Source organism: Rhamphochromis longiceps, linkage group LG23, assembly GCF_057381845.1.
Source record: "Rhamphochromis longiceps isolate RC_006_pf linkage group LG23, R_longiceps_female_GT1.1, whole genome shotgun sequence".
Taxonomy (NCBI): Eukaryota; Metazoa; Chordata; class Actinopteri; order Cichliformes; family Cichlidae; genus Rhamphochromis; species Rhamphochromis longiceps.
This window is the reverse complement of record NC_140578.1, coordinates 33489245-33609631: the sequence shown is the minus strand read 5'-3', so window position 1 is coordinate 33609631 and position 120387 is coordinate 33489245. Positions and strand designations below refer to the sequence as shown.

At 40.8% G+C, this 120387-nt stretch overlaps 5 protein-coding genes across 7 annotated transcripts; 2 read left to right on the top strand and 3 right to left on the bottom strand.

Annotated features, from left to right (window-relative positions):
- The first annotated feature begins 4768 nt into the window (after window positions 1-4768).
- Window positions 4769-34122, top strand: LOC146642423 (ATP-binding cassette sub-family C member 4-like). 3 transcript variants are annotated; one of them, XM_085397698.1, is made up of 32 exons: window positions 4769-5076; window positions 5211-5446; window positions 6825-6935; window positions 8443-8563; window positions 8751-8975; window positions 9110-9199; window positions 9376-9539; window positions 9692-9817; window positions 14829-15078; window positions 15686-15793; window positions 15897-15986; window positions 16086-16277; window positions 17282-17376; window positions 17631-17717; window positions 17927-18023; window positions 18665-18886; window positions 19046-19183; window positions 19651-19688; window positions 19838-19953; window positions 20042-20188; window positions 20919-20998; window positions 21093-21243; window positions 21350-21469; window positions 22005-22115; window positions 31848-31948; window positions 32304-32495; window positions 32577-32732; window positions 32998-33087; window positions 33171-33343; window positions 33451-33556; window positions 33676-33809; window positions 33978-34122. In XM_085397698.1, exons 2-32 carry the CDS (start codon window positions 5367-5369, stop codon window positions 33991-33993), a joined length of 3927 nt encoding a protein of 1308 aa, XP_085253824.1. In that variant the 5' UTR covers window positions 4769-5076; window positions 5211-5366; the 3' UTR covers window positions 33994-34122. The 3 variants fall into 3 exon arrangements, with proteins under 3 accessions (XP_085253824.1, XP_085253825.1, XP_085253826.1); XM_085397699.1 differs by having other exon boundaries at window positions 33676-33814; window positions 33942-34095; XM_085397700.1 differs by lacking the exons at window positions 4769-5076; window positions 5211-5446; window positions 6825-6935; window positions 8443-8563; window positions 8751-8975 and having other exon boundaries at window positions 9473-9539.
- Window positions 33567-94742, bottom strand: LOC146642420 (ATP-binding cassette sub-family C member 4-like). Its single transcript, XM_085397696.1, has 31 exons — window positions 94482-94742; window positions 92665-92775; window positions 66940-67060; window positions 66578-66802; window positions 66268-66357; window positions 64727-64890; window positions 64290-64415; window positions 63122-63371; window positions 61241-61345; window positions 60992-61081; window positions 60638-60829; window positions 57820-57914; window positions 57308-57394; window positions 56366-56462; window positions 44525-44722; window positions 44112-44249; window positions 43943-43980; window positions 43751-43863; window positions 43521-43667; window positions 42420-42499; window positions 41340-41490; window positions 41068-41187; window positions 40857-40967; window positions 40089-40189; window positions 38727-38918; window positions 38471-38626; window positions 37668-37757; window positions 36065-36237; window positions 35761-35866; window positions 35218-35352; window positions 33567-35137 (listed from the first exon to the last, which is right to left on the bottom strand). The coding sequence occupies exons 1-31, from the start codon at window positions 94553-94555 to the stop codon at window positions 35048-35050; spliced, it is 3966 nt and encodes a 1321-aa protein (XP_085253822.1). The 5' UTR covers window positions 94556-94742; the 3' UTR covers window positions 33567-35047.
- LOC146642422 (uncharacterized) lies at window positions 70864-79972 on the top strand. The gene is made up of 13 exons (XM_085398018.1): window positions 70864-71029; window positions 73936-74070; window positions 74406-74612; window positions 74866-75104; window positions 75192-75292; window positions 75385-75569; window positions 76059-76253; window positions 76748-76834; window positions 77520-77773; window positions 77852-77977; window positions 78874-79014; window positions 79468-79579; window positions 79755-79972. The coding sequence occupies exons 1-13, from the start codon at window positions 70864-70866 to the stop codon at window positions 79970-79972; spliced, it is 2166 nt and encodes a 721-aa protein (XP_085254144.1).
- On the bottom strand, window positions 79765-84353 carry LOC146642421 (uncharacterized). The gene is made up of 6 exons (XM_085399044.1): window positions 83811-84353; window positions 82052-82185; window positions 81615-81762; window positions 81251-81499; window positions 80881-81151; window positions 79765-80529 (listed from the first exon to the last, which is right to left on the bottom strand). The coding sequence occupies exons 1-6, from the start codon at window positions 84203-84205 to the stop codon at window positions 80329-80331; spliced, it is 1398 nt and encodes a 465-aa protein (XP_085255170.1). The 5' UTR covers window positions 84206-84353; the 3' UTR covers window positions 79765-80328.
- An 852-nt stretch (window positions 94743-95594) lies between the features above and the next one.
- LOC146642419 (uncharacterized) lies at window positions 95595-98647 on the bottom strand. The gene is made up of 7 exons (XM_085398396.1): window positions 98530-98647; window positions 97476-97714; window positions 97270-97378; window positions 96870-96958; window positions 96584-96756; window positions 96244-96420; window positions 95595-95806 (listed from the first exon to the last, which is right to left on the bottom strand). The coding sequence occupies exons 3-7, from the start codon at window positions 97323-97325 to the stop codon at window positions 95798-95800; spliced, it is 504 nt and encodes a 167-aa protein (XP_085254522.1). The 5' UTR covers window positions 97326-97378; window positions 97476-97714; window positions 98530-98647; the 3' UTR covers window positions 95595-95797.
- Between the last annotated feature and the right edge of the window lie 21740 nt (window positions 98648-120387).

Below are 120387 nucleotides of genomic sequence, written 5' to 3'. Positions count from 1 at the left end.
CGCTTGCTCCTGAGAACGTGGACGCAGCAGCCTGAAGCCTGTTTTTCATTCTTTCAATACTTGTGTAGAGCATGGTAGCTATGTGCGGATGCTCTTCGTGGATTACTGCTCAGCTTTTAACACCATCCTTCCACACAAACTGGTGGCCAAGCTACAAGACCTGGGGCTTCCATACAGCACCTGCATGTGGATCAATAGCTTCCTCTCGGGCCGTAGACAGAGAGTCAGAGTTGGCCATCACACATCCTCAGCCCTGAGTCTCAGCACTGGCTCACCCCAGGGCTGTGTGCTCAGTCCACTGCTCTACTCTCTCTACACACACGACTGCACTCCTCGCCACCACAGCAACATCTTTGTGAAATTTGCAGATGACACCACAGTGGTGGGGCTCATTTCCAAGGGAGACGAGTCTACGTACAGAGACGAGGTGGAGCAGCTGACGTCATGGTGTAACACTTCAAAAACCAAAGAACTCATAATAGACTTCAGAAGGAAAAAGGCAGAGATCCAACCACTATTCATAAATGGGGACTGTGTAGAAAGGGTGGCAAGCTTCCGCTTCCTGGGAGTCAATATAGAGGAGAACCTTTCCTGGAGTGTGAACACCTCCGAGCTGCTGAAAAAGGCCCAACAGAGACTGTACTTCCTGAGAATTCTCAGGAGGAATAACATCACACAGAGACTGCTGGTGTCCTTCTACAGAGCCACCATTGAGAGTGTTCTAACTTACTGCATATGCATCTGGTACACTAGCTGCACAGGGGCTCAGAGGAAAGCACTCCAAGGGATCATTAACACCGCCCAAAAGATCACTGGCTGCCCTCTCCCCACACTGGAAGTTCTACACAACGCCCACTGTTTTAAAAAGGCCCAAAACATCATAAAAGACACCTCACATCCTGGCCACTCCCTGTTCGAACTGTTGCCCTCAGGCAGACGGTACAGGGCAATCAGAGCAAGGACTAATAGACTCAAACACAGCTGTTATCCAACTGCAATAACACATCTGAATACTACAAAAAAATGTCCATCACGCCACTCTTGTGTTAATCTATGCACGGTCTGAAGCATGTGTGTGGGAATGTATGTGAATGTTTTACTGTTATATCTTATTAGTATTTTAAGTATTCTATCTATTTTATTTATTGAATTTTATTGTTTTATTTATATTTTGATATTGCTAGGGATGATGCAATGATCGGGGACCATTCTTAATTTCGTTGTTCTCATGACAATGACAATAAAGTTTCTGATTCTGATTCTAAATACTGTAATGTTACCTCAGTGGAGATAATGCTGATATTCCTGTAGATTCATGCACTGTGGGACTGAATTCCTTACAAACGGATCACCTGGCGTTCCTTTTCTTTGTTTCTACAGCTTATGTGTGCTGTTTATCTGCTGCTATAGTTTTGTAACAGTTTTGAGCCATACAACTTTAGGCTTTACAAATCTAATATTAAAATAATTTAATATAATTTAACCCTCACGTCATACTGGGCTCTTTTTGTGCCACTTTTTTCATTCGTATGAACGCCATTTCCGCTGTGTTGGGTGTAGCATAGCCAAACTTGCCAGCCGGTTTCGTTTTTGTAAACTCTTCAAATTTTCAGTCTGATTTTCTTACATCAGCCTAACACGGCTTAGCAGCAAAAATACTCACACTCAACACCCTAGGGACCGTTTTGTGCCCCATTGAAACCCATTATAAACGCTATTTTTCACGGCAAAAAAATTACGGTCAAATCGATCGTCTTCGGTTATGTTTCCGCTTCCGCTTGCAGTACTGCCCTTAGAGTTGTAATTTTTTTATTTGTCCACCGGGTGGCGCCCTTGCTCCACATGTGACGCCTGCTGGAACATACACATGTTCTCCAGCGGCCTGCTCGAGACAGATACCCGGAAAAGGCAGACTAATTTCCCGCGTACAGCAGCAGCTTGGCCCGCTGCTCGTTCCGGACCATTTTCTGCCCTTAGGTTCGTTTGATTTTTTTTTTTTTTAATCAACAGGAAATGACGTATTTGTTTTCACGTGGTAGCGGAAGTGTGTGCTGCAGACACGGGAACCGAACCATATGCTCCGGCGCTGCGCGAAACACACCCGCGGCAGAGGCACTCCTCCCCGGGGGAGCAGGAGCAGCAGCGCCGCCTGGGGACATTTTTGGCTTCTGGAAAAAAAATTAAAACCGGATCGAAATTAATGTTCGTGCCAATCTTTTGTCCATCTAAAGGCCTAATTATAATAACAATAAAATATTACTTCAAATGTTTTTTTTGGAAAATATTTTATGTTTTATGTTTTATGTTTTTGGGGCAAAAAAAGCAGTGCGCTCATGTGACGAAACCGGGATATAAAGGGTTAAAATCCGCGAAATGTAATTAAAACTTGACATGAATATTTCAAGGAGAAGTAGGTCTAAAAGATTGGCTAATTTAAAGTGGAATAAAATATTAATATATAAATTTTTTATAGCACTTTTTGGGCGTGGTCGATAGTGTGCATTTTATGAAATGCGCTCCTGGAAAAAAAATAAAAGGCGATCGAAATGACTCTTGGTGCCAATCTTTAGTCCATCTAAAGGCCTAATTATAATAACAATTGAATATTACCTCAAATGTTTTTTTTGGAAAATATTCAAGTTTTTTGTTTTTTGGGGCAAAAAAAGCAGTGCGCTCATGTGACGAAACCGGGATATAAAGGGTTAAAATCCGCGAAATGTAATTAAAACTTGACATGAATATTTCAAGGAGAAGTAGGTCTAAAAGATTGGCTAATTTAAAGTGGAATAAAATATTAATATATAAATTTTTTATAGCACTTTTTCGGGCGTGGCAGAAAACGGTCCCTAGGGTGATGAACGTAAGTTTTTTAAAGGATGACGTGAGGTAAGGGAAATGCATCTTTCTTAAACCATAGGTTCCAGTGACAAAAACATTAGCGTCCGCTGTTCACTCACTGCGTGGGAACAAAACTTCTTTTTACAGCGAAAAAAACCCCTAAACACAAGCACCGAGTACGCTGCCACGGAATGGGAAATTCACAGAGAAACTTGCGGATTCTTCCACTGACCGCTGCGGCACACCTGCACCTGCATCAGTAATTAGTTACTGATTACTTTTTTCACTTAACTTGACCAACACTGAATGTGGAACATTTATTCTCCCTAACATTGATCAGGAGGAAGCTGGCATCATCTTTCCAGATTACTGGGTTTTCCACTCATTAGTGTCTCACAGGTGAGCTGCAGCTTAGCCAGTCTGACTGCCTTGCACGTCAGTCCCAATTTCCTTGTTGCTTGTCATTTTTATAAAGGTATGAAAATACACTCAACCCTCATTCATAAGTCAGCATATCTGAGATGTTGGAACACATCCAGGACAAATTTTAGTACACTGAACTGTGATTGGTGAAAGCCTGTGGATTGACTGAATGCCACTGGAGGTCTTTTAAAAAATGATTGTTTTCCCTTTTTTGTGAGCTCATGTAGTCACACAGAAATACGCACACAGGTATCGAGATACACACAAATCTTTTTGCTACAATAACAGCCCCGTACCTTCTGAGCAGCTCCTGCATCCGCAGGAAGACACTGATGTTTGCAGAGAGGTAGCTGTTTGAGATGAAGGTGACATTTGCCCTGGAGGTAGTCAGTAATGACTACTTTTTGAAACTATGCTGATTATGCTTGTATACTTATAGTTAAGGAGGGTGAATGCTAGACTCTTACTTGTAATAGAGTATTATCTTGGTGCATTAAAAATAATTTTACTTTTTAAGAAAGGAATTACGAACACAGAAAATCAGAAAAATCACAAAATTAGAAAAAGTCAGATTTTGATCCACCATGCAACACCAACAGTAAAGCATCTGAATGGCAGCAGTTTCACTATCATTAAGCATTAAATGAATATGAAGTCGTTTATTTGTGCTTGTGTAAAATATTCAAGTAGCAGGTTGCTCTTTATTTAAACTTTACCGTCCTGTGTCCTATGTAACTGTAGGTACTTGAGTGAGTGAGTAATTTCAAACTGAATTTCTGCTATTACTGCAGCTCACACACAGAGACTTCGACACCCTGGCCTTCACTTTGGGGTAGAAAAGTAATTTTCAAAGAAAAATTAGATGTAGGAGAGAAATAGATCTGTTGCCTTTTTTGAATTAAACTGTGAGAAATAAATGTAAATATAAATGAATAAAATCCAGATTATCCTATAATTATAAAACTGAAAGCTTTTTGGTAATTGAAGGATATTTTATTTATCAATTTAATTTTTGGTTTTACTATGGACCCACAATATTTTTTTTTTTGGTTTTTTTGTTTTGTTTTGTTTTGTTTGTTTGTTTGTTTGTTTGTTTGTTTGTTTGTTTGTTTGTTTGTTTGTTTGTTTGTTTGTTTGTTTGTTTGTTTTGGGTGGTGTAAAATAAATTCAGAGTATTGGAAAAACAGGAACTTTTCTGTCCTTCAGTTGTTTATCTATCACTAAAATACTTTGGTGCAGGATGAATGGCCAGGGGAGAGATCCTTGTTAGTAGAAAAAGATGCAAAACGTATTAATATACAGTTAAAAGTCCATCATTTATGTCCTCCTTTACATTGTCCAAAGCAGTTCAGCAGTCCGGATTGGAGTCGTTGTCGGCCGATTTTGGATCCCGGACCTTACTTTGACAGCTCTGATTCGTTCATGTTGACAACGTAATCCCGCTCTGACTCGGCTTACTTCAAGTTTGACCTTAACGTCTTCCCGTAGTCACGTATACTTTGCACTCTGGGATGCAGAATTTAACTAGCCGTAAATTGAGCAGAAATTCTACACGCAGTCCAGAGCACAGCGCTCCCGCCCCTGACACCCAACCGGCCACTAAGCGGAGTGGACGTTCTCACTTGTTTTGTAGTGACGCACGGTTCGCGGACTTCGTTCGGAAGTTTCTGTGTGTGAAAGCAAAACATCCATGCGTCCGTCTGTTTTCTTCCGGGTCTCGGTTGTGCTGGATCCTGTACCAGTGGTCAGAAGTCGAGAGGCTGTGTAAACCCTGAGGTGTTAGGAAAGCAGACATATTTTAATAATGCTGCACAGGTAGAGCTAGACTGAAAAGATCACATGACATTCAAGTTCCAAACACGACATCCTCTAGTCCTGTAGTAATAATAATATTAATAATAATAATAATGTTTCACTTTCCTTTTCAATTTGCACTGATGGTCGTGTAGGTGGAGTTACGTGAAGCGATCTTAAATAACTTAAACGGCTAAATTCCAGCCTGAACAGTTATTGGTTGAGCTTTACATAACTTCCACTTACTACACGGACCGAATGAAGTGGAGCGTACAGCGTGCAGAGATGCGCCCGGCTGAGCTACCCCCAGTATGACCATGGAGGTGACAAGCACGGGCGGCAGGCACAACCCGCTGGCAACTGCCAGCTTTTTTTCAAGAGTTTTTTTGTGGTAAGTGTGATTTCACGGCGTGATCTAACTCTGACCGAGCGGTGAGGTAATCAGTTAAGAACAACAAACTGCTGATTTCATGCATACATGTTTGTATATCGTTTTAATTGTGGTTTTTCTGAGTTAACTAGAACTATGAACCCGTTTACAAGGGGATTTAATCTGTGCCAGGATGCATTTTTAATTGAAAAAAATAGTTTCTCATAACTTGATCACGCATTGAAAAATCAATAGGATTAGCCCATCCCAGCAATGCTGTGCCCCACGGACCACATGAGGCAAGCAAGAAATACTTCAGAATTTATTCAAAAGCCGGTGTTTACATGCTTCAGACCATAATAGTGGAAACTGAGACTGATTACTTTAATTCAAAGTGGGTAGAATCACTTCCATACACTGAAAAAACAAAACAAAACAAAAAAACTCCTGGGTTATTTTATTAGGTCATAAAAAATACTAAATCCACAGAAAGTATGTGCAGCTTTTCGCTGTGTGTATTATTTCTGTGCATTTATTTGTGGAATAGATTTTGAACAGCAGAGTTGAGTCAGGTAGCTCTGGACTTGTTTGAGTTTTTCAACCATAACTCATGAATGGGAAAAGCAATTGTAGGCTTTAATGTAGCCCTCATGGTTTAAACTGGCTTAATACATAGTATGAGTACCACACAAACAAATACTACATAGATATGTGGTTGGTCTTTTGATGTCTATATTGAAAGCATTGAGTAACTGAGTAATAACTCACCTTCAGAATGTTCAAAGTGCACTTCTTTCTAGATACCAAGGGAGGCTTCACTACACATGACCAGAGAATTATTAAACTGGGAGAAGCAGAAAACTTTGCTATGTTGTTTCTGATACGTCTGCTTTTCCCCTCTGCTAACCTGACATACACTGAATGTCATACACTGAGACACCAGGCTATGCAAACAGGTGCTTATTAACAGGTGCTTTTACTGCCAGAAAAACACAGAGTTAAATTAAGATGAACTGTCCCATTATACTGTTTTTTTATTCTCTTAAAGTTAAAGTTGGGTGTTTTTTTATTGTTAGTATTTTTTTGAAAAACGTGGTGGATATGGGATAGTGTGTGTGTGAGTGTGTGTGTCCAGGGAAGGCGGACTTTGACGGGCATGCTAATGTGTGTGATTTAAGCCAAGTTGATCTGTAAAGCTAATTTTTTAAAACCCAGACATCAGTAAAATATCATAAGTACAAAAAGCCGAGCAAACTTTTTTTGCTTTTTATCGTGGGGTATCGTGTGTAGAATTCTGAGGTGGAAAATGAATCGAATCCTTCTTTTGGAATAAGGCCGAAATATGGAAAAATGAGGGACAGGTGAAGCGCCATGAATACTTTCTGTCTTTCTATTTCAGCTGGTTAACCCCTTTGCTGCAGCTTGGCCAAAAGCGAAGACTTGAGGAAAATGATATGTATAGCATCCTTAAAGAGGATCAGTCTGAAGCCCTGGGAGAGGAGCTACAGAGGTACTACACTGCTGTGTTGCATTATTGGATCACTAACAAAAGTCAAATCTGAGAGACTGAGAAGATGATGGCTCAGACATAGGTCCTTACAATTTTCTATGACCAGTTTGAGAAGAGATTTATTTTTGAGTCAATGAGTAATGTGGTTATGCATACTACCCAAATAACCCATTTCACAACATGTGATTTAGTCAAATATTGCCTTGAATAACATTAAAAAATTCTTCTACCCAGGAAAGTTATGGGTTAAGACCCTATGGTTTTGTTGTCACTTCCTTTACATGTAGCTGGATGGTTGGCCTAGCACCAGAGGTTTTTGAGCTCTTGATCACTTTTAGTACTATTTATGAACTGGTCTTTTAAGCAGTCCAGAAGAAGAAGCGTTGTTATCTATTTATGATGCAAAAAAAGTCATTTCTGGCCAGTCTACCACAGTAGAATAATACCCCAAAATATTTTTCTGGAGTCTGCCATCTATTGATGATATTTCTGTTTGTATTCACCTCTTCAGGGGTTCATTTCCCCTGGTGAATTGTACAAATATGATCTGTAGACAAGCAGGTAGCTGTTGGTGCTTTGCCAGGAGAGACTGCATGCTTGTTCAGTAGCTGTGTGTTTCTTTGAATTGCCAGGGAGTGCTGCCGTAGTGTGAGTCACACCTGATGTGTTATTCTGACAGGTCAATCTACTTATTCCTGTTTGATGTATTAACTCCTTTCACAACAGGCCAAACCCAACCTTAGGCCTCCCTGAAACATGCCGATGCTCCCAACAGGCATCCTGTCACTAAAAATAACACTAAAAGTTCAACAGAAAGAGCTGTAATAAAGCTCATTACTTTTAAATAATTCAGTTCCATTTTATCACAACAACAGCCAACTTAAAGCACCTTGTATTGTAAGGTAAGACCCCATAATACTACAGAGAAAACCTTAACAAGTCAGTGACCCCCTTTGAGCAAGCAGTTGGTGATGGTAGGAAGTCCACACTTAAATTTTGCTTTTATTTTTAACTTAGTTTTAATAGTTTTTAATAGTAATTGTTATAAAATTGTTAAAGAAGTAGCTTCTTTTTTGCCACACGTGTAAATGTTCCCAGCTCTCTCAGTCAGAAATGCTAACCAGCTCTCTGTGCCATTCATTTGATGAAGATGTAAGTGGCAGTGTCACTGGTGGATCATTGAATTGCTGTTTGCCATTCCATTAACCTGATACTTCTTGTAACAAATGAGTATGTTGCCACTGTGCGGCCGTATGGTTCTCATTTGGAAGGTTTATTTGCTAATGATTTTTTTAAAATGTTGGTGTGACTATATCCTAAATAGTTACATTGCCATTTGTTGTTCTAGATTGGTCTAAAGATCAATGTTGTGTCTAAATTGACATAAAATGTTGTTTGCTTAACTTCAACTTATAGTGTGTACTTCTGTTTGTACCAGAGAAGTTGTACCTTTCACAGTTACCTCATAGGTTAGCCTAATCTAATAATCTCCATGTTTATCTTGCAGATTTTGGGACCGTGAAGTTAGACATGCTACAAAGGAACTCCTGAAGCCAAAACTCACCAGAGTCCTTATAAAGTGCTATGGAAGGTCCTATGCAATGGCTGGGATATTTGTTTTTTTCCTGGTATGTCGACTGGTCATGTGGAGGTGTCAGATGAGTTATTTGTAATGAAATAATAAGCATGCTAATGTACTCAGAGACCTTTCTTGTAACAAAAATTGGCTCAAATATCTAGCAGCCATTTGAACCCATTTCCTAAAGTCTGGGAAAGGATGAATGTAAGCTTGCATTCATTGTCTTTGTCATAAAGGAGACAATCAAAGTGATCCAGCCACTTCTTCTGGGGAAGATAATCCTTTTCTTTGAGAATGGTGACCCCGATGATCAGAGAAGTCTTGGCATGGCGTATGTTTACGCTGCTGCGATGTCCATCTCCACGCTTGGACTGACTATCCTCCAACATCTCTACTACTATCATGTCCTAAGAACAGGCATGAGGATTAGAGTGGCTATGTGTCACATGATCTACAGGAAGGTCAGTGAAAAATCTGTACAAATGAAGAGTTGTCAGCTTATCTCTGTCAGAAATATGTTCCGATGGATCCATCTATACTTGTCGGTGTTGTGAAAATTGTTTTTTGAGCAGTTAAGTAAAATTCCTCTCATCAGGCTCTCAGACTCAGTGCTAAATCCATGGGACAAACAACCACTGGGCAAATAGTGAACCTCCTTTCAAATGATGTTAATCGTTTCGATGAGGTAAGAGAATCATGTACTCAAACACATGATGAGATTATTTAATTGTATTTGATGACATTTTTAAACCAAGTTGTGCCCTTAACATCAAGATCTTCACACAGATTTGTAAAAAATTGTAAGGTTTGGACAAGTTGTCCAGCATGTTTTCTGCACGTCAACAATCATGCTCTCTATAGATTACACTTAATCTGCACTACCTGTGGGTGGGACCTCTCCAAGCAGTGGTGATCATTGTTTTCCTTTGGTATGAGATCGGTGCCTCGTGCCTGGCAGGTGTAGCAGCCATCGCACTCATGATGCCGATACAAACCTGGTTTGGAAAACTCTTTGGCATCTTCAGGTATGGACGAAGAATACAGAAGCTGGACATTATTGTTTCTGACGATAACGTTCTTTTATTATGCGCATTGTCTGCCTGTTTTTATACAATTTTGATTAGATGTTTTTTTTAGCCTCTAATGGACACAGTGTAAATGGTGCTTATATTTGCAGGAGCAAAACAGCAGTCCTTACTGACAACAGAATCCGTATCCTGAACGAAGTGGTGTCTGGTATCAGGATAATCAAGATGTATGCCTGGGAGAAACCGTTCTCAGCTCTGGTGACTGAAGTCAGAAGGTAAGAACTACAGGTTTTATGAAGAATCAGCTAATTTTTTAGAGGAATTTCTTCTTCTTATAATGTGCTCCCATAATAATTATGAGTATAAACAGTGAATCAAAAACTGTCAAAATAAATATTTTAATAAACTGACTCGTCATCCTGCAGTTTTATGATTTGGAACGACCAATATGATTAATGCTTCGACACATGTGGAAATGAAATGAACTGAAAATATCAGACATGTCTTTAGCTGTCTTTTAAAATAGTGAACAGGACCGATAAACTTCAGGGGCATAAAGAAAGATCATACCACAGATCAGGCTTGCTCCATCAGCCCAGGAACTTTTCTCATTTGCCAAACGAATGAGAAATGTAGGGTTCACATAATGTGTGGTTTGTCTGGAGGCGGAGATCCATGTTGAACCACTGTGCTCTTCTGGAACAGCGGAGAACTGGTCCTATACATGTAAAAATCAAAGGAACACTTTTTGATGAGATTATAGCATCAAGTCAGTTAAACTTATGGGAATAATACAAACTGCTAAGTACCATTTTGAGCTGCTGCAGTGATATTTCAACAAAATATATATTTTTCAGCTCTATAGGTTGATAATTTTCATTTCGATGAAACAATCTGACATCCTTTCATTCCTTACACAATACACAGTCCATAGTGTAGTCAGCATTGATATCCAGCATGATTTTTCCTATATTTTTTTAGTTAGAGTATACAGTTGAAAACATCCTTTGGTGTGCCTAATGTTTTATGTGTGCTTATGAGTCTCCTCATCAACAAGAACAAAGAGCTTGAGCATATAAAGTTAGGCATGTCTGGGAAAATGTAAAGAGATTTCATTAATAGCATGATCTGTATTGGATTTTCTTATCTCTGCAGAGCTCATCAATTTCTTTAAATCACTGCAATCACAGTTTTTTCTGGTAACCTCTTAGGGCCCATGGGAGTTCATATGGATTAGCTACAAGAAGAATTAATCAGAATTAACAACAAGGAGAATTCCTTATTGCTTTGATGTACTGCTCTTAAAGAACAGCTTAGATTTGTATTAATTCATTAATCCTCAACTTTCTCAGCATTGATGTCTGGTTAATGATAATCCTTTATGTTTGCTCTGCACTTTATATGTTAACTGTCACTTATTGTTCCCATCAACACCTTCTGAGATTCTTTGAAAGAAACCCACTCAAAATCAGTCCTTGTGACATCAAGCAGTAATCCATTGTAGCCTTCAAAACTTTCCATCCATCTTCAGCTTAAATGTACTTAGAATAACCACAGAGGAAATTTGTCACTACTAGTGACCAGCATTGAATGGGAGGCTCTGCCTTCTTCATTCTGATTTTAAATACTTACCACGTGTAAGTCAGAAGTCTCTATTGGGGTGATATGGTATAAAGAGGTTTGCTTTACAGAAGCCAGTATTTTAATATTGGCCATGTACAGACAGAGAGTGAGGAAGTCGGTGAAGCTTGAACTTTTGGTGTGGATTATACAACAGCTCAACATTATTTTTCTGTGTGAAAACTTGGGTTGCATTGTAGTCATGATTAATTCAGGGTTACAGTTTCAGGAAGAAAAATGTTTTACAGTCAACCTTCAAGTCTCAATGAGTCTTTGATAATAAAGACTTCTTAAGATATCCACAGTTACAAAACTACTAAATATGTAGTAAATATGAAGTAATGTGTACATTTGGATTCTAACACAGGGTTGATTTATGGTGAAATGGTTTGTCTATTTTTATATTTTAAATGGATTTTAAGTTGGGGTTTTTTTAATGATTTGTAGAGAAGAGACAAAACCCTTCATCTTGATCAAAACACAAAACAAAGAACGTTACGTTCTTTCCGTCAAGCGCAAGGCCTCAGGCTTCGGGGCCTCTGCAGATGCTGAATCATTACATTCTTGTGAGAGGCCCCGCACTGAATGTCCTTAGAGGCCGTACCAAAGCTTTCGACAAACAATTTTTTTTAAAGCTGTTTTGCTAATGTTCTAAAGTAAGGTCAAATCTATAATTAACTGTCATTTTCTGCTGAGTCAAGCTAAATGTATTCCCAGTATTAGCATTCCATCATTACCAAACGATATGTTGACGCTATGCTGGACTGAGCCTTTGGTCAAGCAAACTAACACATGATCTTGGTGTTGCATGAGATACATGCAACACCAAGATATATTGCCAAAAGTTCTTGCTCGTTTGCCTTCACACACATATGAAATTGAGTGACATCCCATTGTTAATCCATAAGGTTTATTATGATTTAGGAGTATATTTATGGGAATTTTTAACCATTTTTCCAGAAGTGAGGTCAGACACTGATATTGGATGAGAAAGTCTGGCTCACAGCCTCCGCTCTAATTATTCCCAAAGATGTTCTGTCAGGTTTAAGTCAGGACTCTGTGCAAGCCAGTCAAGTTATTTCACATTAGACTCATTGATGCATGTTTATTTGGATGTTGTTTTCTGCACTGTTGCACAATGATGTTGGAACAGGAAGAGGCCGTCCTCAAACTGTTCCCACAAGGTTGGGAGCATGAAATTGTCCAAAATGTCTTGTTATGCATCAAGAGTTAGTTTCACTGGAACTAAGATGAGCCCAACTCCTGAAAAACAACTCCAGATCTCACCGCTCCACCAAATTTTACACTTGGCACAATGTAGTCAGGCAAGTACTGACAGACTCGATACACGTACACTACCGGTCAAAGGTTTTAGAACACCCCAATTTTTCCATTTTATAATTGAAAGTTATGCAGTTTAATGTTGCATTGCACTCTGAAGTGAAAGCATAGTACAAATAAGCAATTCAAGTAAAACAATTATCATGGAATCAATTTATAGACCAAAATGTATTCTATAATTCCACCTTTGGCAGCTGAACACACCCGTGGCATTCTTTCTACAACAGAGATCAAATATTCTTCAGAAAGTTCTTCCCATATCGGTTGCAGAGGTTCCCATAAATGTGTGGCACTTTTAGGTTGCTCTGCTTTCACTCTTCTGTCCAGTTCATCCCAAACCAGCTCGATGGGGTTTAAGTCTGGAGACTGGAGACCACTCCATGTTTTCCAGCTTACCATCTTGTTCTTTGTTCCTGAGGTAGTTCTGGCATAGCTCGGACTTTTGTTTTGGGTCATTATGTTGCAATAGGATGAAACCCTGACCAACTAGAGGGTATTGCATGGCGCTGCAGAATGCTGTGTTAGCCATTTTGGTTCAGGGTGCCTCTCACTCTGTACAAGTCACCGAGCTGGAATCCAGCAAAACAGCCCCAGACCATCACACTTCCTCCTCCATGTTTGACAGTTGATGCCACACACTGTAGAGCCATCCTTTCGCCTACTTGAAGGCGTACGAAGATCCTGCGTGATGAACCGGTGATTTCAAATTTTGATTCATTGCTCTATAATACCTTCTTCCAGTCTTCAGTAGTGCAGTGGCGATGTTTCATGACCCAGGCAAGCCTCTTTGTCTTATTCTGACGTCTTAGCGATGGCTTTCTTCCTGCAGCTTGTCCTGTCAAACCTGCAGCTCGAAGTCTTCTCTTCACAGTTGAAACTGAGACTTACTATGACCATTATTAAGCTGTGTTTAAAGCTGTTGCCCTGTTAGCCACCGATCACGGAAGCTGTTAACTCTCAGAAACCTTTTTCTCACCACAAACGACTTTTTGCAGTACAGTGCTGTTCAGCTGATGCTCACGAGGGCATGGTACCACAGTGTGTTCCAACACTGCTTTCATGCAGGCAGAGGGGGTTGTAAGTAATCCAGAAAAGCTGGAACACCTGTAAGAATTAGTAGCACCAGCTTTCAAGACCTGATCAACCTCCATTGCTGCACAACAGCTTTAAATTGTTAACCCATTTTGTGTTCCCTGAAAAATACCTTTTTGTATAATTTGAAATGTACATTATTTTTCATTTTTTTCGAGAGTAAAAAAGGGTTATATAAGAATCAGTCCATTTACCATCCAGTGACCCTGTTCGGTGATTTTACGTTGCCTACTGTACCACTTCCTGGCAAAAAAGCAGAAAACTCAGAACCACTGTACTGCCAGATAAAAAAAAGTTTAATGCAATTTGTAGAAGCACAGCGAGGATAAACTTGACCTACGTGTATCGACTAGAGAAACTTCACGAGGGTCTAACATTCAAACTGGGAAGCTTAAATACAAACTTAAAAAGACAATAACAACCACCTGTGTGAGAGGAAATAAAAAAAACAAAACAAGAAGCATCACTGTAAATATATCAAGAATCACATATTATACGTGATAAACCTTGTTAACTCAATCTTTGTAGGCTAATAAATATAAGACCACAAAATACAAAAAATGCACAGAAAATATGTGATAAAGACATGAAAACTGTGGGAAGGAAAAACACAGGAAGGAAGCTCTGGGAGAACCAGGTTCAGGGAGGGGCAGCCATCTGGTGCAATTGGTTGGGGGTTAGGGGAGGAAGACAGGATAAAGACATGGTGTGGAAGAGAACCAGAGATTAATAATAACTAATGATTAACTCTAGAGTGGTGTATAAACAGAGGGTGAAAAGAGGTTAGTGAAGAAGAAACACAAGCATAAATTAGGTAGGTTTCAGGGCCAGGGTCACCTGATCCAGCCATAACTATGAACTTTATCAAAAAGCAAAACTTTAATGCTAATCTTGAAATCCAAACTGGGGGCTGGTTCAACAGAAAAGGGCCCTGAAAGCTGAAGTCGCTCTATCTACTACAATAACCAAGGAACCACAAGTAAGCCTGCAGTCTGAGAGCAAAGTGCTCTATTGGGGTGATATTTAAGATAAGATGAGGCCTGATAGTTCAAGGTCTTGTATGTTAGTATGTCTTTGCACTCTTCATGGTCTGATGAAGAAAATAATTATTTAGACGTAAGTATTTCAGTTGTAGTCATTTGAGCATTCTTTTTTTTGACAGTGGTGTGACACTCTAAATAAAGTCTTCTGATTTTACATATTAAGCCTCCCTATGTTCTTCTTTACTCCTAGGAAAGAAATTCATCAGATATTAAAAAGCTCCTACCTGCGAGGACTCAACATGGCTTCATTCTTTGCCAGCAGCAAGATCACAGTGTTTGTCACCTTCACTGTCTACGCCCTCCTGGGCAACACCATCACTGCCAGCAGTGTGTTTGTCACTGCATCCCTGTATGGTACAATTAAGCTCACAGTGACCCTGTTCTTTCCTCTGGCCATTGAGAAATTGTCAGAGACTGTTGTGAGCAGTCGCAGGATTAAGGTAATTCTGTTCTTTCATAAATTGGAATACAAGTAACAAAACCGTAGCTGATATCTGTCATTAGTACCATAATGACCGATTTACTACTTTTCTATTGTCTAAAAAGTTCAGAGAACTTTACATAACAAAAATCGTGTTGACTTAATGTTACGGTCTTCCCTGAGCCTGGTTCTGATGGAGGTTTCTTCCTGTTAAAATTGATTTTTTCCTTCCCACTCTCACCATGTGCTTGCTCATCTGAGTAATCTGATTGTTGGGACTTTCTCTGCATTGTTGTATTGTCTCTTTAGGTTACAATATAAAGCATGTTGAGGCAACTGTTGTTGTGATGCTTGTTTGGTGCTGTTGAACTAAAATAGAATTGAAATTCATGATGTTTTCCATCATGGAGAATCCATCTGTCAAATAGATCCTAAAGTGATGTCCAGATTGATTGCAGATATTGTAACTGTCCTGCAAAAAAATGGATAAAAGATTGGTGGTGACATCAGAACTCTTTTTAATCTTAAATGTAGTTGTTTCTAAATTTGTGGATAGGTAAAGCAAGAGAACTGTGCTAATTTAGTTTATGTTTCAAAGCACGTGTGTCCATTAAATATCTTTCAAGAATTTTCTCGTCCTGGAAGAGCTTGAAAGAAAAAATCTCGCACTGCCTTTGGAGGGAAAAATGGAGAACGCTATTGAAATTGAGGCACTGACCTGCTACTGGGATAAGGTAAATGTTAAAGTTTAAAACTCATATTGATAATGAGTCATCTTGCATAATTTTAAATTCAAAATTTGTGCATTAATGAATACATTCTTCTTCTTTTTTTTAGAGTTTGGATGCACCATCTCTGCACAATGTTTCCATCACAGCAGAGTCACACCAGCTTTTCACTGTGATCGGACCAGTGGGGGCCGGAAAGGTCCGCAACTGACTTACCATTTAGCCTTTAGGTCAGAACATTGAGTATCAAAATTGTGTTTTCAGGGTCACATGTTCATAACATCTGTGTTTTCTTCAGTCATCTCTGCTCAGTGCCATCCTGGGAGAGCTGCCTTATGACACAGGCACATTAAAGGTCATAGGTCAAATAAGCTATGCAGCCCAGCAACCCTGGGTGTTCCCTGGAACCATCCGCAGCAACATCCTGTTCGGGAAACAACTGAATCCTAAAAAGTATGAGAGGGTCCTCAGAGCCTGTGCTCTGAAGAAGGTGAGATATAATGCTGCAAGTTAACCAGTTCATGTTAGGCCAGCAGCTCAAGGCGAACCGCTCTTTACCCTCTGGTGTAAAATCTTACAAGGTGGGTTCCTACCTATAGAAAATGCTGATTAGCTCCAACAATATGATCAGATGACCTTGATAAAAGCCAGCAGCCTTCAAAAGTCAATTATAATCATATTGATTAATTGCATTGTTTGCTATAGTTTAGGAGCAAATTCTGAAATTTGACTTTGGGACGTCACATCTTTTCTTGAAAGTAAAGCAGTATTAGTTGTGCTTTTCTTTTATGTCTCATTTGAAGTACAGCTGTGGTCAGAAGTTTGCATGCACTCATCCCAGGCATGAATGTCATGGTTATTTAACTGTTCTTTTTCTATAGTGGAATGATTGTACAGCACACATCTTCAATAACTTTAAAACAAGTTTAAGCTTTTATTTGGGATTTTTTCTAATCTATGGATCAAAAATATACAAACAACCTCAAATATATACTCACCAATTTATTGGTGAGTATATATTTGTTCATTTAGCTGTATTTAGTTCAATATCACTTTGCAAGTTGCTCTTCAAACAGACACTTTTGGAGGCCATCAATGATCTTCTGGTGGATTCTGTCTAGATATTTTGACCACTCTTCTTGGCAGTTTGTTTAAATTGGTTAGTTTCCTGGTATGGAGCTGGCCATCCTGGGAGAGCTGCCTTTGAAAGCCTCACCTTTGTTCCTCTAAATATATTGTGGTCTAACATCTCAGTCTTTCTCTTGTCTGACCATAAAACATTTTATCAGAAGCTATTTGTTTGTCCATGTGGGGGAACGGCAAATTTCAATCAAGCTTGAAGGTGTCGACTTTGGAGCAGGGCCTTTTTTCTGTACAATCGTTTCATTCTGGAAAAAGAACAATTCAAATAAATCATTAAAAACTCAAAATTATCATGACATTCATGCCCTTGATGATTGTAGGCAAGTTACGCCTCCATTGTTTCAAATTCAGGACCTGCAGCTGTTCCCAGATGGAGATCTGACACTGATCGGGGACAGAGGGGCCACACTCAGTGGGGGACAGAAAGCTCGTGTCAACCTGGCAAGGTACATGGACATCATGTAGTAAGAACGCTACCTAGAAGAAAACTTACACGTATTGTATCACCGTGACGCATTCAAATGTTAGTCTGAGTTTCTAAGGAACCTAAACTAGAGGCAACAAGTAGCTAGATGTTGGGGTGCATGTATTTTTACCCTGCATGCACACACTTGTGCTGTTACATTTGCTATAGTTTATGTGAAAGTTCAGTCTTTTTCCTGACAAATAAGATTCCCCCACTGTGTGTCCTTGTTTTCAGGGCTGTATATCAGGATGCAGACATCTACCTCCTGGATGACCCTTTAAGTGCTGTGGATGCAGAAGTTGGAAAACATCTTTTTGAGCAGTGAGTAATAAAGAGTTCGGTGCTAATTATCTGTATACCCTGATTAATAATGGTGTCGAGAATTGTGCTCATGCTCGACAGTACACACTGCATGATTGAAGTTCATGTGAACTGTTTTAATTCCATTCAGTTCAGTTTTATTTATATGGAACTATTTCAAAGCAACAGTCACAAACGTGCAGAAACCCCCTCTTATTTATCAAAATCAGGTGTATCTGTGGCCTGCTGAAGAACAAGTGTCGTATCCTCATCACACACCAGCTCCAGCATCTGAGGACGGCTGACCAGATCCTGGTCCTCAAGGAGGTTTGTCCCCCTTTATGCTGGTTTAAGTAGGCAGGGGATAAACATGTTTGCATTCACCAGTTATAGTTTGTTACTCTGAGGTGTGTAATCTCTGAGAGTGAGCTCCAGCACACGTTGATCTCCAGTCGTCAGGTGAGATTTCCGTTTCCAAATTGTTATTAATTTTTTAACTTACAACACAAAGTCTCTGGACCAGATGTGTTAATACAAAACTACTCAGTTACAGAAGTTAAGGAAACATATTCATTCAGATGAAAAATCTAATTCAGTTTGTCAAAAAACGCTTCAGCTGGAGGAAAGAGATCCAGCATTATGTAGAGTGATGTTGGGAGGTTTAGGTTTAGGTTAGCTTAGGTGACGAGCTGAAAAGTGTCAGGGATAAACAGGCAACGCGGCTTTGTGTACAGTTCCAATTAAATCTCCTTGATCCCCTTTTTAATGTGTTCCCCTTTACTCACAGGTTCTGCATTTTGTAGAAGGAGCTTCACAACTGATTTTTAATGGTGGTTTTCCAATTTTCCAAATTCATAGAAATGATTTTCTCCGAAGGAAGGCGTTCCTTCAGATGAGCCTTTTTGACTTTTTTGTTATTAAGTACTGAAAAACACATTGTTGCTCATTTTCATTATTTGTTTCTCCAGGGTCATGTCATGGTCCAGGGAACCTACAGTGAGCTGCAGACCTCTGGCCTGGATATTGTGTCCCTGCTGAGAAGTGATGTGGAGGCACATTCAGTTGGGTCATGTTCGGTTGACCCAGACAAATTGTCTTTACGCAGCCAGTGGACGATTTGCTCACATGGGTCACACTGTTCTTCCAGCAGCCTCCTGCTACCAGACAGCAGCTGCACTGATCAGCTTCATGTAGGTATATTTCCAAAAGATTAGATTAAGAGTCCCCACATAAATGGCAGCATTTTGTAGTCACCTAATTACAAGGATGGACAGAGGTAGAAATGAATAGTTTGGGTTAAAATAGACCTGCAAGTCTATTATCACTAAACTTATTTTATTGTTTTGCAGGTTGAAGTTGCTCAAACTATTACAGAAGAAACTCGAGCTGAAGGAAATGTTAGCGGCCATGTTTACCTTAAGTACTTCACAGCAGGCTGTAACACTTTGGTGTTAATGGTCATAATACTGCTCAGCATAATAGCTGAGGTAAGCCCCGACCCTTCAACACCCTTCCTGCACTCTTTCTGTCTCCAGGTGTTACCTGTCTGTATTAACTGTTATCAGTATTAAATCCCTCACTGTACAATCATGTGGAAAAGTCATAGTGACTCTAACCCAGGGGTGGGCAATCTCAGTCCACGAGGGTCGGTGTCCCTGCAGGTTTTAGATCTCACCTTGGGTCAACACACCTGAATCACATGATTATTTCGTTACCAGGCCTCTGGAGAACTTCAGGACATGTTGAGGAGCTAATTTAGCCATTTAAATCAGCCGTGTTGGTTTGAGGACACATCTAAAACCTGCAGGGACACTGGCCCTCGTGGACTGAGATTGCCCACCCCTGCTCTAACCTGACTTAACCTTCCCACCCTCCCACACATTTCATGCAACTTGGTTTCCTCATGCTCAAGAGTGTTTCAAAAATTGATCTAAAGAGAGGTCCGTTTCAACAGGTTGCATATATCCTGCAGGACTGGTGGCTGGTATATTGGTAAGAACTTTACCAATGTGGATATTTTTAATGGCAAATACAGTATGCAATAGCTTAACTTTATACTGTTCATTTGACAGTTTTTTAAATGAAATTAGATCAGTTATCATTTCGTGTGTACCTGATTGAATTGTCTTGTCATCTGACAGGGCAGGGGAGGAGTTTTCTAACAGCACAGCCACTGCTGTTAGCGTGGACAGTGGAATGGATGTTACTAGCTCATTTCGAAAGTTTGATCTCACTTTTTACCTCGGTATTTATTCAGGTAAGCCTATAGTTATAGTAATACCTATAGTTCTTGTTAGAGTCTTCAGGTCTAATATCTAATATAGTCCTGCTGTGTTTACTTTTAGGTTTGACAGCAGCAGCTGTGGTCTTTGGTTTTGCTAGGAGTTTGGTGATATTTCACGGGCTGGTGAGATCAGCTCAGACTCTGCACAACAGCATGTTTAGTGCTGTTCTCCACACCCCGGTTACCTTCTTTGATGTCAACCCCATAGGTGAGGCCTACACAGAATTTATTTTAAATTTAAGAAAAAGCGTTGAATTACATCAGGGTATATCCTGCCTTATGCCTTTGACCGATTGGGAGTTTTGCCTATAGTTTTACAAATAACCCAGTCTATTTCTACCAGGAAGAGAACTGGAGTCAAAACACATCCCTGACATATTCCAGTGTTGCCTGAGTTCTCCAAGATGACATTGGCCTTAAACCTCTAAAAAAAGGTCTATTAAGTTCAGTTCAATCCAGTTTTATTCATACTTGGCACTCCAAGTTAGAACAGCCACATAAAGGTGCTTTGGGAGGGAAAAACTCTCTTTTAACAGGAAGAGATTCCTGGTAAAACCAGGCTCAGGGAGGAATGGGGATTTTCCTCCCCACTTTCACCGAGGTGCTTGTCATAAGGCAACGTTTCAATGAATGGTGAAAGCATTGGTTTGTATGGTGTAAAGCTTCATGTTCAGAACATAGACAGCATAAAGATGGACGTAGTGATATCACCCACTGATTTTGGATTGTCCAGGTAGCTTCAATGTTAGCGTCTTGCTAGCATTAGCCCACTAGAGCATACAGTACACACTAAGAAAAAGGACAAAAATTACACTTGCCTACATCCTTAACATGATAATGGTGCTGGGTGCAGGGCTGACATATCTTTGCTTTTACTGATTGAATGATTTATAGTCTTCTCTTTATATAATGTTTCTGTTCCTTTTCCCTTGTTTCAGGTCGAATACTCAACAGATTTTCCAAAGATGTCAGCCAAATGGACTTCATGCTACCTATCACTTTTGTGGACTTCTATCAAGTGAAGACTACTATATGTGCTATATACACACAAGACTCACTTAAAAGGATCCTTCAGTAATTTGAGTATTTCTGATTATGCGATGTTGTTTTAGTTGTTTTTACAGAATGCTGGCGTTATCGCGGTGGCAGCCTCAGTCATCCCTCTCATCCTCATCCCTGTTGTTCCTCTCCTAATAATCTTTCTGTACTTGAGAAGCTTTTACCTCCGTACCTCACGTGATGTCAAACGTCTCGAGTCAACAAGTGCGCTTATTTTTATTCCGATCCTATCATAAACTCATCATTTTAAACTGTAGGTTCAATGACGCTGGCTGTTTAACAGTTTCTCACAGCTAATCTTTTCCTACAGTGCGGAGTCCAGTCTTCTCCCACCTGTCCTTGTCTCTTCAGGGTCTTTCCACCATCAGAGCCCTCAAGGCTGAGGAGAGGTTAAAGAAGGCATTTGATGCCCATCAGGACCTGCATTCAGGTTTACTCTTTATGAACTCTTTATGGATGGTTAAAACTGAGATTTTTTAGCTGATTTTAAAGGAATTTCAAGCGATAAAGAAAACTACTCATACTTCCAAGTAGAACTGGAATTCTGGATAATTTGCTCTCAGTCTGTCAATGAATACCTTCTGGGAGCATATTTGTAAAGGCATTTTCCCTCTTAAGAAAGGTTATCACAGGTCAATTCGAAGTTGATCATTTGCTCAACTATCTCTCCTAAGAGGCCTTGGGAAGATAAGCTATGCGTCTCCAGCTGAAAAAAAGTTAAAAATGTTGTAAATCAGTAATGATAGTGGAATAATGATAGCGAAGAAGCCTGGAAGACTTTAATTCTGTTTTATTTATATGACAACAGTCACCTCAAGGCGCTTTATATTGTACAAATCGCTTTATAATAAATTACATGTGTGAGATATTTGGGTCTCATGAAATGTCTTGTAAAGTGAACCTGCTCAAAAGATTAACCTGGTCATCTTCTTTATAATGAAATGCATTTTTTCGTCTCGTTGCAGAGGCGTGGTTTTTGTTCCTGATGACCTCCCGCTGGTTTGCACTACGCCTTGACAGCATTTGCTCCATATTCATCACTCTCACAGCATTTGGCTGCGTCTTACTCAGACATGGTGAGGAACTAAAGCACCATGCAGACAAACTGTCTCACAACAGGTGCCTTATATTGTACGGTAAAGAGTCTGTAACGATACAAAGAAAACCCCAACCATCAGAGGACCCTCTTAGAGCAAGCACTTGGCGACAGTGGGAAGGAAAAAATCCTTGATTTATTTTATTACAGCGATTATGTATGCTGTAGGTATTAAAGGTACTGTACAATGTTTTGAATATCAATCTATCAGACTCTAATTTGTACATGTAAATGGAGAGTCCTCTTCACACACTAAGGTTAGTTATGGAGTTCCACAGGGTTCGGTGCTAGGACCAATTCTGTTTATATTATACATGCTTCCCTTAGGCAGTATCATCAGAAGACATAGCATACATTTTCACTTCTATGCAGATGACACCCAGCTTTATATATCTATTAAGCCAGATAACACACACCAATTTGTTAAAATACAGCAATGTCTTAAAGACAAAGACTTGGATAACGTCTACTTTTCTGCTTCTAAATTCAGATAAAACTGAGGTTATTGTACTCACCTATAAAAATCTAACCCTCCAGTAACACTGAGGAATTTTGGAGTCATTTTTGACCAGGATATATCATTCAGTGCATATATGGTAAACAAACGTGTTGGACTTCCATTTGCGGAATCTGGTTCAAATTAAAAACATTCCGTTTAAGTGATGCTGAAAAACTTACTTCTAGGCTGGACTACATACAATTCCTTATTATCAGGATCTCCTAAAAACGTCCTAAAAAGCCTTGAGATGGTCCGCAATGCTGCAGCAAAGATACTGACAGGGACCAGACCAAGAGAGCACATTTCACCGACACTGGTTTTTCCTCATTGCATCCCTGTTAAATCCGGAATCGAATTTAACATACAAGGTCTGGAATAATCAGGCCCCATCTCATCTTAAAGACCTAATAGTACCCTATCAACCCATTAGAGCACTTCGCTCTCAGACTGCAAGCTTGTTTGTGGTTCCTAGAGTATTTAAAAGTAGAATGGGGGGCCGAGCCTTCAGTATTCAGGCCCCTCTTTTGTGGAGTTTGTATTCAGGACAGGGCTCTAGACTAACTTTTTGCCATGGGCGTACTCCTAACTTTAAAAAGTTAGGCATACCGGCACAAAAGTTGGGCACACACAAATTTTATAATAATTTATATAATATAATATAATGTGTTTTTCTGGATACACTGTGCTTTTTCAGCATTCAAAGATTGATGACACCGTGTCAGAGCACTGGCTATGAATTTCAGAAGGATCAGGCCTTAACTTAACAGGAAAAGTTAGCAATAGTTCTTTTCCTATTACAGCTACATCCACGTCTGTCGTGCCTAGGCTGCTCACTAGGGCTGGGTATCATCACTGATTTCTATAATCCATTCGATTCCGGTTTTCAAAGTCCCGATTCGATTCAACTTTTAGCCTCAGACAGTCAGAAATATTATAATTCTGATCATTTATCAGTACTGACTTCATCAGAATTGTGAACATCACAGCAGAGGCCTTTGTGTGAAAGTAACTGAGAATAAAACACAGATTTTCCTGGTCTGGCTTTTTATAGCAGATAACCTTAAAAATATTCTACAATGTTCTGCATATAAAGTTTAAATTTCTTCAGTATTGAACAACAGAAAAAATAGGCTTTCTTGTCCGAGGTCATTTAAGTGAAAAAAAGAAAGGAAAAAGACAGCAGCCACAGCGCTGTAAACAACGATAGACTGGTGGGCAATAAGTGAATGAATAATACAGAAAACAGAGATTGGAGACGGGAAACTGTTCTTGAAGTACAGAGAGAGATAGAGAGAGAGAGAGAGCTAGCTGTGCATGAAGTGTGATTTTTTTTTTAATAGTCGTGGAAGCAAAACAGCAAAATTCATGACGACATTGATCAAATGTGAAGCGCAGTTTGCTGCTTCTTTTTCTGCTTGCTCGGTGAATTTTGGTTGGAGAGAGACAAAACCTGCAGCTCAGAATCAGCACAAAAAGACGTAAACACAGTGCGGACCGGACGCATCAGAACCGCTAAGCTCCGACAGAGTGTCCGTCTACGGGCCGTCGGGTGAGAAAGCCGAGAAAGACAAAGTTGATTCTGATGCGTCGGTCCTCTGTGTTTACGTCTTTGTGTGGAATCCCTGTACCTGCTCTCATTTGCTGTTTGGTTGTTGTTGAAATGGTTTTGTGAGCTTTAATCTGAGAATCTGGCGTTTCTGGCAAAACACAGTTATATTTAAAAGTCGATTCAGGATTTAATGAATTGATATCGCTTTATTCAAGCTACTCACCCCCCCACTTCCACCTGCACTTTCAACTGGACCACGGCCAATCAGAGAGGTCCCGCCCCTTACTATCTCTGATTGGTTTAGTCCACGATAGGGGCAAAATGTGTGTCTGTTGTTGACCACAGGGAAGGTTGCAGATTTTTTTTTTTTTTTTTTTTTTTTTTTTTTTTTTTGCTACCCGAACAGTTGGTCGCACAGGTGCAACCAATTTTTTTTTTTTTTTTTTTTTAGTGGCACCACTGAAAATTTTGGTCGCATTTGCGACCAAATTGGTCGCACTCTAGAGCCCTGATTCAGGAGACAGACAAACTCTACTTTTAAGACTTTTTTTTTTTTTTATAAAGCATATATTTAGGGATGGATGAGTTGACCCTGAATTTTCCCTTAGTCATGTTGCAATAGCTCTAGGCTGCTGGGGGCTTCCCATGATGAGTCTTTTTCTTCACTCTTTATGTGCGTATACACCACTCAGCATTTATTCATTAGTTATTGTTCATCTCTGGCTCTGTTCCAGGGTGTGTCTTTGTCCCGTCTTATTCCCTGCACCCACAGTCAGTCATGGCAGATGGCTGCCTCTTCCTGACCTGGTTTTGCCAGAGGTTTCTTCCTATAAAAACTGAGTTTTTCCTTCTCACTGTCGCCAAAGGATTTGCTCGTGGGGGGTCACATGATTGTTGGGGTTTTCCTCTGTATTATTGTAGGGTCTTTACCTTACAATATAAAGTGCTTTGAGGCAATTGTTGCTGTGATTTGGTGCTATATAAATCAAATTGATGTGAATTGAATTGAATCTGTGCAACAGGTCAAGAATATATAATGTAGATTAATAAGATTTGCCATAAATGGACGTTTATTAAAACCTTTACTTAAACTATTAGAAATAAAGGAAAGAAAAACCAAACAGTTCCACAACTTTTAAACCAACCAGCCCCTTGAAGGAAACGGTTTCCAGGGCCTAATCCGTGGATCGACTTCCTTCGAGGCGTGGACGTCTATCAGCAGAGAATGTACCTTCACCTATCAGCAGAGAATGTCCCTTAGTCTGTAACACAGTCAAATATATTCTCAAGTAATATTCAAGCATGCCATTCAGCGTGTTAGTACGAGCTCGGGAGCAGCTTGGGAGAACAAGAAAACAGAGACTGCTTCAGGTTGTCTTCCCAAATTGACTCAACTTTATTCACAAGTACAACAGTTTATATAGAGGGTAAAATTCATGAGACAGCAGATTATCAGTTTAAACCAGTACAGACCAAGATAAGGGAGCGTCTTCCTGCCCATGGGTGAAGAAGCATCCTTTGTGTAGTTTATCAGTTCAGCTACAATTGTGATTATCTCAGCGACATATTTTCAAGGCACAAAACGAAGAGTTCTTTCATTAGTGAAATCTGAAACAAACCATTTGGCCTTCAACAGGCATCTAAAAGATTAAGAAACTAATGTAGCTGAGGGAGTGATCTCTGTGGTATTTCAACCTTGTACCAGCCTGTGATTCTCACACATCAATTCTTGGGTCAAAGAGAAAAATAACTAAAACAAAGGGGCCTTATTGAATGACAGAGTTTTCCTGCATAATGTCACTATAAAACAATATCCAGTAAATGCTAACCGTAGTGCTAAAATACCTAACAGTTCCACTCTTTTATTATATTTTAAAATAATAACTCAAATAGAAAGGAAAAATCACAAATGTAATAACATAATATAAAAAGCAAATCATAAAATGTAATAGTTCACAACCTAATGTTCAATATACACATCAGGAACATCATTGGTAACATCTGGCACATCCTCAGGATCAATTTGTGCTAATTGCAAATACATTGAAGTAGCTGTACTGGTAGCTATATGGGTTATCATTGAGCGTACACAGGGTATCATGGTTTATTGGTGGTGTCTGTGTTGCTTTCTACTGATTTTAGAGAACGTGACGAGTGTACTAGGTGGGTGTCTTGCCAAGTGGAGCATGAGGTATTGTCAGCAAAATGTGGCTTGCAGAAATGTGAACAGGGTTGCAGTTTACAATACGAAATACTAAATAAAAATCCTAAGGTTAATGCAGTAGATATGATTAATAACCTAAATATATAAAAAAGACAGTTCTTTAGTCGTCTCCTGGCCTGGTCCCAGGTTCGAGAGACACCGTATAAGCGTCGTGTGATGACAATGGGCATTTCATTTTCTCCATTATCAGGATGAAACGAGTCTATCTTTATCAGGTTAGACATTGTGTGGTACTCTAGGCTTTCTGTTCCTGCTGGATGTTCGAGTACCTTGTTGTTGTTCAGGCGGGGGATCAAAGGGCTTTCTGAGTCTTGGCTCTTTCAGGCGTTGTGTGTTAATCAGTGATTGTGTGTGTGTAGGTGTATTGGATCCGGGCGTTGGCTCGCCTGAGTCGTCATCTACTTGATCCGAGGCCTTAGGTGGTTTGGTGGGGCTGGTCTTAACCCTGCTGGCATGAATCCACTGAGGTTGTCCGTCTGTTAGGATGCTGGTTCTCGTCACTGCAAGTACAGTCTGGGGGCTGGAACACGCGGCCTCCCCGAGTGCCCTTGGTTTTAGCGACTTTACCAACACCGCATCTCCTGGTTTCCACGGATGGGTTGGATCTGTGGAAGGGAGAGGCTGAGAGAGACAAACTTTCTGATAGTTATTATTCAGTGTTTCTACCAGGTTATGAACATAGTCAGACAATGCAGTGTCTATGTCCCCTTCCAATAGCGGTGCCCCTCTGGAGGCTGACCATGGTGTTGGAAACGGTCTTCCCATGATTATTTCAAATGGAGATAATTTGGTTGCTGCGGATGGAGTCATTCTAATCTCGCAGAGGATTTGAGGAAGTAGTTTGATCCAGGTCATTCCTGTTTCTATCATTGCTTTAGTCAGGCGATTTTTTTTATGGTCCTATTCATTCTTTCTACAACTCCTGAACTCTGAGGATGGTATGGCACATGATATTTCCAGTCTATTGCTAGAGTTTTAGCACACTTTTGAATTACTTCTGATGTAAATGAAGGTCCTCTATCACTGTTAATTTGGTGAGGTATTCCAAATCTGGGTATTATTTCATTGCACAACTTTTGACAGACTACTTCTGCAGTTTCTTTTGAGGTTGGATAAGCTTCTACCCATTTACTAAATTGGTCCACTATTACCAGTAAGTACTTGACGCTTCCTTGTGCTGGCATGTGTGTAAAATCAATCTGTAATGTATGAAATGGGAAATCTGGTTGTGGTAAATGCTGATGTTTTGCTTTTGGTTTTCCTACATTAGTTCGTGCACATGTTAGACAGGTTCCTAATATGCGTTTTACTGCGTGTGATGTTTTCTCGATTACAAATCTTGATTTTATTGCTCCTATTACCCCTCTTTGTCCGACATGACTCACACCGTGAAAATGGCGGACAAGGATTGGCAGTAGTGAAGATGGGAGGGCAATCAAACCCTCAAGGTTTTTGTATAAGCCGTCTCTGTTATCTAAGGTACAATCATTACTTTCCCAGTAAATGTAATCTAAGGCAGAGGCTTGCTCTTGTATGAATTTTAGGTCAACATTTGCTTCTAAATAGTCTGGGAGTGTGACAAGTGGCAGCTGTAAAGGCAAAGATAATACTTCCTTTCTGGGTGGTTGCTGTGAGGCAGCAGCTGCTTTCGCGGTTACGTCTGCAAGAGCATTAGAAAACATAGCTGTTATCAGTATCTGCAAACATTTCACCCTTTGTGTTAAATGAAATACACAAGTTCATTTTTGCCATTAAATCTCTGCCTAATAGATTCACAGGCGAGTTTGGAAGAATTATGAATGGATGATATGTAATTTCGTCTGGTTTTGGGCCCCAGCGTGTCTTTAGAGAATGAGTTTTGGGGCATTGCACTAGAGTTCCGTTTATTCCCATGGTGTTGATGCACACAGAGGAAACAGGCCCACTATAGAATTTTCCAGACAGTGAACTTTTAGTGGCTCCACTGTCAACTAAAAAGGAATAAATCTTTTCACCTATTTCTATATCTAACATGGGCAAGCTTTCTGTGTTACGGGACAATTGCAAATGCAGCATCGTGTGTAGTGCTTCACACTGTCCCTCATCTTCACCTGGGCCTCCCTATGGTTGGTCCAGTCTTTCGTTATCATATGGATGGGGATTAAAATGTGGATTATAAGGTTGCTCCCTAAGTGCAAAGGGGCCGTTTCTTTGATGTGATTCCTGTCTGCGTTGCCAGTTACCTTGTCTGTAAGAGCTCTGCTGACGCCTAGTGGCAGGAGCTGGTCCTGTGTTTTGTGGTTGAGACCTATGTGCTGCTGATTTGCATTCCCTCCTCCAGTGTCCTATTTTTCCACAATAAAAACATACGTCTCCACTCCTATCTCTCCTTCTGAAATCTCCCTGCTGCGCTTGTTGAGGGGGCGGGGCCCCTGCATACATCATTTTTTCACTTTCCTCTGAGCCTTCAACATCAAAATTCAACATCATCTTAACACTTTTAGCCTTCGTGCTGTTGGGGAAAAGATCTGCACCAGCTTTTGTTTTGACAAGTGTGATAAAGTTCTTTATTTTCATGTCATAGAGATTATCAGTGGCAGTCAGCTTCAATAGTTGTGAACATTCTGGATGAATATTGTTTAAGAATGTTGTTATGAAAATCTGATCATTTCCTCCTTCAGGCATGCATGCCTCATTAGTCCAGCAGTGCGTGAAACGTTTCATAAAAACTAGAATGGATTCATCTGGCTTTTGCTTACACATGGTTACTGCATTTAAATCAATTTTATCTCTAGACATTGTGAGCAGAAATTTCTTTAGATTTTGAAAAAAGGCTGTGATTTTGTCATCGTTTATCCACAAAAACGAGGTGGTGTTGGCTGCTTGGTCATTTTTAGGGTCTAGTTCCTCTACTTCTTCAATAAGGTGAGATTCAGTCACACCTGGGATTCGTTGACATAATATATATCTATAATCAGGCCCACCCAAGTGGTGGTATCTGGTACTTCTCTGTAATGCAGAAACAAAGGCTGTAGGATTTTTTTAGAGGATCGGGAAGTTCTTTAATGGTTGCTGCTAACTCTGAAATTTTAGGGGGTTGAATGCAACACATGTCCCCTATTATCATGAACGGGAGGGAGGTGCTGACGTCATTAAATTGTGATCCCTGCTTTTCTTTATAACGGGTGTTTTTGTGGGGGCCCTCTTGAGTTTTTTCCTCTTTTTTCTGCTTTAAGTAGTTCCTTATTAAATTTCTGGTGTTAGTTATTGCTTTTGGCACAGTTAAACCATTCGCTACTCTAGTGTGGCGCTGAACATGATTATCTATGACAGAAACGGCTTGCTGCAGTTCAGCTTCCGTACGTTCAGTTAAAGGATCTTTCATGATTTCCTCACACTCTGCCATTAACTGTTTTGTTTGCTTTTTATGTTCCTGTAACTCTCTTTCTCGTTCAGTGTATTCTCGTTCCTGTCTTTGATCTAGGTTAAACCAGTCATCTTCTTCTGATTTAGGTGTCATTTCAGTGCCTTCCTCACTCTTTTGGGATTCTGCTGTTATATCAGGATATACGCGCTGATGACGTGCAGCCGCCGCAGCAGCTATTAATTCTGTTTTTTCATCATAAGGCGGCGGAGCCGTAGGTTGAACGGATGGGCATATAAGGCTAGTTTTTTTCTGCAGTGGATTTACTAGAGCCTACACTGGCTTGATTTAAAGCATTTACGTCTGGCTCGGGTCCCTTTTTCCATAGCGGTAGCATGCGATTGGTCACATCACGACATTCTATCATATATTTTTTACAGGACTTTTTTAATCAGCCTACTTTCCTTATCACAAATAGTATTTAACATTTCTACTGACCTGTTTTCTGGCGATAATCGTTCGGGATAGGGCTCCGGAAATACATTACGATGCATTAAACTTATAGTTCTTAAGTTCGAGACGAAATCAGTCACGTAAGCACTTCCGCATGTTCTGGATACGTAATCATGGAAGTCTTCATTGATTCGCGAGCGTGGGTTAAACGTAACCGGAAGTGGGAGTCGTACTGAGCCGCTATTTTTATATTTTATTTTTTTCGGTTTTACAGTTAATTTTGATTTTTTATCGGACCCGTCTAAGGTCTTTGAATTATTCTGACCCATGGTCAGTGATTTCCAGAGGGGTTTAGACGCTTTGAAGGATTTAAGTTAGTTTTTATTTTTGCTGTGGCACACCTGAGGTTACTTGATTTTTTGCTAGCAATTTTATCTTTTTAGTGAGCAACTTCTCACTTTTTAACGAGCAACTTCTCGTTTTATGACCCCAGGCAACTTCCTGTGTCCTTTCTGCTGGTGAGCAACTTCTTAGTTTATGACAGCAGGCAACTTCCTGTGTCCTTTCTGCTTTTATTTACAAAACAACAGGCAACTTCCTGTGTTTCTATGTGGGCCACTAACGAAGGCTCCTCAGCGTATCCCACTTGTTACTATGTGGGCCACTGAAGAAGGCCTCGTCAGCGTATCCCGTTTCTATGTGGATCACTGAGAAAGGCATAACACAGTCTTATAAAATAAAAGACGAGTGCCTACCTTCGTCAGGATCCCACTTCTGACACCAAAATTGAAGGAAACGGTTTCCAGGGCCTAATCCGTGGATCGACTTCCTTCGAGGCGTGGACGTCTATCAGCAGAGAATGTACCTTCACCTATCAGCAGAGAATGTCCCTTAGTCTGTAACACAGTCAAATATATTCTCAAGTAATATTCAAGCATGCCATTCAGCGTGTTAGTACGAGCTCGGGAGCAGCTTGGGAGAACAAGAAAACAGAGACTGCTTCAGGTTGTCTTCCCAAATTGACTCAACTTTATTCACAAGTACAACAGTTTATATAGAGGGTAAAATTCATGAGACAGCAGATTATCAGTTTAAACCAGTACAGACCAAGATAAGGGAGCGTCTTCCTGCCCATGGGTGAAGAAGCATCCTTTGTGTAGTTTATCAGTTCAGCTACAATTGTGATTATCTCAGCGACATATTTTCAAGGCACAAAACGAAGAGTTCTTTCATTAGTGAAATCTGAAACAAACCATTTGGCCTTCAACAGGCATCTAAAAGATTAAGAAACTAATGTAGCTGAGGGAGTGATCTCTGTGGTATTTCAACCTTGTACCAGCCTGTGATTCTCACACATCAATTCTTGGGTCAAAGAGAAAAATAACTAAAACAAAGGGGCCTTATTGAATGACAGAGTTTTCCTGCATAATGTCACTATAAAACAATATCCAGTAAATGCTAACCGTAGTGCTAAAATACCTAACACCCCTTAGTGGGCTTGGGGTATTTAGCAAACTAAACACAATTAAATGTTTAATTTAACTGCATTTAGTTTGCTAAATACCCTAACCACACACAGTGAGTTAATGCAGAAGAAAGTCCTGAACTAGCCTCTGATTTCTGATCATGTTTTGGATCCATTAGGCCTGGAGGCTGGAGAGGTGGGCCTTGTGCTGACCTATGCTGTAACACTGATAGGAAACTTCCAGTGGACAGTGAGACAAAGTGCAGAGGTGGAGAACATGGTAAGAACTGAGTGATGACATTTTGTATTTCCATTTTTTTTTGAATGAATGATGTTGATGAAAATGATGTTGGTGGGTGAAGATAAATGTACTTAATGGACAGTTACATGGAGCAAAGTTTCCATTTCCCTTAATCCTCTCAAATTTTGATCATACCTCATTTGTACAAAAACTTTGGACACTTGACTTCTGCACTTACAGTAAAGTATGCTGTACAAATTATAAAGCCCTTTGTAGGAAAGTTGGAATTTTCGGTTTTGGGGTTTAAAAAATATAAAAACATCCTGATGCCTATGAATGAACGTTAACATAGGCTACAAAAAGCATAATTGAAAAAGACCTCTTGGCTTTTCAGATGACATCAGTGGAGAGGGTGGTGGAGTACACTGAGCTAAAGAGTGAAGCACCCTTAGAAACTCAGAAGCGTCCTCCCCCTGATTGGCCGAGCCAAGGAATGATAACCTTTGATCGAGTGAACTTCTTTTATAGCAAGGATGGACCACCGGTCCTCAAAGACATCAACGCCACGTTTCAACCCAAAGAGAAGGTGACACATCGGTTTGTGGAGAACAGCTGGTTGGGGTCTGAGTGATGATCAGCTGTTGATGTTTTGTGTCCTGTGGGTCAGGTTGGTATTGTGGGTAGAACAGGAGCGGGGAAAAGCTCTCTGGTCTCGGCTCTGTTTCGCCTGGCAGAGCCCCAGGGAAAGATCTACATCGACGGTATTGTGACCTCTGAGATTGGCCTACATGACCTGCGCCAGAAGATGTCCATCATTCCTCAGGTACAACATCAGATGACACTTCAACTGCCTGAAGAAATACGTAGTTACAATCTCACTGTTACAATAATGCTATCCATTTCTGTTATTCTTCTATTAATTGAAACTGCTATATCATTTATTTTCAGTAAATTAAACTCAAAACACAGATTTTCAAAGTCATACGATACTGCGTGTCGTTTCCAAATCCATATCCGGTACATAGAATTAATGACGTAGCAGAGTCTACTGATTTTTCTCCCTGACTTCTCTCCCCTCTGCTCCCCAGGACCCAGTTCTCTTTACTGACAGTGTGAGGAAGAACTTGGACCCTTTCAACCAGCACACTGATGAAGACCTGTGGAAAGCTCTGGAAGAGGCTAGTATTTAATTAGCACACCCAGATTTGTCGTTACTGCCCACAGACCAGCTACAGGTTTCTCCTCTCCATGTTCACTGCAGGTACAGATGAAGTCTGTGGTGGAGGAGCTGCCTGGGAAGCTGGAGACTGTCCTGGCTGAGTCAGGCTCCAACTTCAGCATGGGCCAGAGGCAGCTGCTGTGCCTGGCCAGAGCAGTCCTGAGGAAGAATCGCATTCTCATCATCGACGAAGCCACGGCCAACGTTGACCCAAGGTCCTCCAGATACATTACTAGTACAGAGAGCTCCTAGACATCCAGGAGCTTTCTCAACACACTTTTCCCACATGATTCTCAAAGTGTTTTTCTTGTTGTTACTGCAGGACAGATGAGCTGATCCAGAAAACCATTCGGGAAAAGTTCAGAGACTGCACTGTGCTCACCATCGCTCATCGCCTCAACACCATCATAGACAGCGACCGTATACTGGTGACTCAGCTATTCCGACTGTAGCTTTTTAATAAATTCATACTGTTAGAGTACACAGATATGCAAAAAATGTTCCTGTGTTAACTGTTACACCACCGTATGTTTTCTCTTGGCCTAAGGTGCTGGACAGTGGCACCATCCAGGAGCTGGACTGTCCTTTCACTCTACTGCAAAACAAGGAGGGTGCTCTCTACAAGATGGTGCAAGAGATGGGCCAGGCTGAGGCAGCGGCTCTGCTGGAGTCAGCAGGAAGGTGAGGTGAAAAAGAGTCCCCTTAAACATGGCTGAAAAATCTGCATCCACACAGTTTCCATGCTTTCCAGCTTATGACAGCAGCCTGAGCAAAATAATTTAGACTTTTCTGTGGCTGCTACAACCAGGTGAGGTCTACTTCCAACAAGTCTCTCTCACACCCAAACAGAGAAGTTAAACTGTGACGTGGAGTGAAACACTGGAATCAGCTGAACTCTTGCAGCAACCTCTGAGCACCGCGAGCTCCTCCTGCCTCCAACTGTGTGCAACGACTGGGGCGTTTGATGTTTTTTATGCTTTGATCTTATTTGATCTGTGTCTGTTTTTAAGTTATGTTGAAATCATAAATTATGGTTACATTGTCACATGTGAACAAGCTACTCTGTAAGATCTGTAAGCTTCAGAATTTGACCTTGAATTCCCCACCGTTATACTTTTTGTACACGAATTTTCATAAAGTTCATGTAATTTGTAACAGTCCTTGTCTTCTTGACTTGACCAAAGATTTGATTTCAGTATTATATCTTAGTAGCAATATTTGCCAAAAAGCAAAAACTACACAATACACCAAGACAAATGTTACCATGTGAGATGTGTGGGCCTTTTATGTAATATTTGACAAAACAAGCGTACAAAGTTGAAATAACTTAAACATTCAGCAGACAGCTCACACTGCTATTTCACTTTCCTCCCTGGAAATGCTTCAGTCAGCATTTAAACAACACAAGGAACAAAATATTTAACACTGAAATCTTGTGACGCTTTTTTTCCAAGTCTTTAAAACATGTAGTTAAAGAGATAAATGTGAAAAAAATACAGAGAGATCTCTGCAGAGTAAGAATTTGGTCGTTACTAATCCTGAACAATAATATCACTTTGATCTACAAGTGATTTACTTCCATCAGTAAATTAAAGCACTTGGGATTTTAAGGATTATGTAGCCATTTAAAAGCTATTTGTGCAAGGCACCAGAATGCTGAGCAGCAATTTAACACGTGAGAGATAAATAGGTAGTGCTCTACATCAACAGTTCTCATAGCCCTGATTTCTGGGCAGTCAGTCTGAGGAAACAGCTGCACTGTGTGGCCACATCAGGCCCAGCAAATCAATGCTGTGCAGGTCACGTCCACCCCGTCTTACGCCACCAGCAGCGGATCAGCGCTTTCACCAGAGACTGGAGGGGCTTTACAGCCCAGGGATCTTCTGGAGGAGCAGCAGCAATTCAGTGCCTCCCTGAGCTTACAGAGCGGTCTCAAAGATAACCAAGTTCCCGTCTGCTGTTACTGCGTGTCCGTTTGACAGGCTGGGGCGGCTCCTGCTGTCGTAAGCCTGGAACGCATAGTTTACAAATGTCAGTTTACAAAAAGAGATTGACTCAAGTTCTTCACACTTAACGAAAACAAACTGACCTTTTTAGCTGCCTCTAGAAGAGCTGCTGCCTCCTGTTTGCCCGTCTGCTGCACCATTTTATAAAAAATGTTAGTGGGATCCTGCAGCAGGGTGTACGGCTCATCATACGCATGGATCTTCCCCGCATCTAGAACCTGGAAACAAATAGTTCTGATTATTGCACAAAAGTAAGAGCAAAGTATGAGTTTCAAAGTAAAACTAATAGCCTCTTGACTTGAATCTGGCATTTTTCAGGCTATGAAAGAAAAGCTGCTAAACCCAGAAAGCCCGACACTCCATCCACATACAGGGAAAGCAGAAGCTGCTCCAAAGGTGACAGTCACACTTGTGTTACAGTTTGTATGTTTGGACACCAATCTTGTCAAATACAGAATGCATTAAGCATTAATGCATTTCTAAGGCCTGGCATTGACAGATTATTTGGATCCAGCTCTCAGCAAAAAGCCATTCTACTTTTTACCTTTGCATTAGTTGTTTAACTACTACCTAATTAGAGGTTTTACCTAATTAAGTGGCATCAGTGTCAACGATTCAGGACTCACCAGTATACGGTCGCTGTCTACGATGGTGTTGAGGCGATGAGCGATGGTGAGCACAGTGCATTCCCTGAATTTATCTCGTATGGTTTTCTGGATCAGCTCATCGGTCCTGCAGCCGCAGAAATAAACGCTTCTGTTAGTGTGACCTTTAGATAAAATTTACTATCAGCAAACAACCACCGATGTGTCAAAGTAAGTGTTATCAGCTGAGTAGTTTCTGTATCCCATCATGCTGCAGTACACAAGATATTCTTCTGTCTAACAAGATGTTGTTCATACACAGTAGGCAAACGTCATCTTGCAGTACCTCGGGTCCACATTGGCTGTGGCCTCATCAATGATGAGGATGCGGTTCTTCCTCAGGACAGCTCGTGCCAGACACACCAGTTGCCTCTGGCCCACACTGAAGTTGGAGCCCGACTCAGCCAGGGCAGTCTCCAACTTTCCAGGGAGCTCTTCCACCACAGACTTTAGCTGCACCTGCAGGAATAAAAAAAAATAAAGCAGCTTTAACTACACTGTGTGTGTCCTCTATAAATAATTCCTGCTCTGTCGTCTTTTTACAGTTAGTTCCACAGGGTTCTGTACTGGGACCAATCATACATGCTTCCCTTAGACATTATTAGAAGCACTGCTATGATATGATACGCAGATGACACCCAGCTTTATTTATCAATCAAGACAAATGATTCAAAAACAAATAGTGTGTCTAACCTGACACTGACTCAACCTCCAATAACACAAGGACTCATGTTTGATCAGGGTATGTTCCTTAGCATCTACATTAAGGACTGCCTTTCTTTTCTTTCTATTAATTTGTGCAGTACCTGTAAAATTAGAAGCAACCTGTCTCAAAGTAAAGCTGGAAAGCTAGTTGGTGTATTTATTTATTCTAGGCTGCATTGCTGTAAAAGCCTAAAAGCCTTCAGTTGATCCAGAATGCTGCAATCAGTATAAAAGAGAGACTCCATTCTTCACATATTAGCTTCTCTGCATTAAATTTGAAGTTCTTCTTCTTACATATAAAAATCATGAATAAGACCTGTTAGTATCTAAATATCCTAACAAAGATTAATATAAACTATAACATAATATAATTACTGCATAGTCATCTGTTTTGACAACAATGTTACCCACAGAGATGTCCCGTGATGCTAAGAGCACAGCTTTAGCACATTTGTGCCATTCACTGCCTTCCCATCATAGGCCATAAGGGCTACTCTGGGTAACATCACCCTCAGAGGTATTTGTGCAATAAGAGCTGCTGGGTTCCTCTGCAGGTGGAGAACTGTGATAGACAGTGCGGTGTTATTGTTACACTGTGACAGCAGCAGATGTAGAGATGTGACCCAAAGCTGACAATCCCTCATTATAAGCGGTTGTAAATGCACCACAGGAATTAAAGAGTGCAAGGATGCAGAGAGTTGGAACTGCACAGTTTTTCTCAGCTGAAAGAGGGAGAGACAATGTGTGAAGGATGCTGATGATCCTCTGCTCTGAAAGTGACACAATTAGGAATAGGATCTATATAGAGCCCCAGACAGTCCATACATGGTGCAGGTTCCTGGCAGCTCTTTTCAAGGCTGATTTTGAGGTCAAAATCCTTGAGGTCATTCACCACCACACTGGGATCTCTGATTGTCCGCTCCTGGCTCCAGGACATAATTACATAATTGCCTATGTAAGAGAATATCCTCATGCAATAGAGACAGCAGCTCCTCCACCCTCAGTCATCCTGAATGGGACAGTTTGATGCTAGTATGCTACGCTCTGATGAGCCAACCTGACATATTTCACAATATTTCTGTTGTATGGTAAGATAATAAAATAGTTTGGCAAGTATTCTGCTTCATCATACAAGAATTAAAACTCACACACTACTGATTCTGCCGATTGTGAGAGTTACTGACCTCTTCCAGAGCACTCCACAGTTCTTCATCTGTGTGTTGGTTAAATGGATCCAGGTTCTTTCTCATGGAACCCGTAAACAGTACCGGGTCCTAAAGGGGTGGGGGAGAGTTGGAGAACCCAGAGGACACCAAAATGATTAGATTTTGTGGACTATTTGTAAACAGAACAGCACAGTGACTTATTTCGACATATCTGAGTGAATGTCCTGCTGTGGCAGGTAAAAGTTTAAAAAACCTAAATGGCACACATGGCAAACTGTAACCAGCTGCCCTCCTTTGGTTTTGAATGCATCCTACAGTTTGCAAAAGTTCTGACTGATCACAGCAAAGAGCTTTGTGGGAAGTGAAATGCTGAGAGCGTTGAGGAGAAAATGTTTGCTGGACAGCTGATTTTAACTCATTACTGGTAAGCTGGTGAAAACAAACAAACAAACAACAAAAAAACCAAAAGATGCAGTGTTAAAACTACACTCGTATAATTGTTTGAGCAAATAATTCAATTTTATTTATAAGCACCAAATCAAAGCAGTTGCAACAAAGTGCTTGTGCACTTTGTTGCAACACTTGTGCTTTTCTCACAGAGCAAACAGAAGTGACTCTAGAGTGTCAGAGCAGACTGGGGCTGCTGATCCTTTCTTAGCTTTAAGGATGTGCCCAACTAGTAATAATTAATGTCACTTATTAGCCAAATATTTCTCATGTCAAAGTAACAAAGTCATAGTAGACGAGCTACGAAACAAGGCAACAAGAGTAGCCAGATGCTAGTGTTGTGTTCTGCTAAGAGGTCAGCTATGATGTTGTACCTGAGGAATGATGGACATCTTCTGCCGCAGGTCATGGAGGCCGATCTCAGAGGTCACAATACCGTCGATGTAGATCTTCCCCTGGGGCTCTGCCAGGCGGAACAGAGCCGAGACCAGAGAGCTTTTCCCGGCTCCTGTTCTACCCACAATACCAACCTGACCCACAGGACACAGAACATAAGCTTTGGTTTGACAGCGTATCACACAAATGGCTTCAGGTTCTTAGAAACAAAACAAATAAACCTTGATGTCTGACCTTCTCTTGGGGTCTAAACATGGCTTTCAGGTTGTGCAGCACCTGAGGTCCGTCAGCACTGTAGGAGAAGTTGACCTGGTCAAAAGTCACCAGGCCTTTACTTGGCCAATCAGGAGGAGGACGTTTCTGGGTTTCCCAGGGTGCTTCACTCTCCAGTTTAGTGTACTCTACTACTCTTTCCACTGATGTCATCTGAGGACAGAAACGCAGGAATGCACATTAAATCAGGATCAGTCTGTGTGGTGTAGTCAAGAACACAACATGTAATAAAACTATTTGCATACAAGTTCAATTTAAGAAATAAACAATCAGGTAAATCTGAAAGAATGGATTAATATCTAGAATTACACCAAAAATTTAAGAAGATACTGCCCACCACATCCTCCACATCCAATCAGCAAGTCTGCAACTCACAACTCAGTGTTCAGGATGCTTCAGTCTGCCACTGTTTCTGCAGGATTATTTTCCTAAGCTACTTTTTCTCCATGAGCTGCTTTTCTCAATGAAGGAGAACTGCCACGTGAATCAGACGGATGTTATAGAATCATTTAGTGTGTCTACTTGGTATCAAGGAGAATGCAGGTATTATTTATTATGGACAGATGCCAGAGAAACACCAGTACAACTAGTGGTCTATTCATGCTATTCATGTGAAAGAGCAGAATCCCAAAGCTTAACCCTTTGGACTCTTGCAAAATAATAATGTCCATTCGTCCTCTTCTGCTTATCAAATTCAGGGTCACGGGGGGACTGGAGCCTATCCCAGCTACCACAGGTCGGGAGGCAGGGTACACCCCGGACAGGTCGCCAGGTCGACAGATAACCATTCGCACTCACATTCACACCTACGGGCATTTTAAATTCACAACTAACTTCATGTCTGTGGACTTTCGGAGGAAACTGGAGTACCCGGAGAGAAACCACACAAACATGGGGAGAACATACAAACTCTTCACAGAAAGACCCCGGCCTGATGGTGGAGTTAAACTCAGGACCTTCTTCTTGCTGGGAGACAACAGTTCTAACCACTGCATCACCCAAATAAATAATTTACTTCAGACTCCTAAAAATTTTTGATCATTTAAGTCTGCTGACAACACAAGTTTAAGATGCGTAGCACACCAGGCAGAAATCATACAACATCAGGAAAGTGGTCTCAGATTCACCTCCATGTCAACAAGCCCAACAACCATAAATATAAAACAAAATGGCAAAGAAGACTTTTGATGTTCAAATGACAGAATAAATACAATCTTTGGACTATTTCTGGAAATTAGTGAGATTTATATGGGAATAGCAAAAGCTCAGTATGGAAAGAAATGATACAAGCTCTGGAAATAAAAGAGACAGTGAGTATCTTACCATGTTCTCCACCTCTGCACTCTGTCTGACACCCCACTGGAACATGCCCATTAGTGTGACAGAGTAGCTCAGAGCCAAACCAACAGCACCCGCATCAAGCTCTGACAGGAGCAGGAAAACAACCATTTTACTAACACTTTTAAAAGTTAAACGGCAGCAATCACTCAGCATCTGCTGGACTGCATATACACTGTATTGCCAAAAGTATTCACTTAACTGCCTTCGCAAGCATATGAACTTGAGTGACATCCCATCCATTTAATTTAGAGGGTTTAAAATTATGCAGCTTCAACTCTTCCACAAGGTTTAGCAGTGCGTTTTTGGGATTTTTGATCATTCTTCCAGAAGTGCATTTGTGAGGTCAGACACTTATGTTGGATGAGAAGGCCTAGCTCGTCATCTCCACTCGAATTCATCCCAAACTCACTCACACATGTCTTCATGGACTTCATGGACATTGCTTTGTGTACTGTACACAGTCATGCTAGAACAGGGGGCCATCGCCTTGATGGCCCCTTCCTGAATGAAATTGTCCAAAATGTCTTGGTATGCTGCACTAAGAGTTTCTTTCCCTGGAAACAGTCAGATAAGTACCGTTCTCAGACTGGACCATCGGCTTGCCAGATGGAGAAGCTTGATCGTTCATCAATTTGGATGGGTAAGCCTATACTTTTGGCAATATAGTGGATAACCGGCACACAGCTGCCCCCTGCTGGTAAGCGATCGCAAACAGCAAGACTAAATCAACAGTAAAATTAGTTCTCTCACTGTCTCTGAGCAGCAGACAGCCAAAAGTAGTGATGGTAACAAAGATGGAGCAGATGCCATCAAGGCGGACAGCAAACCAGCGAGAGGTGGTCAGGAACAGGAACCAGGCCTCTGCACAGGGAAACAATCCATCACAGACAGTTCAAAAACATACAATTTTTAAGTTCTCTGATCATAATATGAGCTTCTATGTGCCAAGCATGAAGAGCACCTGAGTGCAGGTCCTGATGGGCATCAAAGACTTTCTGGAAGCGCCTCTCTTCCCCAAATGCTCGGATTGTCCAAAGGCCCTGAAGAGATGAGGACAAGTGGGAGAAGACTGGACTCCGAGCTGAGGACACAGATGAGTCAGAAGTTACCAATAGGTTAAAGAGCTTCAAGTTTTAAAGATATTACATATGCAGGTTTTAAAATGAAAAAGAAACAACAGTAGCAGCACGTGTATCTCCTTCTTCACACACTGTTGTACTGTAGGACACTCACTGGTGGACTCCAGCCGTTTAACATTTCTGGAGGTCCGCAGAAAGTAGCGACGCAAATAAAGAAAGATGAGAAGGAGGGGGACAACGGGGATAAGGATCCAGGGAATCACTGACGCTGCAACAGCAATGACCCCAAGTATCTGGAGGAAGATCTGCTCACAACAGAAAAACACATCAACATTAAAGTGGTTTGTTCTTGTGCCTTTTTCTTTTTGAGTGTCTTTAGAAAAGAAAAATGAATGTTTTACAGAATGAGAAAGTATTTTCATTAACTTGTGCATTGTACTTCAGCCTTTCACTTTAGTAACAGCACTGTCAGTTTTACTCATTTTATTCTTCAAAGAGATCTTTGACCCTCTGTTACAAATAAGAGCGTTATCTCAGATGGGCATCAGTAGGTAAATGTTACCAACCTCAGCAAAGGGCAGTGCCACAGCGCTTACACTTTCGCTTTACTCACCAGTGGCAGCACTGAGTACTGAGTGACTGAGGCAAGCTCAAGGAACATGTGACAACAAAGAAATTCGTAATATTTTGTCCAGCAGCGTGTAATCAGTGTAATGATTAGCTTCAAAGTTAAGAGCTAAGGGCTAATGAGTTATAAAGCCTGGACCTGAGTGAAGTATTTCAGGTACTGCATTGATTTCATAGTGATGGGACAGCTGCTGTGAGTCTGCAGCAAAGTTTAAATTGCCTAGTTATGGCATTTTCTTCATAGAATTTAGCTTTCACTTTGGAAAACTACCCAGCAACAGATGAGCACATGGTAAGATCGCTTTTCTTCTTAGGTTGTTGAACTGTTGATTTGATTCTATTAAGACTTGTTACCGTTTTTTTTTATTGGACTTTAAATGACTTTTATTGGCTTGAAAGTTTTATTATCATTACAGTAGTGAGTGCTGCTGTTACTTCAGGGAAATACTTCCCTACCTTTGCTCTGGACCTGCTGTGTTTATCGAAAAGAGCGTGGAGGCTACAGCTCCACCATAAACTGTCACTTGTTATGATCTTCATTGCAGCTTTGTCAGTGGTTTAGAAAAGAAAAATGCTGCTGTGTCTTTGCTGAGAAATCTACCCTCACCTGAACGAAATCTGCAAACGTCACTGGCATGTTGGAGTCCAGCAGCCCAATGTCCTTTGAAAATCTGTTCAATACTCTTCCTGAGGTCAGACAAGAGATAATTATCACCACACTTTGAAACCAGCTAGAGTAAGATTAATGTTTAGTTTAACTTTCCTTGCCTGTATATAGGGGGTCATATGATTGTTGGGTTTTTCTCTGTATCTATGAAGCGCCTTGAGGCGACTTTTGTTGTGATTTGGCGCTATATAAATAAAATTGAATTGAATTGTATACTGTGCCCCCACAAAGATGGCAAATGGAGTAAAAGTAACCACAAAATTCATCCATCCATCTTTACCCCCTTTATCTGGGTTATTTGGGTCACACCAAGGTATGACTGAGTTCCTGACCCTATGTGTAAGGAAGAGGAACCTCACCAAACCTCATCTAACCCTGGGGCCTGGCCAGCTTTTTTGTTTGTTTGTTTTTTTACTTCAGTGGCCTCAGCCACAGTGATGGATGGGTTAGCTCCAGACTCTGCTTCCACTACAAAAAGTGTATCAGCAGGATTGAGGACATCATTTAAGCAGATCAAGCATCCTACCCAGGGACTTGAAGAGGGTTGGGTATTGTGCTGACGTGTCAAATGTGATTTTACACATAAGCATAAAATGACAGTCAGGACCTGTTTCTTGACTCAAATGCACAGGGAAACAACCAGACTCATCCATCCCAAAGCACAGTTGCCAAATTGGGGATACCTGTATACCCAACCTGCCTGTCACCTCTCACTGAGGGCAACCCAGGACTGGTACAATGTCCAGCCCTCTCTAGACACCAGAGCAAAAGCTATGAGTTCATGTGACCGTGACTACACCTAGTTCATATTTCTCAACCTTAAGCATTAGCTCAGGCTCCTTCCCCAACAGAAAGGTGCCATTCCAAGTTCCTAAAGCCAGATTTCTCAGCCTGCCCCTGACCATCTCCCCTCCGGTGAGTGGTTGGCCCACACGAGCACTACAGAATTCCATTTAGAAGTTTTTGAACTACAAAATTCTACAATTTACCGACTCTGGCTTTAGAACGTACAACACTAAAAATTTGCAAAGTTTTGCTTACCAATCGGATTGATGTCAAAGAAGCGCACGGGTGTTTGGAGTATAGCGCTAAACATGCGGTTGTGCAGAGACTGTGAACACCTCACTAGCACATTGAACAGCACCAAATTCCTGCCAAAGCCAAAGATTATGGTGACTGCAGTCAAACCTGGAAAAATAACACACCATAAAACACCAGTGGAGTAAAATCAGAAGAAATGCAGTGCAGTGTAAATAAGAGAACGCCTTTACCTCCATAAATTCCCAGGTAAAAATCCGTGTCCAGCTCTTTGGTGACATTTAGTCCATTTGTTGTGATGTTAGTCATGTTACTGCTGGCCATTAGTTTTTCTTGCTCATCAGCCCTAAACAGTCAGACATGAGTATAAACAGACATGTAAAAGCTGCAGTCTATGAGGAAAACGGCAGATTGAAGATACTTACCAGTAAGCTAGCCACCAGTCTTGCATGATGTATGCTACCTAGAAGATATAAAAGCCAAAAAAATAATTTTTACTGCTTTATATTACACATGTGAAATGCATTCAACACTTATTCTCACTGAGCTAACATGTGGAAGGCGAATTACAAGTGCAGGTGAGTCTTTGTGTACCTGAGCCATGATGTTAAGCAGCACGACAGCCAGCAGAACCACAATGTTGGCCCCAGCTGCCAGATACTTGGCATAGATGCGTATTCCAATGGTTCCCTGAGCTCGAGTCTCCTCTGCAAATGTCTGAACTTTCTCCGCCTGCGAGGAAGTCATCAGCATGCAGACAAGTATCATGATCACTGGCCGTCAAGTTCCCTGTGTTTAACTTGTCAAAATGAAAACGGACTAAAGCAAACTAAGCTCAAGTTGTGTCAGTTCAGCACGCTCTGTATGTTAAAGACCATTGGGGAAGGGGAAAAGAAAGAAAAGCAAACATGATATTAAACTAGGGATGGGCAGAAACGACCCATTTCCTATAAACAACCCTGATTTTTTAAAAACTAGGCTGTTTTTACTGATAATTATCCACTAACCGGTAACTGGTCTTCATCTTTGATGGACTGGACAGAGGAAGTCTGGGACAGCACTGAATTTTGAGACAGAGTTCGAGTTCTGGTGGGGGTGTCATGATGAGGCTGCTGTTGCTCCTCTTCCTCCTTCTTGAGAAGGGAGGTGAAGTCCAATCCAGACTGCTGAAGCTCCGTGTAAGTTCCCTTTGCCACCATGTGACCCTGACAAACACACACACATATCACCAAGTGTTAGGAAATTGTACAGCTGTGTTTTACAGACCTATGGCAGCACCACCTCCTCATGTGAAACACACACTTTGTAGTGTTTGGAAATGTACTGCGGTTTACATCTTCAAAGTCCTGCGAGTCACCCAGATAGTCTGTTGACAGTCAGCTTGCTTTGGCAGCACTCAGTCTTGTTTGTGCTTTTCTACAAATGGTAGTAGTGTGGCTGAATTTCAGAAAACATCTCCTGAAGAGACAAAGATAAATCCCTGCAGCCCCTTCAGTCTATGATCTAATACAGGGGTGTCAAACGTACGGCCCGCGGGCCGGATCAGGCCCGCAAACGGGTTTAATCCAGCCCGCGAGATGATTTTGTAAAGTATAAAAATGAGCAGCAATTTTTCAATAAAGAAACTGTTGTTCCAATTGTGTCCATTGGATGGCGCAATAGCAATTGTGAGCTACTTTGTTTTGCCCGCGAAATTTAAACCTGATCTGTTTTGGCACCCTCATTGCCCCAATATGTCTCTGTCAAAAAAGAGAAAAGTGGATGCAGAGTGTTCCAAGATAAATGGTCATCCTCCTCACGGAAGTGAATGGGAAAGCTGTATGTTTGGTGTGTTCCCAGCATGTTGCAGTGCTGAAAAGAATATAACCTCCGTCGCCACTATGTGAGTCTTCATGCCGACAAATATGACAACTTTCAAGGACAGCGGAGAAGAGAGAAGGTGAATGAACTGTTGGCGGGTCTGAAGAAACAGCAGTCTGTGTTTACTCACAGCCGAGACATCAGTGATGCTGCAGTGAAAGCTAGCTACCTCATTGCTAACGAAATTCCACTAGCTTCAAAACCATTTAGTGACGGTGAATTTGTAAAAACATGTATGATGAACGCATCGGAGATTGTGTGCCCTGAAAAGCGCCAGGCCTTTGCAAATATCAGCCTGACAACAAACACAGTTGCTGACAGGATTTCTGATCTTTCAGCGGATTTGGACAGCCAGTTGAAGCAAAAAGTAAAGTCATTTATTGTGTTTTCAGTTGCAATTGATGAAGGCACGGACATTACAGATGTTGCACAACTGGCAATTTTCATCCGCGGAGTTGATGACACATTGACCGTCACCGAGGAGTTCGTGGAGTTGGTACCGATGACAGATACAACGACCACAGCTAGGGTTGCCAACTCGCTGAAAAATAAATAAGGGACACCTCGTGGCCAGGGCCGGGCAACCCAGTTGTCTTCACCCTTCCCAGTGTGGTAGCTATTTTTTTTGTGTGTGAAATTATTTTTTAACCATTTGACTTGAATTTGATTTAAGCAGATGCATATTCTTTGTGATATGACCATATGGGAAACAAATGATCATTTAGCCATTTATTTTTAGCTCAAAATGACAACATTAACACAGTAAAACAGGTCTCTTTCTTAAACAGAAGCCTGTCATGCTTAACTTTTGAGAATATAAGTAAATCTTTCTTTAAAAGAACTCTGTCCTGCTTAACTTAAAATTATATAAATTAATAGAAAGCAATAGAACAAAAAATATTCCTGTAACTGTGCACATATAGTGCATATAGTACAATTGGCTTCAGTTGAGGTATTATTTCAGCTTTTCTAATGCTAATCAGCTGCTCCTGTTTGTAAACCCACTTGTTCCCATGATTACGCATCTTAACTCATCATCATTATTCATCTATGTATTACTTTTATGTATTAGTCATCTATTTGTTGTAATCATCTATCCTTGCAGTTGTTTATTACACAAAATAAATTATATTATCACACTTCTGGCCACATAGCGCTGATATTCACTGCACATGCCCATATTAACCTTAACCAGAGGGTTTAAAAAAACAAACCAATGTTTACATACCATATCTGCTTCTGCCGTGGCCTGGTGGACAAAAAAATGGTTAAGGGTTCCCTGAGCTTTCACACCCCTCATGTTCTTCTTGTGCCCACCACTAGAAGCATGCCTATGGAAAAAGTGCGCCGGCACACAGTGCAGTGCGCTTTAAAGGTGTTATCGTGCATTTTCCCAGCCAGGTGTTTTCCTTTTCCCATTCCTCTCTGTACTTTTGCAGCCTTTTTTTCTTTCTCTGAGCGAACAAACATTGCTGCTCCAATGCTGGGCTTACACTGTGCGATTTTTGGCCCATTTTGAGCCGATTTTTGAGTCGTGCGACCGATTTGGTGATCGGCCCGATTTTGGCCTTCATCGTGCATCGTGTAGTATACGTGGGGTAACGAGAAGCGATTAACACCTCACGACCAGCTCCCGATCATCAATCGGCCGTGAGGGTGTCAACACAGCCGCTCACGCGCTAACACGTAAACGTCGGTGAAAAAGATGGAGCAGCATGGCTGTGCGGCGTGTGATCTGGACCCAAGCGATGGAGGCACAACTTGTAGAACTTTGGAAAGCTCATCCGAGCCTTTTCGATGTGGCATCACAAAATTATCACGACCACAACAACCGTGAAAATAGTTTGATTTCCACTGCTGCTTAATCACAGCTGCCTGATCAATGTTTTTCAATTTAGCAAAGTTGATGGTGGTGGTGTGTCTGTGTGAGTGAAAGACAGAGAGGGAGAGCGAGCGACAGAATTTCTGTTATAACCTTCATTTTATGGAGGCACAGTGTGAGCACTCAGGTCTCATCAGAGCATCGGGCGGTATAGTGTGAGACTCTGCATCGTGACCTACCAACTTCTAACCCCTGTGAGTCAATCGTGCAGTTTGAGCAGGAGCTGAATAACGTGAATGAAAAAAAATTGCACAGTGTCTGCCCAGCTTTAGGTGTACTGTCGTCCGAGACTTGCACCGCAGTGTCAGCGTTTGTTTCCCTGTTGGCCATGCTTGTTGTTGTGGTCATCTGTTGTCTTCCGGTATTTTCTCCGCAAGCGACCTTTCCTCGACCAATGAGATAAGCGGTAATCTGAATTGTCATACTCGAATTGTCATAAGTGTGCTGTCAGCTCATTGGTCACAAAGCAGGAGAGGGGCTGGGAATTATGTTTTCAAACAAAGCGTTAATTCCATTAACATTTATAGACTACTTTTGATTCTCACTGTATTACGGGACAAAGTGCGTCCCTTATTAGCTCAATACGGGACGTGTACTTTTGTTTCTAAATACGGGACGATTCCGTTTTTTAAGGGACGGTTGGCAACCCTAACCGCAGCTGATATTTTCACCGCACTCGTCGGTGCGCTGGACAGGGTCGGAGTGGACTGCAGAGGTGGGACCAAGTCATTGTTTTGCAAGTCTCAAGTAAGTCTCAAGTCTTTATCCTCAAGTCTCAAGTCAAGTCTCAAGTAATGTCAGGCAAGTCAGAGTCGAGTCTCAAGTCACTGGTGTAAAAGTCCGAGTCAAGTCACAAGTCTTAGAACATTTTTTCAAGTCAAGTCTAAAGTCATAAAATTAATGACTCGAGTCTGACTCGAGTCCAAGTCTTGTGACTCGAGTCCACACCTCTGGTGGACTGGTCCCGCGCTGTCAGCCTGGCTACAGATGGTGCGCCCTCAATGATCGGGAAGAAAGCAGGCATTGTAAAAAAGTTCAGAGATAAAGTGCAATCTGCAAATGGAGGACGTGATTTTTGGACTTTTCACTGTATTTTGCACCAGGAGGCTTTGTGTTACAAGTCACTGAAAATGGATAACGTCATGAAGGTGGTCATCCAAACTGTTAATTTCATCCGATCCAGAAGCCTCAATCACCGTCAGTTTGACAGTCTTCTCAGAGAGAAAGACCACATCTATGGCCTGCCATACCACACTGAGGTAAGATGGTTGAGCCGAGGTGCTGTGCTGAGGCGTTTCTTTGATTTACGAGAAGAAATTGAACAGTTTATGGAAGAAAAGGGCAAACCAGTGTTAGAATTTCATTCCGCAGAATGGATGCAGGACCTTGCATTTATGGTGGATGTTACAGAGCACCTGAATAACTTGAACAAACAGCTGCAAGGACGCAACAAAGTTGTCACGCAGTATTATGACAGCATACGTTCTTTCAAGTTGAAGCTGTTATTGTGGGAGACGCAGCTCGCTGGTGGTGATGCAGCTCACTTCCCCTGTCTGAAAAATGTGTGCACGATGTTGTAGTATCAGGTAAATGTTAAGTGGTAGGAACGTTTCTGCTGGGTTGTTGTTGTGGGGGGGGATGAAAAATAATAAAGGACACTCATTGGAGTAATGGCGCGTCTCGTGTGTCTGTGAGTTATGCCTCCAGTCAAATAACATCCATAACCTCAAATAACGGAACATGGTGTCAGAAGACAACTGGAAACGTTAGTTGGGCATAAGTGAAAGGTTTCGGCGTCGGTGCCAGGTTAAAGGTCGGTCATAGAGGAGCTGCGCGAAAAGAGACGTGGCGTCATGAGTCAGTTTCAAGTCACCCCGCCGGAGAAGTTCACTTTTAGGTCCGACGACTGGACCAAATGGATAAAGCTTTTTTTTTTGCATCGCGTCTGGATTGGAGACGCAAGCGGACGAAAATCAAGTGAACGCCCTTATCTACACTATGGGCGAGGAGGCGGAGGACATATTGGTATCCCTGCACCTGACTCCCGAAGAGGCGAGCGATTATGAGACCGTTAAAAGGAGGTTGGATGCTCACTTCGTAGCCTGAAGAAACATCATATTTGAGCGAGCGAAGTTTAACCAGTGCCAACAAGAGACGGGTGAGTCAGTTGACAACTTCCATACTGCACTGCATTGTCTGGCAGAACATTGTGGATACGGGACTTTGCATGACAAAATGGTGCGAGACAGATTTGTCGTGGGTCTGAAAGACAAACGATTGTCAGAACAGCTACAAATGGATCCAGAACTAACGCTAGAGAAAGCGCTTAACAGAGCCCGACAAAGTCAGCTTGTAAAGAAGCAACAAGAGATGCTAAGCACTAACTTTAAAATGGATATTACCAACTCACAACTGAACCACGTCCATGCTAAACGGCAAGAAGGGGCACGTCCCAAGCAGCTGACACCGCTACATAAACAAACCGCCAAAACACAGAAAGAAAAAAAGACACAATGCAGAAGATGTGGAGACATAAAAGGTCACAATCTTCAACAATGCCCTGCGATGGAAGCCGCATGTAATTACTGTAAGAAAAAAAGGACATTTTGCCTGGATGTGCAGAAACAAAAAACTGTGTGAAGTCAATGCTGCAACAGTTTCAGAGAACAGCGATACAGATGATGAGGTCGCTTTCTTGGGTTCCCTCTCTGCGGACACCAAAGAGAGTCCATGGGTAACAGAGATACATGTGGACAAATACAACACACTCTTTAAAATCGACACCAGAGCGGATGTCACAGCAGTCCCAGAGACTTTCTACACACAGCATCAGTTGGGGAGATTGGATAAGCCCAAAAGGGTTCTGCAGGGCCCAGGAGGAACACGTCTGAAGGTAAAAGGCATGTTCACAGCCACTCTCAGCAAGAACAACCACAAAACCAAAGAAGACATTTATGTCGTACAGGGTTTATGCACACCGCTGCTGAGCGGGCATGCTGCAGTGGCACTACAGCTGGTTGCTAGAGTGAATCATATTAGCTTAGACTCTATTGACGCTGTCAAAGAAGAATTCCCCAAGCTTTTCAGCGGCTTAGGCAAAATGGAGGGGGAGTACAATATTGCTCTGAAACCAGAGGCACAGCCGTTTTCCCTCTCGACCCCTAGGCGAATCTCCCTTCCACTCTTACCAAAGGTTAAAGAAGAGCTGAACAGGATGGAGCAGCAGGGTGTCATTTCCAAGGTGGAGGAGCCCACTGATTGGTGCGCGCCTATGGTGGTGGTTCCTAAGCGCACAGGCAAAGTGAGAATATGCAGCGATCTCACTGAACTAAACAAATATGTCATGAGAGAGAAGCATCCACTCCCTTCAGTAGAACACACACTAGGACAGCTTGCAGGAGCAAAAGTGTTTTCAAAGCTGGATGCCAATGCATGATTTTGGCAGATTCCCTTATCCAGGGACGCTTCTTTGCTCACGACCTTTATTACACCTTTTGGTCGGTATTGTTACATTCGTCTGTGCTTTGGAATCTCATCAGCCCCAGAACACTTCCAGAAACGGATGGCACACATTCTTGAGGGCTTAGAAGGAGTCCTCTGCCAGATGGATGATGTGCTCATCTGGGGGACGTCACAAGGAGAGCATGATGAGAGACTTCGAAAAGCACTGGTTCGACTGCAGGAGGCTGGAGTAACATTGAACGACAAGTGTGAGTTCTACAAGAACAGGATAAAGTTCCTGGGGCAGGTCATTGAGGCATCGGGGGTTAGCGCAGATCCTGACAAGGTGCATGCCGTGAGTTCCATGGATGAGCCCAGCAACATAAGTGAGGTGAGACGCTTCCTGGGCATGGTGAATCACCTAGGAAAGTTTCTTCCTCACCTGGCGGAAAAAACGTGCCCCCTAAGAGATCTGCTGAAGAAGTCCAACCTGTGGTCATGGGGGCCACAGCAGCAGCAGGCTTTCGACGGCATCAAAAAAGAACTGACAACACCCCCAGGGTTTGCTCTGTATGATCCAAATGCTGAAACGTGCGTATCAGCTGATTCATCTTCGTATGGCTTGGGAGCAGTGCTTCTCCAGCGGCACGCCGATCTAGGGTGGAAACCAGTAGCATACGCTTCAAAAGCTCTCAGCGCGACTGAGCAGCGATATGCTCAAATTAAGAAGGAGGCCCTCGCTTCAACATGGGCCTGTGAGAGGTTTGCAGAGTTCCTAATTGGGAAGACATTCCACATTGAAACAGACCAATTCAATTCAATTTTCAATTCAATTTTATTTATATAGCGCCAAATCACAACAAAAGTTGCCTCAAGGCGCTTCATAGATACAGAGAAAAACCCAACAATCATATGACCCCCTATGAGCAAGCACTTTGGCGACAGTGGGAAGGAAAAACTCCCTTTTAACAGGAAGAAACCTCCGGCAGAACCAGGCTCAGGGAGGGGCGGCCATCTGCTGCGACCGGTTGGGGTGAGAGAAGGAAGACAGGATAAAGACATGCTGTGGAAGAGAGACAGAGGTTAATAACAGATATGATTCAATGCAGAGAGGTCTATTAATACATAGTGAGTGAGAAAGGTGACTGGAAAGGAAAAACTCAATGCATCATGGGAATCCCCCGGCAGCCTACATCTATTGCAGCATAACTAAGGGAGGATTCAGGGTCACCTGGTCCAGCCCTAACTATATGCTTTAGCAAAAAGGAAAGTTTTAAGCCTAATCTTAAAAGTAGAGATAGTGTCTGTCTCCCGAATCCAAACTGGAAGCTGGTTCCACAGAAGAGGGGCCTGAAAACTGAAGGCTCTGCCTCCCATTCTACTTTTAAATACTCTAGGAACAACAAGTAGGCCTGCAGAGCGAGAGCGAAGTGCTCTAATAGGGTGATATGGTACTACAAGGTCATTAAGATAAGATGGGGCCTGATTATTTAAGACCTTGTATGTGAGGAGCAGGATTTTGAATTCAATTCTGGATTTAACAGGAAGCCAATGAAGGGAAGCCAAAACAGGAGAAATATGCTCTCTCTTTCTAGTCCCTGTCAGGACTCTTGCTGCAGCATTTTGGATTAGTTGAAGGCTTTTCAGCGAGTTTTTTGGACATCCTGATAATAATGAATTACAGTAGTCCAGCCTGGAAGTAATAAATGCATGAACTAGTTTTTCAGCGTCACTCTGAGACAGGATATTTCTAATTTTAGAGATGTTGCGCAAATGGAAGAAAGCAGTCTTACATGCCACAAACCTCTGGTCTCGTTGCTTGGCTCCAAGGGCCTGGACGAGCTTCCACCTCGTATACAACGTCTACGCATGCGATTGATGAGGTTCTCTTATACCATATCTCATGTTCCTGGTAGAGACATTGCAACAGCAGATGTACTGTCCAAAGCTCCTGTATGTGACACAACTGAGGGTTTGCCGGAGGAAGAAATCAACTTGTATGTGGAGTCCGTCATAGCAAGCCTGCCAGCCACAGAGCCACGACTCAGAGAAATCCAGACACATCAGGACAGCATTCTAAGCCAGCTGAAGAAGTTCTGTGTGGAAGGATGGCCAGATAAGTACTCCATCGAAAGGGTTTTCCAGCCTTATCTGCCGTTTTCAGGTGACCTCACAGTCCACAATGGTTTGCTTCTTTATCAGAGCAGAATAGTGATTCCCACATCACTCAGAGCAGACATTCTGTCTAAACTACATGAGGGACACCTAGGAATAACGAAATGCAGAGAGAGAGCTAAACAATCTGTTTGGTGGCCAGGCCTGAGCAGTGAGCTGATAAAAGTGATTGGGACCTGTGACACTTGCTGCCGTGAGCGGACTAACCACAAAGAAACCATGCTACCTACCGAGTTCCCACAAAGACCGTGGGCCATGGTTGGAACTGATCCGTTCCAGATTGAGAATAAACAGTACCTGGTCATTGTGGATTACTTTTCCAGATTCTTCGAAGTTGCCAAACTGACATCTACAACATCAGAGGCAGTGATCGAGCACTGTAAATCAATCTTTGCACGTCATGGCATACCAGAGCGGGTTCGCTCTGATAATGGACCTCAGTTTTCGCCTGATTCCTTCAAAGGATTTGCACAAGAATGGGGTTTTAGCCATGAGACATCCAGTCCCCATTTCCCTCAGAGCAATGGGGAGGCCGAGAGGGCAGTCAGGACCATCAAAAGTCTTCTTAAAAAGTCTGGCGATCCCTATCTCGCCCTTATGGCATACCGGGCCACTCCATTGGCAAATGGCTACAGCCCAACGAAGCTTCTCATGGGTAGAAGGATAAGGACAACTATTCCTGTCATCCCATCACAGCTAAATCCAAGAGGTACGGACACAGACAAGCTCAAAGCTATAGAACAATCGTACAGACAAAAACAAAGACAAAACTACAACCGCAGACACAGAGCACATGATATGCTACAGCTCAATCCTGGAGACAAAGTGTGGTTCTCAGACATGGATACTAGAGGGACAGTCGTGTCCATGGCAGGCTCACCGAGGTCCTACATCATCGAGACAGCAAAGGGCACGCTGAGAAGAAACCGTTATCATCTTACATGGACACCTGGGGCACCGGAGATTTCTGGCGATCCACCAGAGGCTTCACCTGAGAACTCTGTTCCAGCTGCACAGATTGTGTCGGTTCCAGACACTATCTCACAGGAGGCCAGCCAGCAGACTCCTGAAGCTGGGAGCCAAATCCAACCCAGGTCTAGGAGGCCTCCAGCATACCTAAAAGACTATGTTTGCTCATAGGGCTTGGAACTGAGTGAGCAATGGGGCAGAATAATCCCCACACTCAGGCTGAGGGCTGGGTAGTCTACCCCATCCCTCATAGAGACAATGAGAAATAAAGCAAATGGTTGCACTGTTTAAACATGTTGTTTGTAGCTGCACCGAATAGTTCAGAAATGTGCACTTATGCTTAGTGTTCAGAGTTGTATACTTTGAGAGTTTATTTTTGGACATCCTGAGTAGTCTGGTTTGAAACCAAGCGAGTTCAGTAAACAAGCTGTTACCAGATAAAGCACAAGGACATAGTAATAGTATACTTTAAAGCGTGCGGGTCTAATCTGTTTTCTTGGTTATATTCCAGCATCACATCCTATTTAGTAGGGGGGGATGTAGTATCAGGTAAATGTTAAGTGGTAGGAACGTTTCTGCTGGGTTGTTGTTGTGGGGGGGGATGAAAAATAATAAAGGACACTCATTGGAGTAATGGCGCGTCTCGTGTGTCTGTGAGTTATGCCTCCAGTCAAATAACATCCTTAACCTCAAATAACGGAACAGATGTGGCAGATATGAAGCGGTTTAAAGATAAAATAACGGGACTGTTACTAGAGTTTGAGCAACGATTTCAGATTTTTGGTGAACTGGAGAACGACTTCAAAGTTTTTTTCCTCGCCGTTCACCGTGAATCCCTTTGATCTGCCCGTCAGGATCCAACTTGAAATAATAGACTTGCAGTGTGACTCGGATTTGAAGGGCAAATTTGCCGCAGTTGGCTTGAACACATTCTATCAGAATCTCTTGCCAGGTTACCCCAACTTGACAGCCCTCGCTGCAAAACTGTTGTGCATGTTCGGAACCACGTATCTTTGTGAGCAAGTTTTCTCTGTAATGAGCGTAAATAAAACAAAACTGCGCTCAAGGCTCACGCACAGGCACTTGAATCACATCCTAAAGTTAGCTGCCACTCAGGATGTGAAGCCTGATATTGATGAGTTGGTGAAAGCAAAAAGATGCCAGGTATCAGAAGTCAAATAAACTATGTAACCCCACTGAAAGTGCTGCATGAGACACCCTGATGTATTTCTGTGATCTGTGATTTACTTCTGTGAATCACTGTGTTCTTTGTCCTCAGAATTTTCAAATAACTTGAGGTGTTTTGTAATTAATAGCTATATTGTGCTTTTGGACACACTGTCCTCAGGCTCCAGCTTTATGTTTATATATTTTTATGTTGATGTGAGACTGTTTCTAATTGATTATATTTGATTTATATATTTAACCTATTCTGTGGTTCTTGTACTTGTTTGGGGAACAGGATTTCATTATTTTTATCTACGTTGCTGCCTGCGAAGTGACACCCTGATATCAGTTCTGTGAATCACTGAGGCACTGTGTGTTTGTGTGTTCTTTGTCCTCAGAATTTTCAAATAACTTGAGATGTTTTATGATTAATAGCTATGTTGTGCCTGTACTATTTTGAACATACGGTCCACAGGCTCTAGCTTTATTTTTATGTTGATCGTATTAAAACAAAGAAAACAATCTGAAGTTGTTGTTTTTAAGTTATATATACACACAATGATTTTACCAGTACGGCCCACTTGAGAATAGACTTTTCTCCATGTGGCCCCTGAACTAAAATGAGTTTGACACCCCTGATCTAATATCTTGTGTGCAAAGCTGATAACTGACCTGAAGGTGGTGCCAGAGAACACTCAGAAACAAAAGTTCAGAGCAATCTTCTATAAGACTATTCAAGGCTGATCCACAGTGTTTGCAGTATAGTGATTATTTCAGATGAATCCTTTTATTAATCTGAAATAATCTTTTATCCAGAATTGAATTCAAAATACTGCTCCTCACATACAAGGCCCCATCTTATCTTAATGACCTTGTAGTATCACCCCATTAGAGCACTTCACTGTCACACTGCAGGCCTACTTGTTGTTCCTAGAGTATTTAAAAGTAGAATGGGAGGCAGAGCCTTCAGTTTTCAGGCCCCTCTTCTGTGGAACCAGCTTCCAGTTTGGATTCGGGAGACAGACACTATCTCTACTTTTAAGATTAGGCTTAAAACTTTCCTTTTTGCTAAAACATATAGTTAGGGCTGGACCAGGTGACGCTGAATCCTCCCTTAGTTATGCTGCAATAGACATAGGTTGCTTAAGGATTCCCATGATGCATTAAGTATTTCTCTTTAGTCACCTTTCTCACTCACTATGTGTTAATAGACCTCTTTGCACCGAATCACACTTGTTACTAATCTCTGGCTCTATTCCACAGCATGTCTTTTGCGCTGAAATGTAATAGCTGAAGGTAAACACAGTGCTCAGATACAAGTTTGGTACACAGGGATGATTTCATCTGCACTAACCTCTTTCAGGACAACAATCTGGTCAGCTGCCTTCAGGTACTGAAGCTGATGGGTGACCAGGATGCGAAGCTTGTTCTTCAGCAAGCCACAGATGCATCTGATACAAGAAAAACATTTCCTCTCATTCCAGTTTGTTTCAGTTTCACATAAAAACGTCAAACACTGTCAAAGGATTTTCTCCTTCCTTAGTACAGTTAAAAAGTTTGTATGTTATCTAAGAGGAAGAGTGTAACAGGAAGTTTGGGGTCAAGTTCAATTGTCTGCCTGACACTGGTAGTCCCGCACCCCTTCCTGGCTTAGCCCAACACATGCAAAGCTTTTGTCAGTTTTCACTTCTGATGTATTTTTGTTTCAAAGCACTGTGTCCAGTGCTAAAGCTATAAAAACAACATTAAACAATGGTGCACTGCTAAACATCCATCGCTCAGGTTAAAACTTCTGCCAAAAGCCAAAAACACAAGTGCATGTGTTACATCATGCACAAGAATAGAAACTTTCTCCTGCTGGGGAGGAGACACTGAACGATTTCCAGCTTTGATGTATTCTTCCAGTAAGGGGCTTAACCCCACCCCTGACCTGTGATGTGACTGCTAACAGAAGGATGAATAGCAAGGACAGAAACCTGTTTTGCAGAATTTTGATCAAACAATATAGCCATTCCAAGCCACTTCTTAAAGCAAGGGTTGCCTGAAGTTTTTTTGTTCTTTGCCAAATAATCATGTGTAGACACAAAAGAACACTCAAAGAAAACTTAGAAAACGTCCAGAAAGCCTGCAGAACTACTCTTTAGTCTGGCTCCATGGAAGCTAAATATCCAGTCTTGTCCAGTCTTGTGCAAGACTTTTGCACATTATTGTAAATGTGTGCATCAAAAACAACCACACATTCTTTGCAGACAGATTGAGTCATAAATGCTGAAATGATTTTAACTGAGTCACTCACTGTTCAAAGAGGTGCCGCCCCACCTCTGCATCCACAGCACTGAGTGGGTCATCCAGAATATAGATGTCTGCATCCTGATACACAGCCCTGAAATCAAAAGCATGAATCCCTTTTTTACAGTAGCTGCAGCATCAGGCTTCATAGCAACAATGAGATGTCTTTTTACCGTCATCTAAAAGTGAGAAGGTCTTCTGTTGTTTTTTGATTATCATTACTTTTGGCTCACGGAGTGCTTTAATTCAAGTCGACTAAAAGAACGCGATTCATTCGTGCATGCATTTACTGTGTCAATACCATCTTAGGTGTTGCCAGGAAACAGTCTGCTGCACCTTCCTTTAAAACCTGTCCATTCCTGTTCCTTTAAAGTTTTTCTGCCTAAAGGGAAATCTATGCTGACATTTCATGTGTATCATTTACTGCTACTAGCAAAACAAAAACTAATGTGCAACCTAACAGCAGTCATGAATATCTGGGTGAACACAATAAAGCAGTCTGGTTCTCTGTCAAACTACCTGGCCAGGTTGACACGCGCTTTCTGTCCTCCGCTGAGTGTAGCTCCTCTGTCCCCAATCAGTGTCTGGTCTCCATCTGGGAGTAGCTCCAGATCCTGGATGTATGGGCAGCAGAGTTTTATTACTGCACTATACAGTACCATGGGAAGAAGAGCATGTATTATTGCAGGGGTGTCCAACTCCAGGCCTCGAGGGCCGGTGTCCTGCAGGTTTTAGATGTTTACTTGATCCAACACAGCTAATTTCAATGACTAAATTACCTCCTCAACATGTCTTGAAGTTATCCAGAGGCCTGGTAATGAACTAGTTGTTCGATTCAGGTGTGTAGACCCAGGGTGATATCTAAAACCTGCAGGACACCGGCCCTTGAGGCCTGGAGTTTCATAATAAGACAGCCCTGTCTTATTATGGCTTTGTTGTTGCTGCAGAGTACAACAATTACCAGCACAAAGGCACAACTGCAATTTGAAAAACAAAAAAACCCTTAATATTATTATTAATATTCCTTTTGATATTCAATAATATGCTGACTCCATGATAAAAATGCCACCCAACCTTTGTGCAAAGATGAATGACACAGCGACACTAGCCCCGTTTGTTTTATACAAATGTACAAGTGTGTGTATAAATGAGAAGAAAACAAAGCAAACAGTTTAAACAGTAACCCCGCTAATGTAAAATACCTAACCTTTCACAATGACTAAGTCAGAACATTGAGTGACTGAGCATCTTGATGACAAAGCTATTCATGAGACTATCAAATCATTTCTAGCCCTTTACAAGTCACAGATTAGATAAGATGCTCTTGTCAGAGCAGAATTTGTTTTTGTTTTACTTTGTTTATTGCGCACAGTACCATGACTCACAAGTAACTCATCTACTGAGCACAGCATGTGAAACCTCTGCTGCAGGCAGATTAACAAGGGCTCACTGCAGTGCAGCCGTTATATCAGTCATTTGCAAAAGTGCAGACATGCAAATCTTGTTGTAAAACTACATAAAAGTAAGCAATAAGTGATCATAAAAACAAAGATGAGAAATGCTGAGACGAATACAACAGGACGAAAGTTGGACTCTCAATCCTCTCTGCACTCAGACCTCTGCAGTCGAGTCACTCGGTACCATTCACTTACAATTAGCATATAGTAAGAAAAAGTAGTGCTGCCATCTATGGCTCATTATTTTCAGTAGCTTTATGAACAGAACCAAGTCAGCTTGTTTCTAGACTGTCTACAGTCTACACACTCACTCATCCAAAAATCTATGTTGCCATCTTTCTCAGCAGATTGGTGACCTTGGGTTTGGTGATACACTGACACCATATTTTATCTGGATAATGAGAAGATCCTGGATGGAAGGAAAATACTCTAGGATTACTAGGAACAAGAAGTCCCAGCTCACTTAACAGTAGGCAAATTTTCTGACTGACTGCAGAGAGACGACAACATTCTGCCATCAGAGTGCTATTGCCAAACTGACTCCAATCAAGCCCAGTTTAACTGTGAGGATATAGCCTGCACATGAAAAAGATGACCCCACTCAGTATTCACTCAAAACTTTGAACTATGTGTTAGCATGTGCGTCACTCTGTCCGTAAACACTACCAAAAATATTACCTCTGCCAAGGAAGTTGTTATAACACAGCAGATCGAGTGAATTTATGTGATCAACCTGCAGCTAAATCTTGCTTTTCAACCCCAGTAAACCCTGAAACCATATTGTTATACAGCCAAAAGCAGCCTGTTAAGACTCACATAAAGGTGACAGCAGCTGGTTTCTTTTAAGGAACATTAAGAAAAACGCTGCTGCTGACACAGGAAGTCATCTGTCTAATAAAGCTTAGAAAACTTTTCCTGTCTCATTATTCTGCAGTATCACAGAGTCAAACAAACACAGGTCCCATCTCATTTATTGAGACCTTCGTGATCAACAGACTGGGTGAAGTTTCACTAATCCTGAAACACAAATCCTCCCTTTCCAACAAACATGACACCAAAGTATTTTCATACCCCTGACCAGTGTTGGTCAAGTTACTTGAAAAAAGTAATCAGTAACTAATTACTGATTACTTCCCCAAAAAGGTAATCCCGTTACTTTACCGATTACTTATTTTCAAAAGTAATTAATTACTTAGGTACTTAGTTAATTTTTAAAAACACGATTTTCAACCTGAAAAAAACCTGATAAAGCGATAGATCTTTCAGCCCAATTCTACTTTTTCTGCATAATCCATCATACAAAATGTAATCAAATGGAAAAGTATCTTTTTTAAACTTGTTTTATTAGTTTTAATCTTTTAACTTTATGCATCAAGCAAAAATTTAATTATATGCAACATTCTCTGACTGGAAGAAATTTGTTTAATATTTAAACAACGGTAATCTAATTACCGGTTTTGCAATAGTAATCCGTTACATTACTCGTTACTTGAAAAAGGTAATCTGATTACAGTAACATGTTACTGCCCATCTCTGCTCCTGACAATGAAGAGGGAACGTACTAGCAGCACCACACAGGAACAGAGTCGGTGCAAGAGAAAGGGCGTGACACACGCTGGCACAGGTGATGCATACCAACGCTGCTTTTGACAAAGTAAAGTCATCAAATGTGTTTTCACATTGAATTAGTATTAGACTCCTCAAACAGAGGAAAGTGTAGTTGCTTCGGGACCTGATTTCACTGAAAAAAAACAAAACAACAAAACAAGATCTAGTGCAACTTTGGAGTTATTCATCACCCTTTTCTCTGTTTCTAAAGGCTCAATCATGCACATAACAATGATTGAGTACTTTGTGAACTGCAAATGCAAATCTCTCACCCTCTTTAGAGCACAGGCTCTGATGACTCTCTCGTACTTCTGGGGGTTCAGCTCTTTTCCAAAAAGGATGTTGCTGCGAATTGTTCCAGGGAAGACCCATGGCTGCTGGGCTGCGTAGGTCAACTGTCCTTTGACTCTCAGCACCCCTTTTTCAGCTGGAAGTTCGCCCAGGATGGAGCTCAGCAGGGATGACTGATAGTGATGGTAGAAGGTAAAGCACAGATGCGGTAAATGGACTGGTTTTTATATAGCGTTTTTCTACTTTGAGTACTCAAAGTGCTTTATATAACAGCACGTATGGCATGAGTAAGACAAAGAAAATAGATTACACAGCAACACGAGTAGATGTCTTACCTTTCCAGCTCCCACCGGTCCAATTACAGCCAACAGCTGATTCGAGCTGAGTGTGAGTGAGATGCTCTGGAGAGATACAGCATCCAAACTCTGCAAAGAGAATAAAAATCTTACATCAGAAAAAACTTTTTAAAAGTCTGCTGTTTAGAGTTACTATGAACAAAACAAAGTGTAGCCAAAGGGCAAGTGTGCACTCAGTTAAATTGAGGTCTTCTGATTGGTTAGAGCAGCAAGTGACATGTATCCAACCTTGTCCCAGTAGCAAGTCAGATCCTGAATCTCCACAGCAGCATCCTTCTCATCCTGCGGCAGAGCAACTGTGTTTTTCCTGATCTCATCCAGTGTCAAGAACTCCTTTACCACAGAAAGAGAGAAGTGCAATAGTGATGAGATCTAACACAGCCATGACAGTCAAATCGCTCCCATGATCATTTCCCAATGCAGTGTTACACAACAGCACCAAGGTGCCACATGTTTAAAGAGTAGCCTTTTACTACAGTGATCTGGTAAATTATTTGTAATATTATACAACTGACAGTGATGCCAATGAAAATTCCATTTAAATCTGAACTCGAGTTTAGGGGCAGAAAATTTCAAATGAGGAAGAACTTTGTTTTACACAGATGAACCATTGAGATGATGCTGTGTGAGAACAGCAGTCCCGGACTGAACATTAAAGGAGTAATGTAATGAGCAAATACTAAAGCCTTTATCTGCTTTTATGAGTCTGTTCATTGAAAGCAGAACCAGACTTTCAGAAGCACTGCTACATTCTGCTGGCTTTAACTGTTCAAAAGCTGCATGGCGAGAGACAATGACTTTAAACACACGAGCACGTTCAGTGAGAGACTGAGATTACCAAAAAGCACCACTGAATGACACAGGAAATCATTCCTGCCTGTGGCCATCTCCCTGTACACCTCATCCACTTAACACACTGTTTACTGCAACAGCTACACCCTTCTTGCACATGCTCTTTTTCAGCTATTTATTAATAAGTGACTTTTATGTATATATATGCCTGTATATATTGTGCTATTCTTAGTTAGTGTATTGTCTGTCTTTGTTAATGTTTGTTTATAATGGAGCACTGTAACAAAAAATAATTTCCCCTAGGGATCAATAAAGTATTCTGATTCTAAACCTGCACTGAAACTGTACTGGGCACGTCTCCAACAAGTCAACAGACCTTACTGTTACAAGTAGGGCTGGGCGATATGACCCAAAATTCATATCTCGATATTTTTTAGCTGGATGGCGATATAAGATATATATCTCGATATTTTTTTTAAAGTTTTAAGTTTTAAGTTAAGAACAAAAAGAGAGTTCTAGTCACACTGTGTCCCAGATGTCACACAGGCACTTTTATTTACATACAGCGTAGATGTACATGAAGAAATTACTCAAAAATAAATTATCAGCATTTATTAAATAATCATGGTCCATAAATAAAACAATGTTGTTTTTGTGCATAACAAAAAGCTCACAATTGTGCAGTCAAAATGTAAACTAATAGACGCTGAGCATAATAACAAAGACAGATTTCACAGCTGCACCACGTCTCTGAACAGGTGCCATTTGTGGTCCTTATACACACACGGTACGTATCACTCCGCGAGGCTCCTCCTCGGTAGCCGTAATCCTCCGACAATCCATCAAGCGGTGCAGCTCCGTAGCTTAGCAAAGTCATATGAAAACATTTGACAGATTAGCTCGTTAGCGCGGTTAGCTCGCTAACACGTTGACACCGTCCAGCCCCACACACGGGGCGATCCGCGGTAACTCGCTAACGGAGATTTTCCGCTTTCATCTTGTCATTGCCTGCAGGTGAAGCTATGGGGGAGGGGGAGTTGTGTTCAGTGAAGGAGAGGCGAGGCCGAGTAACGTTGCGTAGAGACAAAAGTGGACGAAAGAGAGGCAAACCTGCGGCTCCACAAGTATAATTATAACATAACATAGACTATATCGATATAAACGATATTGTCACATCTTATATCTCGTATGAAAATATATCGATATTTTTTTAAAAACTCGATATATCGCCCAGCCCTAGTTACAAGGTCTGCTGACTCGACTGATTTTTAGTGAAGTCTTTCAGTGAAGTCGGAAAATAGCACCAATGCAGTGTACCTGAATCCTGCGGACGCTGACACGGCTCTCAAACAGCTTTTCAATAGCACTAGGGAAGAAGAGCGTCACCGTAAGTCGCACCGCACTGTAGAGAGACACCGTCACGAATACACGGCTGGCTGAGATGGTATTTCCCAGGAGGACATAGATGGCGAATGTGACAAAGAGAATGAGCTTGCTGGCGCAGAAAAATGAAGCCATGTTGAGACCTCGCAGGTAGGAGCTCTTCATGATCTTGGAGATCTCCTTTCTAGACACAGAACACCAACAATGAAATGTGACCAATGTTACTTATTCCTTAGCCCTTCACAAAAAAAAAAACATACATTACTTTCTAACATTCAAATGTTAGCGATAAAACAGAAAAATGCATCTATATGCAGTGTTGTCATAGATAATAAACACCCAGACTCCAAACTGTTGTCCAGCCTAGAAGTAATGAACTAGTTTTTCAGCGTCACTCTAAGACAGGATGCGTCTAATTTTAGAGATGTTTGATTGATTGATTGATAATTTGTTTCAACATGTGAACAATATACAGGTACATTTAGAAAAGAAAATAAGAGATTTGTGCAACATTTTTTAAATGTTGCACAAATGAAAGAAAGTAGTCCTACATATTTGTTTAATATGCGAGTTGAAGGACATATCCTGGTCAAAAGTGACTCCAAGGTTCCTCACAGTGTTACTGGAGGCCAAAGTAATGCCATCCAGAGTAAAAGAATGATGTTCACGCTCCTTCTCTTACTGAGGAATGCAGATTAGCAATAAAGCAGCAATAATCAGCACCAGTACCAGCTATCAGTATTGTATCCAAACTGGAAAAAGCTGGACTGGTTTCTCCCCTGTTACCGTACACTACAACATTCTCTCAGAAAACTGCCTCTTTTTCCTTTATTTACATTCTTACTCCCGCCCCAGACACATGTGTCTAATTAAGCCAGTGGTTTGGTAAGATAAGCATTTTCTTCTTGGTTCATTTTCAAAGTCAGAGCTTTGAGTAACACCCTTCATCAACTATCACAGTTGATGAAGGTCAGGATGTGCTCCAAAACCAGATCTGCACATTTTAAAATTAATTGCATAATGTTCTGGAAAAAAGAGCAAAGTTAAGTTTGCATTTCTTGAGACTCAGAATTAATAATAATAATCATCATCATCTTTTTACCTTCTGACCTCAGAGACCAGAGCAGCGAAGGGCTTCTCCCAAGCGTACATCTTAATGATCCTCATTCCAGACACCACTTCATTCATTGTGCGGATTCTGCTGTCCGTCAGAGTAGCAGTCTTACTTCTGTAAACAAAATAGAAAACTCACGATTGAACAAACCTATCCAAACATCTAACATGCAACATCAATGTTCATCAGTTCCATCAGAATTATTCCTTAAAATGTTTTTCGTCACCAAGTCTGTAAAAGACCTTTTTCTTTTGGGGGGAATTTAGCCAAAAATACTGAAATAAAATCAGACCAATCATAGGAGTTTTAGACTAAAACAATAGTTCCTTGCTACAGTTCCACAAAGATACACATTTCTGTTATGCTAAATCAGAGTTCAGCTCAGTTTCAGGGATCTAAGACTGAATGAGCATTTGTGGGTTTACCTGAATTTGGAGAAAAGTCTTCCGAACATGCTTTGGACAGGCATCAGAATCAAGAGGACCCCTATGCCTCCCAAGCATGAAGGACCGATCTCGTTCCACAGCAGCCCAACGACTGCAGCTGCCTGGAGCGGTCCCACCCACAGGAAGTGCAGAAAGATCGTCACCTATTCAGAGCAAAATATCTGGAATAAGTTGCAATATTACTTTAACAGCAATACATCTTTTAACCTTCCTGCCTTCTTGGGACCTTTTTGTGCCACTGCTATGTGTTAAATGGCTGCCATTTCCACTGTGTTCAGTGGAATATAACCAAACTTGCCACAGGATAGTTTTTACCTGTCAATGTCAATATTCCAGTGTGAATTCCTTAAATCAGCCTAAAATGGCTGAGCAGCAGAAATCCCCACACCCATCACCCTGGGGACCATTTTCTGCCCATTGACTTCCATTATAAACGCTATTTTTCAACCCCAAATTATCATCATATGATTTTATTTTTTCTTCTTTTCTTGGATGTCAATGAAGACTCAGGGCCTTGAAGTTTTAATTTTTAAATTGCAAAAAAAATGCAAAAAAATAATGGCAGGTCAAAATGTATGTTGGTGCCAATCTTTGGTCCATCTAAAGGCCTACTTATAATGACAATCACATATTACTTCAACTGGTTTTTTGTGGAAATATTTAGTTTCGTTTTTTGGTTTTTGGGGCTTATAACACAGGGCGCTCATGTAATAACACTGGGATTTGAAGGGTTAAAACAACGAAAATATAATTAAAACTTTACATGAATATTTCAGGGAGAAGTAGTTTTACAAGGTTGGCTAATTTAAAGTGGAATAAGATATGGATATATGGTCTTTTTATGGCGTGGCTGAGAATGGTCCCTAGGGTGATGGGTGTGAGTTTTTTAAAGGATGGCAGGAGGGTTAAGGAAGCATGGGAATTCCGCCATTTAGGAATGGCTACTTTCAAAAGACTTTATGAAGATCAGTGAAAGCATGACATGGTGTAATTAACATCCAGCTACCAAGGAACAAAATACCCCCAAGAAGCTGGCATTTTCACAGCAGTCTCTGCCCACACTGATTAAAAGGAAACTCAACATTCCAATGAGGGAAACTGGATTTGGTACCAAGAGTGTAATTAAGCCTGAACCTCACGCTAGGAGAGATTTGCCAGAGTTTGTCTGAGTGAGTAGAATCAGAACAGTCTGATGTGACACACATAAAAAAGATGAATTAGTGGGTGTGTATGTTTGAGTCTTTATGCATGCATTTAACCCTGAGTGGATTAAAGAAAATCCAAAATAAATTCAATACAACTGCATCTTTAAAATTAGTAGTTGCATAGCAGTAAAGTTGCATTCTGCTTACATGTCTCTGTAGTTAAATGAAGCTTAAGTGTTAGAAGGTGCCACTGGAAATGAGGTTTAGCTATAGTTAAAATATTGTTGCATCCAAGGGTTAAAGCAAATATTATTACTTAGCAACTACTCTCAAGTCTTTGCTTTTTATTTGCTAAAAAATGTAAATTTCACATACTTCATCAAACTTGTTGACATCATTGGAGAGCAGGTTGACGATCTGGCCTGTGGTGGTCTTCCCCATGGCTGAACTGCTCAGATGCAGAGCCTTAAACAAAGATTATCCGTGAAGCAACATTCCTCCACCTCAAACACACATCTATCCACAGAGTTCTTAAAGTATTACATGACAGAACTTGGCAAGGTGATACAAGCACAAGAATGCAGGTACGGCCTTTAGCAGTCCTCGCATGCAATCTAAATAGAGTTCAGTAACAACTAGAAAAGAAAGGGTTTTTCCTTTATCAAGGTCATGGACTCCTGCTCACCTTCTTATAAATCATGTGACACATGGCCACTCTGATTTTCATGCCTATCCTCTGCACATAGTAAAAGTAGAGGTGATGCATCAATGCCAGGCCAATGGTGCAGAGAGACAATCCAGCTGCATAGCCCAAGGTCTCATGAAAAGCTCTTGTGTTATTTGGGTCATAACTCTCAAAGTATTCAATAATCTTCCCCAATAAGATTGGCTGGACGACTTTAATGATCTCCTGAAATGAAGAACAGATGAAGAACAGTGACTGTCAATACACAGTAAACACAGCATTGATTAATGATTCTGATCAACATCTCCACTGCTTTAAGTTTAGTTCTTTTCATTTTTAATTGTAATGAACACACCACTGACCTCAATTAGTGTAAAGATCCCCAGGACTGCATATGCTTTCCAGTAACACTTAACAATGACACCGGTGAGTCGAGGCTTCCGCAGCTCTTTGGTAGCCCTCTGGACCTCATGATCCCAGATTCTGTCATGGAAACATCATATTCATGTTGTTTTCCACTTTTGTCTTATAAATCCTGGAGCAATTAAAGATGACATAATGAGGTCTCCCTGTCACTTGACTGTACTGCTGTGGTAAGATACAAAACAGGTTAATAATTAAGCCATTTCTACGAGTTTGCTGTGGATGTTTTATAGGCTTTACCTTACATCGCCTCCTGTTAAAATTCAAACATCAGTCTCAGACATTAGTTTTTCTTTAACCTACAAACTTTCATATTGTTTTGGTGTGACTAGCACAAATAATATTTACGTGAAAACAGTTTTACTCTGGCAGTTTTTATCCAGTCAAAACGAGGTTTGGACACAGCTACTACGTGTTGGTTGCCAGCAGAGCCAGAAGTGTGAATGACCAGTATCATGTCATCATAAAATCCAATCAAGAGGTTAATTCACCTTAAACACTGAACAGGTGCAAAAAGGGTAAAACAAGGAAAATGGACCTGAACAATATCTAATGTTTACACCAAAGCCAAAGGTCCAACAATTGTTTGGATCATTTAAATTCCAAAGTCTTTACAAGAACAAACCTATAGGTGTTTAACGTTCCTCTTAAGGCTTTTTATGGTTGCTTTGCAGCATTCCTTACTACAGCTTATGGGAATATGCGGTTCCAACTTATCAACAATGACACCCTTAAACAAGACACAATTTCAGCTTTTATAGGCTCCATTTATTAAAACACTTGATTAAAGAAGTCTTTAAGCACTTAATACATCAGCGAGCCATGCCGTTGCAGTCATAAAGGTGGATGTTAGAGTGCACCACAAGGCTTTTGATTGTTAGTTGGAAAGTTCAGTCTTTTGTCCACTCGCCAAGTCTGTTGTGATCCAACAGCACTTATATCGAGCCGGATGAAACCAGACTGTTCATCCATAGATCAGCAAAAATAAAGAAAACTGTTGAAATTATACAAATTATATCTACATCCCTGAATAAAAACTCACAGCTCTCTTTCCCTTTCTCAGGGAAGTTTATAGTCTTTATTTTGTCTCTGCACATTTCAAGACTGCAGACAGAAAGCAGCAAATCTTGACTCTGGACTAACAGTCTTTGATGTCCTAAACACAGGATTTCCTACTCAGATATTGATCGTTTCAAGTCCCACTTGAAATTAGACAGCAGATAGCAAACTGCAATAATATTACTGAACAACCTGCTCAGAGGACAGTACAAGAAATACAGATCCTACATTACAAGAAATTTCACTTGAAAGACACCATCACAGCCTTTCTACAATCAGTTCACTTGGAATTTATAGTTGGTGAAGCTCAGTTTTACTGACTGATAATCACAAGGCACAGCTTTTCTAGCTTCATAAGATAAATAAGAAAGGTCTAATTTATAGTATTACTCATCTACTGTACTTTTAGTCCTTCACTGTTAAACATCACAAGGGCTCCTGATCATGTAGGAAATATTTCACTTGACAGGGTTGAATTCTGAATCACCATTATTTACGATTTCCCAGAGGTCACAAAATAAAAACCACAAAGATGAAGCAGAAAATACACAAAACTGCTTTACATGGAAATTTCTTTCTGGATTGTTGGCTTTCAGCATATACAGAAGTAACCTAAACACGTTAAATCTTGTTTTGTTAAAACATGGCAGCAACACAATGTGAAAGTCACAACTAAATAGTATATAGATGGCTTAAAATGATAGTGCTCGTGAAAATGCCACGAGGGGGGGAAAAAAAAAAAAAAAAAAGAGTTTGGTTTTACATCCATCCATCAAATTCGGCACTATGGCTAAAAGTCAGAGTGAACAGGTTGACAGTCTGTTGCAGGGCTTAGAGACACGACTGTTCACGCTCACATTCACAAACACAGTAACCAGTAACAACTGTGAGTGTTAGGATGCCTGGGTCGTTGACCCAGGGTTTTTGAGTTTATTATATTGTTTATAATTTCTAGTCTTTGGGTTTTTGTTAGAGTCATGTCTTATGGTTTGTCTCTGTGTAATCCTTAGTTGCTGTCTCCCCTGTCCACTATATCCCCGTGTCCAGTCAGTGTCTGTGTCTGCCCTGGTCCCACGTCTCTGTTCCCTCTGTTGCAGTGCCTGCATGTGAGTCTGTGTCTTTGTTCAGTCTGTGTTATGTGTTTCCTGTTTTACTTTGAAGGTCTCCGTCTTATCTCAGTGTGTTCAGTTTACGCTTCCTTGTCTTGTCAGTTCTGATTTGCCCCAGCCGTGTTTCCCTCCTGTTGTCCATTCCCTGATTGCTCCCTCTATGTATTTAAGCCCTGTGTTTCAGTTTGTCATTGTTGTGATCTACCTTTATCTTGCTGTGTGTTTTGTCTGCGTAGGTGTATTTTGTATTCTTAGTGTTTGTTACCCTTTTGAGTTCAGCATTAAAGCTGTTTTTAGTTACTTTCTGTCTCCAGAGTCTGCACTTTGGGTCCTTCTCCTGCCTGCACACAGCCGTCACATAACAGTGAGAGGAAGCCACAGGGGAGAGCCTGCAAACTATACAGAAAGGGTGCAACTGGCCTGTGGATTCAAACACAGGACACTCTTGCTGTGAGACAACAGTGCTAACCATTGTGCCGTGTAAACTTGGACTAACATGTGGTGGAAAAATAAACTGAACACTGAGACTGTCAAACTGTCTTGAGATTTACTGAACAAACTTTTGCAAAAGGAACCCCACAGCATGAACAGGAATCAACACCAGCATTGATGCTGAATAAACAAAATCTCACCTCCTTTATACTCTGTGCAGCTCCAGAGCCGCGTTTTCCCCACTATCATGTACACACCTACTTGATAATAAAGAGTGTGTCTAGCAGTTTTGTGCCTGCTTCATCTTTGTGGACAATCAGCACTACGGTACTACATAAGGGTTAAATAATTTTTCTATTAGACATTAATTCTAAGTATCACAAAGCAAATACAAGAAACAACTATTTCAACTTTGATTCCAACAAGGCTGATGTTTCAGACACTGATTAAGGCTGGTCCAACCTCACCCATAGCAAACACCAATCCAACATCTAAATCTTTGACACACAATTTATTGTGTGGCCCCGTTGTTTCTCCCCTCTCTGAATAACACAGCCAACACAACATCATTTTCCTGTTCGTCTGTTTTTGTTTTGTTTTTTCTCTTTATGCTTGATTACAGGCTGCTTTGTCGGCCCGGAAAGCCGAGGCTGACCTGGACTCCTGCTCTCCCCTCTACCATCTTTGCTCACTCCTCTACCATCTTTGATGTGACCCTGACCAAATGCTACAGCAGCTGGATCCACAACAACAACCTGAAAATGTCAACACTGCTGCAGGAAAACGATCTCATGCAGCAGAGACGGAGAGCGTCAAATCCAAGGCCCGTTTCACTATACGGGGGAGATTTCCAGACAGCTTCAGCTGACAGAGCTGTGACGAGACGCCCATTAAGCCCGGTTGAGAAGTGAGGCCGAGCAAAAGAATGCTGACCTTAACAACTCTGCATTAAAACTGTGCAGGACAGTGACGGACCAACATGGATGATCGGGCAGCAAAAACGGCATGCCAGAGACGGGAGGAGTAACTGAGGTCAGGAGGCACCTCAGAATGGACAAAGGCACCAGGAGAAAATAAGCTGAAGGCACAGGTGTCGGGGCCCGGCCAGGAGCTGACCTCTGAGAAGAGCCGAACAGCAGAGCTGCAGAAGGCCGTGGAGCAAAGCAAGGAAAACATCAATGGACTTCAATCTGACGTGTACGGAAAAGACTCTGAGGTTTCTGCCCCCAGTAAGAGCTCAAGGCATCAGAGCAGAAACTGAGCATGGCTCAGGAGGAGCTGGCTGATAATCGAACCCATCAGTCAGGCTTGGAGTCCCAGACACAGGACTTGAAATCAGGCCGGAGCTTGCTGGAGCAGGAGGTCGCCAAACCTGACCAGAAGCTCCAACAGCAGGAGCAAGCCCTGAAGGAGCTACAGAAGCAAAAGGGTCAAGTTAAGGAGGAGCGGAACAAGGAGAAGATGCAGGACACTGGAGAAAAGCACTGCCTCAATTGGGGCCAGAACCAGTATGGACCCCAGGGCACGCCTCAGGCCGTGGTTTACCCAGAACACCAGAACAGGAAAGTGATGAACACAAACACACACATCTACATGCACTGACTCAGAATGAAGAGAAACACACATATGAACACATATGCACTCGTTGATTGAGTGAGAAATGACACACACACACACGCACACAAATCGAAATGCTGATTCAATTCACTGAGAAGTGATCCACACACACACACACACACACACACATGCACACGCTTGTGCAATGAAGAGTGATACACACACACGCTGATGCGATGAAGAATGCTTTACTAACAAATGCTTATGCTGACACGCAAAATGCTGCACACAAACATCCAAATACAGAATCTGTTACAACAACAAGAAGCCATTGATTGTTTATTGGTTAAATGCATTTCATGTCACCCAGAGGGCACTTGTGTAGATTTAGGGGACAAGGTCTAAGGCGGTTTGGTTATGAAAACAATGTCTGTGCGTGATGTCTGTTTATGGCTTAAGGCCTCCACTGAATTGTTTACTGTGCTTCACACAGCCTGATAAGGAGCAGTGGTACAGAGTGAAAATGATGAATTAACGGTGTGAGTTATATTTCGGAGCGCCACATTTTTGTGATTGAGATTTAATTGAAGGAGGAACACACTGGAAAAAAAAAAAGGGGCCAGCCCTTGGATTTACGTAAGCATCTCGCGTGTATTTAACACAATTGCCTCAGGCTTTAAAGATCTGTACGAAATTCTGGTTTCCAGTGTGAGAGAAAAATTTATGCAGTTATTAGAGCTAGGTTAATTGATGATTCTAAATTATCCATGAATGTAAGGGTAAATGGCTGTTTGTTTCTATCTGATAGACTGGTCGGCTGTCCGGGGTGTACCCTGCCTGGTAACGTGTCACTTCAGGGTTATTTCCCGGCCCTGCTGCAACCAGGATAAAGATAGGAGGATGGTAGTTGTTGTAGATCCATTCAATTTTTATGGCAACCAGGATCTAGACTTTGTTGAACCGCATGCAATCTGAAGACAACATGTAGTATTTAAGTGACCAAGTAGTATTTGGATAAAAGTTATTGAATAGTGTTGAAATAAACTGACAGAATTGAAGGATTAAAATATTCCAGGAGCTCAACTTACTCCATCTGAACATGTTTCAATCGTGTTTTATGAACACAAAATGCACAGGTTTACTGAATATGAAAAGGTTGTGTTGATTTAACTCAGTTGTTTAAGTTTCTGCCAAAGCAAAACATTTGTGTGCAACCAGTGTCCACTATTGAATCAAGTAAATCCAACATGTTTTTTTTCCCAGTGCAAAAAGGAGTTACGGTACCTGTATTCCTACGCAATATTGTCCCGGGAGCGAGGAAAACTTTCTGGTGAAGTTTTGGTTGATTTCTGGGTTTTTCTTGACACTAGGTTGATTTTATCAGTGAGGTTTGGATTGTTTTCTTTCTCTAAGAGAGAGAAAAATGGTTTTATGCTTGGACATGTTTGCAATGGGCCCCAGTATTTGTTATTATATGGGTATTTTATTGGTTACGTTTGTTTTTGCTTTTGTTACAGTGCACTGAAATTAGAACATCTGAGAGGTGTGATCCACCGGTGGTGATATTTTGGTATTTTGTGAGTTCCTGATTTAACAAATCAGCTCTTTAATCCAGGCCTGAGAGATTGAACTTTAAAGCGCTATAAAATATTCTTACTGGAAACAGTCGCAAAGTATTTTTCTCCATGATTATAATGGGCTTGGGAGAAATTCACTTATATGGGACACTGATCACATGAGAAGTCCTGAGCCTGAAAGGATTGCAGCGAGTCAATCCAGTCCAAAAACAAGGAACTGTTTTCCTTTAAAATGATGACGTCATCTTGCTGGTGATGGAGGGTCGAATAGGTTGCGCGTGAGACTCCATTATCAGCAACTTCTGGTATGAATGTGTGTGGATGTATGCATGTAACTGGACTGTGATGGACTGACGACTAAAAGTTTTAACTGACTTGATACTGAGACAAAAACGGTGCCGACTTTAGGATTAGTAAATGTCCACAACAATTCACCCAGCCTGTAAAAGAAGGGTGGATATTTTGTCTTGCTTTGTTTTTGTTTTTGCAAGAACAGAAGGATGACAGAGACTAAAGGGGGAGGCTGTAGCTTATGGAACGCCAGGACTGCCATAATGAATTAATTAAATACACCATTAAATAATTAATTAAATGTGTCAATAATTAATTAAAATTGGAATTAATTAATTAAATAAATAGTTATGACACATGTAATTAATTAATTATTGACACATTTAATTAATTATTTATGTTTTTCACATTTTAATTAATTATTGACACATTTAATTAATTAATTATTGACACATTTAATTAATTATTTATGTTTTTCACATTTTAATTAATTATTGACACATTTAATTAATTATTGACACATTTAATTAATTATTGACACATTTAATTAATTATTTAATGATATATTTATTTATTTCATTTTGGCAGTCTTGGCGCCTGGCTCTCATCATGAAATAATTTTATCTGTCAGCCTCACTCATCAAACTCAGGGGGCGGGGTTAACGCTCTCCCTGTGGCTTGTCTGACATCTGATTGGTTAAACTGTAAAGCAAGTCCAGACAGATCGATCCCTGATAATAGATTGATGTACTCCCAGTAAATCTCACTCCGATCCTTTAGGTGGTGATATTCATTTTTAACTTTGCTTGGATGCGCTATGCAGTTGGAAGCAAGAAGTTGCCGCCATAAAAATCAAGACACTTGACAATACTTGTGTACCTCAATTGATACATTGCACGACGTGTACGAGAAATGTCAAAAAGCTGTCCGGAGCTGCTGAGAGAAGCAGCGAATTTAATTGAAGAAGCTCTGAGGACAAATTCCCCAACTCCGTCAGCTCAGACACAGCAGATACCTGCGGCACCATTACATACACCTGTCCAAAGTAAGTAACGTCAGCCACGTGTTATACTAATTGATGACTTAGCACACAGTTAAATCTTAGCAATCAATATGAGCATCTAAATTTCAGTGGGCGGGGGTTGTGCACCTAGGTTTATGTGTGGTAGTTAGCTAATTATGCTTTGTGTGTGACTCACTTTCGTTGTGTGTGGATGGGGCATGAAACTAGATAGTCAGTAAAACGCCCTTATTTTGCAGCACCATGCCTGGTGCTGATGTGTAGCGTTAGTGACGTTTAAAATGATGCTAAGCTGAAAGTTCAGACTGTTGTAGCTGACTGGTGGTCTGTTCCGCTGGGATATTTTCTTTGTGTTGCAGCCGAGCTAGCAAGGCTTTTTGCTCCGTATAATGGTGGGAGTAGAAGAAATATGATAAGACGGTCAGCACAGAGCCTAGTACCTAGAAGAAGCTACACACATACGTTCTGTTGCTTGGCTGATCACAAGGCTAACAAAGTTCCAAGCATTCAGCTTAAAGCAGACCTCCATGCTGCAGGACTTGGAGAGCAAAAAGTGACATTTTCAGGTAAGTCTGATAGTAGAAATTTACCAGAGCCCAGTTTTGATTGTGGTTCACTGTAGGTTTTTTTGTTTGTTTGTTTTTTGTTTTTATAATTTTTAGCGTGAATGTGATAAATATTTTGTCATTTTAATTTAAATTGGACTTAAATTTCAACTGTGTGATTGTTATTTTGTGGCTATTAGATAGTACTGGCTTGTTTTCAAATATGTGGGTGTTTGATTGAATGGATATTATCTGTTTATTCTTTTAAATACAGGGAATGACAATGATCCCGAGACTGTAAGAACTAAACTGATGGAAGTGTTTCCAAAGCTCCAAGAAGGGGGAGGATTTGAGTTTCTAAAAATTACAGGATCTACTCGTAGTCGAAATCTTGCATTGCTTCAATGTCCCAGCACTGGATATACCATTGGGTATCTGAAAGACCCATCTGCAATGATTGGGCAGGCTACAATCTACATCCGTCCACTTCAACAGGACTTGCACTTTGATTGTGTACATAAATCTATATTGTCATCATTGTCATCAAATAAATAGCATTGTGGAATTTAAATTTATAAATGGATGTTTTTTATCTTTTAGGAGAGCTCAGGTCATGCCTCTGGTCCACTCATCTCCTGTATTACTTGTCAGAAGGAATTTTCCTTTTCTGAAATAAAAATGCACAGAGACAGCTGTGCTGGGTATGTACTAACAAAGACATATGTGTACTACATATTCATTTTACATTAGGAAAATGAGAGAGTATGACTATGTCAATTTTGTTAACTTCAAGGACATCCACGCAGGAATCACATAGAGAACGAGAGGGAGGCCATGTTGAAGAAAATGATAGAGAGCCAGCCACAGTCAGTGAAAGTGTGCCAGTTAGGCCTGAAACATCAGAAACCTCAGCTCAAAGTGCAGTAGTACCAGTAGTAACTGGTACTGAGGAGTTTGTTCACAAAGAACCTGACAATGGTCTGTGTAAACACATAGAGGTGCTATAAGTTTGCAAACAACTTACATTCATTCAGTAAAAAAAATATTACCTTTAATAAAATTACTTTAAAATAAGTAGTACTGCATGTAATCAACAATGTAATTCATGACTATTAATGTTAAAATACTTTCTTGGGTTCTTAATGTTGTTTGGAAACCCTGAAAGTGATGCTAGGGTAACTGAAACCAGGAATCAAACCTCATTCTGTGCAGAAATGGAATATTTAGAATATTTCTGGTAATATGTATTAGAAGATTGATTGGGTGAATGCGACTGTAGCATAAAGGCCTTTTAGTGTTTGTGGTAAAACACTATATAGGTACTAGGCCATTTGCCTTTTGGTGCTGCACTGAATGACATTTTTCAGGTGTTCTTCATCTTTGACTGTAAAGGAATGCATATCTGCATGTAACATGTTAAGAAGGTTTTTTCTATGTGTAATTTTTTCATTTATTTTTGCGGTCTAGATTGGGTGGTGATTAAAGATCCAGCTCATGCTGCCAAAGTTTTCAGAGAAAATCTACTTCGGGAACATGCATCTGGGACACCACTTCAGCTGAGGATGGATGTGAGGGACTCTGAGGAGGACAGAGACCGGGCACTTCTCTCATTCTATAAACGGCAACAAGAATGGGCATGTCCACTTCATTGTACCCTTGATGGTTAGTAATAGAAATCTATTGTGTTAAATAAATTAAATTAGTTAAATGTCTTTCAATGGAGTTGTCTTAGTGGCTTACTGATTTCATGTGGCTGAAATGCATCATACGATGAGCTCCGTTGGCCAATCATGCTAACTACAATGACAGTTATAGTGTTTTTACTCTATCACACAGAATTAGCCCTGTTACTGTGAAAAACTGAATTGAATATTAAAAAAATTTAATTTGTTACAGGTTAATAAGTTGGTTGTGAATGGGCCCAGTGGTCCTAAATAATATACCTTACCACTATTAATATAAATGTGTATTGTACAATACTCCTCTTTTTTTGTTTTCTGGCAGGGTCAGGATTCTAGGATTCCAACCAAAATAATATTGCTTTCTCTTTAAAAAAAAAACAAAACAATGTTTTTAATTAAATAGGTTTGGCAATAATACTCAGCCATTTTTTTTTTTTTTTTTTGTACAGTGTAATCATCTGTATTTTATTTCAGGTGATGCTGCTGTTGGACAAGGGGTGATGCGGTACTTTGTGACAACAATAATATCCAAACTCCAGTTTGGATTCAGAGTAGATCTTGGTAAGTGTACCACTATTTTCATATGCTTTTGTTGTGGAATTTTTCCATTAAAGAAAGCCTGCAGACGAGCGGTGAGCGGTAGCTAACATTCTTTAATCCAAACACACAAAGAACAGACAACCAAGCTTGGTGGAGCCTGCATGTCCGCGGGACAGACGGTCAGCAGAGTCTCTCTGAGCCCAGCATGGCTCTCAGTTAAATACCTTTTTCAGGAACAAAAGCAGTACACAGCTGTTTCACACCTTAAGGTTCACACTCCCTTGCTACCTCCCAGAGTCCTCGAAGAGACAAGACTCTTCCTGTGGAGTTGTCTGCTTCCCTAACTTCCTTACTAGACCCCCATCATTTGTCTTGCTGTATGAGTGTGAGACTTGTTAAAATCCAGTGGCACCAAGGCATTATACGATAAAATAATGTGATTAATACATAAGTAAAATAAATTCTATATACACGGTATTTCACCACTTTTAAATGTATTTTACTCTTATGTGGTGTTTGTGTCTGGATTTTTTTTTTTTTTTTTTTTAGAAATTAACTAAAGGATAATATTGGTATATATTATCATAATTACCTCACTCTCCTTGCTTTAAAGCTTGTGATAATTTTGAAAATCCAGTTTTACATAAAGCACTGGCAAATTTAAAAAAGTAAAATAAAGAAAACTCTGCTTTCTTGGTACTTCTAGGAGGAATGGGTCGAACACTGCTATTTGAGGGTGAACCGGACCATCTGGTCCCAGCAACATCAGAGGTACTTATCGAGAGCAGCCTCTTCCGGGTTGCAGGAAGGATGTTGGCCCACACCTTTTTGCATGATGGTCCCCGTGTCACAGGATTAAGTCCTGCAATAATTCACGTGCTGTTCAATGGTGACCCGGAATTGGCAACAATTGTTATAGAAGACTGTCCTGATCTGCACATCAGGAGTATCATACAAATGGTATGTAAAATTAAAAAAATTATTGAATTACAATCAGTGTGTGGACTACCACAATAACTTGTTTAATCTTAATTTTAGCTTGAACTCGAAGAACTTACTCAGGAACAGCAAGACACAGTCTCTGATCTTTCCCTGTCTTGGGATCTCCCTGCAGTAAATAAAACAAATAGGAGATGGCTGCATAACAAACTTCTAGTGCATGCGGTAGGTTCTTGCTGGTTAAGTATCAAAGACATTGTTGTAGTTGTTGAAATTAATAAGCAGACGGATTTGTATAGAGTAGCTTTTTATTCTACACTGGCAGGCAATGGTCATGTTTCCTTTTTTTCCCCCCTTTTTATTAGTGCCGAAATTAGGTTTGTAAATATTGGGTTTTTAAGCACTAAAATTTACCATTCTCCCAGTCAAGTTGAAATTCTTCTTCTTTATTTTTTTTTTCTTAAATCATGCACATATTTTTTCATAACCAAAAGCTGACCTTGTCCTTCATACCTGGAAGTGTTGGCACTCACACCCTAATTCCACAAATGCGCGCACACAAGATGAAACTTCAAATACAGAAATCCCTTTATAAAATATCTTCAGTCTGTAGTATACTGACAGCAGGTAAAAAATTTAATGTATGTTTGTGTTTTTAAAATTCCCTTCTTAAAATAAACACATTCCAAATCACTACTTGATTTAGAAAGGGAATCCTCCCACTCACCCATCAGTTGTGCCTTCAGCAGAACAGTTATCTCAAGTCTGCATTACCACGTTTTGCACTTAAATAGGCATTAAAGACACATTGTAGTTAATGAAAAAAGTTACCTTAGCAATTTTTTTTATTTATTTATTTTTTTAATGCAGAATGTGGTTTGATGTTGGGAAAATAACAAAGCCCCCATAAAATATGTGTGTGTGAATTGAAGAGTATATTACTGTAAACTGTGCAAATTTATTATATTTGTCTTTGGTGTATACAGTCTACTACAGTGTAAATAGATATGGCAAAGCACGTCAGTGTGTCTTCATGTAAATTTCCTCTACCGTGCCAACTTGTGTAGAATTCAGGAGGATATTTGTTCTTATACTATGGCTTGTGTCTCTCTGCCTGGAAGGTTATTGGGAGAACCATGCGCCAACTCAAACAGCTGAGAAAGGGAATCAAGGATGTCATGGTATGGCCCCTGCTAACGAGTAGGCCAGATGTTGTCCCGCTTCTTTTCCCACGAATGGCAGAAATGCAGTTCACACCACAGGTAAACCAGTTCTTTCTCATCACTGATAAGAGCGGTCCCCAACCTTTTTTGCACCATGGAATGGTTTATGTCCGACAGTATTTTTAGAGACCAGCCTTAAATCTGTAGTGGATTAATACAAGAAAATAAAACCAGTACCGCTAACAAAAAAAGATGTATTCATAGCACACGGGTAAAGAACCAAGGATACCGAGTTAACGATAAAAACCCTGAAAACCATAAATTTCACACCTGAGCATCAACTCTCACAGCCCTGTACCTCATGACTCACCGACCGTTCCGTGACCCAGGGGTTGGGGACCAGTGATTTATGAGACCTTATTTATAAATGTATTTGATGAACTTTCCATGATATAATATACTGAAGTTGGTGTTTCCTATTAATAAAAATGGTAAAATATATTCTTTTCACCAGTACTTTAGACTAAGTTGTCCTCTTCCATGTTCTATCAGATGGTAATAGACAAAATCACATGGCCAGCTCAGGATAGTGATGAAGATGAGGAATTTGATGTTGAGTCCATGTGCCGCATCACTGGATTTTTACGGATCTTCATTGAAACTGGTATAGGCACCTTTTTTTTTCCTTTTTTTAAATAAAGCTATTGCTCATATTGCAAATGCTTGATAATAAGCATTTAAAGTTATAATGTATGAAATTCATAATTTCACTGTATATTCTCTGCAGCATGATGAACAATTAACTAAATGTTTTCTTAACTCCATTTCTGACTTTCTAGCTTCATCAAGTAGACTGGCCCAACTGATGAAATTCTGGGTTGGCTGGGAGATGCTTCCTCCTGAACTCAATGTGGAGATCTCTGGTGGCACCTTTCCGACAGCGTCTACTTGTTTTGAAACGCTAAAGCTGCCAGCTCATTTCCAGACATACCAAGACTTCGAGGAAGCACTTATTTCTGCAATAAATAGTGCACACACAGGTTTTGGACTGGTTTAAGATTTTTCAGGCTGAAATTTCGCCATAGTTCAAACAGAAAGCAACCAAAGGCGAATGAAACACATGTTTAATGGTTCACATTTTTCTAAAAAGCAATTTTACATTTTGATATAAAATGGGAGAGACAGCAGTTCTGCATCCCAAGCTGTCATGTCTTTTTTTTTTTTTTTTTTCCCCACAATTACAATAAAACAAATTATAATTTTGTTAACCAAAAAATTATGTGACAAATGTCATGATGGGGGAAAAACTTGAAAGAAAGAAAGGAACTTGTAAGATTATGTGAGGGAAGTAAATTGTTTTACATTGCATGTCTGTTTGTTTTAGCATGCTAAATAAAAAGCTTGGATTGTATATCAGTCTCCTATGGTTCTTGACAGAATTTGGACGGTCTCCAAGTAAGATCCGATTGCATCTGTCAATGAAACTCCTGGAACTGGCAAAGTAGCAAGCTCTTCATCTGATAGCTCACGGCCCAGCTGAATGTCAGGTACTGATGTAGCGCCTCCATGGTTAGTGTGAGGCCCGTTCCAGTCAATCCCGTAGTCTTCAGAAACCTGAACGTGGAATAATCTTTAGTGTTGTAGTTACAACTACTTTAATAATGCTTTAGGTCATTGCACAACCTATTTGGGACTTTTTTTTGGTCCGCATGTTGGTGAGTATTTAAATAATATGTTAACAATCAAATACTATAAAACAGTACAATTGTGCATAGGCTAGAAAAATGTACATGCGACAAAGAAATCTTAGCTCAAAACGTTGGAGAGCTTAGGTTTGAATCGCTGACTATCACCTTTTAGCACATGGGTTTTCTCCCCTAGTCAAAAACTAAACAGTATGTAGCAGGGTTTTTTTTTTATTTATTTATTTTTTTTAACTTTGTTAAAAGGGGGTTGTTCTCTAACCTCTGAAGGATCCTCCACGGGGCCTTGGTCTCTGTATCTTATCCAGAGTTGCTGTGGTGACTGATTCCGTTCAGTTCTAAGACCATGACTGTTCCATGCATCTTGGAAAGAGTCTAGGTTGCTCTGTATGTGTGGACGGAAAACTCGGTGCAAGGCGTACAGATGGATTTCACTGTCTGGATTAAGTGTTCCCTGATGTTCCAGTGAAGTGAACAGCTGATAGAAAAGGTCTAGGGCATGCTCGTAGACATCTCTCCACATCCTCTCTATTCTGTGATTAAAATAAAATTGAAAATTTTTATGTGATGTAATTTTCATAAAGCATTACACTGGTAGAGTCTATAACACAGCAACAAAACATGTTATTTACCGCTGATTGTGGACACTTCGGCCTGTGATGTGAGAGTTCCTGTTGGTGCCTCTGCTCCTGATCATGAATTCAGCTACATCGGCATTCTCCCCACCTTTATCAGACCGAACCCTTGATGGCAGTCCGTACTGCTCAACAGCAGCAATAAAGCTCTCCAAGACTGTTCTAGCTCTGTTGTTGCCAGCCACTGTCAAGTAGACAATTAGTCGACTGAATCCATCCGTGCCACCATGGACAACAAATCTCCATCTGTGAGACAATATGTAAAACACACACACAAAAAAAAACAACAACCTTTTTGTAGAACAATTATTTAAAATATCTATAATATGGTTAATGATTCCTATGTCAATACCACTGATACCTTATTAGCTTATGGTTGCCGTCAATGTGCCATAAGGAGTTTGGACCTGGAACAGAATACTGCCGTCGTCTTAATACATGCAGCCGTAGACGTCTGATGTTCACTCCTTCTGCATCGACTCTGCGTAAAGACTCCCGCAGTCTTGAGACTGAGAGGTGGGCAAAAATAACCACAAACTAACTGGCCACTTCATTAGAAATACCTATATTAACCACCTGACCAATATTGTAAAAATATCTACCAGTAGAATTTCAAATATTCATCAGTTAGTGATACTGTCATGGTCACTTTTGAGGAAAGAGTGTCAGTATAATAAACTGCATAACAAATCATGGTGCTTAGGAAAGGATACATACACAATCATGAGCTTAACTTTAGCTTGGCTCACTAACAGATCACTTATTCATAAATTTCAATAACAGGCTTATTATACTCACCAGGGACACGCACACCTCTTGCATTCAGAAATCCATGCATTAGCTTGTAGCCGGTGTTTGGATGGCTTCTGTGGACTTCATTTACAATACGATCCAACTCCTCATCAGTAACAGATGAATAGAGGTCTGTCTTTCTACACAGATGAAAAACACTGAGTAATGTTGGAGTTTACGAAATATTATCTTAGACTGGTCGACAATCAGGTCTATAAGGCTACGTTCACACTGCAGGCGAAAGCGCATCAAATCCGATTTTTTGACCCTATGCGACCCATATCCGATCATGCTATGACAGTGTGAACGGCGCAAATCCGATATTTTCAAATCCGATCTGGGTCACTTTCGTATGTGGTACTGAATCCGATACATATCCGATGTTTTAGAAAGCGACTGCTGTTTGAACGGTCAAGTCGCATTAAATCCGCCTTTTACGTCACCGACACAAGACTGAAGCCAATTATCAGCGCCAGAGAAGCGCCCGAGAAGACATCGCGAACGCTTCCTGGCCATCCAGTGTGGATGTCAGTGAAACTGTTGGGAAGACAACGTAAACATTTTATTTGTACTGTATAATCTGCAGATTCTGACAGAAATCTACAGCTATCCTTTGAAGCACCGCTCCTCTCTTAAACGGCAATAAGGATCATTATTAGGTTATTTACATTATTATGTAAATAACAAAATAACTTAAAGCAAAAATTGGGAAACGTGAAGACCGAAGTCTTTATATTAACGGCCATCAGTCAAACAATACTGTTGCTCTGGGTCTAAACAGAGCGCGTTGTGTGTGACATCTTCTTTTGCGCATGCGGGCCGCTTTGAGCGTTCACACTAGAGCGCGTTTGCTGTCGCATTTTATTTGTAGTGTGAACGAGCAGACAAAAAAATCGGATTTGATCAAAAAATCGGAATTGAGCATTAAGACCTGCAGTGTGAACGTAGCCTAAGTGATGACCTGATGAATCCTGCTTCCACGCTCAAACTGCTCTGTGTTTTTTAAGGCTGTTGTGCTTTTAACACGTTTTAATGCTTTGCATCTTGGTCTATCTAATCTCAACAAGCCCCTAAAAACAGTTAGTGATCACTGTCGGCCTCTCTAGGGTTTCATTACCACTGTTGATTTTAAAAACCAGTTTTTAAAACCTGGGTGTAACTGCAGCCCAGCCCATGCAGCAGTATATTAATGACTAACCTATATTAATGACTGGGTGGATTATCTCGATTGTTCTCCTGACTGAAGTTTTGTCCATTTACAGCAGGGGTCTCGAAGTCCGGGCCGATGTCGTGCAGGTTTAAATGTGTCCTTGACCAAAACACAGCTGATTTAAATGGCTAAATTACCTCCTCAACATGTCTTGAAGTTCTTCAGAGGCCTGGTAATGACCTAATTATTTGATACAGGTCACTGTGTCTATGCTGTGTAGCTAGCGATCACATAGCACATCATTATATACCAACTAGCCCAACTTCATTAACCCCACAAAACGTTTATTTTCCTGTCTTCATTTATGTGAAGTGATAGCAGAGCTGTACATCTTAATTTGATTTAGAAAATCTCTTGGTGTGAACATGCAATATTATACTTAGATGGAAACTAGCTAGCTAACTTCCTGCTAACTTCTAACTTCGTTAAATTGCATAAATTCTGTTTTCATGGCTGCCTGGATGTTAAACTTAATTGTTGCACCTGGTAAAGGAGCAACGCTGATAATTTTATTACAGAATTTAGACAGTTTTTCAATTCTCAGTGAGTAAATACCTTAAGCCGTTTTGTTCCATACGCCTCCTGATTGTCCTTTCAGACACTCCGAACCTCGTCGCAATTTCACTCGCTGTCAATCCACAGAGAACATGATGCTCGAAAACGTCAATCGGTATATCAAAAGCGGGGCGTCCCGTTCCGTGAGTTTGCCGCTGTTCCGCGATGCTTTGCTGGAGTACTTCATGTAAGTTTGCAGTCACTCTACCATCAATGTCTTGGTTGGAGAGTGCGGAAATAAGTCCAAGAATTTCAATAAATTCCTCAGTTTTATTTGTCACATGCTCCGGCTGAGCAACTCCTGCTTCAACATTATCTGCTAGGTCTAAAATATCTCTTACCAACTCGAGAGCGATTTCACGAAAATCCCCCATGACGGTTGCGATGTTTTGCATGGAGCCACTCCAGACCAAAGCAATGGTTTTGACTCGATCAGCGTTAACCCCGCCCCCTGAGTTTGATGGGTGAGGCTGACAGATAAAATTATTTCATGATGAGAGCCAGGCGCCAAGACTGCCAAAATGAAATAAATAAATATATCATTAAATAATTAATTAAATGTGTCAATAATTAATTAAATGTGTCAATAATTAATTAAATGTGTCAATAATTAATTAAAATGTGAAAAACATAAATAATTAATTAAATGTGTCAATAATTAATTAATTAAATGTGTCATAACTATTTATTTAATTAATTAATTCCAATTTTAATTAATTATTGACACATTTAATTAATTATTTAATGGTGTATTTAATTAATTCATTATGGCAGTCCTGGCGTTCCATAGTAGCTTCACATGAGTGTGAACTGCAGACTTAACCCTTTGGTTGCTAATTTTGAGTTACTGATGTTTGCATTAAGAAAATTGTGTTTTAGTAGCTGTGTTTCGATTAATGTATCACATTATATTGTTGGGAATGTTAAATGCTAAAGTGAAGAAAAGGTTTGATTTCACTCATGACTGAACATGTTATTATTAACCATAGCGGGCCACTGTAAAGAGTCAATTAACTTTTATAGAGGTAAAAAAAAAAAAAAAAAAAAAAGCCAAAAAACCCTCTATTGAGGTCTATGAATAACAGGGGAATGATAGGCTCGTCACATTCAAAATGGAGATATGTAATAATAAACACTGGTCCCCGTCTTTTAGGTGCTTTCTTGAAATAGTCAGCAATTTAAAAGTAGGATAGAACGGACAGGGGCATGTGCTGAGAGGTGGTGCTGCACAAGAACAAGAGCAAAATAAAGAAAAATTATTGTGTTTAGCTTTGAGAAATTAAAATTAAAATGTATCATTACACTCAGAGGATCAATATGAAATTCAATATATGCTAATTTTGTATGAAGTACATGACTGATAACTGTTCTGTCCTGAGCTTTTGTTTTTACAGCACCCACTTGACCACACCAACAGTTTCTCGTCACCAACAGGGGGTACTTGCAAAGAATAGGGAGGAATATCATCAAAACTGGGAAAGGTAAGCCCCGAAGGGGGTGATAACACCATAACTTTCATTTATGGTCAAATTCTCAAAATTTGACCCCAAACATGAAAAATTCTTCAAACATTTAGAGACAGAGTGGAGTTCTGGATAAATATAATGTGCCAAACCACATGCGGAGGGAGAGTTGGAATCGATAAGATGGTGAAATAACACGCAGTAAAATGTTGATCATGTTGATTATGTTTATTCCAGTGTGCAGAGCAAGGTTATTATCGTTAATGAAATAACGAAAACTAGAAGTGAAAAAAACATTTTCGTTAACGGAAATAAAAAAAAAATTAAAAAAAGGAAAACTAACTAAGACTGTAATGAGTGTTCACAAAACTAACTAAAATTAACTGAATTTATAGCAAAAATGTGTTTAGTTTTTATTGATGTGTGCATGTCATACAATAGTCAAGGGAGAAAATGAAGTTTAGTTTCCAGATTTTTGTCTTGCTGTGTCTCATTATGCCAGCAGGTGGCAGTACGTTAGTCGAGTCGTCTGTGTTGCTGCTCCGTCCACGTGCAGAATCATGTCAGGAAAAGTCGGGAGAAAGCGCTAGAGTCCAATTTGGGATTACTTTGAATATGACTGTGTTTTGGATAAAGCAAGTATCTTGTAGTGGAAAGAGACAAATTATTATTTCTAAAGGGAAAAAATCCCACAAACCTTAAAGTGCACTTGAAAAGCTCACACAAGAAGGCTAACCTAGCTTACCTTGAGAAGGTAAGGGAGCACACTCCCCCTCCTCAAAGAGCTCCCCCCACTCAAACCTCATCCCCAGAGAACAGAAGCTAATCCCATGCAAGGCAGCGTGATGCATCCCGAGACAACAGGACTGGGATATCTACATAACTGTGTGAGTCAATTGCCTTCAAAAAGTTTATCAATTCACTTGAACCAAAATTACGAACACGTGGTGCTGCAAGAGTTAATAGTCTCAATACCCGAGGATAAGCAGAAGAGCATGACTTATATGATGAAACTGGGATTTTGTTACACTTAATTATTGCAGACACAACTAAAACTATAACTGAAACTAATCAAAACTAAACCGAAACTAAGGATTTTCAAAAAGATAAAAACTAGACTAAACTAGCAAACAATTGGTAAAAACTAATTAAAACTGATATAAAGTTGAAAATCTGAAGTCAAAACTAAATAAAAATACAAACTAATGAAAATTGCAAAACTATTAAAACCCTGGTGCAGAGATTGGCTAATCTGACCAGGAAATGTTATAAAATGGATTGTCGGAACAGTCAGCGTTAAAGTCACCTTTGACAGTCCAGACTAAGATGGCATTGGACATCTTCAGGGCGGAAAAGGGTTGGTGTGACCAACGTGTGGTTTGGCTTGTTGTATGTATATTTCAAGATGATACAGCTCTGGATGAACCAGTTACCAGGGCATGGAAGGAGGACAGACTCATTAAATGAGGAGAAGGATTTTTCTGGGATTGGAGATCCTCTGGGTGAGTGGTTGACTAAAAGCATGCATAAAATAAAAGCTATCTTTTGTTATTGATTGGTAATAGATTGATAATTGGCCACATTTACAGCTGTATTGGCTTGTTGTGGACGTAGTCTACTTCATGTTTAAGCACTCTAATTAACAGATTGAAAATAGTGACGGCAGCATGGTGGCACGGTGGTTAGCACTGTTGCCGCTCAGCAAGAAGGTCCTGAGTTCAATTCCCCCATCAGGGGGCATGCAGCTTGTGGGGATAGGTTAATTGGATAATCCAAATTGCCATTAGGTGTAAATGTGCGAGTGAATGTGAGTGCGAATGGTTGTCTATGTCTATGTGTTCGCCCTGCGACAGATTGGCGACCTGTCCCCGCCTCTCGCCCTATGACAGCTGGGATAGGCTCCAGCGCCCCCCGCGACCCTGAAAAGGATAAGCGGAAGGGAATGGATGGATGGATGGATGGAAAATAGTGACATTAAAGGAAGAATATGCAGCGCCACCCTGTCAGATGCCAGTGACGGTGGGGCTCAGTGATGAATCAGGTGAGCCGGATTCATGGCTGATTCAAGACAAAGATTCCCCAGCTGTGGTCAGTGAGGGAAAAACAGGGGGAAATAAAATTGAAAGAGGCATTTATAAACATTTATGTGTGAAGTGGGATAAAAAGGGGGTGTTTTACTGTTATTTCAGCATCAGCATTATTATTGCATCAGAATCATATAACAAGCATTGCATTAATCATTTCTTGAAGCTATTGACATTACATTAACATTTGTATTACAGTGATTGTTATAACCTCAGGTTAATCTTCTATTTACAGGTGTCAGCATAATCATATGATCTTTCATTGCAGGTGTAACCATGATCATCTTTATACATACAGTGGGGCAAAAAAGTATTTAGTCAGCCACCGATTGTGCAAGTTCCCCCACCTAAAATGATGACAGAGGTCAGTAATTTGCACCAGAGGTACACTTCAACTGTGAGAGACAGAATGTGAAAAAAAAAATCCATGAATCCACATGGTAGGATTTGTAAAGAATTTATTCGTAAATCAGGGTGGAAAATAAGTATTTGGTCAATAACAAAAATACAACTCAATACTTTGTAACATAACCTTTGTTGGCAATAACAGAGGTCAAACGTTTACTATAGGTCTTTACCAGGTTTGCACACACAGTAGCTGGTATTTTGGCCCATTCCTCCATGCAGATCTTCTCGAGAGCAGTGATGTTTTGGGGCTGTCGCCGAGCAACACGGACTTTCAACTCCCGCCACAGATTTTCTATGGGGTTGAGGTCTGGAGACTGGCTAGGCCACTCCAGGACTTTCAAATGCTTCTTACGGAGCCACTCTTTTGTTGCCCGGGCGGTGTGTTTTGGATCATTGTCATGTTGGAAGACCCAGCCTCGTTTCATCTTCAAAGTTCTCACTGATGGAAGGAGGTTTTGGCTCAAAATCTCACGATACATGGCCCCATTCATTCTGTCCTTAACAGGGATCAGTCGTCCTGTCCCCTTGGCAGAAAAACAGCCCCATAGCATGATGTTTCCACCCCCATGCTTCACAGTAGGTGTGGTGTTCTTGGGATGCAACTCCGTATTCTTCTTCCTCCAAACACGACGAGTTGAGTTTATACCAAAAAGTTCTACTTTGGTTTCATCTGACCACATGACATTCTCCCAATCCTCTGCTGTATCATCCATGTGCTCTCTGGCAAACTTCAGACGGGCCTGGACATGCACTGGCTTCAGCAGCGGAACACGTCTGGCACTGCGGGATTTGATTCCCTGCCGTTGTAGTGTGTTACTGATGGTGACCTTTGTTACTTTGGTCCCAGCTCTCTGCAGGTCATTCACCAGGTCCCCCCGTGTGGTTCTGGGATCTTTGCTCACCGTTCTCATGATCATTTTGACCCCACGGGATGAGATCTTGCGTGGAGCCCCAGATCGAGGGAGATTATCAGTGGTCTTGTATGTCTTCCATTTTCTGATGATTGCTCCCACAGTTGATTTTTTCACACCAAGCTGCTTGCCTATTGTAGATTCACTCTTCCCAGTCTGGTGCAGGTCTACAATACTTTTCCTGGTGTCCTTCGAAAGCTCTTTGGTCTTGGCCATGGCGGAGTTTGGAGTCTGACTGTTTGAGGCTGTGGACAGGTGTCTTTTATACAGATGATGAGTTCAAACAGGTGCCATTCATACAGGTAACGAGTGGGGGACAGAAAAGCTTCTTACAGAAGACGTTACAGGTCTGTGAGAGCCAGAGATTTTCCTTGTTTGAGGTGACCAAATACTTATTTTCCACCCTAATTTACGAATAAATTCTTTACAAATCCTACCATGTGGATTCATGGATTTTTTTTTTCACATTCTGTCTCTCACAGTTGAAGTGTACCTCTGGTGCAAATTACTGACCTCTGTCATCATTTTAAGTGGGGGAACTTGCACAATCGGTGGCTGACTAAATACTTTTTTGCCCCACTATATTGCAGTTTGTTGCTCATTATAGAGTTGTGCTCAAGTTAATAAGGGTTAAAAGCTACAGTCAACGCGATGTTTGGCTGATCTATGGACTGGAGTGACTTCGAGCATAGAAGGCCGCATGCGCTTACATAACACTGATATCATGTTTTTCTTTGTGATCTTTTATTCAGTTATATCGTTTGTTAAGTTTTAAGTAGTGGCAGTTGATTAAACAACATTCCTTTAATATTACATACCTGATTCAGAGAATTACACACAGATCAACTTAACAATCTGCAAAACCTTGTAGCTGCAATGTTGTGTCTCCATAAGGGACAGTTGGCTCCAGGAGATAAGTGGGAGTCAGTGCCTGTCCTCGAGGAGGAGAGAATGTTCCTTTGCTGTGTCAAAAGTAGTCAACAAGTTCATATTGAAGTGAAATTCATATTATTACAGGTTTTGTTTCTTGGCAATTCTGTGGACGCAGGCTCTGGGCGGAGCCAGGAGTTGAACAGATCTATCATGTCAATTAAATTGATTTCATTCCCTGGCACAGGATGACGAGACTGGAGCGACAACACTGGATAGGAGAAAGTCTGATACTTTCTAAGATATGAGGTCACTAACCTTTTCTTTTAATTTTCTAGCTCCGTTGATTTGACACATGGGAATGTGTCAAAAGGGGGGGGGGGGGGGGGGGGGAGTTGAGTTTTAACATCAAACAAGGGTTATATGAACATTTTTATGACTTGATTTGTGTTTTAATAACTTAGGTATGGTAAAGCTTAAGCTAATAGTGACCCGAAAGGTTTCCGGACTTTTTTAGAGAATCAGTGAGAAGCATAAATCATTATTTCCATGTTTGAGCGTTAATCATTAAAATGAACTGAATAGCGTTTAGAAGATAAAATGCCTGTGTTCATGAGAAGCTGAGTACCACACTGGAGAGGAAACCGTGGGACGGTAGGCGGAAGGAAACACATGAATTTTGTGAAAACGGGGGGCGAATGTTAGAATTAAAATGGCTAATTTGTTTTTGATGTCTTTTGTTAAAATGAGTGGTTTTAATAATTTTCAGACACACCTTGCAAATGTGCTTATAATGAGTTGGCACTCTGTCTTTTGGTTCGGCGTATGTCCCTGGGACATTCTGAATATTCTAAACCAATTCTGAATCACCAGAAGATCAGTAGATAACAACATTAGATTATTAGAGCTAGGGAGAGAGGTGTTTTGGTTTTCTGTCTCTTACAGAGAAAGGAACAGACACCAGACGAGGTCACGGAGATACGAGGATCCCTCGCAGCAGAGACAGACACAGTGACTGCCAAGGCACCAACTGGGTTCAAGTGTCATGGCGTTTGGGCTCGGATTAGTCACCTCAAAAGGATGGATCCCATAAACACAGCAATAACCATGAATGGGTTGGCGGAAATCCAGGAACACCAGACCAACGAGGTTCGAGAGGCTCTTGGTCAAAAGGGGGACACGTTCCTGTTCCTTTTTCTGGGGGACACAGTTGTGACCAGAGGATACACAGATCGTTGTTTGACATCGGGGCAGAATAATCCCCTGATCTGTGTAACGACTGAAGGGTTGTCTAACCCCTGAGGTTGAAGAAAGAAGAGCAGAGGATCACCCAACTGGAAGACACTGGTGGCTGCAGCAATAAAATAAAGGCTAAAAGCTCCTCGGACAGAGGTTCTAGTCTGAGTATGTCTGAAGGGTATAAGGTAGCACCGAAATAAAGCTGTGGAAGAACTGGGGAGTGATGGGAGTATCATCTGTACCTACTATTGTTGTTGTAATAATAGTTTTTCTTGCATCTGAACTGCGCAAACACAGAGGTCATCTCACGTATGGTTCACCCAACAGGGGGACAAAGGGCCTCAGGGGTAAGAAGAAATGAACCCGGCCACACTGGATTACAGGGTGTAGGTGAGCTCTTTATTCTAAAGAGCTCAACAGGGGGAGTGTGGGATTATAATATTATTTTATGCCATGTTAGACCCCTAATTAAAGATTGTGAATTATTATGTAGTTTTAGTTTGCATTATTCTCCTGAATTAGAAGAAGGTGATAACTATTGCATTTTTTAAACTGATTTGCATTACATTAGACTGCTGATTTATTGTGAATGAATGATATTGTTTTATGATGCATTATACTGCTGAGTTATAAGAAATACTGTTCGCAGAAAGTCATCGCCTTATTTGTCTGATTAGAAGAGAACAGAACATACTGGAGAGGTTTTCTGCCCCATCTCAGCAGGAGCAGATAAACAGGGAGCCAAGGTCGTAGCTTAGGCGCTGTGTGAGAGAAAGAATGTGAATGTTTAGGCTTTTATGATTAGGTGGGGGCCACTAGAGGCTATAAGAGTTTGATCAATGCTCCACCATTTTGAGATCTGATGCTGTCTGCGTACGGTGTCCATCTCCCACGCGTGTGATCATTAAAATCATCGTTTGACTCAACCCGGCCGGACCAGTGTTGTTATTTTGGTTTTTCCTCTTGTATCCATCCCCAATATTTGAATCCGTAACAAATCATAGTTAAACACATTTAGTGTAGTGTAATTTCCTCCAAACTTCTGTCATGTGGTGACTTAAACACAGAGCAACATAGAACTGAATGGATCATCTCACCGTAAAGTGTGATCCAAAACAGCTGCCCTATATTTCCTCATGCCACCACTATTTAAAAAAAAAGTTATAAAAATTGTCATTTAATGTTATATCTTACAAGATTCTCTATTGGAGACAGTACAGGTGACAAACATGTATAAAGTCCATTTCTACTCTTGCTGATCACTCGACGATTTTCCTACTGCAACCCTCATTCCTTCAAACAGCGCTTTTATTCTATGCGTAGAGCACTTTGTCTAACTTTCATATGTAAACTCAACACTCTGATGTGAGGGGACAACTTGGGGTTCAAATCTTGTCCAGGGTGCAGAGGGGATTGAACCATCAACCTTCAAAATAGCAGATAACCTACTTTACCCCCTGAGCCACAGCTTCTCAAACAGTACAGAGAGAAAATATTATTTATATAGTTAAAAAAAAAAAACAACAACAACAAAAAAACCAGCCCAAAAAGTGATTTGTCAGTTATAAGTATTTCCCATAACAAATACCTTGAAGGAGAGGGTAGTGAGTGGTATCACTTAACATTTAGAAATGGGTAAATGACCCAACTCCTAGGTATACTGGTGTGGCTGTATCTCAGGTGGTAGAGTAGGTCACCTACTAATTGGAAAGGCTGGTGCTTCAATCCCTTATACCGGACCTTGGTGTAGCCCCTCAGTTCATCCATGTTAGAAAGAAGCCTTCAAACTCAACACCAACACAGTCAGACGCATGTGAATGAGCTAACAAAGCCACCAGATGTGATAGTGTCTTAGTACATAGATGTAAAGCTTCTCTACCTCTGCAGGTCCTGTCCCAGTTTCTCCGACCGGTCCTCTGCAAGCACTTGGTACATATCATCTTCCTCCAGCCTACGTTTGTACCCCGCCCGGAACAAAGGATTCAGCCACCTGAGGGAAAAATAAATCCAAGAGTCAGAGGGAAGTGGAAGCAGATGTCGAAAGAAAGAGGAGAGACCGTAGTTTATGGTTTAATTTAGCTGATCATCAACTCTACATGGTGTTAGAGCCGTGCAAAAAAAACATGTAATATGCTTGCAGCAATGAAAAAAAACAACCTTAAAATGACGTGAGAAATGTGTGGTAAAGCAGGACTTCATAACATGATGGGCTGGAGGCACAGATGGATTAATAGATATACAGATTCAAACAAATAAAAAAAAACCAACAGCACTTACATAAAAGCAAGGATCCAAAATGCAGGTCTTTGTTGCTTGTTTACCTCACTTCGTGTCCATTTCATTTCTTTGTGTGTTTTGTAGTCACATTTTAATGGATTTCCTTTTCTCTCTTGACTCCTGTGTAGTTTATTTTGCACGCAGAAATGTCTCTTTGCACACACAGTGTTTTTCACTGAAGCCGTGCCAGGCCCAAACTGGAACTAATTGCACGCATTTTTGCAGATGCCAAAAAGCAGACACTCACATGACGCCGCAGAACTATCGGGCCCAAAATTGGGACCACTGTTTACCAATGGCTATAGGAGGTGTTTACTAATGATTTACACAGTCAGTCTGTAGATTGTGTTGGACTTTTTTTTCCTTTTTTAAAAAGATTACCACAACTCTGACAAGCTTAGACTCTTTTAAGGGATGCTCAAGCGTCCCTAAATGTCTTCATAGCACCCATTAAAAACAAATAAAAGAAATTGTCTAAAGCACAGTGGACTGACTTTATATGGTTAAGAGACTTAGCTTAAAAAAGCTGTGGATGCTTCTCCTCTAATCTGCTTTTCTACAAACTGTTCTTTAACTTTGGAAAATAGTGGTCAGCAGGACTGAGCCTTTGCCTCAGTCACTACCACTGTGACAGTACTATATTTAAATGTCTAAATAGATTGAGTTTGAAGGCAACATTTTAATATTTATCAGATTGAATTTAGGTTTCCAAAGGTGAAAAGGACTGAATGGTTGCACCATTTTACATAAATATTAAAGCCAATTTATTATATGCATGGCATTATCCTTGGAAACTGAGCCCCCCTAAAGGTTTTAACTTAGACTCGCCCCTGGTGTAACTCAAGGGAGATTCTTTGGAAGAGAAGTAACAGCGCGTTGCCACTGGGCTAGTGCAAGGTAAACACGTCCAATTACCTGTAAAAATTAAAGAGCACAGGTGTATTAACAACGGCTACGTTCTACTCAGGAGGTCCTGCTTCTGTTCGCGAGGTTATAAGTTGCTGGGAATTGAGAAATCAAACTCCGTGAGCTTGACGTGAGTGGTAAAGGAAACCATCGTGTACAAAACAGCAAAAAACAGCTTGATCGTCCACACAAACAAACATCCCATTGCCAGTAAACAATTGACATTTGAAGCGGCGGTATTCAAAATAACTCAACGATAAAGCTTTGAATAAATATATACAGGATGCTTCTGACATTAAAGACTTGCCTAAAGTTTAAATTCTGTAACGAAAACCAGTCAACCGCGTTTTAGCCAAGCACCCGACTTCTGGTTTTCAGCAACTTTCGGTTTAAGCTGTTTTATGGCTCCACTTACTTTAAAAACAACATTTAGAAAACATATACATTTCTCCACATCCTTTATACGTGTTTTCAAGTTTCAACGTTAGCCCGCAGGACGTTTTATTAACTTACCAGAAAAATATCTTGGACAAAAAGTTCGCGGTGGCAGCCGGGTTCGTCTTGGTATCTTCACTGACTTTTTCCATCGTAGCCCACGCTCACACCGCAGGTTCCCTTCAGCTCTTTCCCCTTTAAAAAACTGCTCCTCGTGGCTATGTGCCGTGGCTTTGGAGCAGACATATGTTACGCGGAGGTCAGCAACCTCAAGGTGCGTTACATATCCTGTAAAACACATGGGCCTTCTCCTTAGAAGCGGTCATAAAAAAAGAAAAAATAGAATAGAAATGTCTTTAATCGCTCCGCCCCGTCACACCCAATTGGTTAAAACAGTCGTGCACGCGCACTGACTGTGTGGCTGCGGTGCATTCACGTAACATGTTTAGAATGTCAAAGAGTCCAGTTTACCTATGATTTTTCTTCTTCTTTTTGGTCATTGATGAGGAAAAAGTAGTATTAAAGATACTGCAGATAGTTCTCTTTCTAATATGGAAGAGTCCTTAACACCTTCAGTTTTCAGATGCAGAAGCAATGTGTCTGTGAAGGTTCTCAGTCATCCAGGTCATCGTAGTCAAATGAGCGTCTGGACTTCTTTAATAAAAGAATAAAGCAGTAATAAAGCAATATTTGTACCGCATTACGTTTTAAGGTACAATTGGCATCAAAATTAAGGAAAAAATTGACTTTACTGTAAAAGACCCAGATAGCAAGAAAACATTGAAACAATGTTGAGTCAATATCAGGCTGTGTCATTGAATCAACGTTGAAGTGTGACGTTGACCTAACGTCACTCTTGCACCCTTTTTTAACGTTGAAACAACGTCAGGTTTTGATGTTGAATCAATGTTGAAACCTGACATTGATTCAATGTTATATTTTCTAATACTGTTGACATTGAAACAATGTCAGATTCTGATATTGAAACACTGTTGAGCTATGGTGCTGATTTTCCACCTCTTTCACACAGTTGCTTTTTATTAAAACAACAGTTAAATCATGACTGGAAATCTACCTTTCTTTATAGGTATTTTAACCAATACTAAACTACTGCAATATCCTAAAATAAGAAAGCATTGCATGTGATGTAACAGAGAAAAAAAAATAAACAAAAAAAGGTCAATAGGCATGTTTCGTTTGCTAAATACTTTATTAAAAGACAGTTTCCTATTTACGTTTATATGTTTCACAGAAGTTTGTAATTTTTTACTCCGGGATGGGGATGCATGATGTGCGTCCTGCACCACCCAAATGATCTGGGTGGTATCGGAGCCATTTCTGCACTGCTTGTGCAAAGACAAACTCGGACATAGAGTTTGCCCCTAACTGCTGCGTCAGGCCATCTAGGACAAAAATACACACACACACACACACACACACACACACACACACACACACACACACACACACACACACACACACACACACACACACAAAATAAGTGAATTAGAGCACATGAATAAGCTCTTGTTAACTGTCTTCAGCGGGGAGAAAGTATGTAAACTCCTAGGCTGATAAACATGAAAGTCACCAGGCGTAAATCTGCAAACTGCCGCATTTGATTCCCAAAGAGCTATGAGCGGAAAAAGTGATAAGTCTTAGCATGGTGTGCCGTGTATCCTTTAAAACAAAATAAACATGGAGTCCTCGGGCTGTACAAACTACAACCCGTGGACTAAACAAGCCAAAGACCAAAGACTCCATCTCCAGATTAACCGGACATGAAAGTCTTGTTATTAAGAAAGACAAAGTAATATACCATAAAAATGGTAAAACTTACCAAATATGCATCTGCACAGCGCTGTATCTTTAAATGCCCTTTTTTGCTTTGTCTGGTCCTTGGTTTTTCCCCTGCCCAGTTTAGTACCGAGGCCAGCTCGTTTGTAATGGCATAAGCCATTACACGGCGGACTCGCACCTCCAGTGTGGTCCCTCCAATCAAGGCAAAGCGTCTCACCTATAGACACATTTTAAGAGATGGAATTAGCGTGTCTCATGTCTTAAATGTGTATGCAAGTGCTTGTGTGTTTAATCAACAGGCCGTTGTTATGTATTTAAATCACATCTGACAGCTATTACACTTTATAGTTACAAAGTGTACATAACCTTTATATACTTACCATTGCCTTATTTGCCTCTTGTGATTGAAGAGCTGCCTCTGCATTGTTTAGCTCCTCAATGTTGTGCAAGGGCAAATCCAGAGGCAGTACCCCAGCATCTACCGATTCATTGCAGCCGGTATTGCGGATGGCTCTGACCTCCTCACGGAGTTCGTTAACAGCTCTCGTCAGGTCTGACAGAAAAAGATAATTTTTTTTTAAGTATTTAAGAATACAGACAACTTATCAAAAGTTTCCTTGTGTCACACACAGATATGTACAAAGACACTAGACAGTATTTTATTACCTGGTATTTTCACTCGAGGGGCCTGGGGAAACCATTTCTTTGTGGGCTGCTCATCCTCTGAGTCACTATATGTATACAGGGGATTTGGTCTAAAGAAAAAAAGTTGAAAACGGTCATAAGTAATTACAAATGTGCTTTTGGAATATTTTTTCCTAAAGTTACAGTTTGATTTATAACAACACAAACAGGAAACGGAGATGTGCAAGAAGGTACAGTATACAAGGAATTTTTGAAGTGCACAAGTGTACACGGCTTTGCATTTATAAAAAGTTTACAAGCTTCCACTTTTTGGACTATATTATGTGGTGATATTGCAGTATGCAAGCTCCACATGTATAAAAGACAAGATCATAAATTCTTAGCAATCAAAGATATGTTTGTGAAATAAAAAAAGTTTTACTTGTGCTTTCTTTTATGACTGGTCTGAGTTTCAGCTTCGGACTGAAGGTCAGACATATCACAGTGTTCACTTAGATATTTCTGAAGACTGCGTTCTGCTTCGTGAAAATCTGGAAGTACAAACACAATGTATGGCCAGACATAAATTAGGACACGAAAAACTTGTTATTGTTACATTTATACAACACCAATCCAGATGATACCCACCATGGCTTATTAGAAGTCGGACTGGTGCATAGGTGAGCCATGTTGCACCAGGATGAACTCTCCTCTTTACTGCGTCGTGGATCCTGAATGTGTCTCACGGAGGATATGGAGGCCATGACAACTTCTCCCCATTTATCCATGATCTAGGGACTATTTCTGTACCACCAGTGCTAAACTGCACAATGCACCAGTCTTTCATTTTTATCTTTTTTTTAATTTGGAGTCCTTTTTTGCCCTGTCTAGGATAAACAGGAAACAGATAATTACAATATATTTCATAGTCACTACAAAACTTGATCTATTGATTAAACTAAATAATAAATAATAGCTTAAAATGTATATAGGCAACAATTACAAGCAAACCCGTATATGTAAGCATTTAAACACTGAAGATAATAAAATTAACAGTATTTTGTATAAGTCTGCCATTGTAGGAATTCATAGCACCGAGACAAAAACGTGGCGCACAGTGTGGCGTCAAAATAGGCGCACACCTTTGACGCTGCGTTTTCTCCGTCTTCCTCGTCCACACGTAAATGCTAAACGCAGTTTACGTGTGGACAAAAGGTGCAAACGCAAGTTAGGTGAGCGTGCAGCGTAAAGTTTGAATTGAGTGCGAATCGAAGCGGGTGCTCTCCAATCATTAAAATTAACAAAGTCATTGAACACATTTATACAGTTACCTTTACGTTTATCAATCATATATCACAGATTTACAATTGTTTGTAGTACTATGCTAAAAAGCAACTACAGAGCGAAAGTCTGGGTCAAGCGCCGAGGCGACGGCAAGAACAAAGGAACCCTCGAAGCGTTAAAGCTAGCTTTGTAAGGGAATATAACGGAAAAGTATGAAACGAAAATGTTTTCTTTGTTGATAGACTTTGTTTGCAGTGCAATTTATTTGTTGCCGGATTGTAAGATGAAAGTAGACACAATTTCGGGCTCCCACATTTTATCCGAAACTTTACATTAACAAGTTTTTTTTAGTTTTTTTTACTGTTATTCAAATGCAACCGTGGAAATAACGAATAGAACAAAACTCATTAATTCTTACCTTATACTAATCGTGGTGCAGGCCAGTGCAGTGCATGAACTGATGCCTTCTCCGGTCAATTCCGCTGAGAGTAAATCTAATGTCCCGCTCTACTGTACAAGACAATGGTTACCTGGAGGGATGTACCAATGTGATAGGGGTGCTGCGGAATACTCCAAGTGGTAGCAGCTTTAATTTCCCGCTCAACCATAAATCGATGGTTTTTCAACGTGATTGTTGTCACCTTGTCAACTATAAATAGATCAACAATCAACGATGACAGAACAACAGTGAATCAATGTTATGTCAATGTCAGTGTCAGGTTTCATCAGTATTTCAATGTTGTTTCAACATTGGTTTTGTGTTGACATTTCAATCCTGACGATTCTGATGGTTCAGATGGAAAATCAACATCTGTTCAATGTCTCCTTGCTATCTGGGGAGCTCAAACGTGTCCATATAAACTTCCTGTGTGTCAGATGCTTTGAGCTTATCCTCATTAGTCAGCAAAATACGTTCCTCATAGGGCTTGCCTTGTAGCTGTGAGGTCTCACTTGACTGTATTTAAGTTATGATAACAATGTATCATAAACGAAATTGTGTCTGTCCTGTGGGACCCAACCTGAGAGTTTTCTACTCAAAAGTTTCCATGGCAAAGGAGGTGGCATTTGTTTGCTTGCTTGCTGTGACTTTATGATCCCAGAGGCAAACACACTGATGTGAGGTAGACACAAAGAGAATATCCTATAAATAAAGAGCAGGTTGTTGATGAGCGAGGCTGTCTGACATTCAAGAGGTGTTTCCTGCTTTGACATAAAAGACCAGAGATAGAAAAAGAGAGCAGGGACTAAAACACCTACCTCCTCTCCTTCTCTCACTAATTTCCCCTTATTCACTGAAATTCAGTCAAATATAACCAGGGTAAATGAATGTCCTGACAGTCTCAGTCTAATGATAACAAAGCTGCATGTTCATAGCTTCTAACCTCACATGTTACTTTATACTACGGTTGATGTTTAGCTAGCGCTGACTGGGAGAAAGGCCAAAAGAAGAGAAGCCAGCAGGAGATTATTACAAGCAGCTGAGCTCAACCCAATAACATTCATCTAAACTACTTTCGCTTGCTATCCTAAGTTGTGTGGCAGGTCTGCTTAATTTCTCACATGTTGTAGTTTCAGGTTATTTTCATTTCTTCAGTGCTCAACAAGGCAAAGGTGCATTATTTTCACAATTCTTCAGCATGCTTTATTGACTTGGGTCAGGGTGACCAGACAACTGCCGCTTACAACATATACATTACACTATAAACCAAGGGGATGGTTCTGTGGGAAAAACCCAATAAATCAGCAGTTTCCCTCCTGTCGTCCTGGGACCTTTTTGTACCACTTTCTGGTTTTAAATGCATGCCATTTCCACTGTGTTCAGTGGAATATAACCAAACTTGCCAAAGGATTTTTTTTTTTTAATTTTAAAATTTCAGTGTGAATTTCTTAAATCAGCCTAAAATGGCTGAGCAACAGAAATCCTCACACCCTTTACTCTAGGGACCATTTTCGGCCCCATTGACTTCCATTATAAACGCTATTTTTCATCCCAAAATTATTATTATATGATTTTATTTATTTTTTTTGCTTTGGATGTCAATGAGGACTCAGGGCCTTGAAATTTTAATTTTTATATTTGTCCACCAGGTGGTGCAATTTTTTCACTTTTTGGCCAGTGAACGAAATGAAGTAAATTTTCGTATTTATTCCATAGACTTTCTGCTGAATAAATGATAATTCTGTGTCACTAACAGTCTTAGACAATGGGGTGTATGTGTAAAAAAAGAAAATAAAGGTTTTTATGCCTAAAAAAAGAAAAAAAATACACATGCACACACACACGCGCACACACACGCACACCTTTTTTCCCCTGTCTTTTCTCTTAGGCCAATATGCAATACAAAAACAATAAATATAAAAGCTGGAACCAAAGCCAAATTAACTTTATTATAGAGCTGGGCGATATGAGATTTTTTCATATCACGATATGTTTTTTTCATTTCAGGCGATAACGATATCTATCACGATATGAGCCAAATAACTATATTTGTAAGATTTAAATGTGCCGTTGCTCACAAGTAAAATGTGAAATAATCAGCAGCTTGTTTTTATTTAAATATTTATTTCCCATAATAAGTTCAACGGGGTAGATGTACTTAAGGAACATGAGACTTTTTCAGATAAATAAAGGCAAATATTGCAAACTACACAAAAGGCAGCCGCTAAAGCGTTTAAGTTTCAAAATAGAACAAACGAAACAGACTAAATTGTCAATTCCACTTAGAAACAAAATATTAATTCTAAAAATAAATCTAAGTTTGTTTTACAGAAGAACAGACAAAACTGACTAACTTTTGTCAATATCAAATAAACTGAGAACTAAAAGGAAATTCTCAATCTCTCCTTGTTGTATAGCTGAGCTTTTCAAACACTTTTAACAGTTACTTTAGTCTGACAAAAGCCGAATGAAGAATTAGCGCTTCCAGTCAGAGACTGAGGCTACGTCCACATGTACACGGGTATTTTTGAAAACGGAGATTTTCCGTTTTCGTTTTAAAAAAGAATCCCGTCCACACATAAAGGCAGAAATGAAGGAAAACGCTGCTATGAACATGCCAAAGCAGCAGGTGGCGCTAGATTCCTAACCGTGCAGAAATGTTGGCCAATCAGAAGTCTAGAAGCCTCGGTGGGAAAAAGTAAACAAAGCTGGGGCATAGAAGCAGAACAGAGTCGTATGTGTGGAGGGACAGTAACTGTGTGTATATGTAAGCATTTAAACACTGCAGAGAGTAGAATTAACAGTATTGTAGAAATTCATTTCACCGAAACAATAACGTGGCGCACAGTGTGACGCATGCACCAGTTTATTGTATTTGCAGACTTGCTTTCGGCACAATTTACAGTGCACGCTACTCTGTTTTTTGTCAGACTTGAAATAGCCGAAATACCTTCACACTACGGAACTTCTTTGGCTCTTCCGTTCGACAATCTCTCCGGCATTGGAACCATCATCTGTTTTCTCTTCGGTCACGCTCGGTTGATTTTTCTAGTCGGCACACTCTTTTTTTTTTTTTTTAAATAAACTTTATTTAACAAACAATGAGTATACAACATACGAACAGATGAAGTATACAAAACAACAGAACATGAACACACAAAGCCAGGGGTAAAAGAAAAAGGTAACAATTATAAGAATACACGCAAAAATTCACATACATAAATTGTTTTGAGAGCCTTTTTGTTGGTGGAGTCTGATATTGATTGTATGTACATTTCCACATCCTTAAAATAATGACAGAAATATGGTGTTTTGTTAGTAAACTTACATTTATGGATATAAAATTTAGCTAAAAGTATTAACAAATTTATCATAAAAAAACATTTATCATGCTTCTTGGGGAACTTAAAGAAACAGAATAAAACATTTTCCCATCGTAAAGAAAACTCCCTTAAAATATGGACAATAACAAACCCGCTAAATTCCTTCCAGAATCTCTGTGTAAAAGAACAGTACCAAAAAAGATGTGTCACAGTTTCTGGATGATCCCCACAGAAAGTACAATTAGTATTTATGTCCCTTTTAAATTTTACCATGTAGTGACTGGCTGGATAACATTTATGTAGAATTTTAAATGAGACTTCTTTTACCTTATTTACAATCAAATATTTATGGGGGACCATCCAGACTGTCTTCCACTTGATATCTGGAACAAATCGGTTCCAATAAGATATTATATATGGGAGAGAGACGATATCTTCTTGGAATAAACTACGTATTCTTTTATTGCTATTACCAAGTTCCTGTGAAAAGCAGATTTTTCCTATTGGTGACTCAGCTGGACCAGAGAGAGTGACTGAGGTAGAGATCGAGCTGTCAGTGTTTTTATATAACATTAAAGTCCCTGAGGGTATGGCACCAAGCACCATTGAGAATTCCTGAACACTGATTGGAAAATTATATAGTGCAATAAAGTCGTTGTAAGTAAGTAGTTGTCCCTCTCTATTAACCAGCTGAGCCACCAACAGGATCCCATTTTGGATCCAAGTTTCCAGGAAAAGTGATTTATTTTTATATAAAATATCTCTGTTGTTCCAGATAAGGTATTTGTGAGGTGAGAAGTTGTGTTTATAAATGAGGGTCCACGCTAAGAGGACCTGCTTATGGAAGGATGAAAGCTTTACAGGGAGTTTCTCAACATTGTAATTACAATTTAAAACAAAATTAAAGCCACCAAAACGAGAGAAAATATAATATGGTATAAAGTTCCAGATAGAGGTAGGGTTTTTAAGAAAATGTTTAGCCCAATTAATTTTGAAAGTGTTATTTAAAGTAGAAAAGTCTAAGACGTTAAGCCCACCTGATTCGTACTTATTCATCACAACAGTTTTTCTAATATAATGCGTACGGTTTTTCCATATAAAATTAAAGAGCATACGGTCAATATCTTTACTAATTTTCTTATCCAGATGTAAGGAGAGAGCAGCATATGTTAATCGGGATAACCCTTCAGCTTTAGTAATTAACACTCTACCTTTCAAAGACAAGTCCCTTTGCAGCCACTGGTTGAACTTTTTTAGGGTTTTCTGTATAATTGGAGTGAAGTTTGAAGAGCATCTTGATTTTTGGTCTTTGGATATTAAGAGTCCCAAGTATGTGACTTCTTGTTTAACAGAGATATTACAGATAGTATTTGCAGGGCAGTCTTTAATTGCTAGTAACTCACACTTTTTAAGATTTAGGCATAAACCAGAGGCCTCAGAGAAATCACTAATCACAGTAAGGGCTGGAGGGATTTGGTTTGCATTCTTCAAGAAGAGTGTGGTGTCATCGGCTAACTGGCTGATGACGAGCTCCTTATCAGCTATGGTGATTCCTTGTACAACACTGTTTGAAATATTAGTTGCAAGAATTTGTGTACAAAGTAAAAATAAATATGGTGAAATAGGACATCCTTGGCGAATACCACGTTTCAGGTCAAATCTCGGGGTGGAGCCGTTAATCATTTTAATAGAACTATTGCCATTTGTGTATAAGGTTTTGACAGCTTTACAGAAAAACTTGCCAAAGCCAAATTTTTCCAAAGAGTGGAAAATAAATTGATGTTCAATTGTATCAAAAGCCTTATAAAAATCCAGGAAGAGAATGAAACTATTGTCAGGTATCAGATCAGAGTAATCAAGTAAATCCAAAACCAGTCTAATGTTATTAGAAATGTGTCTGTTTCTCATAAAGCCTGATTGTGTCTCATCAATAATTGTTTCCAAGACCTCTTTAATTCTGTTAGCAAGTATTAAGGCCATAACCTTATAGTCATTATTAAGCAGGGAGATGGGTCTCCAATTATCAATAAAGAGTAAGTCTTTGTTTGGTTTTGGAATAAGTGTTATGAGACCTTGAGTAAGAGAAGGGGGGAGGGTGTTATTCTCTATACTTTCTGTAAAAACCTGCAGTAAAAATGGAGCCAGGAGATTAGAAAATGATTTATAAAACTCTGCAGTCAAACCATCTGTGCCGGGAGATTTATTGGCCTTAAGTGCAGAAATGGAATTACAAACTTCCTCCACAGTCAGAGGGCTGTCACAATAACTTCTATCTTCCACAACAATAGATTTTAGGTTTTTAATATTATTGAAAAATCCTGTTGAGACAGCCTCATTATATTTTGAGTCGTATAGTTTAGTATAGAATTCGGCACAGAAATGTGAAATTTCTCTAGGATTGTCAGAGACAATGCCATTAATATTTAGTTGATGAATAGAGTTTGTTTTTGATCTGTATTTTTCAAGTCTGAAAAAGTAAGCAGAATTTTGTTCGCCCTCCTCCAGCCACCTCTTCCTGGATCTTATGAAAGCACCCTCAGCCTTGCGTCGATATAAACCGTCCAATTTATTTTGAAGTTCTAGTAAACTTAATTTATCTTTCTCTGAGATTTCTTCTGGGGACTTCTGGTAATAAGAGGCAATTCTGCTTATTACTTCTTGTTCTTCAGCTTTCCTTAATTTAGCAATTTGACTCCCGTATCTTCTCAAGAATTTGCATGCTTCAAATTTAAAAAGTTCCCAATTGGTACAAAAGGACTTCTCTCTGTTAGCTTTGTTCCAATAATAAACAATTAAGTTATTAATCTGCATGTTAACCATTTTATCTTTTAGTAAAGAATTATTTAACTTCCAATAAGAGAATTTATGAGGTATAGTATCCAGTGTAAACATTTGGACGTTAATGTGAATTGCTCTATGATCAGTGAGGGGGGTGGCAAGTATATTAACGGTAATATTATCTTTATCAATACAGTCAGAAACAAGCCAAAAGTCAATACGTGATTGCCTGGATCCTGTCTTATTGCTCCAAGTAAAGAGTCTATCATCTGGAAATTTTTCTCTCCAAATATCCACAAGATTAAATTTTCCCATAAATTTTTTTAAGTTTGCACTGTATGAAGACTGCTGCCCTGGAGGCCACCTATCAACCGTATTGTCTAAAGCAATGTTAAAGTCTCCACCAATTAAGAGGACTGAATTTGGGTATTTGGAGAGCCAGAAATTAATTCTTTCTTCTAAGGAGTCAAGTAATTTATCATTTTCAGTTTTATTATTGTAACCATATATATTTACTGCAATGAAAGTACTGTTATTGTGTCTGATTAGTGAGCAGAGGTAGTGTCCTAAGGTGTCACAGTCAGAGTGTAACACATCTCCAGAAAAAGAATTTTTAAGCGTGGCAACTCCAGCAGAACGCTCAGAGCCATGGGACAACCAGACTTCATTACCCCATTGTGATTTCCAAAAATTTGTATCAGCAGGTGTGGAATGACTCTCTTGGAAAAAGCAAAAATCTGTTTTAAATTGTTTGGCAAATAAAAACAAAGCTTTGCGTTTACATGTTTGTCTTAAACCCCTGGTATTAAGAGAAACAAATGAAAAAGACAAAGTTATTAGAAAAAAGAAAGAGAAAAAGTAAGTTCTAAACTTCCACAGCTAAGAATAGATCTATAGGATAAGGGGACCGGGTGCTGCACAATTTAGGTAGTAGAACAGTAAAAACCCTGAGTGACTAAGCTTACAAAAATACAGTATTTAACTATCTACTATGGTTTAAATATAGCTTTTTATAGATAAACACACTCTTCAACACAAAATAAAATTTTAACCTGAGGGTGAAAATATCAAGTTCACTATGCAAACAAGCTCACAGAAATGTCATTTCGGAGACTGAATAAGCGTCTCTATGAAGGAGGGAAAACTTCTGATCCACTGATGAATCCTCGGCCTCCCACGAAATAAGCCGGCTTACCCTCCTTACGGGCTTTGTCTATCATCGGCCACAGTTTGTCACGACGTTCTCTGTCCTCCCTGGACAGATCTTCAGCGAACCTCAAATGATTGTCCTGCAGGTAGGAGGATGTTTTGGCTGCTTTCCATACAGCATCTCTGTAGATTCGGGAGGTGAACTGCACGATGATGCCTCTAGGTCTGGTGCTACCTTGTCGCTTGGCTCCGAGTCGGTGTACGGTGTCGATAACGTCAGGCAGCCTACGATTTTGTTCTGGCAGAACAGACTGGCATATCACAGTCACCTTTCCCCTTACGTCTTCTTTCTCAGCCTCCTTGACTCCATGTAGTCTGAGATTCCACCTCCTGGAATATCTTTCCAACTCAGATATTCTCTGTTGGCAGTTGTCCACTCGACCTTCCTCTTTAGTTACTTTTTTTTCCAAGTCGCAAACTTTCCCCTTCATATCTTTCATTTCCGCGCACACAAAATCAATCGTCTTTTTGAGACCCTCAATCTGGAGCGTATTCTCTTTCACCATGTTCGAGTTCTCTCTCACCATGCTCTCAATGTTATCAGACCTGGTGTTTATTAGTGCCGACAGACGAGAAATTATCTCATTTACATCAACTGGGTCAGAGCTGCTGCGTTCGTACATCACCTTCTTCGGAGCTGGCGATTGGAGAGGTGTAACAGGGAGAGGTGGGAACTCATCCATTTCTTCTTCGGCTAACTTGAGTGCCACCGTAGTGGCTGCGTAGTTATGGAAGCTATCCATTAGCACGTTGCTGGACGTAGCACTCTCCTCGTTAGCATTCTCAGGCGCTATCTTAGACTTGGAACTTTCCAGTCCCCTTTTCGCTCCTTTCTGATTCGGCATTCTGCTGCTTCTTGCCCTATGATTGCTGTATCTTCTCTTATTTAGTGAATTGTTAGTGTTAGCAGCATAAAGCTTAGGTTTTACCGTTGTTCACGAACTTTCTGTGCAGAACTCGGTAGAAAGCGTCTACTCACTCCGCCATCTTGGCACCCCCTAGTCGGCACACTCATTTCCTCCATTACGCGCTGGCTCCATTACCCGCTGGCTGCTTCCCAAACAAACACACGTGCGGCTTGGCACTTGTGCTGTACGTAACAAGTCACGCGACGTGACGCTGCGGCTGTGATTGGTTCGGCTCTGCGCTACCTAATTTGGATTGGCTGACCTTTTTTTTTTTTTTTTTAAGAGGACAAGAGCGGCGAGGTCTATCGCGATAGCTTAATTTCTCTATCGAGTAAAAGTTATATCGCGATACATATCGTTATCGTTCTATCGCCCAGCTCTACTTTATTATGACAAAAAGTTAATTTTTCAGTGAAGCTGTGGTTGGGAAAACAAGCTGTACCCCGGAAGTAGTTATTTTTGACGACGGAAGGGCTCGGCGCGCACTGCGGTTGGCACACTGGCACGCAAATTTAACAGTAAAAAAAAGCACCTTTGCCACTCGTTATAACATTGGGAGCGAAAAGGAGATGAATGAGACAGTAACAGGGCGATCTTTTAAAGTATTTTGGTCACTCAAAGACAATGATCCGCCATCGCGTTGGCGATGCTTTCAGCCGATGGCTGTTAGCGGATGACAAAATCCGCCCTTCCCCCCTGCATCGGGATAATGCAGGGAAATATTAATGTTTTCGTTACTTTAAAAATTAGTATCGTTGCATTGCCACTCAGTTACCGGGGGTTACAAAAGAAAACGATAGATTTATTGCGTGGGATCGGACATAACGTGTAGGTAGCTACCCTATCGGGGTAGCTACAGGGTAGCTACACGCTACAGAACATGACACATGTCACGATGATGCAGCGAGCTATGGTTTGTTTTGCTTTTATGAAGAACTTGTATCGTTGCATTACCATGCAATTTGAGAGTTAGAAAAGAAAACTACAGATTTATTGCTCTAGCGTGGATCGGACATGTCGTGTAGGTAGCTACCCCGACCGAACATGGCACGTGCGTCACCATGACGCAGCGAGGGAATGTTTTGGTTTTATAAAGAACATGTATCTTTGCCTTATTATTCAATTTGAGGGTAAGAAAACATTTTATATTGACTATTCTCACGTTCGGACAGGATTATTGTAATGAACAAAGGACATTTTGCCTGATAATTATTTATATCCTGCTGTAACTTTTCTGTACCGGGACCCACCGCTGCAGCCCGCTGGATGCAGCCAGCTGGAAGCAGACCGCTCCAAGCAGCCGGCTGGAGGCAGTGGAAATCATATTCTTCCTTGATTCTCAACATAACTGTTCATATTCATCCTTCTCAAATAAATGTTTTTTTGGTTCAAAGTGATCTTGTATTGTTATTAACATATTTTTGTAATTTTATTTTTAGAAAACAACGAGGTAATAAGCACTTAGTATGTGAAAACTAAAAACATAATATACCGTTTTATTATAATTTACTATGATGCTGCAAAAAAAATAATGCTGGATCAAAACAAATGTTGGTGCCAATCTTTGACCCATCGAAAGGCCTAATTATAACAATAATCAAATATTACTTCAAATGTATTTTATGGAAAATATTTAAGTTTTTGTTTTTTGGGGCTAAAAAAACGGTGAGCTCATGGAATTAAACTACGATTTAAAGGGTTAAAACCCCCGAAATATAATTAAAACTTTATATGAATATTTCAGGGAGAAGTAGTTTTAAAAGATTGGCTAATTTAAAGTGGAAAAAAATATGAATATATAATCTTTTTATAGCACTTTTTGGGGTGTGGCAGAAAACGGTCCCTAGGGTAACGGACGTAAGTTTTTCTTTTAATTTGCCCCTGCATTAAAAATAATGCTGGATCAAAACGAATGTTGGTGCGAATCTTTGGACCATCCAAAGGCCTAATTATAATAAAAGTCAAATATTACTTCAAATGTTTTTTTTTTAAAATATTTAGTTTTTTTTGTTTTTTGGGGCAAAAAAAAAAGGTGCACTCATGTAATTAAACTGCGATTTAAAGGGTTAAAACCCCCGAAATATAATTAAAACTTTATATGAATATTTCAGGGAGAAGTAGTTTTAATTTAAATAATCTTTTTATAATCTTTTTATAGCATTTTTTGGGGCATGGCAGAAAACGGTCCCTAGGGTAACGGACGTAAGTTTTTTAAAGGATCGCACCAGTCAACCTAACACCAGCAAGCATGCCATCTTTAAAGTCACTAAAATCACCTAATTTCCCCATCCTGCCAGTTTGCAGTAAGCAGGTCAGCCTGACCATGTCTATATGCCTAACTAAAAGCTTTAATGCACTAATGAGCTGCTGCCATGTGATTGGCTAATTAGATAAAGAAAAGATACCAATAATGAGTCATAACCACAGATGGGCAATAACGCGTTACTTGTATCGCGTTACTGTAATCCGATTACTTTTTCCAAGTAACGAGTAAAGTAAGGGATTACTATTGCAAAAACGGTAATTAGATTACTGTTACTTCCCGTAGGAACGCTGCGTTACTGCGTTACTAAAACCATGATTTTTTTGCGAGAATGTCTCATCACAGTGATGTAAGCAAGTGCAACGTTCGTGACAACAGCTGTCTGCAGATCAACAGTAGATATCGAGTGCGGGAGAGAGTATGAGCGTGCAGCGTTTAAAGCGTGGAAGTACTGACCTTACTTTAAGTTTGATTCCATAAAAAGTGACAAAAACATTAGTGTTCGTTGTGCGTGGGAAGAAAACTTCTTTTTACAGCGAAAAAAAACCCCTAAACTTCCAAGCAAGCACCGAGTGCACTATGACATAATGGGAAATTCACAGAGAAACTCGCGGATTCTTCCACTGACCGCCGCGGCACACCTGCACCAGAGTAAACCTCCACCTACCCTACTGCTGCTTTACAGGTGAAAATAGAGCAAAAGGACCGCTAGTCTTTGACTTTATTTATCTTCTGATGTGTTTTACTTGCATCTATTTGAAAGAGTGAGTGTAAAGAAAAAAAAAGAAAAATTATGTGCTGGAATGTGCAAAAAATAGGTTTAAATGTTAAACAAATTTCTTCCAGTCAGAGAATGTTTCATATAATTAAATTTTTGCCTGATGCATAAAGTTAAAAGATTAAAACGAATAAAACAAGTTTTAAAAAGAGACTTTTCCATTTGATTCCATTTTGTATGATGGATCATGTAGAAAAAGTAGAATTGGGCTGAAAGATCTATCGCTTTATCACCGATTCAGGTTGTAAATCGTGTTTTTAAAAATTAACTAAGTAACTAAGTAATTATTACTTTTGAAAATAAGTAATCAGTAAAGTAATGGGATTACTTTTTGGGGGAAGTAATCAGTAATTAGTTACTGATTACTTTTTCAAGTAACTTGACCAACACTGGTCGCAAGTGAAGCCGCGCCTCTCTAGTCCTCTGTGCCCTCCTTCCAGACCCCCTCCACCCGCCCGGGTCATTGATGGCCACCCGGCTTTCACCATTTCGAGAATCATGGATGTCCGGCACCAGGGGCGCAGTCTGCAGTATCTCATGGATTGGGAGGGCTACGGAATGGAGGAGCGTTCTTGGATCCTGCGGGCGGCCCTCCTGGATCGGGGTATGGTGTGGGCGTTCCATGCGGCTCACCCTGACAAGCCTGGGGTTCGCCGGGAGGCTCCCGTTGGGGGGGGGGGGGGAGGGTACTGTGCTGCATGCTGATCAGCACTCTCTCTGTTTCTCTCTCTCTTCCTCTCTCTCTCCTCTTCTCTCTCGCCGGGGCAGAACTCACTGTGGGTTCACACCCTCGGGAGATGAGACACCTGGTCTCATTAAGGTGAGCAGCATTTAAACCAGGAGGTGACTGCTGTTCGTCGCTGGATTGTTGTCTACCACGCGTTAGTGAAGTCAAGCTACAGCAAGTTTAGTTAAGAGTGCTTTCCTTTGTGCGTCGTACTTAACCCTGTCTCCCTGTCTACAGAGCTTCCTGGATTTACCCCTGTGTGATTCCCGTGTGGCAGTGTCGGAGTGTGAGCCTGTGATCGTGTGAATGGATAATCGGAAGAACGCGTGCTTTCCCCTGGACTACCCTGGAGACCCCTTCTCCCCCCACTCAGCTGTATATAGCACCCCCCGCACATTCTTGTATATACACCTGGTGAATTGTAAATAAACCCTTCTTGTGAGCATCAGAACCGGAGTCCTGCGCTTGAGTCCTCCTCCAAACCGTAACACCTGGAGACTCTGTTGTCCTGCTGGGAGACTTCAATGCTCACATGGGTAACGACAGCAAGACCTTGAGGGGCGTGATTGGGAGGAACGGCCTCCCTGATCTGAACCCGAGCGGTGTTTTGTTATTGGACTTCTGTGCAAATCACAGTTTGGCCATAACGAACACCTTGTTCGAACATAAGAGTGTCCATAAGTGTACGTGGCACCAGGACGCTCTAGGCCGCAGGTCGATGATCGATTTTGTAATCATATCACCAGACCTATGTTCTGGACACTCGGGTAAAGAGAGGGGCTGAGCTGTCAACTGATCACCACCTGGTGGTGAGTTGGATCAGGTGGCGGGGGAGGACGCTGGACAGACCCGGTGCACCTAAACGCGTAGTGAGGGTGCGCTGGGAACGTTTAGCAGAGGCCCCAGTCCGCGAGATCTTCAAGGCACACCTCTGGCAGAGCTTCAACAGCATTCCGAGGGAGACTGGGGACATTGAGTCCGAATGGACCATGTTCAGCGTTTCCATTGCCGAAGCTGCTGCATTGAGCTGCGGCTGCAAGGTGGTTGGTGCCTGCCATGGTGGTAATCCCCGAACCAAATGATGGACACCAAAGGTGAAGGGAGCCACCAGGCTGCAGAAGGAGTCGGGCTTGGTTAGCCTGTGGGACTCCGGAGGCAGCCGACAGGTATCGACAGGCCAAGCGGAATGCGGCTCGGGCAGTGGCTGAAGCAAAAACTCGTGTGTGGGAGGAGTTCGGAGAGGCCATGGAAAAAGACTTTCGGACTGCCTCAAAGAGATTCTGGCAAACCGTCAGGTGTCTCAGGAGGGGAAAGCAGTGCTCTACCTGCACTGTGTATAGTGCTGGCGGAGCGCTGCTGACGTCGACTGAGAAAATTGTCAGGCGGTGGAAGGAATACTTCGAGGATCTCCTTAATCCCACTGACACACCTTCCGAGGAGGAAGCAGAGTCTGGGGATGAGGGGAATGACCCGCCAATTTCCCGGGGCGAGGTCACTGAGGCAGTTAAACAACTCCTTGGTGGCAGAGCCCCTGGTGTTGATTAGGTCCGCCCCGAGTTTCTGAAGGCTCTGGACATTGTAGGGCTGTCCTGGTTGACACGCCTCTACAATGTTGCGTGGAGACCAGGGGCAGTACCCCTGGACTGGCAGACCGTGGTGGTGGTCCCCATCTTTAAGAAGGGAGACCGGAGGGTGTGTTCCAACTACAGGGGGATCACACTCCTCAGTCTCCCTGGGAAAGTCTATGCGAGGGTGCTGGTAAGGAGAGTTCGTCCACTAGTCGAACCTCGGATACAGGAGGAACAATGCGGTTTTCGTCCTGGTCGCGGAACACTGGACCAGCTATTTATCCTCTCAAGGATACTTGAGGGTGCATGGGAGTTTGCCTAACCAGTCTACATGTGTTTTGTGGAGTTGGAGAAGGCATTCGACCGTGTCCTTCGGGGTGTCCTGTGGGAGGTGTTGCGTGAGTATGGGGTGTCTGGCCCATTGCTACGGGCCATTTGATCCCTATACAACCGTTGCAAGAGCTTGGTTCGCATTGCCAGCAATAAGTCGGACTCGTTCCCGGTGGGTGATGGGCAGGATTTCTAGGCGCAGCCAAGTGGCGGAGGGCTTTCACTTTGGTGGCCTCAGAATCTCATCTCTGCTTTTTGCGGATGATGTGGTTTTGTTGGCTTCATCGGGTGGGGGCCTCCAGCTCACACTGGAACGGTTCGCAGTGTGAATGCTAAAAACTTTTGTATATTCAGCAGGTGGAACCATGTCAGGTGACCCAGGTGACCCCGGACTCTCCAGATTAGAATAAATATGATGTGGAGGTAGTGTCTCCTGAGTCTGACCAAGTAAGCATAAGTAACCAGTAAATGCCAGAAACAGTGTAAAATGTGTATAAAAGTGTTAAAGAAAATGTACTGTATTGAAACCAGTTTGCTAAAGCATATAGTTAGGGCCAGATCAGGTGACCCTGAATCCTCCCAAAGTTATGGTGTAAGCTGCTGGGGGATTCCCATGATGCATTGAGTATTTCTTCTTCAGTCACGTTTCTCACACAGTATCTGTTAACAGACCTCTCTGCACCTCATACTTGTTATTAATCTCCGTCTCTATTTCACAGCATGTCTTTTATCCTGTCTTCCTTCTCTCACCTCAACCAGTCATAGCAGATAGCTCCGCCCCTCCCTGAGCCTGGTTCTGCCGGAGGTTTCCTCCTGTTAAAAGGAGGAGCCAGGATTTAAACAGACTTAACCCACATTAAGTCTGTTTAACTTAAGAAACCCACCTTGACCTTACCTCCTAACACAGATTTACAGGCCTGTAGAGAAGCTATTCCAGAGGAGAAGCCCTGATATTGCCCAAGATATGGTGTATCTAACTTTTCTTTATTCTCTTGGTGATTTGGTGATGGTAAATTGAGGCATGGGAGGGACAAGACGTGTGTCAAAAGGAGGGATTTCAGGTTTACTCAAAAACTGTTTTGCGATTTAAAAAAACCCCATTGTTCTATTGATTTGTGTCACTAATAATTCATATACAGGTGGTACATCCACGCTGAGATAAGTCTTTTGATAACCTATAGGTTAAGTTCACTGAGTGAGGTAAGGGGTGAAAAGAGCGCCCTCCTCCAACTCATTGACTGGAGGGAATTCACCAAGTTGGACTCTGTGTCACCTACGACGGATCAGCGATGGAACACAGATAGCACCTGATTAAAGAGCCGGGCTAGTTTTGTCTGAAAAGGTTCAGTATGTTTTAAGTTATGGTAGTCATTGGTGTGATGTTTCTAATTGTTTTACAAATGATAAACATTGACATGACTCTCCAAACATCACAAACACAGTGAAGGTGGATGTAAATTTCTAAGTTTCAAACTCTTCCCGACTCCTGATCCTAATTAAAAGTGACTGAGTAATTATAGCATGCAAATTTCAAAGCTACTTGATTTTCTAGGGTAGCTAGACTGCTTTTCTAGCATGCCAGTTCCTGATACGTAAGTGCATTCGATCCTCATTATCGTAGTAAACATAGCAACAACAGCTGTAAGTTCCTTTGGCATATTTATTGAATTCTGACACATTATTTGATCCCCTTAAAGTACAAACCGGATTGCAAAAAAGTTGGGACACTAAACAAATTGTGAATAAAAACTGAATGCAATGATGTGGAGATGGCAAATGTCAATATTTTATTCATAATAGAACGTAGATGACAGATCAAAAGTTTAATCCAAGAAAATGTATAATTTCAAAGGAAAAATATGTTGATTCAAAATTACACGGTGTCAACAAATCCCAAAAAAGTTGGGACAAGTAGCAATAAGAGGCTGGAAAAAGTAAATTTGAGCATAACGAAGAGCTGGAAGACCAATTAACACTAATTAGGTTAATTGGCAACATGATTGGGTATAAAAAGAGCTTCTCAGAGTGGCAATGTCTCTCAGAAGCCAAGATGGGTAGAGGATCACCAATTCCCACAATGTTGCGCAGAAAGATAGTGGAGCAATATCAGAAAGGTGTTACCCAGCGAAAAATTGCAAAGACTTTGCAGTTATCATCATCAGCTGTGCATAACATCATCCGAAGATTCAGAGAATCTGGAACAATCTCTGTGCGTAAGGGTCAAGGGTGTAAACCCATACTGGATGCCTGTGATCTCCGGGCCCTTAAACGACACTGCACCACAAACAGGAATGCTACTGTAAAGGAAATCACAGAATGGGCTCAGGAATACTTCCAGAAACCATTGTCAGTGAACACAATCCACCGTGCCATCCGCCGTTGCCAGCTGACACTCTACAGTGCAAAGAAGAAGCCATTTCTAAGCAAGATCCACAAGCTCAGGCATTTTCACTGGGCCAGGGATCATTTAAAATGGTGTGTGGCAAAATGGAAGACTGTTCTGTGGTCAGACGAGTCACGATTCAAATTTCTTTTTGGAAATGTGGGACGCCATGTCATCCAGACCAAAGAGGACAAGGACAACCCAAGTTGTTATCAACGCTCAGTTCAGAAGCCTGCATCTCTGATGGTATGAGGTTACATGAGTGCATGTGGCATGGACAGCTTGCATGTCTGGAAAGGCACCATCAATGCAGAAAAATATATTCAGGTTCTAGAACAACATATGCTCCCATCCAGACGTCATCTCTTTCAGGGAAGACCCTGCATTTTTCAACAAGATAATGCCAGACTACATTCTGCATCAATCACAACATCATGGCTGCGTAGGAGAAGGATCCGGGTACTGAAATGGCCAGTCTGCAGTCCAGATCTTTCACCTATAGAGAACATTTGGTGCATCATAAAGAGGAAGGTGCGACAAAGAAGGCCCAAGACGATTGAACAGTTAGAGGCCTGTATTAGACAAGAATGGGAGAGCATTCCTATTTCTAAACTTGAGAAACTGGTCTCCTCCGTCCCCAGACGTCTGTTGAGTGTTGTAAGAAGAAGGGGAGATGCCACACAGTGGTGAAAATGTCCTTGTCTCAACTTTTTTGGGATTTGTTGACACCATGACATTTTGAATCACCATATTTTTCCCTTAAAATGAAAATTTTTCTCAGTTTCAACTTTTGTTCCGTGATTTATGTTCTATTCTGAATAAAATATTGACATTTGCCATCTCCACATCGTTGCATTCAGTTTTTATTCACAATTTGTTTAGTGTCCCAACTTTTTTGGTATCCGGTTTTTAGGATTTTGGGGTCACCACACGTCATTGAGGGATTTTACTAAGCCTCAAACATGCTTGGAGCACCTAGAAAATTAGGGTCGATTACCCTACAACAGTAAAGGTTACAGTACACTGCATACATAGAAAACAGAGCTCTATTACTCTATTGGACAATGTAGATTGTATTGTGGCTGTGTGGAGACACGTGGCTACTTCTGGTTTTATCCCCGTCTTTGAGTCTAATCCCTAACAATACTGGGGCTAAGGGTTCTTATTATTGAAATTATTGAAAGCATTGGCTGAAAGATTTAATGATAAGGGCTGACTCACACCGAATGGTTTCCATATCTTAACAACAGTTTCTTATAGATGTGTACTTAGTTGAAGCTCTGTTTAGCAGGTGAACAACAAATGCTATTTCATATTTCCATGTGTAATCTGATATTTATGAAAGTTTTTCCTTTGTGTCATTACTACTATTTTGCATACAAATTTTGTGCCATACGTTATTCTACGCATAGTGAGGCATTGTAAGTTAGAGTGACACATGCAGGCGCCTGGGGGGGGTACAAGGCCTTTCTCGGAGGCGAACTGGGAATAGGAATATCACGAGTGACAGTTAAATATAGGATAAGTTGTGACTTTGTCTCTGGAGAAAGGGGGCTGGAGGTATAGACACTGTTTTGTAGTTTTTGTGTGTTCATGATTTGTTTTGAGAAATTATTTATGTTATGCTCTTAGTCTTCTTATAATCGTTTGATGTTTTGTTCCTTTGTGCTTTTGTGTTTTGGTATTTCATGCCTAGGAATAGATCTGTTAGTTCTTTTTTGTGCTCCCTCTCTGTTTCCCTATGTCTGTCTGGTTCTCTGTGGTTGTCTGGTTTCCCTGTTTCTCCTCTTCAGCTTAGGATGTTCAGGATCTCTGCTGAGGTGGCACTGGTCCCAACTAGAGGTGCTACAATTGAATTGATAATCATGATTGGATGTTATCAGTAGGTGCACGCATAACCATGAGTTCCACCTGCATCCCTTTCTTTGACAGATATACAGGATAAGGATCCACTCTGGGATTGCCCAGCAACAGCAGCCATGGAAAAGCATCACTGAGGGGATTTCATTACGGCACTTGAAGCACTTTCCCCCTGTGGTTTACTAATAGTGAAACACCTGGGTTTAGTCTTCTTGGAATGCTTGCTGTTGGAACACATGCTCATTTTATGATGCCCAGAAGCTGCACCAAAGTCATGTGAGAACAGCACAACAAAGGTATCCTTCGAGTAACAATATGCCCAGAAACAGTGCAAGACTTTTGCATGCACAGATTAGATCTAATCTTTTCTTGGAAATCCTCTGTAATTAAACAGGCCTATATCTATATCTACAGGATGGGCCATTTATATGGATACACCGTAATAACATGGGAATGGTTGGTGATATTAAAGTCCTGTTTGTGGCACATTAGTATATGTGAGGGGGCAAACTCCTCAAGATGGCTGGTGACCATGGTGGCCATTTAGAAGTCGGCCATCTTGGATACAACTTTTGTTTTTTCAATAGGAAGAGGGCCATGTGACACATCAAACTTATTGGTAATGTCACAAGAAAAACAATAGTGTGCTTGGTTTCAACGTAACTTTATTTTTTCATGAGTTATTTACAAGTTTCTGACCACTTATAAAATGTGTTCAATGTGCTGCCCATTGTGTTAGATTGTCAATGCAACCCTCTTCTCCCACTCTTCACACACTGATAGCAACACCGTAGGAGAAATGCCAGCACAGGCATCCAGTATCCGTAGTTTCAGGTGCTGCAAATCTCGTATCTTCACCCCATAGACAATTGCCTTCAGATGACCCCAAAGATAAAAGTCTAAGGGGGTCAGATCTGGAGACCTTTGGGGCCATTCAACTGGCCCACGATGACCAATCCACTTTCCAGGAAACTGTTCATCTAGGAATGCTCGGACCTGGCACCCATAATGTGGTGGTGCACCATCTTGCTGGAAAAACTCAGGGAACGTGCCAGCTTCAGTGCATAAAGAGGGAAACACATCATCATGTAGCAATTTCAAATATCCAGTGGCCTTGAGGTTTCCATTGATGAAGAATGGACCCACTATCGTTGTACCCCATATACCACACCAAACCATCACTTTTGTTGTTCCAACAGTCTTGGAGGGATCCATCCAATGTGGGTTAGTGTCAGACCAATAGCGGTGGTTTTGTTTGTTAACTTCACCATTCACATTAAAGTTTGCCTCATCACTGAACAAAATCTTCAGCGTGAACTGAGGGTCCTGTTCCAATTTTTGTTTTGCCCATCCTACCAATTTTGTGCGCCGATCTGGGTCATCCTCACTGAGATGCTGCAGTAGCTGGAGTTTGTAAGGGTGCCATTTGTGAGTAGCTAATGTCCGCCGAAGGGATGTTCGACTAATGCCACTCTCCAGTGACATGCGGCGAGTGCTACGCTGTGGACTCTTGCTGAATGAAGCTAGGACAGCCACTGATGTTTCTTCATTAGTGACAGTTTTCTTGTGTCCACATTTTGGCAAATCCAACACTGAACCAGCTTCACGAAACTTAGCAAGCAGTTTGCTAACTGTAGCATGGGAGATGGGTGGTCTCCCATGCTACAGTGCTGCAATGACCCGGTTACTGCGTTCACCAGATATCAACACAATTTCGATCCGCTCCTCACGTGTTAACCTCTTCGACATGTCAATGGCTGTGAACAAAGAGAAACTTGTAAATAACTCATGAAAGAATAAAGTTACGTTGGAACCAAGCACACCATTGTTTTTCTTGTGACATTACCAATAAGTTTGATGTGTCACATGGCCCTCTTCCTATTGAAAAAACAAAAGTTGTATCCAAGATGGCCGACTTCTAAATGGCCACCATGGTCACCAGCCACATTGAGGAGTTTGCCCCCTCACATATACTAATGTGCCACAAACAGGACTTTAATATCACCAACCATTCCCATGTTATTACGGTGTATCCATATAAATGGCCCACCCTGTATCTATATCTATATCTATATCTATTAGGGGTGCAACCATACACGCATAGCTGGACTGGCCATCGGGCATTTGCCTGGTGGGCCGATAGTGATTTTTTGTTTTTATGGGCCGATGATTTTTTATTTTTTTCTGGTAACGGTATAAACAATGAAAGGTGGTGGATTGGTCAGATGCTGGCCAGTGTGTAAAAATAACTCAGTTGTTTGGTGGTGGCTATCGCGGAGCTTCCACAGATTCAGTAACATTAGCAAGTGGTGGAGGACAGCAGGTGGATGAGAGAAAGGGGAGGCAGGAGAAGGAGAGACCCGAGGCGGCCGCCGGTCCGAGTGTCAGGTGAACTGAACTTCAGGTAAGAAGTTATGACCTGCAGTCTATCTGGGTCAGATATAAACCAACTTTAGGTGTAGTTTATTTTCGTTGTGCTGACTTTTTACAGTCAGTTACAATAACTCGTACTGCGTACTAGCATGACGGAGTTTCTATACAGCTGGGTGGGTGCTATGATGTTACTGATAGTGAACTTTATTTTATTCATAAGGTTAGTTAGTAGAGTTGCCAACCGTCCCGTAAAAAGACGGAATCGTCCCCGCATTCAGAGAAAATATTACGCCTTTCGTATTGAGCTGAAAAGGAGCACAGTTTATCCCGTACTTCAGCTAGAATGGAAAAAGACACAGAGCTGGATTTATTCTGTCTTTACGCTGTCAGATGCCTCTTCTTCGCTCATTCTTTCCCCTCCCTCTCCTGTTTCTACTTCAATGAACATGATCATGAAACTGATCAATGATCAGCTGATCAGCTTTTCTCTCTTGTTTATGTATCACCCACTTTGCGCCAGAAAGAGGAAACCAGTGGATGTCGTGTTAAACAACAGCTGCATGTTTAAGCTTGATCAGCTGTTGTTAGAATTTATTTAATATTAAGTATCAGCTGATGTTTGCTGGAGCCACAGCTGTTAAGCTGCTGGTCATGATATCGGTTTGGATATGTGGTGAGAGGGAAACATGAAGATGAAACCAGGAGATGTCCTTACTGAATCATCAGAGCTGAACAGATGATGGACAAACAGGTTCACCTTTTAGGTGACATGAATGAGTTAAAGGGAAGTTATGAACTGTTTTTGAGAGACAAATAACACCAGAATCCTTTTTTACGCTGACAGCTGGTAACTGTGCAGGGGCGGATCTAGCAAAGTTTTGCCAGGGTGCCAGGTAGGGCATTAACAAGGAAAAGGGGGCACAAAGAAATATGTTCTTATTCTCATTTAAAATGTCTCGCTTTTATTAAATAATTATCTGAAGATTACAACCAAAGTTTTTATCTGACGTAAAATGTATAGAAAACATACATATACCAACAAGACAGTGTACATCACTTTCACAACAGCGTCTGTTTTCATTCAAAGGCTTTATGGCTTTTCCTATAATACCTGGGGGGCCGGTCTCTAGTCAAAATGCCCGGGCCAATTTTTTGTCCCAGTCCAGCCACTGAGCTCTCAACACAGACAGCATCATCAGAAGAAAAGTTGATCAAATAAATTAAAAATTTTGTATTGTTGTTTTGTATTGTTCGATACATATGCGTACCGAACCGAAAGCACTGTATCGAACGGTTCGATACGAGTATCGTTGCACCCCTAATATCTATCTATCTAT

What these genes read in the sequence shown, in the direction of transcription:
- LOC146642423 (XM_085397698.1), top strand. Translation starts at nt 5,367, where the DNA reads ATGACCATGGAGGTGACAAGCACGGGCGGCAGGCACAACCCGCTGGCA. An exon ending in GTCACATGATCTACAGGAAG is followed by an intron (nt 8,976 to 9,109) that starts GTCAGTGAAAAA and finishes TCCTCTCATCAG; the next exon opens with GCTCTCAGACTCAGTGCTAA. An exon ending in CTGCGTCTTACTCAGACATG is followed by an intron (nt 22,116 to 31,847) that starts GTGAGGAACTAA and finishes TGGATCCATTAG; the next exon opens with GCCTGGAGGCTGGAGAGGTG.
- LOC146642422 (XM_085398018.1), top strand. Translation starts at nt 70,864, where the DNA reads ATGGCTCAGGAGGAGCTGGCTGATAATCGAACCCATCAGTCAGGCTTG. An exon ending in ACAAACTTCTAGTGCATGCG is followed by an intron (nt 77,978 to 78,873) that starts GTAGGTTCTTGC and finishes TCTGCCTGGAAG; the next exon opens with GTTATTGGGAGAACCATGCG. An exon ending in ACGGATCTTCATTGAAACTG is followed by an intron (nt 79,580 to 79,754) that starts GTATAGGCACCT and finishes CTGACTTTCTAG; the next exon opens with CTTCATCAAGTAGACTGGCC.
- LOC146642421 (XM_085399044.1), bottom strand. Translation starts at nt 84,205, where the DNA reads ATGCAAAACATCGCAACCGTCATGGGGGATTTTCGTGAAATCGCTCTC. An exon ending in GGCAACCATAAGCTAATAAG is followed by an intron (nt 81,500 to 81,614) that starts GTATCAGTGGTA and finishes ATTGTCTCACAG; the next exon opens with ATGGAGATTTGTTGTCCATG. An exon ending in CCGTGGAGGATCCTTCAGAG is followed by an intron (nt 80,530 to 80,880) that starts GTTAGAGAACAA and finishes TTCCACGTTCAG; the next exon opens with GTTTCTGAAGACTACGGGAT.
- LOC146642420 (XM_085397696.1), bottom strand. Translation starts at nt 94,555, where the DNA reads ATGGAAAAAGTCAGTGAAGATACCAAGACGAACCCGGCTGCCACCGCG. An exon ending in CTGGGACAGGACCTGCAGAG is followed by an intron (nt 67,061 to 92,664) that starts GTAGAGAAGCTT and finishes TTTCCATGACAG; the next exon opens with AATCTGGGATCATGAGGTCC. An exon ending in TTCTAGAGGCAGCTAAAAAG is followed by an intron (nt 35,138 to 35,217) that starts GTCAGTTTGTTT and finishes TATGCGTTCCAG; the next exon opens with GCTTACGACAGCAGGAGCCG.
- LOC146642419 (XM_085398396.1), bottom strand. Translation starts at nt 97,325, where the DNA reads ATGTCTGACCTTCAGTCCGAAGCTGAAACTCAGACCAGTCATAAAAGA. An exon ending in AGTCATAAAAGAAAGCACAA is followed by an intron (nt 96,959 to 97,269) that starts GTAAAACTTTTT and finishes TTTTTTCTTTAG; the next exon opens with ACCAAATCCCCTGTATACAT. An exon ending in CCCTCGAGTGAAAATACCAG is followed by an intron (nt 96,757 to 96,869) that starts GTAATAAAATAC and finishes TTTTTCTGTCAG; the next exon opens with ACCTGACGAGAGCTGTTAAC.